The sequence below is a fragment of the Seriola dumerili genome, unplaced genomic scaffold (genome assembly GCF_002260705.1).
Source record: "Seriola dumerili isolate Sdu_G_001 unplaced genomic scaffold, Sdu_1.0 BDQW01000302.1, whole genome shotgun sequence".
NCBI classification, from domain to species: Eukaryota; Metazoa; Chordata; class Actinopteri; order Carangiformes; family Carangidae; genus Seriola; species Seriola dumerili.
In genome coordinates this window covers 561,874-703,652 of record NW_019174557.1, presented here as the reverse complement: position 1 = coordinate 703,652, position 141,779 = coordinate 561,874, and the positions used below count along the sequence as shown (strand labels likewise).

Sequence of the window (141,779 nt, the reverse complement as noted above, 5' to 3'; positions counted from 1 at the left end):
ATTGATGCAAAAGTGACAGTTTACAGGGTTCAGACCAAAACTGTCTTGTCCTTAAGAGTTTGTCGTATTTTTGTTCATCGGTTTTTTTCTTCTCTGTGGTCGACTGAACTGTAACTTCCCTTCAGTTTTCAGCGGATTCCTTTTCTGTGCAAACAATGTTCAAAATCAATGCGTAAAATGTCAAACTTGTTGTAAATCTTTCTATTTTTTCAGTTTAGTTTAACAAATGTTTTGGTGCTGTTATGAATAAATGTGCTTTTCAGAGGCACTTTGTATTTGTTTTAACATCAAGACAAAAGACAACATTTCTGTGGTGGTTGTGGGAGCTTTTTCTGTCTCTCTGAGAAAATGTTTTATGTCCTTTTTTCCTCCTTGACTCACAATTTTAGCTTTAGAACTATAATTCTTGCGATGCCATCAATCAATGCCGTCAGTCAATTTAATCAACACCTTTTTTAAATTAGTTTGCTATCACGGTGTTCACTTGCAGAGGTATTGTGCATTTATTCTTTAAAAACTCCTGGTAAACAAACAAGCAGTCTTAAAATCTGTATTAACTAACTGATTGCTTCACAATGGCAAAAAAAAATATGTTCTCTTTCACATCAATTTTCTGCCATAAGTTTATGGTGTCATGTGACTTTAAGTTATTCAGATGATCTGATCAAGTACTGTTCCCATATAGTTTCCTTCATTATGAGGATGTTTACAGAGAAAGCTTCAGATATTTAGCTTTACACTCACTACATGGAGGAAATACATACCTCTGATTTTAATACTTATTATTTATAATAATAATAATAAATCTGTGTATTATAGTGGTTTTCAATGTACTCAAAGATAATTATAAGATTAAAGGATGAAAAAAACAATGTAAAATATGTTAAAAAAAAAGATAGTAAAAAAGAAGAAAAGCAAGGCCATAACATATTGATTTTTTCTTACCATACATAAAAAAAATAGTGTCCTCAAATACAAAACTAAACTGTAAAGTTTTACTGCTTGTCGGCATCATGACAACTGGATTAGGCAGGAGCTGTGTCCCTCATGTGGTCAATGTACCAAAATGCAACCCAGTTGATCTCAGGTCCTGCACTGGTCACACAGGCCTCCTCCTGCCATTGCAACCTGCCTGAGGATGAAGCATGAGTCTTGACCAAGCTGCTACTTCAGCAGAGACTCTCACCCACAACACATTTATGTAACACACTGCAGCGCAAATAATTTTGAGAGCAAAGTTGTTAAGAAGTTGCTGCTAATGACACACACCAAGACACAAGAACTGGTGTATGATGTTTCACAAAAGCAAAGGTCAACCGAACTGAATGTGTCCTTATTGTCCATAGTGCAGACATATACACACACCTGTCCCCTGTCCCACAGTGACACGTAGTCCAACGTCCTGGCATCCCATCTTATCAAGAACACCTTGCTGGTTCCCACGAAAGCCTCCAATCACATCCCAGGAAAGTTGCAGCAGCTGCGGCTGGCTGCCATGTGGCGACTGACGGAGACAGAGCATAGGTGACACGACTCTTTGAACAGAGTCAAACAGCTACAAAGTCCTCTGAGCTCTCCTTGGTTTTCCTTTTGTTTCACCTGCATACCTGTCAGTCGAATCAGTCGAAACATGCTGACCACTCTGTTTCTTGCCTTCCTGGTGTCTTCTGTCACTGCCACAGAGAAAGGTAAATTAATTTATATTTTGTTGTTTTTTTTGTTTTCTCTCTGCTTTCAATGTGAAAGATCGAGCAGCATTTCTCCAGGGATGGAAATGTGTGTTGTTCAGTGGGTCGGTCCACTCTGAAATATCTGAACAACTACTGAAGGGACTGCACATTTGTACAGACACATTTATAGTTCCCAGAAGATGAATCATAATAATTTTGGTGATCCCTGGTTTTATGTCTAGCCCTACCAAGACATTCATATTTGTAATTCCTAATGGAAGACCTCATCACTTATTGTGCATCGGGTACACTAATTCACATCCCTCTCAAAATTTTGGTGACTCCTTTTCAACTTTTCATCTACTACAATTATCAGGTCAAAATTCAAATATTTCCAGTATTTTGATTTGTCAAATTGCCTACTCTGTGTGTTGTGCTAATTAGTAAATGTTAGCATGCTAAAACACTGAACTAATGCGGTGAATATGCAAAACATCATAGAATGCGTGTTTTGGTCATTGAGAGCACGTAAACATGCTGACATTAGCATTTAGCTCAAATCACTGTGTATGAGAGGTGCAGCCTCACAGAGCTGCTAGCATGGTGTAGACTTTTAATCTTGTTGAGACAATACCTGGGACTGTCAGGTACAAACTATGTTGAATTGTGTGTCTAATACATGATGTGTCATTCTTTTTCAGACAGTGCTCCTCCCAGGCTGAATGACACCAAAGCTGTTGAGGCCTTCATCGACTCTGCTGAAGTGGTGGTCATCGGATTTCTGGAGGTCAGACAAGAAAATTATATACAGAGGAAAAAACAAGTCTCAACCATGGACTCAAATATGCTTCCAGACATCTCTTAAACAAGCCCACAGGCACTGTTTTATGGCTTAGTTTACTTTGCTAACATGCATGTGGCACACCAGACATGATCAAACAAATTAGCTGAGACTGAGGCTGTGAGAGCTCCAGAAATACAGCATTTGTTTGCACCCTGGTCTCGGTGATGCTGTTGTCATGAATAGATTTCTAAGAAGGATATATTTCCCGTGGCCACACCTTTGGCAGCGCTGGTGCTGTGAGGACAGAGGGTGGCCAGCTGTCCCACAGAGGCGAGCCCTTTGGCCAGACTTTGGTGTGCGTGGGAAGATGCCGGGCCACTTGACAGGAAATGCATACGTATCTGAAGTCTTGTGGCATTGGCTCGAGTGACCCTCTCATAAACAAGTGAAGAGGCAGGGAAAAGGTTCATGAGAGGAGAATGGGAGAGAGAGAGGGAGAGCACAAGGGAATAACATAGTTGGACCGTGATGCTGAAGGCAAAAAGAGACCAAAATATTGGTGCTATGACTCACTGGGAACGAACAAATATTACAGGCTGCAAAATGATAAAAGAGATTGCCAGAGCTCATGCAACACTGTCTCAGAAATAGACATGATTCACCTTCCTTTGAGTCAGCCTCATCTCTCCTCCCAGTTTAAAGTATTTCTTTGTTTCTGCATCTCTCTCTCTCTCTCTGTCACCTGCACTTGTTTTCAAATTGAGATTTTCTTTGAAAGAATAAAAAAATAAAACCAGTTAACTGAAAAGTTTGTGGTGTCCCCCACAACACCTGGTGTTCTTTGAGGGTAAAGTAATTGTAAAATAAAGATAATATGGCCTAACTCTAAAATATGCCCTTTTATGCCTTCATAGTACTAATCTAACCCGAAGGCAGGCTGTGATATAATAATCCAAATTCTAGGCTTTCAAATGGATGGTGGTTAAGAAGGAAAGTATTTGATATATCTGGGCAAATACATTATAAAAATAGTATTTTGAGCAGAATGTACTTAAAGTATCAAAAGTACTAATCATGCAGCAGAATGGTTCCTTTCATTGTTATATTTTTAAATGTTATATAATGTTATGTGGCAATCGAAATCTAAAAGAAAAGTGTGAAGTTTTCTCCAGCTTTGATATAATGTAATATAAAAAAACAAAACATTGTACTAATAAGATCATCTTATTTTGTAGGCTATATGAAATTTAATAATATCCCAGAGTTGTACAATAAATATAGTCGTGTAAAAATTACAGTATTTCCCTCTGAAATGCTAAGAAGTATCACAACATGGAAAAACTTAAAATCACTACAAGCACCTTGAGTAAATGAACATAGTTACTTTCCTCCTCAGGCACTATAGGGCCTCCTCGGAGTGCCTAGAATTAGAGTTGTTTTTCCTATATCACACCCTGTCAGTGGGCGAATGCATATTTTTCTCTCTTTCATGATGTAACTACAGTTGATTACAGTATTGCCAAAGCAGGTTATACAAGATTTAACAATATAAGTGTAATTATTCACAAATTTTAAGGGGATAAATGATACTTACATTACTACAGAGTCTTAAACAACTTGTCAGGAAAAAAAAATGAAAGAAAAAATTTGAAAGCAGTAAAAGACTGTACCTGATAAAATGATTTAAATAATCTCACTCTGTAACTCTATCTTTTGACTTTGGTATTTCAGGGAGAGGAGAGTCGTGGCTATAAGGAGCTTGTTGCAGCTGCAAAGCGCATTGACTCGGTCCCTGTAGCCATTTGCACAGTGAAAGAGGTGTGGGCTGACTACAGCGTCTCCTCAGACACCATCAGCCTCTTCAGGAAGGTATCGTACACCATTGTTTCTATACATGACGTATTATTTCAATAATAAATGTGATGGTGCTGTCAGTTTTATGATGATAATGATGTTGATGTGTGTCACGTGATCCAGGCTGATAACCACCAGGAGAATCTTGCTCTCGCAGAGGCCAAGAAGTTAGAGACGGACGGTCTTGTAAACTTCATCACTATCAACGAAGTCCGATACATCACAGAATACAACCAAGTGGTAAGCCCACTTCTTCATCGCCATCATATATGTATTTTTATGGCGTCTGCCTCTGTCTGTCATTTAATCCTGAAAGCCTTTCTTCCCTAATTAAAATATATTTTATTGACAAATAAAAGACAAATGCAAAATAGACAAATAAAATTATATTTTAACATTCTCCATTAAATATTCCAAGAGTATAAATATCCTACACACATGACGGGTTGAGCAGAGTTAATACAAGAACAGTAAGCAGGCAAACAATAGTCAGTAAAAAGAGAGAGAGAAAAAAACACAACTACTTTATTATTTGTAAAAAATGTTTAAAAATAACCTGCCTCTCACTGTTAGAGCTTTTCAGGCCTCGGAGAAAGGAGATCATGCATGGCCAGTGGGAATGGAATTCTTCTATTCATCTTCACCGTCACTCTTTTTATATGCTGTTTTATTTTCCCTCAGACAGCAGTGGGCCTGTTCAATTCAGAGGTGAAGTCACACCTCCTGCTCTTTGCCAACAGGGGGAGTAAAGAATATACTGAGCTCAAGAAGCAACTGGGAGCTCTGGCCCCGGAGTTCACAGGCAAGGTGAGAACGTGCATGGACTTAATTCACCTGCAAAATAAATCCATTGACAGGTTGGGCAAGTTCACATGTGTGTATCTAGCTAACTGGAGCTAACTAAAAGCGGGTTCATGATGTGCTTTATCAGATTATCTGCAGGTCTGCAAATGTATAAAGCACTGGATTTAGCTCCCTCAAAAAAAAAAAAAGTCATATTTTTTTCTTGCCTGCTGTAGACATTAAGATTTGGCAAAAAAAACCTAACTTATTTATCTTTTAACTGGTTAATCTATCCATTGATTTTTTTGTTGCCTTTGAGTCCAGACATGGATGGATAATGACACAATACACCCCTTGGCACAGACAAGTAAAAAGTCTCCCACCTCTCCTTTATATAGCACCTCCAGACTGAAACTTTGACTAACTTTGACTTGGACTTTCAAACAAGAAGTATTAACAGTCACTTTATACAGAGGCTCTCGTCTAGGGGCTGCCTGACCTCTCTGGGCCCTGGACCTGTGCACCGTAAATCTTTTCAACAATTCATACATGGGTCCAGGTCACATTAATGAATTAATGTGACAGAAATGTCAATGAATTCACGTACTAATTAATAAGTAATTCTGGGACCATCATTCTTTGCCTGGTATGACCATGAAAAAAGGTACTGAATTACATTCTCTGTGGTATTACAGAGGTCTTAAAAAGTATTAAATTTAACTTGGTGGACACTGCAGACAACCTGTGTATATTCAGAAGAGGTAACGTATCTGTGGTAACTTGATTTAATCCATAATAATTTCAATTAGGTAATTAAATCAAACTGATTCTGTGTTCCAGTTCTTGTTCGTGCTGATTAATGGAGCAGTGAAGTCCAACTCTCGGTCACTCGGCTACTTTGGCATCAAGTCTCAGGACCTCCCACGGGTTGGCATCTACGCTGGTGACTCTGACATGAAGTGGCTCCTTCCTGCGGGAGAGATTTCTACTGAACGAGTACGGGAGTTTTGCCAGTCCTTCCTACGAGGAGAACTGAAGGTGATTTATGATTATGATTTGCCAGATTAGATGTATTTAACCTGGTATAGGTACAACAGCAGGTTAAGATGTGGACTCATTGTACTCAGAGGAGCTATTTTCTTGTAACACGTAGACTGACTTTTAAACAATTTAAAACAAAAACTTTGGCCAAGGATAAAAGGAAGCAGCATAATTTATAGCACAAATGAAACAGGAAAACTCTTACAGAAAGGAAAATGACAACACCAGTAATGTATGACAAGAAGAAAAGTACTTGTCACTGTAAACTAAATGTGCCACACAAAGGACAGAAAACCTCACTGTGTGTACTAATTTGCTCTGTTGCATCACACAGAGCTCCAGCTGGGTGTGACGCATCGTCTGAATGACTTTAGCCACACAGAAACACCAGAGTTAGTGCCAGAACATCACAGGCTCTAAAAAGACTGAATTCAGAATACATGATATTAGGTGAATAACTGATGTTTGATCTCCAGTGGTGGGTTTTAGAATTTAGATCTTAGGTAAAACTGTAAAAAATACTCTGTTGCAAGTAAAAGTCTGACTAATGTTGTACCTGGTTGAAGTGAAGCTTTGCTTTAACCTGTCTGCGTTATACATGTACTGTTGGGTAAAATCCTCAATACCATAATAAATTTCCTGTGTAGCCTAATCTGTAATCTGAAAACTAACACTTGATTGCAGTGGTCACATAAATGTAGTGGAGTCAAAGTATAAAGCAGCATAAAATAGGATGTATTTTAAAATTATACTCATGTATAGTAGCCTATTTGATGTACTTAAAAACTCAAATTGAAAGAATTGTTCGGATGCTCCTTGGCACATCTTTGATCTATTTCAAATATTGTGTTCAAGAAAATTACGAAATTGACGAAAGTAAATGGCATAATCATTGGACTGCTGTACTTCTTTAGAATACCACCCTCGGACTTTTCCTTTTCCATTCTCCTTGTGTTTTCATCACTGCTTCCACACACTTACTGGCTGTCAAAATTAACATCACCAGCCACACAAACAACGTTTGATGCTGCAGTTTGTTTAGTTTATTGTCTCCGGCATCGTTTTCTACAGCTTTTCTGCAAGTTTTCAATTTTGGATAAAAAATTCGGGTTTGTTTTTTCTTTCTCTTCTGCATTAACTTCTAAAATAAATGAATGAATGATTAAAACTATATTTTTCTGAACTTGAATAAACTGAAAGTCTGGACAGAGATGAATGAAATAGAATAGATTTGAATAGATCCAATTCGAATGCACAAGTTTAGTTGCTGTGGATTTGGTGAATTCCTAAACATTTCTTTGAGCTTTCCTCTGAGGGAAATTCAGTCCAGTAGTAGAAGCAGTAGTTTCTGTGTCTGTGCAATGCTAAATAGATAAACTTGATGTTTACAAGTCTGCACTGCTTCATATATTCCCTGTGCTATATTGTCTGTTGTATTTGACTTACAACACCTTTATTTCTCAGGAAGTGAAGCAGGCCGGAGCAGAAGCCAAGACAGAGCTCTAGGACTCATTGAACAAATGTAAATTAATTATTATACATGAAATAAATAACTAAATGGGAAAGGGGTGTCTGATGTAAATTCTTCCTGCTGTGAAAACAGTGACTCCGTATTACACTGTCCTGCATATGTTCACTTTACCATGCAAAGTGAGCATATGCATGTGTGCGTGTGTATATCATGTGCACTCACTTATTTACCCTTGTATGTTATGTTTTGTCTGTTTACACGAGTGTGAGCCCGTCTGTGGTCTGGTTCGCTGACCACAGGTCACTGGCCACAAGTCATAGTGATCTGGCGGAGTTTGTTAGTCTGTCCACTAATGTTATTGTCAGAACCACAACACACGGACCTCAGAGAGACTGACAGAGAGCAGACTGGGAAGATCCAAATTGAGGCAGTTCAGACACAGTAGTTAGTGGGACTTTCTCAAATGATTCATTTTAGATAGAAAAGCATGTAAATAAAGTGAAATTCATCATCTGTGCAGCATAAACTAACATAAAAATCCCCAGTGGAGAATGTTGGGGGATCACAGAGGCAGCAATAACACACAGTTAAAAAGTAGAGCATCTAATTCAAACTCAAATTAAAGATGTCTTGACTTGAGGACATATCAGGCTCTATAAATATGGGATAAAAGAGAGAGTATTCAGTTATAAAAGCTATAAAAGCTCTATAAAACAACAACAGATGGGCTGTAGACATCAAGAGTGCAAAAGTTTGGGGCTGTCCCAAAAATATTCTCCCAAGCAAGATGGGAATTTCAAGGCCCAGACTGGGATTGGTATAATTAGTGGTGTTGTACTGCCAACCGGATGCATCCGGCGGAATTGGGAAAGCCTGGCAGGTGGACCAGATGGAAATACATACTATGTGTTGACTGCCATCTGAATTTGTTTACAGCCACAACTGGGACAGTTGACGTATGAGTCAGTGTTACATAAAGGTCTAATGGGGGTCACAGGGTGACAGACATGACAGTGTGTTCTAGTTTTACACTATCAAAGGGCAAATTATAAGTTACGTTATCAATAGTTAGCCCCAGCTTTTGTGTTTGATTTGAAATATTAATGCACCCTGATACCAGTAATTTAATTATAATAAACCACACAAATACACATGAAATCATAATTTAATGACTTCATGTGTATTTGTGTGGTTTGTTATTATATTTGTATGTTTTGATCATTTTTAATAAACACAGGCTCCTTTGGATTTCACATACTTAAAAACACCTGCTGTAAAATAAAAAATTGCCTGACCGCCTCTGTCTTAAAGCTTAAGTTAAATTATAAAATTTATTCGGTCAGCACTCTATAATCCAAATCTATTTTTTCTAGGTTTGAATGAGTAAACATCAGATAAAACACTGCAGAAAAGAAACTATATGTGATAAAAGATTTACAAATATTGATTAATGTCTGACTTTGGGTTTAAACAGTCCTTTTTTTAATAAGAAATTAAAAATTAAAGTTAAAGTTAAGAAAAATAAAAAATGTAATACTTAAAACAACTAAAAGTTTATAAAAAAGTTTATTTTTATTGTTTATAGGAAGACTTTTTAACTTTCCAGATAAGAAAAAAACCCCTAGTATTTCATCTCTGGATGCAGGTATAGAAGCTGATTGTCTATAATGGTAGAGGCATCAACATAACAGTGTTTTTTTATCTGAAACATTCCCTTCAAAAACTGTGACTTACTGTGCCAGTTTAAACAAGTTAAGGACTGGTTATAAAGCATAAAAGTCTGTTCAAGTTAATTTTCTGATGCTCTTTTCTTCCAGACACTGGTACACAGACACGGTACTGCAGCAGGATGACAACACACTGTCACAGGTTGTCCTGGAAATAATGTGACCACACTGGTTTACAGGACTTCTTTATGGGTTTGCACAAAAAAAAAATCACAATATACGACACTGATCTGACAAAGTCCTCTGGTTATAGAAACTACAAAAATACTCATGATAGGTAATATTTTTAGCTACATTGACACCATATCTTTGTTGTTTCTGCTTGTGACTGTGGTAACACTAATGAAGAAGGTCACAAGCTCAGGCACTTCTAAAACTAAACATAAAATCGTCTGTTCTCCAGATCACAGTCAATCCACTGGAGATGTCACCATCCTGTTGGGCTAAAATGAACAGCAACTTGGCTCTTACAGTTCCACAGGGGAAATGTCATAAATCTTCATCTATAACTGGTCTCTATAAGAGTATTCACTAATATACTGTAAGTGAGTGAGTCCTTCATGAGATCTGAATCTGTTAAAACAGTAAATTTTCTTCTGCCTGGTATCGGTCTGCGTGACATACAGTACATTACATGCAGTATTTGCACAGCAGAAAATTATTTTCACATCTCATGCAAAGTCACATTTAGGTCCCACCTTCAGCACCTTAACACCGCTCCATATGTCCAAATATGAAGTATCATGTTTCTAAGTTTGAATTGTACTTTTATGTAAGCACAACATGAAAGACCGGAAATGCTGTGTCTAACACGCACAGTGAGGTAACGCTTAAAAAAAAATGTTCAATGCACGTCTGCAACTGGTCATTTAAAGGTTGTTTATTGCAATTATATAATGCATGTGTATCATGCAAGAGAAGAAAAGCTGGCGGGGACAAAAGAAGGACATTCACAGTGAATTTCTTACAACATTACAATAAAAATGGCTCAAGTTATCCACCATATAGGCTCTGTGTTGTATTTGTATTACACTTGATATTGCCCGTTGAATATTAAACCCACTGTTATTAATGTTTAACTTACCAGATCTGTTATTTATGTTGGAGTTCACTGCTTGATGGTAGGTTTTGCTTTATTCAAGGTTTCCAGATGTGTTTGAGTCCTTTTCCATCAGTTCTGTTAAGGCCCACAGTTGTCTCATGATGTGTCAACAACTCAACTCAAGGTCATTTAACATGTCTGTGTCTGTGAGAGTTCCCTGTGTGGATTCCTGTAGATGTTCCCAAAATGATGAGAAGGAAGAGAAAAAAAATCTGTGATTAAAAATGAAAAGCAAAGATAGAAATTCCTCTGTTGACTTGCAGCATTCGTAAATTGGAGAAGCTCCTGAACCAGAATTCATAAAATGACAAAATGTGCTTTCACATTATTACAGAAAAATCTTCCATCCCCCAATACACACAAGTGAACGCAGTTAATAAAAAAAATCACTCAACTGATTTATAAATTAACAAGTCATGTTAAAAATTTGAGTTCAATGTTTTCCAGACAAAAGAATGTTTAAACCCAAACATCCATAAAAATGTGAGCACTACTTTGGTCTAGATGAAGTGATTGCAGTGCCAAGACGAAACAACAAAAAACCAAATGATCCAAAGCAGAAATGCCCTAGACTCTGTGTTTCCTGCCTACCCATAGACCTTGTGGCAATTGTTTTCTCCAACTGTGTCCCCCACGCACTACAATGCCTCCACAAAAATGGACACTAGACCAGACATTGAAATTACACGGCACTCAGTCCAAGACAAATCCCTGACACTAGGAATAACACTAGACTTTAAGAAACACAAAAGACACCAAGGTCACTCTGCAGCGGCACTGCATTTCTCACTACATGATAAATAGAGCTGTTTGGGGGCCCTCTGAGACATATATATACATGAAGTGATATGTGTGCATAAATGGTTAGTTATCTAAACAGTATTTAAGTTGCAATATGGTTGAGATCTCAAGTACAAATACCATTTTTTATCAAAAAACCGCAGCTGAAGCCACATTTGAATCATATCTATCAAAAAGACAGCTGCATCCAAACCCGCATGCATAATGCTGTGCATCCAACCCATGGGGGTTTCCTATACTTAGCTTTATATATGCTGAAATACATCAAGCAAGGCTGTGTGTTGGGCCACTGGTTGTCGTTGGTAAACCGTGGCCGTGCCTAGATCTGGCCGGGACCTGGGCCGAGATGGATCTGTAAATAGTGACTGACTGTGGTTCTGGTGGGACTCTGCAACACTCTAATTAAGCTCTGTCGCATAATGAGGCTCACTGCTGTTCCGTGTCACTCGATTAGTAGCTTGTGGTCGGCTCAGGCTATAGTTTGGGGTTTGTGGGGGTGGGAGATCGCATCTGGGGCAAGGAGCACAGCAACATAACAGCGATGGCAGAACTGGCAACCTTGATGTTAAAGAGGTAACCCTGCAATGGGTCTCCCTGATTAAAAACCAATCACATTTTGAGGGTATTTTATAGAAATCAGTAACACCACTGGTTTAGACTTTCAGGGGTTTGTTGTATTATTTATACTCCAGTGATGAGGGGTGAGGATTCAAAGGAATTTGAAAGGCGCATGTACAGGATTGTTATACAAGAAAAGAAAAAAATTGGTTTGACCTCTGTTTGATTGACAGAAATATTGTTCAGTTGACCAAACAACCAGAGAGAGAAACTATTTTAAGGTGTCAGTTCAATAATTTAATTTGACATTTAGCTAAAGGTCATATAAGTTCTCCAATATTTAATGTAAATTTATTCCTGATGAGTCTTTCCTGTGTATATGAGAGTGCATTTTACTCTCCTCATGTTACCCTGTTTGTCTTTGACAAGCTTTAATATCAAATGAATGTTTACATACATACAGGCTTACATACAGTATCATGCACTGTACATAAAGATGAATGCCAAGAATGTTTGCGGCTGTGCAAGTTTCTGTGCGGGTGAATGAGTTTTTGGACTCAGTGCCAGGGGCTGCGTGGGTGTTTATAGGAGCTTTCATGACAAGTGGAAGCGGAGACGTTGACATCTGACTCCCCAGCCAATCAGAAGGTTATCCCATTGTGTGGGTCTGGTCTGACACAGGAGGTGGACTACAGTATATATTGACCTCGAATTTGGGGAAGAAACAGAGCAAACCATCGAAGGAAAGCAAAGAAGAGCAAGCAATCAAGAAAACAACTTGTATACAGCAAGAAACTAACTACAAAGCATCATGAAGACTCTGACTCTCCTCTCCATCTGCGCCCTTCTGTCAGTGTGCTGGTCCATGGGAGGTAAGGACAAACTCATCTCAACATTGCTGGGCTTACCAAGAGTATGTTTTTTTTTAATAAATGTTATTTTCTGTGATCATCAGCTGTGGAACCAGAGGTTGTTGTGGACCCTGCTGTTGACACAGCTGCTGAGGCCGCACCTGATGACCCCGCAGCTGCAGACCCTGCAGCTGCAGACCCCGCAGCCACAGACCCCGCAGCTGCAGACTCTGATTCATCCTCTTCCTCCTCTTCTGAGTCCGATTCAGCCTCATCCTCCGCATCAGACTCCAACTCTTCCTCAGACTCGTCAGCATCTGATTCTAACTCAAGCTCCGACTCATCAGCCTCCGATTCGTCCTCCTCCTCCGAATCCTCCTCCTCCTCCTCATCTGAGTCCTCTGAATCCTCTTCCTCCGAGTCCTCCTCCTCTGAGTCCAATTCTTCTGCCTCCGACTCTTCAGCATCCGACTCCTCTGCCTCTGATTCTTCCTCCTCTTCTTCTTCTTCTTCATCCTCCTCTTCTTCATCAGAGTCAGCCAGCACTGAGGGTATGTAAATGTTTTAAAGAGAAAATCTTCAAATGGTTTTAAAATTAATTAAAGTTTCCATATGAATGTAAAACAACAAAACCCAAGAAAGTCTGAGTTTATGATTTGTCATTTGTCCATTCAGCTGCTCCAGTGGTTATGAAGAGAGACCTGGCTGCTGTTTTCCTGAGGAGAAGAAGAGCTGCCCCAGCAGGAGACCTCACCCCTCTGCAGCTGGAGAGGTACAGTTATTAACTTTAACTGGACAAACACTAGGAAAGATTGTGCAGTGCAATAAACTGTTTGCAAATGGTTAGCTCGACTTTTGCTGCAATTCTTGTAAAAAATAAACACAAAACTCAGAACTGAAATATTGAATCTAGTGTAAAGCAACTTGTCTGAGCTTCTACAAGCCATCTAACTTTTTCTCTCCTCTGCCATCCAGCCTGAGAGAGGTGTGTGAAGTGAACGTCGCCTGTGACGAGATGGCGGACACTGCAGGCATTGTTGCTGCATATACCGCCTACTATGGTCCCGTGCCCTTCTAAGTTAAAGACTTTTCTTCCATCCACATGTGAACTCTTTTCCTTTGTCCTTTTTTGTAATAGAACAGTGCAATAACTCCCCTAAATCTATACAAGGAGCAGGCAATCACAAAAAAAAGAAAAAGGGGTTTGGCCTATGTTATGATGCTAGATGAAGATTTTTTTTTAGGCACAAATCCTTGCACAAGTGACCAGCTTTAGTGGTCCTGTATGAAGTGGTCCTCTTCCACAGAGAGGCACATGGAAACACAAGCCTGTGAAGAATGCAGTAGCCCAGACAAATTTAAATTATTCTTCTCGTCTATAGTATAATACAATGAATGGTGCTACAAGTGCAAATGTATTGTTTGTTAATGTATTAATGTTTTTATTTTGTGCTTTAGTCTTAGCCGTAGTAGTCCTAGTGAGTAGTAGATGTAGTAATGAGATCTTAGAGGTACTGTAGTTTTAGGAGTAATGTATTGATAGTGGTAGTGGTAGTGTACAGTGTGTGTAAAATGCACATCAGTTATCTGTAATGACTGTAACCACAAATTGCCTCTGGGTTTGAAAAATAATAAATTATTTTGTTTTGTCCAATTGTTGTATTGTCTCCAATATGTTCTGGTGGTAGCCCTTTGTACTTTTTAGCAAATATCCAGCACATGTAGAGAAACATTATCATTCATTTGGTTGTGTTGGTTGGTTTGCTACTGCTCACTCTCTTTTAGGCTCTTTAGCTGCTTAATGCCTCACTGCAGTTACAGAGTTCACAATGTAGCAGCAGTTGGTTAATCAAAGCTTTTCCATATTAAACAGCTCCTGCTGCCAGTGGATGTAGTCATGTGATCTATTGATATTATAAAAATATAGGTTATCGCTGCTCTAATGGTGGCTGAGATATATTCTGAATTGTATTACATTATCCTCAATATAGGCAACATGCACTATACAAATGGCACCATCATCAGTCTCTTCCTGTCTTTCATGCAGTGATATGTTGTGTTCAAATGGCTCTGACTCTTTGCTGTTCTCATATTTGCCACTAGAAGACAGTATTCAGTCAAACCAGAAGTCAGCACTTAAATCTGTACTCAAGGGTGTAGGTTTGGTCTCAACATTGATAGGGATGCAATAACCCTGCCACCCCTCCAAAACAAAGAGACTGACTTTTTAATGCTGTCAACCAAATGGTTTATTAACATGTACGGTCTGAATTTACATTCTGAAATACCAATATGCAAATGTAATATGGGTACATGTGTTGAATTTCCATATATGAAATGTATGTAGGCCTACATATGAAGTAAAATCATATACACTGTTGCTCATAAAGTTAGAATAAAATATTTTTTACCTCTTTCCATGAAATGATTGTGACAATGTGATTTATTTCATTTCACCTGGGTAATTGGGACACATAATGTAATCATTGCACCTGGTCAAAAGTGATTACTGATGCATTTAAATGGGAATAAACAGAGGATTGTCTCTGAAAACAAAATTATTCCAACTTTATGGGCAACAGTGTATGTACTGTATATAGAGTATAGCCTATATAAAAAATCACATGTGAAACCTGTTAGAAATTGGAACAATATCATATATTGACATATATGTCTAACTAATACAAACATATATTTTAGTAAGTCTGTTTATATTATAGGGTTGTATTATAGACATTATCATAGACAATACATATCCATCCCAAAACCTGTAAGTATGGGTTCATTATATATGTAAATATAAATGAAAGACATGTGTGGTTAAATTTAATAGAAATTATAAAGAAAAATCATAAACAAACATATAGAATTTTAAGAAGCATGTTGCTTTAATGAAGTTGCATTTTACTATGAGTATTTCATTTATGTAATAAAGTGATGTCTTCATATATCCAGAGGATATATATCTGTCATAATAATATATACTCTTATATATGATATATATGTTAACATCACTCTTGATATAGGAACAAATATGTCAAATATATATGTCATAAGCCATAAAATGGTAGGGCATAAAAATTTTAATGTTATTATGAGGCATAAAGTTAACCAGTTAACCTAGTGTGTATGTCTTTGGATTGCGGAAAAAGGCGGAGTACCTACAGAAAAACCATGCCGAAAAAGTAAGAAAATGAAAATACCATACACAAATTCGAGAGCAGAACATTCTCAGTGTGATGGAAAAATTCTAACCACTGCAACACCGTGCTGCCCCATCACAAAATCATAATATAGCAAGGCATAAAAACCATCATAGTATAGTGAGGCATAAAAATGTCACAGTATAGTATGGCATAAAATTCTAAAAGAAACATCATAGTATAGTATGGCATTAAAATATCAAAAAACGTCATAGTATAGTATGCCATAAAATTGTCATAGTATAGTATGACATAAATGTCAAAAAGCGTCATAGTAAGTATATTAAGGCATAAAATTCTCAAAAACATTTTAAGGCCTGAAAATGCCAGTAACAGTTGCAAATGAGAACATCAAAGTATCGTGGGAAATGAGAGCGTCACAGTGTATTGAGGGATAAAAATGTCATAGTATAGTATGGCATAAAATTGTCATAATATAGTATGGCATAAAAATGGCAAAAAACATCATTGTATATTATGTCATAAAATACTCAAAAACCGTCATAGTATAGTATGCCATAAAATTGTCATAGTATAGTATCGCATAAAAAGCTCAAAAAACGTCATAGTATAATATGCCATAAAATTGTCATAGTATAGTTAGGAATAAAAATGTGAAAAAAACATCATACTATAGTATGCCATAAAATTGTCATAATATAGTATGCCATAAAATTGTCATAGTATAGTAAGGCATAAAAATGTAAAAAAAAAAGTCATAGTATAGTATGGCATAAAATTGTCATAGTATAGTAAGGCATAAAAATGTCAAAAAAAGTCATACTATAGTATGGCATAAAAGTGTCATAGTATAGTAAGCCATAAAAATTTTAAAAAAGGCCATAGCATAGTATGGCAAAAAAATGGCAAAAAACGTCATAGTATAGTATGCCATAAAATTGTCATAGTATAGTATGCCATGAAAATGTCATAGTATGGTAAAGCATAAAAATGTCAAAAAAAACATCATAGTATAGTATGGCATAAAATTCTCAAAAAACGTCATACTATAGTATGCCATAAAATTGTCATAATATAGTATGCCATAAAATTGTTATAGTATAGTATGCCATAAAATTGTCATAGTGTAGTAAGGCATAAAAATGTAAAAAAAAAACGTCATAGTATAGTATGGCATTAATTCTCAAAAAACGTCATAGTATAGTATGCCATAAAATTGTCATACTATAGTATGCCATAAAATTGTCATGGTATAGTACGGCATAAAAATGTCAAAAAACGTCATAGTATAGTATGCCATAAAATTGTCATAGCATATTATGGCAAAAAATGGCAAAAAAACATCATAATATAGTATGGCATAAAATTCTCAAGAAAAAACATCATAATATATTATGCCATAAAATCGTCATAATATAGTATGGCATAAAAATGTCAAAAAAACATCATAGTATAGTATGTCATAAAATTCTCAAAAACCATCAGAGTATAGTATGCCATAAAATTGTCATAGTATAGTATGGCATAAAAAGCTCAAAAAACGTCATAGTATAATATGCCATAAAATTGTCACACTATAGTATGCCATAAAATTGTCATACTATAGTATGCCATGAAAATGTCATAGTATAGTAAGGCATAAAAATGTAAAAAAATATGTCATAGTATAGTATGGCATGAAATTGTCATACTATAGTATGGCATAAATTTCCCAAAAAACTTCACATTATAGGATGGCAAAAAAAGTTCAAAAAACGTCACAGTATACTATGCCATTAAATTGTCATAGTAAAGTATGGCATAAAAATTTCAAAAAAGGTCATAGTATAGTTTGGCATAAAACGTCAAAAAAACATCATAGTATATTAAGGCATAAAACGTCATAAAAACATTATAATATGGCAAGGAATACAACGACATAGTATATAACGGCATAAAAATGCAATGAAAATCATAGTATAGTATGGTATAAAAATTTGAAAAATATCATAGTATGGTATGGCATAAAACATCAAAAAAACATCATAGTATATTAAGGCATAAAAGGTCATAAAAACATCATAATATGGCAAGGAATACTACGACATAGTATATAACGGCATAAAAATGCAATAAAAGTCATAGTATAGAATGGCATGAAAATTTGAAAAATGTCATAGTATAGTATGGCATAAAACCTCAAAAAAACATGATAGTATATTAAGGCATAAAAGGTCATAAAAACATTATAATATGGCAAGGAATACAACGACATGGTATATAACAGCATAAAAATTTGAAAAATGTCGCAGTTTACTATGGAATGAAAATTTGAAAAATGTCATAGTATCGTATGGCAAAAAAAGTCAAAAAAACATGATAGTATATTAAGGTATAAATGGTCATAAAAACATTATATTATGGCAAGGAATACAACGACATAGTATATAAAGGTATAAAAATGTCAAAAAATGTCATAGTTTAATATGGCATAAAACGTCAAAAAAACATCATTGTATATTAAGGCATAAAAGGTCATAAAAACATCATAATATGGCAAGGAATACTACGACATAGTATATAACGGCATAAAAATGCAATAAAAGTCATAGTATAGTATGGCATAAAAATTTGAAAAATGTCATAGTATAGTATGGCATAAAACGTCAAAAAAACATCCTAGTATATTAAGGCATAAAAGGTCATAAAAACATCATAATATGGCAAGGAATACAACGACATGGTATATAACAGCATAAAAATTTGAAAAATGTCGCAGTTTACTATGGAATGAAAATTTGAAAAATGTCATAGTATCGTATGGCAAAAAAAGTCAAAAAAACATGATAGTATATTAAGGTATAAATGGTCATAAAAACATTATATTATGGCAAGGAATACAACGACATAGTATATAAAGGCATAAAAATGTCAAAAAATGTCATAGTTTAATATGGCATAAAAGGTCATAAAAACACCATAGTATATTAAGGCATAAAAGGTCATAAAAACATTATAATATGGCAAGGAATACAACGACATGGTATATAACGGCATAAAAATTTGAAAAATGTCACATTTTAGTATAGCATAAAAATTTGAAAAATGTCATAGTATAGTATGTCATAAAATGTCAATAAAACATCATATTATATTAAGGCATAAAAGGTCATAAAAACATCATAATATGGCAAGGAATACTACGACATATTATATAAAGGCACAAAAATGCAATAAAAGTCATAGTATAGAATGGCATGAAAATTTGAAAAATGTCATAGTATAGTATGGCATAAAACCTCAAAAAAACATGATAGTATATTAAGGCATAAAAGGTCATAAAAACATTATAATATGGCAAGGAATACAACGGCATAGTATATAAAGGCATAAAAATGTCAAAAAACGTCATAGTTTAGTATGGCATAAAACGTCAAAAAAACATCATAGTATATTAAGGCATAAATGGTCATAAAAACATCATAATATGGCAAGGAATACTACGACATAGTATATAACGGCATAAAAATGAAATAAAAGTCATAGTATAGTATAGCATAAAACTTTGAAAAATGTCATAGTATAGTATGGCATAAAACATCAAAAAAACATCATAGTATATTAAGGCATAAAAGGTCATAACAACATTATAATATGGCAAGGAATACAACGACATAGTATATATAAAGGCATAAAAATGTCAAAAAACATCATAGTTTAGTATGGCATAAAACGTCAAAAAAATATCATAGTATATTAAGGCATAAAAGGTCATAAAAACATCATAATATGGCAAGGAATACTACGACATAGTATATAACGGCATAAAAATGCAATAAAAGTCATAGTATAGTATGGCATAAAAATTTGAAAAATGTCATAGTATAGTATGGCATAAAACGTCAAAAAAACATCATAGTATATTAAGGCATAAAAGGTCATAAAAACATCATAATATGGCAAGGAATACAACGACATAGTATATAACGGCATAAAAATGCAATAAAAGTCATAGTATAGTATGGCATAAAAATTTGAAAAATGTCATAGTATAGTATGGCATAAAACGTCAAAAAAACATCATAGTATATTAAGGCATAAAAGGTCATAAAAACATCATAATATGGCAAGGAATACAACGACATAGTATATAACGGCATAAAAATGCAATAAAAGTCATAGTATAGTATGGCATAAAAATTTGAAAAATGTCATAGTATAGTATGGCATAAAACGTCAAAAAAACATCATAGTATATTAAGGCATAAAAGGTCATAAAAACATCATAATATGGCAAGGAATACAACGACATAGTATATAACGGCATAAAAATGCAAAAAAATGTCACAGTTTAGTATGGCATAAAAATTTGAAAAATGTCATAGTATAGTATGGCATAAAACGTCAAAAAAACATCATAGTATATTAAGGCATAAAAGGTCATAAAAACATCATAATATGGCAAGGAATACAACGACATAGTATATAACGGCATAAAAATGCAAAAAAATGTCACAGTTTAGTATGGCATAAAAATTTGAAAAATGTCATAGTATAGTATGGCATAAAACGTCAAAAAAACATCATAGTATATTAAGGCATAAAAGGTCATAAAAACATCATAATATGGCAAGGAATACTACGACATAGTATATAACGGCATAAAAATGCAAAAAATGTCACAGTTTAGTATGGCATAAAAATTTGAAAAATGTCATAGTATAGTATGGCATAAAACGTCAAAAAAACATCCTAGTATATTAAGGCATAAAAGGTCATAAAAACATCATAATATGGCAAGGAATACAACGACATAGTATATAACGGCATAAAAATGCAAAAAAATGTCACAGTTTAGTATGGCATAAAAATTTGAAAAATGTCATAGTATAGTATGGCATAAAACGTCAAAAAAACATCATAGTATATTAAGGCATAAAACGTCATAAAAACATTATAATATGGCAAGGAATACAACGACATAGTATATAAAGGCATAAAAATGTCAAAAAACGTCATAGTTTAGTCTGGCATAAAAATCTGAAAAATCTTTATAAAGTACATGGAAACGTTTTATTCAACCTCAGTTTGAAGTTACACTGTGTTCGGACTGTAGCCTGATCTTTTGCAAAGGTGGTATTAAAAGACACAAAGACAACTAAATCATTTTGTCAACTTTTTATTTTCATATTTCCATCACAACAGGAAGACATAAATCATGATTAAATCATCATAGTATAGTAAGGCATAAAATGACATAGTAGAGTAAGGCATAAAAATGCAAAAAATGTCATAGTTTAGTATAGCATAAAAATATTATAAAACGTTATAGTATAGTATGGCAGAAAAATGCATAAAAATGCAAAAAATGTCATAGTTTAGTATAGCATAAAAATATTATAAAACGTTATAGTATAGTATGGCAGAAAAATGCATAAAAATGCAAAAAATGTCATAGTTTAGTATAGCATAAAAATATTATAAAACGTTATAGTATAGTATGGCAGAAAAATGCATAAAAATGCAAAAAATGTCATAGTTTAGTATAGCATAAAAATATTATAAAACGTTATAGTATAGTATGGCAGAAAAATGCATAAAAATGCAAAAAATGTCATAGTTTAGTATAGCATAAAAATATTATAAAACGTTATAGTATAGTATGGCAGAAAAATGCATAAAAATGCAAAAAATGTCATAGTTTAGTATAGCATAAAAATATTATAAAACGTTATAGTATAGTATGGCAGAAAAATGCATAAAAATGCAAAAAATGTCATAGTTTAGTATAGCATAAAAATATTATAAAACGTTATAGTATAGTATGGCAGAAAAATGCATAAAAATGCAAAAAATGTCATAGTTTAGTATAGCATAAAAATATTATAAAACGTTATAGTATAGTATGGCAGAAAAATGCATAAAAATGCAAAAAATGTCATAGTTTAGTATAGCATAAAAATATTATAAAACGTTATAGTATAGTATGGCAGAAAAATGCATAAAAATGCAAAAAATGTCATAGTTTAGTATAGCATAAAAATATTATAAAACGTTATAGTATAGTATGGCAGAAAAATGCATAAAAATGCAAAAAATGTCATAGTTTAGTATAGCATAAAAATATTATAAAACGTTATAGTATAGTATGGCAGAAAAATGCATAAAAATGCAAAAAATGTCATAGTTTAGTATAGCATAAAAATATTATAAAACGTTATAGTATAGTATGGCAGAAAAATGCATAAAAATGCAAAAAATGTCATAGTTTAGTATAGCATAAAAATATTATAAAACGTTATAGTATAGTATGGCAGAAAAATGCATAAAAATGCAAAAAATGTCATAGTTTAGTATAGCATAAAAATATTATAAAACGTTATAGTATAGTATGGCAGAAAAATGCATAAAAATGCAAAAAATGTCATAGTTTAGTATAGCATAAAAATATTATAAAACGTTATAGTATAGTATGGCAGAAAAATGCATAAAAATGCAAAAAATGTCATAGTTTAGTATAGCATAAAAATATTATAAAACGTTATAGTATAGTATGGCAGAAAAATGCATAAAAATGCAAAAAATGTCATAGTTTAGTATAGCATAAAAATATTATAAAACGTTATAGTATAGTATGGCAGAAAAATGCATAAAAATGCAAAAAATGTCATAGTTTAGTATAGCATAAAAATATTATAAAACGTTATAGTATAGTATGGCAGAAAAATGCATAAAAATGCAAAAAATGTCATAGTTTAGTATAGCATAAAAATATTATAAAACGTTATAGTATAGTATGGCAGAAAAATGCATAAAAATGCAAAAAATGTCATAGTTTAGTATAGCATAAAAATATTATAAAACGTTATAGTATAGTATGGCAGAAAAATGCATAAAAATGCAAAAAATGTCATAGTTTAGTATAGCATAAAAATATTATAAAACGTTATAGTATAGTATGGCAGAAAAATGCATAAAAATGCAAAAAATGTCATAGTTTAGTATAGCATAAAAATATTATAAAACGTTATAGTATAGTATGGCAGAAAAATGCATAAAAATGCAAAAAATGTCATAGTTTAGTATAGCATAAAAATATTATAAAACGTTATAGTATAGTATGGCAGAAAAATGCATAAAAATGCAAAAAATGTCATAGTTTAGTATAGCATAAAAATATTATAAAACGTTATAGTATAGTATGGCAGAAAAATGCATAAAAATGCAAAAAATGTCATAGTTTAGTATAGCATAAAAATATTATAAAACGTTATAGTATAGTATGGCAGAAAAATGCATAAAAATGCAAAAAATGTCATAGTTTAGTATAGCATAAAAATATTATAAAACGTTATAGTATAGTATGGCAGAAAAATGCATAAAAATGCAAAAAATGTCATAGTTTAGTATAGCATAAAAATATTATAAAACGTTATAGTATAGTATGGCAGAAAAATGCATAAAAATGCAAAAAATGTCATAGTTTAGTATAGCATAAAAATATTATAAAACGTTATAGTATAGTATGGCAGAAAAATGCATAAAAATGCAAAAAATGTCATAGTTTAGTATAGCATAAAAATATTATAAAACGTTATAGTATAGTATGGCAGAAAAATGCATAAAAATGCAAAAAATGTCATAGTTTAGTATAGCATAAAAATATTATAAAACGTTATAGTATAGTATGGCAGAAAAATGCATAAAAATGCAAAAAATGTCATAGTTTAGTATAGCATAAAAATATTATAAAACGTTATAGTATAGTATGGCAGAAAAATGCATAAAAATGCAAAAAATGTCATAGTTTAGTATAGCATAAAAATATTATAAAACGTTATAGTATAGTATGGCAGAAAAATGCATAAAAATGCAAAAAATGTCATAGTTTAGTATAGCATAAAAATATTATAAAACGTTATAGTATAGTATGGCAGAAAAATGCATAAAAATGCAAAAAATGTCATAGTTTAGTATAGCATAAAAATATTATAAAACGTTATAGTATAGTATGGCAGAAAAATGCATAAAAATGCAAAAAATGTCATAGTTTAGTATAGCATAAAAATATTATAAAACGTTATAGTATAGTATGGCAGAAAAATGCATAAAAATGCAAAAAATGTCATAGTTTAGTATAGCATAAAAATATTATAAAACGTTATAGTATAGTATGGCAGAAAAATGCATAAAAATGCAAAAAATGTCATAGTTTAGTATAGCATAAAAATATTATAAAACGTTATAGTATAGTATGGCAGAAAAATGCATAAAAATGCAAAAAATGTCATAGTTTAGTATAGCATAAAAATATTATAAAACGTTATAGTATAGTATGGCAGAAAAATGCATAAAAATGCAAAAAATGTCATAGTTTAGTATAGCATAAAAATATTATAAAACGTTATAGTATAGTATGGCAGAAAAATGCATAAAAATGCAAAAAATGTCATAGTTTAGTATAGCATAAAAATATTATAAAACGTTATAGTATAGTATGGCAGAAAAATGCATAAAAATGCAAAAAATGTCATAGTTTAGTATAGCATAAAAATATTATAAAACGTTATAGTATAGTATGGCAGAAAAATGCATAAAAATGCAAAAAATGTCATAGTTTAGTATAGCATAAAAATATTATAAAACGTTATAGTATAGTATGGCAGAAAAATGCATAAAAATGCAAAAAATGTCATAGTTTAGTATAGCATAAAAATATTATAAAACGTTATAGTATAGTATGGCAGAAAAATGCATAAAAATGCAAAAAATGTCATAGTTTAGTATAGCATAAAAATATTATAAAACGTTATAGTATAGTATGGCAGAAAAATGCATAAAAATGCAAAAAATGTCATAGTTTAGTATAGCATAAAAATATTATAAAACGTTATAGTATAGTATGGCAGAAAAATGCATAAAAATGCAAAAAATGTCATAGTTTAGTATAGCATAAAAATATTATAAAACGTTATAGTATAGTATGGCAGAAAAATGCATAAAAATGCAAAAAATGTCATAGTTTAGTATAGCATAAAAATATTATAAAACGTTATAGTATAGTATGGCAGAAAAATGCATAAAAATGCAAAAAATGTCATAGTTTAGTATAGCATAAAAATATTATAAAACGTTATAGTATAGTATGGCAGAAAAATGCATAAAAATGCAAAAAATGTCATAGTTTAGTATAGCATAAAAATATTATAAAACGTTATAGTATAGTATGGCAGAAAAATGCATAAAAATGCAAAAAATGTCATAGTTTAGTATAGCATAAAAATATTATAAAACGTTATAGTATAGTATGGCAGAAAAATGCATAAAAATGCAAAAAATGTCATAGTTTAGTATAGCATAAAAATATTATAAAACGTTATAGTATAGTATGGCAGAAAAATGCATAAAAATGCAAAAAATGTCATAGTTTAGTATAGCATAAAAATATTATAAAACGTTATAGTATAGTATGGCAGAAAAATGCATAAAAATGCAAAAAATGTCATAGTTTAGTATAGCATAAAAATATTATAAAACGTTATAGTATAGTATGGCAGAAAAATGCATAAAAATGCAAAAAATGTCATAGTTTAGTATAGCATAAAAATATTATAAAACGTTATAGTATAGTATGGCAGAAAAATGCATAAAAATGCAAAAAATGTCATAGTTTAGTATAGCATAAAAATATTATAAAACGTTATAGTATAGTATGGCAGAAAAATGCATAAAAATGCAAAAAATGTCATAGTTTAGTATAGCATAAAAATATTATAAAACGTTATAGTATAGTATGGCAGAAAAATGCATAAAAATGCAAAAAATGTCATAGTTTAGTATAGCATAAAAATATTATAAAACGTTATAGTATAGTATGGCAGAAAAATGCATAAAAATGCAAAAAATGTCATAGTTTAGTATAGCATAAAAATATTATAAAACGTTATAGTATAGTATGGCAGAAAAATGCATAAAAATGCAAAAAATGTCATAGTTTAGTATAGCATAAAAATATTATAAAACGTTATAGTATAGTATGGCAGAAAAATGCATAAAAATGCAAAAAATGTCATAGTTTAGTATAGCATAAAAATATTATAAAACGTTATAGTATAGTATGGCAGAAAAATGCATAAAAATGCAAAAAATGTCATAGTTTAGTATAGCATAAAAATATTATAAAACGTCATAGTATAGTATGGCATAAAACATCAAAAAAACATTATAGTATATTGTGGCATAAAAGTTCATAAAAACATCATAGTATGGCAAGGAATACAACGACATAGTATAAAAAGGCATAAAAATGCAAAAAATGTCATAGTTTAGTATGGCATAAAAATCTGAAAAATGTCATAGTATAGTTTGGCATGAATTGTCAAAAAAACATCATAGTATATTAAGGCATAAAAGGTCATAAAAACATTATAATATGGCAAGGAATACAACGACATAGTATAAAAAGGCATAAAAATGCAAAAAATGTCATAGTTTAGTATGGCATAAAAATCTGAAAAATGTCATAGTATAGTTTGGCATGAATTGTCAAAAAAACATCATAGTATATTAAGACTTAAAATGTCATAAAAACACTATAATATGGCAAGGAATTTAACTACACAGTATATAAAGGCATAAAAATGTCAAAAAATGTCATAGTTTAATATGGTATAAAAATTTGAAAAACGTCATAGTATAGTATTGCATAAAACGTCAAAAAAGCATCATAGTATATTAAGGCATAAAAGGTCATAAAAACATTATAATATGACAAGGAATACAACGACATAGTACAGAAAGGCATAAAATGCCAATAAAAGTCATAGTATAGTATGGCATAAAACGTCGAAAAAACATCATAGTATATTGAGGCATAAAAGGTCATAAAAACATTATAATATGGCAAGGAATACCACTACATAGTATATAAAGGCATAAAAATGCGAAAAAATGTCACAGTTTAGTATGGCATAAAAATTTTAAAAATGTCATAGTATAGTATGGCATAAAACATCAAAAAAACATCATAGTATATTAAGGTATTAAAGGTCATAAAAACATCATAGTATGGTAAGACATGAGACCACATAGTATAATAAGGCATAAAAATGCAAAAAAACGACATAGTATAGTATGGCATAAAAATGTCAAAAAACGTCACAGTATAGTATGGCATAAAATGTCCAAAAAACATCATAGTATATTAAGGCATAAAAGGTCATAAAAACATTATAATATGACAAGGAATACAACGACATAGTACAGAAAGGCATAAAATGCCAATAAAAGTCATAGTATAGTATGGCAGAAAAATGTTAAAAAACATCATAGTATAGTATGGCATAATACATCAAATAAAAACATCTTAGTATATTAAGGCATAAAAGGTCATAAAAACATTATAATATGGCAAGGAATACCACTACATAGTATATAAAGGCATAAAAATGCGAAAAAATGTCACAGTTTAGTATGGCATAAAAATTTAAAAAATGTCATAGTATAGTATGGCATAAAACATCAAAAAAACATCATAGTATATTAAGGTATAAAAGGTCATAAAAACATCATAATATGGTAAGACATGAGACCACATAGTATAGTAAGGCATAAAAATGCAAAAAAATGACATAGTATAGTATGGCATAAAAATGTCAAAAAACGTGATAGTATATTAAGGCATAAAAGGTCATAAAAATATTATAATATGGCAAGGAATACAACGACATAGTATATAAAGGCATAAAAATGTCAAAAAATGTCATAGTTTAGTATGGCACAAAACGTCAAAAAAAATTCATAGTATATTAAGGCATAAAAGGTCATAAAAATGTCACACTATGGCAAGGAATACAACAACATAGTATAGTAAGGCATAAAAATGCAAAAAAAGGTCATAGTATAGTATGGCATAAAACATAAAAAAAAACATCTCAGTATATTAAGGCATAAAAGGTCATAAAAACATCATAATATGGCAAGGAATACAACGACATAGTATATAACGGCATAAAAATTTGAAAAATGTTATAGTTTAGAATGGCATAAAAATTTGAAAAATGTCATAGTATAGTATGGCATAAAATGTCAAAAAAACATCATAGTATATTAAGGTATAAAAGGTCATAAAAACATCATAATATGGTAAGACATGAGACCACATAGTATAGTAAGGCATAAAAATGCGAAAAAATGACATAGTATAGTATGGCATAAAAATGTCAAAAAACATCACAGTATAGTATGGCATAAAACGTCCAAAAAACATGATAGTATATTGAGGCATAAAAAGTCTTAAAAACCTCATAGTATGGCAAGGAATATAACGACATAGTATATTAAGGCATAAAAGGTCATAAAAACATCATAATATGTCAAGGAATACAACGTCATAATATATAAAGGCATAAAAATGCCAAAAAACGTCATAGTATAGTGTGGCATAAAAATGTTAAAAAACGTCATAGTGTATTAAGGCATTAAAGGTCTTAAAAACATCAAAGTATGGTAAGACATAAGACAACATAGGTAAGGCATAAAAATGCCAAAAAACGTCATAGTATAGTATGGTATAAAACGTCGAAAAAACATCATAGCATAGACCTTTTGTTATGGCATAAAAGGTCATTCAAACATCATAATATGGCAAGGAATACAACGACATAGTATAGTATGGCATAAAATGTCAAAAAAACATCATTGTATATATTAAGGTATAAAAGGTCTTAAAAACCTCAAAGTATGGTAAGACATAAGACGACATAGTATAGTAAGTCATAAAAATGCCAAAAAACCTCATAGTATAGTATGGCATAAAAATTTGAAAAATTTCATAGTATAGTATGGCATAAAACGTCAAAAAAACATCATAGTATATTAAGGTATAAATGGTCTTAAAAACCTCATAGTATGGTAAGACATAAGAGGACATAGTATAGTATGGCATAAAAATGCCAAAAAATGTCACAGTATAGTATGGCATAAAACGTCCAAAAAAATCATAGTATATATTAACGCATAAAAGGTCATAAAAATGTCATAGTAGAAACCATCATGGTAAATTATGGCATATAAGGTCATAAAAACGTCATAGTATATTAAGGCATAAAAGGTCATAAAATTGTCATAGTATAGTATGGCATAAAAATGTCAAAAAACATCATAGTATAGTTTGGCATAAAAAGTTCAAAAAATGTCATAGTATAGTATGCCATAAATTGTCATAATATAGTATGCCAAAAAACATCATGGTATACTAAGCCATAAAAATGTCAAAAAACGTCAAACAGTCATAGTAAGTATGATAAGGCAGAAAATTCTCAAATCATCGTAAGGCATGAAAATGTCAGTTACAGTTACCAATCAAGCTATTGTGCATGTCATTGGACATGAGAAACCATGCAGTCACAGGGATATCATGCAAACTTCACAAAGAAACGGCTAAGGCTGGGATTTGAACTCGCAACCTTCTCGTTATGAAACATTAGTTCTAACCATTGTACTGTTGTGTCTGTCTTTATATCATCATATATTAAAACATCAGAACATCAAAGTATCGTGAGAAATGAAAGCACTGCAGTGTTTTGAGGAATAAAAATCTTGAAAAAAGTCATAGTATAGTATGGCATAAAATTCTCAAAAAACATGATAGTATAGTATGCCATGAAATTGTCATGGTATAGTATGCCATAAAAATGTCAAAAAACATCAGAGTATAGTTTGCCATAAAATTGTCATAGTATAGTATGCCATAAAAATTTCAAAAAACATCATAATATAGTTTGCCATAAAATTGTCATAGTATAGTATGCCATAAAAATTTCAAAAAAACGTCATAGTTTGGTAAGGCATAAAAATGTCCAGAAAGAGTCATAGTCTATCATACTATGTCATAAAAAGTCACATTATACTAATTCATTGGTTTCACCAATTAACGTAATGCGCATGTTTTTGGATTGTGGGATGAAACCAGAGTACCTGGACAAAACTGAGGCAAGTATATGGAGAACATGCAAACTCCATACAGTATGTCTCCATGCCCGGGACTTGAACCCACAGCTCTAACCATTGTGTCACCATGCAGCCCTTCAAAGAGTCATAGTATACTAAGACATAGAAACATCATAGTATACTAAGGTATAAAAAGTCCTTTTATATTAAGGCATAAAAATGTCATAGTATAGGAAAGCATGAAAATGTAAAAAAAAAAAAAGAAACATCATAATATAGTATGGTATAAAAATGTGATAGTATACGAAGGCATAAAATTGTCCAAAAACATCAAAGTATAGTTTGGCATAAAAATGTCATACTATGGTAAGGCATAAAGATATCAAAAAAACTTTATTGTATAGTTTGGCATAAAAATGTCAAAAAAAAATCATAGTATACTATGTCATAAAAATGTCCAAAAATGTCATAGTATAGTGTGTGTGCGTGTGTGCGTGTGTGTGCGTGTGTGTGCGTGTGTGTGCGTGTGCATGTGTGAGTGACAACATCACAGCTGAAAACACACCCTGTCACGTGTTGAGTTGCTGTGTAGCTTGTCGATGGGATGGGTGCACTGTGCCACTGTTTCATCATTAACAAAGGGAACAGAAAAGACTATCCCCTCTTAGCGTAGTCATAACAGAAACTAGTTCTAATGTAGATCGTAGTCGTTACTAAATTGAATTCACATGAAAAAATAAGATGTCCAAGATGGCAGATTGTGGTTTTCTCTGCCTTTATAAGAAGCTCATTTTAAAACAATGGTGAAAACCAGAATCTTTACAGACATGGGAAGAATTTTTGAAATATCATTTGGTCATAGAAAAGATAATGTCCGAAGATAAAAAATAAAACGAAGCAGTGAGGTTTAGAAGTACATTTATGATGCCCTATAAGACCTATAACAACTCGTGGCAGAGCTGGGAAGGGGGTCGGTTGTGGGATGGGGAACACAGGACAGAGAACTGTGTGTGTGTGTGTGTGTGTGTGTGTGTGTGTGTGTGTGTGTGTATTTATGTTTGTAGAAAGTAGGGGTGGGGATGAGAGGTGTATGTGTGCATGTAAGATGAAAAACTGTGGTACTACTTAAAAATATGAATGTACATGTGTCTCGTGTCTTGTGTTTTATTATTTGTCTATGTGAATGGACTTACTGTATGTTTCATGTTTATCTGACTCCATTCTAAGAAATGTCCGTACTATCTTATCAAGGTATTTGTATTTATCTTGGTTAGAAAGAGATTGTAAGCAAACCTCATGGTTGAGGGCAAGGAATCAAAAGTAAAGAGAGTGATACAAAAAAGAGATGAGTCGTTACAAAATATTTACAGCTGTCAGGTGTAACTGGTGTCTAGCCAAGTGAATTAACTGTGACGCTAATGTGAACTTGTGACATCATGTGAATCTATCTCCCACTGATTTAAAAAGTCATTACATACATATTTCTCAATTTTTTTCACATAAAAATAAAACAGTATACATTTAACAAAGGAGCATTTTCAGAGGATTAACAGGTAAGTTTAATGTATTTTCTGCCCCCCTGACACTAAAATATTTAGAGGCACAGCTTGTGATGATCTGATTGGATAGCACTAAGCAACCAATTTACCAATTTGTGTGTGTGTGTGTGTGTGTGTGTGTGTGTGTGTGTGTGTGTGCGTGTGTGTGTGTGTGTGCGTGTGTGTGCGTGTGCAAGACATTTCCTACAGAGTGAGTGAATGACAGTTAACCATGTGAAAAGTATCTCGTGGTTGTTGTGTCGTGTGCTTCAGCACAGTTTTGCACCCTCGATATTGACGTATTGATAATCTATCTCATGTTCTTTGCACATGGCTCACTGACATGTGACAGTATAGTGGTCAGCACAACAGTGCAAGTTTCATGGACATTGTCTGAGTTGTCCCAGAAAAATGAAAAACTCATTAAAAAAAAAAAATCTACCTGATCTACCTGAAAATGATTAATAATATTAATTATATTGATAAAGTTGATCATATTTTTGAGATACAGGGCATGTTTTTAACTCTGAACACTGAACTCTGAACTGTTTCCTCCTTGTATCATAATTGTTATCTCCCACTGTGCTTTATCTTCAGATAACACTGATAAGAGAACAATAAATATTCTCCTATCATACCTTTGATAACAGGTAAAAATTTTTGCTAATGAAGGAACAAAATAATGAGTCAAGAGGTATCCGTCAGGTGAATTGAAAGAGTAATGTAAATCTTTGGATTAGTTAAAATTTTTAATCTTTTAATTTTTCAAATTGTCATATTGGTATTATGGGAAAAGAATATACAAGTCAGCATTAAACATTAAAAGTTATAAACATTAAGTTAGATGCACATTCATCTAATTTCAAACTACATATTCCTTGAATACAATCATTCATCTCAATTACAAAATTATTTTTACACCTTAAAACGATGTGTTAAGGATCTCAATGTGTCTTTTATACACAATTAAAAAAATACAAAAGATGAAACCTGATAAAACGTTGAAACATGTTGAAACAGATCTTTGTCTGTCACATCAAACCTATGCTCTGCTAGGACAGATTTTGTGCAGATCTAATTGTGACTATATCTACTGTATACTAGTGCACAGAGGCCATGGCACCTTCAGGAGTTTTCACATTTCAACACCAAGAGTATAATATAACCTAACAGCATGTGCTGGCCAATAACAGTCACTTTACTTTGCATTGCTCTATCAATGATTGTCAATATTGTGAGTGTCAGTATTGACTCTGTTCACCATTAGATTCACAAACACTCCTAATTTGTAATTCATCATTTTAGTCCTCTCATTAGAATATAAACATCAATCAGTTTCATCAGTTTTCCATGAAATAATGTATGGATCTTGGTGTAAAAAATTAAACATATCAATGTTGTTGAGATCTATAAGTATGTACAATTTGGTACAGATTCTGATGATAATCTGGATCTGACAGACATGTAGGATTGTTTGGCCTTGGTGGAGGTATGCGCTCTACAGTGAAATTCTAGTTTAACTGATTTTTAGGATAAGTGGCAATTTTCTCTGCCTATTCGAGTTAAAGTTAGAAACTCAAGAATTATAGGATAGGTTTGGTAATATTCTTATAGAGTTATAAATTATAATCTTATATAATTTGTCTCATTGTCCACAAAGCCCATTAAAAGAACCAACAATGAATAGGTCCAACTAACAAGTATTAACTGTGTAACCAAAGCCTGATTCATCCTCTGTGTTATAGACCTCCACTGTTGCATCATCAGCTTGGTAACATGCTCATAGTAACATTACTAACAAGTTGATGTTAAGCAGGTATGTTTACCATGTACACAACTTTTAGTTTTGCAGGTGTTTGGCTATAAACCAAGTATTTGACAATTTTAAAATATGACCTGATGGCGGCACTAGAGGAAAAGTCAGGGGATCACCAACATCATTAAGTTTCTCCTCTGGGGACCATGTATGTCAGCCCAAAATTCAGTGGCAATCCATCAAGTAATTGTTGAGACATTTCAGTCTTAACCAAAGCGGTGGTCTGACTGACCAGTCAACTGGTTTTGGTAAATGTGTATTAATCCGCAGCTTTAAATAGTCCCCAACAAATGCACTATTTCCCTCTGTTTGAGTAATGTTTGCTAAAAACTACAGTGCCCAGCTGCTTTATTCAGTTCAAAATTGTTCAGCCTTGTTTAAAAATGAAAGTGTTTTTTTCATGTGCTGCTTCTAAGATTTACGGTTTCGGCAGGAGCCAGTTGGCTTGAGGCTGAGTAACAGAGTATGCAAAGTAATAAAGTATTGAGAGATTGACTTACACATTGTTGGCTTTGGTCTATCCATGAGATTATCTGATGATAACAAAAATATAAAATATTGCCAGCCATATCCTTTAAAGGCCACACCAGTTAACACCATACAGTGGGAAGCCCAACATTTTCCTGCATGTGGTATTTTCTGACAGTAAGAAATCCCTTCACAGCCATTTCATCTTACACTACAAGATCTATTAAAAGTAATAACATAAATATTGTGGAAATGTTTGTTTTGTCCTGAATGCCTTGAGCAATATGCTTCTTTGCATCATGCACAATCAAACACACATATATATAAAAAATCTCACAGCTGCGTCATTTTCAGAATCTTTAGCTCTATCTTTATCTCATTTTCTACCTCTTTTTCTGCACTCATTGCAGGGTTATCATATACCTCTCTGTGTGGCTTGTTGTTGTTTTCCACACACTCTTTCTCTCTGTGTTCTTGGTCATCAGCAGCAACTTGGCAGCATTTGCAGCAGCAACAGCATTTGGCAGTAATCACACCAACCACTTTGTCCCAGGGAGCCAGTGAGTGAGCCCAGAGAGGGAGGAAATCCCAGGATCGCAGTGCTGCAGGCAAACACCCAGGTTTCCGTTTCTGCAGCACATTGATCACCACGATGATGATCAATATGACGACTAGAGGTCCACCCACACCTACCAATACCTGCCAGCCAGCCAGCGACAGGCTGAAGACTAAGAGTGGTAAAAGGAAGAAGCAGCAGATGATGTAGACAGCAGCAAACCAGCGGTAGGTGGCGGTGATGTTGCCCAGACCTTTAGCCAGCCGGATAGGGATGCGGGTGAAGGGGATTGGATACCACAGAATGATGCCAGAAATGTTGAACAGGAAGTGCACAAGGGCAATCTGGAGCAATCAAGAACAAACTTTATTGGTATGGTTCAGTCATTATTTTTCTTCTCGTAAAATAAAAAATTGGAACACTATTACTGTATATATAAAAATAAATAATTACATAGTATATATGAGTGACTCTTTAGACTATCAGGGAAAACTACATATTTATAAAATATATTAATGAAAATGTTTGGTAATGCTTTATTTTGCAGGTCTATAATTTCCTAATAATTTCCTTGAAAAAGTTTCCTTATGTGATTTGGCATTGATAAAATCAAAGTCAGAGACTGCAAAATGTGTTTGACAATTGACAATGACAATTTCATTCAAAAGTTTCCAAAAATGTGTATTTAATTATGTTTAAGTAGAGCTGTTCTTTCAAATAAACTCCTACTTTTATTATGCATCTCAAATTACATATCTATTTTCAAGAATTTAAAGTTGCAATAAATACCGTCTTCAATTTCACAATTAATGATATCCCCAATGGATTATGATACAATTCAAAAATTATCTATTTAAAATTGGTAATTTCGATTTTTAGTCCTAAACATAAAAGCAAATGTAATAAATATGTTCTATAATAAACGCAAAATTTATCCTGAAGATAAATATATTTAGAATAATATCTACACAACTAGGACAAAACAGGCTTCCTCTACTTTATAGATTTTATATCTCTGACAAATCAAAAATAAATTAACTTAAACTCAAAAAGATAATCTGGTCATTCTACATGTTTCTGTGTGAATTACTGACCTGTAGCGCATTAGCTAGTGTGTCTCCAGGACTAGCCATGGCTGCCAAGATGGCTGTGGTAGTTGTGCCAATGTTTGAACCCAGTGACAATGGATATGCTCTCTCTATGGTGATGACACCAATACCTACTCAAACAAAAGAGACACTGATTAAAGTAGACACACACACCTTTAAACATTTCCACCTCCCCTTTGTCTCATACGTTTCCAATAGATAGATAGATAGATAGATAGATAGATAGAGTAATTTTCAAATGAAAAAAAACAGAAGGAATGAAATGGATGGATGGTGGGATGGAGGAGTGACCTCACCAACAAGTGGAGTGATAGCCGAAGTGAAAACCGAACTGCTCTGCACGATGAAGGTCATTCCAGCTCCGACTATTATGGCAATGTAACCAGTGACCCAACCAAATGGAAATGGGAAATCTGCACACACATACACACAAACAGATACATATATGCAAACATCCACAACACATCCATGTGTTACTAACCAATGCAATTACATCCAATTTATTCCACTGGCTGCTCACCTGTGTTGAGGATCTTCTTGATGACTGCAGCCACCTGTCCCTTCAGCATGGAGTTGAGCAGCTTGACGATGAGGACCAGACAGGAGCAGAGCACCAGCAGAGAGACAGCCAGCAGGATCAGACCCACAAACAGGTCAGGCAGATGTACATCCACAAAGAGGTGTTTACCTGAACACACACGGAAAATAAACACCTGAAATTTCTGCATTAAGTATGACAGATTTTTTATTTTTTTTAACCTGCATCAATTGATTTTTTTTCTGGCCATTTGCTGGGTCAATAAATCTGCAGCCTGTGAAACCAAAACATTGAACTGAAAGACACTAAAAAGCTGCATCAAGGAAAGGATGATCTTCCCATAACTGCACAGTTAGGTGGCTGAGCTTGTTTAAACATTTTTGTCATGTCATGTGATAGTTTTGTAAGTTTTATAAGTTTAGTATATTTATGTTTATCATGATGAGTATATCATACTTTTACCAGACTTGTAGGTCACCCTTTTTTAAATTCAGTGTGGCAAAAAAAACAAAGTAGATGTTAAATTCTGAGAATTGTGGACTTACATTTCTGGACATTATATGTTTTAGAAATGTTCTTCAGTGTGAAGGTGTAGTTGCCATCCACCCAGCAGAGAGACGGAGAGGTGCAGTTCTCTGGACCAGGAACTGTAACGTTCATTAAGGTCTGAAACACAGCGGCAATTTGACTATAAAGACTTGAATTTCAATGTGTTTGGATATTTGGTATGCAGCGAACGTGTTTTGGTCTTACTGCGTTGGTGAAGGTTTGGCACCATTTCTTGACGAGACTCTTATTCCTGGCTTCTGCATCTCCAGTGGCAATCCCACTAAGGACAGATTCATCCAACTAAGTCAAAGGGAAAGAGAAGGAATGTGGAGGTCAACCATGATGAAGATAACAATGTTATAAATTGCATCTTATTGCTCTATATAGCTAAATGACTACTGTCTGATGGATGAAATATGCCTTACAACACAATGTTGTATGATGGTTCGATGATGTAGATGATGTATAGCCTACTGTAATTCCCTCTGGATAATTTCAGCTAAATGTTGACATCCTATGTTAAAGATAAAGTCTCCCAGATATTTGTAATATCAATCACATCTAATGATGTTAAAGGTACCCTGTGGAGTCTTTTTTACATTCAGTGTTTTTCAACAATGTTTCACCTGTGTATCCTTGGTAACTTTTAATGAGCCAACAACAATCATTTTCTTCTGACTTGAGCTGTAATGATAGTTAGCACAAGCAACAATAACATCATCAGAATGACATTTTACCTGTATGATTGACTCTGTGAGGACATCAGTGATCACATTTAACAGGTCTGGGGCCTCCCCGCTCTGGATTTTGAAAGAGTCGATGACGAGCTTAGTGACCTCGTACAAATAACCAGTGGCCACCTCCAGAGGCAGCAGCACCAACACTGACAGCCAGTTGAAGAAGTCGTGCACTGTGGCCCCTGCAAAAGCCCTGGGTGCATTGTGAAAAGGTAGATAAAGGCAAAGTAAAATTACCTTTCTTCTTAATGGAAGCCTAATATTACTGTAAAGCATAACTTTATATTGGAAAAGCAATCTCCAAGTTTACAGGTTTGTAATATTTCAGGTAAACCTGAAGTATTTGTAGTTTTTAGATGAACGGACGGATTTAATTTTGTAGATTAAATAGTGAAAACATAATGGGTTGTAAATTTCCCCCACTTCTTAGGGCTAATGAAACTCATGAAAACCCATGGCCACAAATCTCTAAAAGAGCTGATTACTTAGCTCATTAAAAAGTTGACATTTTGGATATGTTGTAAATGTAAATGAAAATGTGATGAAATTTTATTACTTAAATGTTGACCTCCTGCTCTGGTGCACTTGATGTTGTAAGTTGTTACCAGTGTTATCTAGTTTTGGACTTTTCATGACATTTCTGGGCATGGGTAATTAGTTTTATAACAGGCCAAAGTAATTACCTGATTGCTACAGCAATAAAATTGAATTCATCAGTCATGTATTAGATACAATTGCACTATGTGAATGAGTATGATTTTCCCAGATTAGGTCTGCGCATTGTAGTAATTCACAGTAGAATACATGTTCTTAAGATGTTTTTTGTGAGCTCTCTGAACTGCAGAGGAAAGGTGTAAAAGGAAGCTCCCCATGAAACACAAAATGATTACCTCCGAAAGGTGCTACGGTCACCAGCCTGTGTCATTGCGACAAGCGTGTTGGTGACAGAGGTGCCAATGTTGGTGCCCATGATGATAGGGACAGCCAGCTGGACCGTCAGCACTGCCAAAGGACACAGGTTTCCTTCATCATCCCCCTCCTCCACACCTCCAACATCATTATCATTCATGCATACTATATGTTTTCTGTGCATGGATGTGTATCTTTCTGTGTGTGTGTGTAGTGTGTGTGTAGTGTGAAGCCTCATACTCACATCCAGAGGAGACCATGCTGACAACTATGGAGGAGGAAGTGGACGAGCTCTGCACCAGCAGAGTGACCAGGACACCGATAACCAAACCAGCCAGTGGGTTGGACAAAACTGAGTTGTCCTGAAAGATGTCACCTGCTGTTTTACCTAGATAAGGTGAACATAGGAGCATGTACACTTTCAAAAAGGGCTTTTCACATAGTTTTTTACATAGTTTTTCTTCATGCACAGAGAGAGTGCATGGAGAGTGATTTGATAGAATATAAATCACAGTATACCACTTATCTGTAAATGTCCGGTATGAACAGAACGAATGATTACAGCAGGCAGGGGGACCTGAGTTTTTTGTTTTTTTTAAGACAGACTTGAAAAACTGTGAACCTGCTTTTTATTATTCCCACATGCATTTTTTCTACTGTGACAAGGCAAAATGTCTTGTGTGGCAAAAGGTCTATAGGATTACAACACCCACACATGGGTACAGACAAGTGTTAGTGTATTTACCTCCAACAAGCTGGAAAGCTGAGCTGAGAATATCAAGGGAGCAGATGAAAATGTAGAGGAAACCCAGCAGCAGGACCAACTTCCCCACTGACACCAGCACTCTCAGCACCTTCCCTTTGGTATCCAGAGCTGACAGAGTAAATGAATAGGATTAAAGACAGAATGAAAAAGAAAATAAACATTTTTTTTATTTATCATTATCATTTACAAAGATTTCTTCAGCTTCTCCTGTATGGGCCTTTTTCACGCAGACATTTCCACTTGTCATATCAGGAAAACCACAATATAATTAATGCCTTTAAAAGTGACTGTAGACTGTAGCCCTTCATATCAAAATAGCTGTTTATATAATCATAAATAAATAATATGCTGTCACTCGCAGTAAATTGCAGTGGCTATATATAACTTTTAAAACTGTTGACTTCACTGAACAATAACTTTGCCTCACCTCACGTTATCTTATCTGTTGGTTTAAACTCAGCTGTCTCTCCGGCTACTATGTGGATCACATTCATTATTATTTATGATCTGTGCTTACTAAATAATTACATCAGTATCTCTAATTACACTGTTTTACTGTCCTTCAAATGAGACAATATGTCTTGGTAGTTCAACCAACTACTGTGTCCAAAGTATTCACCACAGTGTTTAAGTTTTTATTTATTTTACTTCACAACATAGAATCATTATTGATTTAATGTGGCTTTTTTGACACTGACATCAACAGAAAAAAGACTCCTCAATGTCAAAATTAAAAAAAATTAAAAAGTGGTTTAAATTGATAATAAATATCAAAATACAAAATACCTGTTTGCATCCAGGTATTCACCTGTTGTAATAGGACACACGTGTGTCACAATTAGTTAAATCACCTGTGTGTAGCCAAGAGGTTTCAGTTGTGTATAAATACAGCTACATCATGAAAGTTCGTGACGACGAAGGAACAACTCAGCAGAAAAGCCCCATTAAATCTACTGTGCTTCATCATTATTAGATAATAAAACACTTTTTATTGGCACTGTAATGAGGAGTCACCCCAGACTTGTTACACTGCGTATCCTGTGAATATCTTAATGTATGTGATGTACAGTGTCCTGTGTGATTGTGTAATAAAATGATATGGTACACTTTATCATATCTACTTTAGACTATATGTAATACATCAGTAAGTGTATGACTTACTGCGTATGCATATCTAATCAGGAATCAGTCCTTTAAAAATACAAGGATAAGACAACACTTGTACTAATAACAATGTTACACAAGTACATAACAAGTTCTCACCTGACCATGGGACCCCAGTGTCCTTCAGCTCTGGCAGGTTCCATGGGTCTACATCCTCCATCTCCTCCTCAATCAAAGCCACAGTGGAATGTGCAGGACTAGCTTTGACTGCTGAGACAGACAAAAAGCCTGAATACATTTACTGTCCTTTTAGTACAGTACATTATACATAACTGCTACCTGATTTTATCAGTAGCCTTCTGTTGGATTTCAAATACCTTTGCTTTTATTTCCATGTTTCTCATCGTGGTCTTCCTTGCTTTTGTTTTGAGGAACCATTTGCTGAAAAAAAGAGAAAAGAAATACAACACTAGGATTTAATTAAAAAATGCTATGTATCTATTGTGGAAATGGTTTATTTCTCAAGTTTTATTTGTCAATATCTAAAGGTTACAGAGGATTGTTTCTAGGAACCGTAAGTAAGTAAAGGATGAGGTGTCAGTGTCTCCAGATAATAGATTTCTCATTTCGTTAAATCTCTAATTAGCTGTTGGCCAATCTTACATATGAATAATTCCCAAAATCACCTTGACAGTCAGTTTGACATCAGGACCAGAAATATCACTCACTCTCACACACACACACACACACACACACACACACACACACACACACACACACACACACACACACACACACACACACACTCCCTCACATGCCACAGTATTGATCTTATCATCACATGGTGGAGCTGCAGTAAAATTCCATTCACACAACAGTATGACACAGAGGGAAAGCTACCAGTTAAATCGATATTAAAAAATATTTTACACTTTACAGTTAGATATGTTTCATTTAAAGTATTAACTAAAGTATTAACTATTGATCAAATTCTCTTAAACATATTAATACTATATCATATTATTATATCATATTATTATCTTCATCTACCTTTTAAGTATAATTTACCAAAGCCCTGTTTTCTATGATTACTTGTATATAAAAATATGTCTATACTAGTTACTACATATCTATATTGGACATGAATTTTCATGAACAGGTAATCAATCGTTTTTCTTTCATCATAACACAATTCTGTGTTAATATTAATAAATTGTCTCTCTACCAGTCTTTCAATGGCTTTGACCAATGTTGTCAAATGAGTTGCTAAGCACACATACAATGTGGTCATAAAAATTAGAAATGGTTCTTGCTTTAAAACCTATATAAATCAATTTCATTAGTAAAAAAAAAAAAAAATACACTGAACTTGAAAACTTAAAAATACTTAATAATAATAATCTTAATGCCAGTGATTATAAGATTTTACATTCTTGATTTCATTCAAACCAAAAAATATCATAAATTGATATTGCAGCATTGTGCAGTGACAGCAGACTGATAGAAGCCATGCTTGTTCTCACCTGTGGCGGGCGTAGTGAGTCCATGCTCCGTGTGTGCTGGCTGAGCTCACCTGGGCTTCAGGTTCAGAAATGCCTCCACACTGGCAGAGTGGAGGGGTGGGAGGGCTCCGTGGAGGGCAGCAGGGCAAGTGATGTGTCACTGTCACATCCCTGGAGCAGGGCTGTCTCATAGATAAGCTGAACACACCTTGCAAACCTTGATTAGCCTTACCTGATTCTGTTGTAATCTCTTGTGTGTGTGTTGCAAACCAGCTCACATTGTACCTGATAACTCTTGAGATGGCAGTATCTACCGTCAGCTGCACCTCCACACCTGCTCTTATTAACCTGTAGGCTACGACTTACCTAAATAGTTTACTGGTTTTGGTTCCATTTACAACTGTGTCCATTTATTTGAAATTTAAAAAAACAAAAAATCTACCTACTTGTTATCTAATACTCTGCTCTGTTACATCTGTCATGCACAGGCCTCAGAGTGATGATAGTTCCAGCTGGTGGACCCTGACATTATTCATAGGAGAGGAGTTGCAGAGAGGATGGCTGGCAAAGGTTTATCCCACTAACTGATAGACCACATGTGGGTGGTGTGGGGGTGGGGTACAGGAAGTGTGTGGTTCAGGCACCACTTCACTTCATGTATGTGTGTATGTTCTATTTTTGGAGCACAATGATATAATTTTTTTGTATCAGTCTATTGATTCTCTTAATACAGCTACCCATCGGTCAATACTTCAAAATATCAATGACCTAAGTTTAGGCCTATAAAACTGTTAAGAGAACTTAGAGGAGTAAAGTCAGCCTGGGCCATGCTGATGCACTGAATTTCCATGGAAGCTGTGACCTGACAATGTTAAGTGAGGACAGGAGGGGAATCCAACATCCTCTTTGACAGCCTCTGTCTCTCCCTGTCTCAGTGTCATACACACACACACACACACACAGTCACCACTGCTGCACTTTTAGATCCAAATGCAAAAGTGCCCTTTGTCAAACTTAATTTATTCTGGGAATATCCCAGGATTAGGAAAAAAAATCAAGCCTCCATGCTTCATTTTTATCCTTTATCCTTTATACACTCAGCTGCCATTTTATCAGGTACATCTAGCTAAAACTAATGCAATCTAATGCAACAGTCCAGCAATACAATTACCTTAATGAACATTATGATGTTACGTTTTTATGGAAACTGTTTTAGAGAGGTGTTCATTCAAATGTGCAGGTGTTTCTAATATTTTCTACATCAATTTTATACCAATGAGGGAAGAAACCCCTTTTATCATAAAATAATATTGATACATTAATGGACATTGATGTTTTTAAAATATAGGTAATTTGCACCCATGTGCCAACATATCACACAAGAAGAGCACTTCAGTGACCCAGGTGCCCATCTGGTTAGCTCTAGTGCCCCCACATAAACCTGATGACACTCACATGCCACTATTGATCGTCCTAGGTGACCCTCTGCAGACCAATGCATCCAAGTACCAATCTGCCAAAATGTTCCCATAGTGCTATTGTGATCAGCCCAAGTGCCCTGCCACTCTGGTGTGACCTTAGCTTAACGAGAACGAACCTTAACCCTCCAGAAGAGGTACTCTGTCATGCACACCAGTACAGATCAGACACAAATGATTTCCAGTCTGGTCTCTCCTGTTATGTCATGGATGGATAACTGGGGCAACAAAGGAAAAAAGAATACAGCTCTATTTTTAGGTTTATCAATAAATGTTATAGACTATTGATTGTGATCTTGTCTCTCCCCTCGGTCTCTTCTTCGCTGGAGCAGCTCTGGAAAAACAGAACTCCATCTTGAATCCTCTTGAAATCCTTTTACTGAATTTTGAGTAAAAATATCTTTTTTTTTTTTTTAACGTACGTAACCACATGCAAGAGGTAATCAATGTCTTCATTGTCAAGTAGCATCTAAGTGCAACAGCATCACCTAGGCACCATACAAGGCTATTACAACATTTTATTATTCCATTCTTAATGGGAAATTCTTGACATTAATCAGATACAAATAACCCAGCTCACAGCTGCATTCGGACTCAGAGAAAACATTATTGTTGTAATCAGTACTATATGGATACAGCCAGCACTTTTCTTTCTGAACCTCACATGGCTGGAATACACTTCCAACTGATTTTGATAATCCTGAAACCTGTGGTAGAACACTGGGATAAATTTTTAGGGGTACGTGAGGAGATTAATGAAAGAGGACAGGAAAAAAAATTAAGTTTTGATGCACAAATCTGTTCTCTCGCTCTCTTTTTCTCTAATATATATATTTTTTTGTGAAATATTGTTTACTTGTTAGTTTTTGGTCCTCAAACAGTTGACTGAAGAGTTAAGAGGGGAAATGTCTCTTTGGTGGAACTGAAGACTTTTGAAAAATGAATAAGGGCCACAAAAAAGACACATCCCAGTGTGACTTGTCTACTGGTTGTCATTATCTGTACAACCAGTAGAGGACGTAGTTCGACTTTTTGATACCCTACGATGAGCCTTGAACTTTCAAAATAAAAGATCGTGTTTAAAATTCAACTTCTTACTTTATGTGCTCTTTGCGGCTTGGCATACCAATTAAACAGTAATGTATGATTATTTGAAAATAATTCGCCCCGTTTAGTCGTTATGTGTATTCACTGAGAAACTTAAAAATGTATATACTAACAACAACAAAACATTCCTCTGCTCATGGAACCTACCTACCTTTTTTTTTTTTTTTACTTCCGGGTTATGTCAGTGTTAGCTGGAGCAATGACATTGTACCAAACAGTAAAGAAGTCAGCCTTGCCAGTGGCTTACACTTTGTTATTTCACATGCTTTGAAAAGGTGACATTAACACTGACATTGTCGTCAATATGTCATCCACCACTACGGGTTTTTCGCAGGAGCAGCAGCGCAACGGAGCACAGGTAAGCACGACGGTAAATACGCATTTTGTAGGCTAACAATGTGCCAAGGTGTTAGCTGGCTTAGCGGTAACTTTAGATGAACTGCAAGTGCTAACGGTCTCGTAAGAAACGACGCCTGTAGTTGCCTGTTGTTTTTATCGTATTAGTTTGTCTGAAAAGTGGGACTGTCTGTGTAGCTTTCGTGTTTTCTGCTTGTTATCTAACAAATTTGTGGTGTATGTGCCAACCTGTAGGCGCCAGTGGGCATGGACTACATCCCCACAGAAGATGAGAGGAGGGTGTTTAGAGAGTGCAACCAAGAGAGCTTTTGGTACAGGTGTAAGTTTATGTCTTGCACATACAAGTCAGATGATGTTTTTTAAGGGTACAAGGTGGAAAGCTGTTTCTCTGACACTTCTGTCTCGAGTCATTGACATCTACATGCTTCCTTAACAGCGGTGCCCTTCTCTGTGGTCAGCATGGCTATCACTCAAGCCCTAGTTGCCAGAGGTAATACTACAAAACAAATCAACAAAATATAAGTAACTCGGATATAAATTCATCTTGAACTTTAATTTGACCCTGTTCTGCTTAAATCTGTAGGGACGCTGTCTGCATCTCCAAGGTTTGGATCGCTACCCAAAGTGGCCTGTAAGTTCATAAAGGTTAAAGCTGGAAGATAAACACACACGGATTCCTCATATTAATGAGTAGACACCTCTCAGACTACTGTTAAACAACTTAACCACACCACAAACTCTAGCCTCTACAATGACCACTAAATTGAATCAACACCTCTGACAGTTTAGTACTCTAACACTAACAGAGTTTATAAAGCTGGAATAATTTGAAAGTTGTTTTCATGGATGTGATATGAAACTAGACATCCTAAGCCAAAACAATGTTGCATCATCCTTCCTGAGGTGTAAAAAAAAAAAAAAGATACTTAAAATGTCTCATATGCTGAATTTCTAATGGCTCCGTCTTTGTTAGTAAAGATTTACCTATCGTTTGCTTGAGCAATTATTTATTTGTTTTTCGCTCCAGTTGCTGGCTTCTGTGGCTACCTGGCTGGGAAGATGTCATACATGAAAACGTGCCAGGAGAAGTTCAAGAGGTTGGAGAACTCCCCTCTGGGAGAAGCCCTCAGACAGAGGACAAGACTGCCTCAACAAAAGTGAGTACCACACACTTGCATACTACTGCATGTTTTTAATCTACCAACTACCCCATTACCACTATTTTGTTCTCCGCAGTTCCAGGGGTCCCCAGTCAGAGCTGAGTGACTCAGACACCCAGTCATTGGACCCCATGTTCCAGCCAGCAGAAGCCCCCAGCCAGATGCCCAGCCATGCCAGAGATTATGAATATGGCTTCAGGCCAGAGCAACCCATGCAAATGGACAGAACAGATGACTTCAGTGCTCCAGGTAACACAGAGAGTCACTGTATGAGCTTTTCAGAAACAGTGCACTAATGATCATCGTTTGTGCAAATGCCTGTATTGCTCTTGGACCAGCTGTTCAGTGTAAACCAATAATACAACACTAACTTTTGTTAATCATCACTGTAATCACAATAATCTTTGCCAGCTATTAACGTTTTCAAATGACAAACCATGAGGCCAAGAAGAAGATCACAGCTTCACAATAAAGCACACGGCAGATTTAGATGCATTGTAATACTGCTGCTAAATGTGAAACATTGTTACCAGTTTACAATTGGTCAGATATTTGTAGAATTATTACTGGATTGATTTTGCAATTCATTTTCAAGATGTTGGCCAAAGTCACTATTATGGCAATGTTTAGGTTAATGTGTAAGATTTTCAAAAAGCTTCAGTGAATGAAGTTGAAGGAAAAAACATTGCACTCAACCAAAAACAAAAAGGGAGCTGTAGATTGCTTAGGTCTGTAACCAATTATTTTCAGAATCAATTTTCATTTACAGATTATTTTCTAGATTAATTGTTTTCTATATATAATCAGAAAACAGTGAAAAATGTCACAATTTCCCAAAGCCCATGTCTTGTTTTGTCAAATGAACAGTCTAAAACTCAAAAGATATTCAGGGAAAGCATTAAATCCTTGCTTTTAAGAAGCTTGAACCATCAAATATTTGGCATTTTTACATGGAAAAATTACTCAAATGATCAGTCAATAATCGAAATAGTTGCCAAATAATTTCCTATTTGTGGACAAATTGTAGCTCTAGGTGTGAGCAGCTATATAAGGCCTTCTTTCCGGTGATGGACATAGAAAATGAAAAAATAGATTAAAAGGGCATTATTATAAATGTAGATATGCAAAAGAAAAACATGCAGCGACCTGTTTCTCTGTCTCTGTCCCCATCAGCTTCAGCCCAGTCATATGTGGAGGAGGAGGAGCCCAGGAGGAAGCCTATCCTCTATGAGGACCTGAGGCTCAAAAACAGAGAGAACTATGAGGTTACACTCACCCAGAAGGCTGAAACACTGCTGAAATCAACACCTGAGAAGGAACGAGAAAGACCCAAGAAAGAGGGTAAGCTGCTACTGCAGAGATGTGGAAAACACTTGCTGGGTTAGGAAAAGTTAAGGGGTTAATATTCAAGTACATGTGGCTTTAAATTCATTTGTGAAACAGACTTTTTCCGTTTTCTCTCTTATGTTACAGTGAAGAAGAACATCTATGGAGATGCATGGGAGGACTGAGCCCTTATTTGATCCTAAGATGTGATCTGTACTCTGGCATCACAGACACTACGATACACAGGCAGCTCAGTCGCCACTTTGCTCCCGTGTGACTTGGCCTCAGGTGTCACGAAGCTGTATGAGTTTCTGATCAGTATATATTTGTGTGTGAGTCAATTAAACCAAACTGATTTAGGACTAAAACGGTCTATCTCTGTGCTTTGGTATTAGTTTGAATCAAGTGTTTTCACCTTCACTAGCACAAAATGTAAATAACAAATACCAAAAACAATACTGAAGCTACATTTTACTGTTGTTAGTGTAACTTGCATGCACCCAAGATAGTTTGTTCACAAGCCACTGATAGTTTGTTGAATTTTCTCCAATAAAAGCATTAGTCTGGGGGCATGTACTGTATACCAAGTAGATTTATAGTTGAAAAGCTGAAAACCAAAAAACATGTTAACAATTCAGGTTTGAAGGGGAAGAAATTATGAAGTAAAATCAGTAAAATGGCCAATTAGACATCTTGCTGACATCATGATCAAGTGACACAAACTACACTATACAGCCCAGAAGGTGCATTATCAAAAATTGAAATAGTTGCAAAAAAGTTGTAAGGATGACAACAATAATACATATTTCAATATATTTTACAAATATTTTTGAAAGGAGTACCACAGCATAACACTGCATCACCACATAGACCAGAAACAGGATTTTGGTGTACTGTATTTCATATTTTTTGTTTGATTACTTGACCATGACATCAGCAGTGTGCAATTAGTTTTGAATCCATACACTGTTATACCTGATTAAGACCTGGTTGGGTTGAAACATTACTTTTTTCCACTCTAATAAAGTTTACCAATTTGTGGATACTCACCATTTTATCTTGAACCGGGCATAAATAGAGGACAGGTTGTGCACACAACTACCTTTCTGCAACAATTGGGGTTTTCTGCATGTGAATTATAGAGTTTTGGTATGGAGATTTTATACTTTATATACATATTTATTTTGTAGAAATAACAAATATTACAAAAGACACTATGTAACATTTAAACGTATGTAGAAAAGTCAGCCAAAACATTTAAACATTCAGAGAAATGTAATTTGTTCATTCAAGAAGGCAGAGACTCCACAAACGGTAGCTTAAAGCACATTGTCAGTTGACGGTTTGTTTCTCTCCCAAATATTTGACATTGTAATCCACACAACTCAAGGACAAGAGATGGTGTAGGTTAACCATCACCTTATTATGGTTCAGGAGAGGCAAATAAAGCAGTTTTAATAGAATATGACTTATCTGCATATTTGGAGTTTTGTAAAGCAATCAAGTGTATGAACTAGAGCTGAACATGACTATGAGCATGGTGGTTGTGGCTGTGGTTGCAGCTATGACCGTGACTTAGCCCAAAGCTATGTGTTGACCCATGCCCATGAAGATGAACAGGTGGTGTGGGACCAGAGAGAGCACTGGTTGAATTGGGCCAGCCTTCATATACCATGGCTCCCGTATCAGCAATGTTGATGCTGGATAATGGAGCATAAGCCTGGACCGGGTAAGACCCAGGTGTTGGGTTGATTCGTGGAAGCAGGGTCTTCCTCCTCTCCTCTGTGGACGAAGGGACAAACGTAACACCGCTGATGTTCTTCAACAACCTGAAAGGCATCATCTTCTCCAGAACGCCAGCCCTGGCCTCAGACATGCTCAGAAAAGAGAGCCATCCTTTCCCATACATCCACCCAGTCAGGATTGCAATGACATTACAGAGAAGCACACAGTGCGGAACGAGGGCAGTGGTGGTCACGAGAAACACCCAAGGGAGCGCCATGGTGGGGAAACTGACTCCGCACAGGAATCCTTTAGTCATCTTTGTGTGCATGGTAGTCAGAGCCACACAGGCCAGGGCCACAGGGACCAAGCCTTCGGTGGGAGCCCGGCTACTGTCATCCTGCAGAAGCTCCAGGAAGCTGAAAAACAAGCCGGTGGTGGTGGACAGCAGCAGGAACAGGAACAGGAACCGGACCGTTCCGACACCTTTCTCCAAGCTGCCACCGAGAACCACCAGGGCTACGATGTTCAGGAGAAGCTGAGCAAAAGTTTTGTGATAAAAAGGGTGCATGAGAAGCCGGTGGATGTGTCCGTTTTGAAAAACAGCGGCGCCAACGCTGAAGATCCCCTGAGTTAAGCTGAAGTACGTTTGGATACCAAACAAAACACACGATAAAAGGACCACTGTGATAATCCCGCTGGTGATGACAGGAACAACGTCTTTGAAAATTTGTGAGATCATGTTGAAGTAATCCGTTCGTATCATTTTGCCAAACAATTTAAGTAATTCACAGCAAAAGTTAACCCGGAATTCACCAAACCAACTGGTTCAATTGTCTCCACACTTCTTAACCAGGAAGTACTTACTTATCCAGACGATGCCTACTGCAAAGTTTGGGGGTTTATACAGTTGTCGATCTTGATCAGATGTAAAATAACATTTTACGTGCATAGATTATGTATTTTCAGACGGCAGCACTTAAACTACTATTGCTCAATCGTTTCTTTCAGAAATATATGTGTGAAGAATAAGACTTGCTTGAGTGCTCTTCTGGTCAAACCTTTCAAAATAAAGCATGTATTGACACACTGTGGCACATTTTCGACTGGATGTCATCTTTAAATACGTAGATTAATTAAAGCATCCGCCCATATTAAACCTTATTTGACTCAGAACTGCAAAACTGAGATATCCATAGCCTGCTGGGTTTAGATGAAGGCTAAATGTAACTTCTTACCAACGTTCGTGTCATATTTTGAAGGAGCGTTGCACAACTTCCGGTTATTCTCATTAGATATTAATATCATTATTATTATTATTGGTAGTAGTAGCAGTAGCAGTAATAATACCACTTTGTTATCATTTTATAACAGTTCATCCCAGTCTTGAAATCCAACTACATGCTGACAATGAGCTGCATGCAACAGCAGCAGTGATGGGAAGTGATAAGTACTTTAATTTATTGTCTTATTTATAGTAATTTAATCGAATTGTAAAGATTTTAAATACGGAATATTTGATCATCTAGCAGAATATAATGTACTGATTAGATTAAACTACCCAACATTCTTTTAAAGTCTATATACATATACATATGTATATTCTTATTCTCTTTTCATTTAAAATGTCCTTTGGTCTGGTATTTTTCCAACAGAAATACACTTTATGTATAATTATTAGACACAAGTGTAGAACAACAAAGTATAAAGATGAACGCAAACAACAAAGATTAAAAAAGCCGTTGGTTATGACAGATTAAAGAAAAAAACATCACAAAGACACACAATGACACAAATGACATACAGGGATATGTATTTTGACAGCGTTTCTGTTCTCACAGCAAAAATACAGATATAGTTTTTAGTTTCACAGAGCAGGAAAACAAGTTTTTTTTTTTAGAGTATTTACATTTACAAACATATAATTTGACCATATATATGATTTAAAAAAAATACTTACGTTGTGTTTATCATACTTGCTGTGGTGAAATAAACTGAGTAACACATTTTCAATTTTTTTTTGCAAGCACATAAAAATGAATAAATGAATGAATGAATGAATGAATAAATAAATAAATAAATAAATAAATAAATAAATAAATAAATAAATAAATAAATAAAATAAATAAACTGACGTAAGCACGTCTGTCCCCCTTCCGGTGTCGTGCGGTTACTGCGGCGGATGTTGATGTTTTGTTTCGGAGCCTGCTAAAGGATGTGAGCTGAATCGTCTTCGGGACGGGTTGATATTTTCCGTCGTTGTCTTCACGGTTCTCTTTGTACAATTTCTGCAGTAAGGTATCGCTGTCTGTCGGCATCGTGTCTCTCCCGGTGTCTCTCCCGGGAAGCGCGAGGCCGAGTCGTGCGATGATGGAGGACTTTGATGAGATCTACGAAGAGGAGGAGGAGGAAGAAGAGGACGAGGACAGGGCCGCGGAGGAGCAGCTCCTCAAGTACGCTCCGGACCCGGTGGTTGTGCGAGGATCCGGCCACGTCACTGTGTAAGCAACCGGCGAGGCTCACGGGCAGTGAGAGGGGAGTTCACCGTTGCCATGAACTGGTCAGCGGCCGGGGAGCTTCGTGGTTAGTTGGCCGCTAGCTGAGTTAGCCGCTGCCGGTGACCTACCGTAGCCAGCTAGCTTCAGTTAGCAGCAAGCTAACTCTGCGAGGAGTGGCTGATTAGATTTAGCTTTCGTTTTAGCTGAAGAACATGACCTACTAAAACTGTACTTTTGATAGTTTGGAATGCTGTTTTATAACCTATTGAGAAGTCATCACTGTTTGTTCCGTTATTGATTCCACTATGTGAGGACTTGAACTCAGGATCAGACTCGTTCAGGGCTGCAACTAACAATTATTTTCTTTATCCACTGATGTCATTACTTTTGCGATAAATCGTTAGCCTGTCGACCAAAAATAGTAAAAATGAATTGTCCGTTGCAATTTCCCAGTCCAAAGTGGTGTCTTATAATGTATTGTTTAGTCCCACTAACAGTCCAAAAACTCAAAGGTATTCAGTGTATTGCGATATAAAAAGGAGAAAAACTCAAAATCTTCAACTAATGTTGCCATTTTGCTTAAACAGTTACAATGATTTATTGACAAATTTTAATTGTTTGCACTGTAGTCGTGTGAATTAATTTTGTAACAGGGATTAGTAAGTATGTAGTATATCTGATTTTGTCATAATTTAGGGAACTTGTATGGAGATGATTGGGTGGAAAGTGATCCCAAGTTCAGGCTCAAGTTTCTTCCTCCCCTTTAATCTTTCTACAGTAACTGTTACAACTAAATCACAGAAATAATACGACTTTACTCCAAAATAAATAGAAAATATCTTAGAGTACATGTCTACATGATAGAATAGAATATTTTCACTATTTTTGCTTGATTGATCATCACTAGTTGCAGGTCAGGAAATTGTTTTATGGATAATTGATTCAGCCCTTGGCTCATTGTGCTGTTGTAGCGAGAATGCCAATGTTAAATACTGTACTAAGGGCACACATTTTTCTAAATTGTGCTCACAAATGAGCATTCCTACTCTGGAATTAATAATCCATGTGCATCCTAATCTGAATTAATATATTTTACCCTCAAATTGATAATTTCAATGAGAGGCAGGCAACTATTTCCAGCAGAAGTTGTTGTAGCAGGAGGAACTGAAGTTACTGGACATTGCACCCCACGAGTGAATAGCACCAGTAGTAGACTTGACATGACAGGTGTTTGTTTATTCAAGACAATTATCCAAATACAGTGTGTGTATACTTATGCATAACAGTCTACTTTTTTCCCCCCTCTCCCCTACAGGTTTGGGCTTAGTAACAAATTTGAGTCAGAATTTCCTTCAGCACTTACGGGGAAAGTGAGTGTCTTCTTTTTATTTGTCGGTACATATTAGCTGTGGCAAAATCACATTCTTGCATTTCCTTGACTTCAAGAATTACATTATATTCAAGCCACTAACCGACATAACGTACAATGTAAACATGCTTCCCTTAGGTGGCACCGGAGGAATTCAAAGCCAGTATCAACCGTGTAAACAGCTGTCTGAGGAAGACGCTGCCAGTGAATGTGCGGTGGCTCCTGTGTGGCTGCCTCTGCTGCTGTTGCACGTTGGGCTTCAGTTTGTGGCCTGTCATCTGCCTCAGCAAGCGGGTGAGATGTCAACCCACACTGTCCCTCCCTCATATGATCCTAATGTTTGAACACTGCACCAATTTTTGTTGCATTTGCAACATCACAGTAAATCCAAAACAACTAGGGATTCAGGAAAAAGCTGAATGTGCTACCTTTTTTGATGAAAACTCATATATCATGTAACGTCACTGATGCTTTTTAGACAAGAAGATCTATAGAGAAGCTCCTGGAGTGGGAGAACAGCAGACTTTACCACAAGGTGAATAGAGAAGACGCATACAGATATCTGTGTATTAGTGTACCTTGTTAGGAATGTTATATAAACTGATCATCACTGTTGCATTCTGTTTGCAGTTGTGTTTGCACTGGAGACTAAGCAAAAGAAAGTGTGAAACCAACAACATGATGGAATATGTAAGTATCTGCTTTTGTTAATGTTTGAGCTCTGTACTTGTTTTTGGGGTAAATGTCCCAAAATACTCGATGAAAGCATACTTACTCAGCATTTGGGACAAAATTTTTGTTAAAAAAGGCAAGGGTCTGAGCTGAGTTTCAGGTTCGGATCAGATGATAATACATGATCCAGGAAGGCTGGCTGTAGCAGGTTGAAGGCCTATCAGACACCAAAATACTGCACCCTGGTTTATAATGCAGTGAGGAGAGATTTTACAACTGAAAATATATATCACAGCTGCATTCATACTATCCTCAGTCGCAACAATCCCCAAGTTGACAGTAACCAACAGCAGAATTACAACATTGACATTACATAGTTATCTACCCGGAATGTGAGCTTGCATGTGTTTGATTGCTAAACATGGCTAGATGATGTGACACTGCATTGAAGCAGGAGTTGAGCCAGGATCAAATTTGTGCTGCATTTTTTTTTTTTTTATTATTTATTATTTTGTTTGTTTGAAACCTCTGCATTAGGCCCCTGCAGCAACACTACAGTAGTCTCCTTTAAAATGACTAAAGAGGTTGTGTTTTTTCACAGTGCTAATGTTGATTTGCATGGACTTACACGTCTCCTCTCAGCCTTGCACACACTAAACATGGGGGTGGGTAATAAATCCTTTATGCTGGTTTGAATGACAGTATAACCCAATAGCAATATATTTTGGGACAGTTCACTTTGTGATTATTCAGTTGAGAAACTGTACATTACGTAACCAGATGAGAATGTCAGATTATGGATAATACAGTGTATTAAATACCTAGGACGTCAAGGTACTTCACCATAATAATGTAACATTTCTGTGCAACTGATAGTGCCATAAAGAAGTCCTGCAACATCGATTTGCAATGTTGCCTTCAGTGGCCCAGTATGAACTGAGCTAGAAAGGTGATAGCTACTTCAGTAGAAATACTATCACACTACTATCTAAAAAATCGCTGTCATCTCACAGGAAATGCTCTTGTAACGTCCAAACCTGACTCACCACTAACTGCCTTTTCTCTTATCCCTTGCAGGTAATCCTAATAGAGTTCCTACCTAAGATCCCCATCTTCAGACCGGACTAGCGTGACTGCAGCTCATCTTAAAACCACCACTGCTGCCCAGCTCTGTCACAGAACCACAGTGGCTGTCAAGCTCCTGAATAACTACCCTTCCCAAAATACTACAATATTTTTGTTTACAGGGTAGCATCAATCAACTTTTCTCTTTGACCCGTTCTCCCACCCATACCTTATCTACACCCTTGTTTACAAATCCAGCATCCCCACTCTGGCATTGAAGTGAATTCACCATTGAACCATGACGGACGAGCTGGCACCAGCCTGTGGGACGTCAGGGGAGACCCATCCATGGGCAGTGTTATTAATTTTGGAGCCAGAGCTGGAGACTGGACCGTCGAACTCGAGTTCTGTGAGCTACAACTGGAATTTTGTCATCTGTATGTTCCCTATCCTAAGCACATGGCACAGTCAGACCATGATACGACAAACCCTTTCATACGTTACCTACTGTCACGCCGCCAACTTCACCTGCAAAAAATACACCCCAGTGCTTTTGTAACAGTTGGTTTGGTTCTCTAGATCCTTACTAGAGGCTGTGGAGGCAACATGATGTGGAACTCCAAAGGAACTGTCATCCAAATCAACTCTGTAGCGGACTAACTAGTCTCACAGGAACATGTTGGGCCAGTGGCCAAAAAAGCGGAACTCACTCTTCTTATCAACTACCAGACATTGTTATCCCTTTCACCTTCGTATCTCTGCACACTTACTGTGCATCACCCTAACCCAGTGACAATCACACACTTTGACTGTACTCCCCATAGTATGATTGGGCCTTTATGCTACGATGTTTACCTGGAACAATTTGTTTTCACCATTATGTGTGTCCAGGTGATGTATCCAGACCGGCTGCCTAGCAACTTCTTCTCAGTCACAGTGGAACACATAAGCTGGAAAGACAGCCACTGGTGACGTTGAAAGGAATTCTTGGTTTCTTTATATTTTTTTTAGTATCTCAAGTTTTGTTTACTGTTTTGGTGAAAGAGAGGCAGTCAGTGCTTGCAAACTTGGTGTGTGTGTGTGTGTGTGTGTGTGTGTGTGTGTGTGTGTGTGTGTGTGTGTGTGTGTCAGTCAAACATAAGCAAAAAAGACAAATCAGACATGAAGACATACTCTTTACTCTGTGAAGCAGGGTTCTTTCTCCTAAGTATTTCTTTGCCATAACTGATCTTTGTTACTTTTGTTGTAGTAATTTATAAGTGCATGAGTGTACATATTATATGTGCATTCATGAAATACGACTCAGTTTTTGGTTTTTTTTTGGGGGGGGGGGGGGGGGGTTTTTTTTCAAAAAATTTTTTTTTTTTTTTTTTTTTTTTTTTTTTTGTTTTGTGTGTGTGGGGGGGGGGGGGGGGGGCTTTTTTCTGCAAAATTATGCTTTAGTTGTTTCGTTTTTATCTCTATGGTCATGTGTCAACACTAAAGCACACAATCGCTTTGTCCTTAACAGCTTCACATGGCCTCTCCTCCTTATCTGCTGACCTCTGGCTTACTTATGTGTCCAAGTAAAGGATGTGGCTCTTATGAGAAAGTTCCTCTGTTTTAGATATAATCTGACTCATTACATTCAGAAGCCTGGGGTGACCAAGAGTGTTAAATTCTTTTCATTAGGTGTAATGTCAGCATTCTGTATCATGAAGCAGGATTACTAAAGTTAGCTTCATAACTGCACTGAGTAAAATCAGACTACTCCACTATCAGGAACATGGACTTTAAAGCTGCAGTATTTTTATATTAACAATGAAAAATGACTGTAAAGTGACATGGGTTACTTGTAGTGTTGAAACCTGGAGAAAATTATCACCCCACTCAGCAGTTTCTCCCAGCCCTGCAAAACATTTTTGCATCTTTCAGCTCATTGTTTTGGGTTTCTGGCCTGCAAATTTACTGTTGGTTCACTCATCACCTTCATCAGTCTTGTTTGCAGCAGCAGTAGCAAACAAGGCCACTAAATGCAGGAGCATTTTAGCATCTGAAGAGCCAGATATTTCCTAGGAATCAGTTGAAACTAATTGAGGGAGGGTGAATATTGGATATTCATCAGCTGGCCAGAAACATTGCTCCAAATGAATGCTAATGTTGCTCTGACTTTACAGGATATGTAAATAGGCAACTGTTTGCTATATCAACTTTATAAAGTGATAACGTGTCAGTTAATGCAGGTTCAAGGACAATAAAGTTGTTCCAGACTTGATTTAGTTCAGTTATCTAGCTAACTAACAATCCTGCTTTTGAGATAAAGCTGTAAGACTATATTTAAAAATGTCAACATGTTATAGATCATATCATGAAGCACATCTCAGTTTAATTAAACATATACTCATTTGCCAGCAAGTAGGAGAAAGGGGAAAACAGAAAAAAATGGCCTTTTTGAATGTGATATAGATTTAGTTTTTCCCACTCAGCACACTTCTTGATTTATAAAAACACCCAGATCCTGACTCAGACTGTGAGATTGCATATTGCAAGAATTTGAACAAAGCCACTTAGTTTTAGGTCACTGAGCTCTGGTTGATTGTATAGGCCACACTCAGGGGATAATACTAGATAAACAATATGTAGCATTGGAAAATCTCACCGTCAGGTATGTTCCAAAGTTGCACCAGGGAGTCAAGAATGAAATCACACATTACTTGAACAGTTGTAAAATGATGTATTTGGAGTTTGTTTTGAAATTGAAACATGCCCCTAAGAAAAAGACTAAGGAAAGGAAGCACATATACCAAGGACCCACAAAGCTCACAGTGTCTTGGTTTATATGTTAAAAGATCCAGATTCACTTGATTACCACTGGGCTGCCTATTGGTTCATCAGTCACTTTTCTATTTTTTTGATTGTGGTCTGTTCTGTGTAAATCAAGGCATAAGGCCATATGCAGATATCTGTGGTGTGTGCGCGTATGTGTGTATGCGCACGGTGTATGCAGATGCATATGTTCTTTGTAGATCTCAGACTGTGATTGAGCCCTGCACAGAAAATGAGTCATTTTTATATAATCTTGTGTGCTCTATGTGTGTTTGTGTGTATGAGGGAGAGAAAGGTATATGTACATATGACTCATGAGCAGGTGTATGTACAGTTATAAACTACCAATAAACAAGGCTATGAGCATCCTCCTCTGTAACGCAGTGTAATTTTTAATTTGAATGCGAGGTCACTTTTCCTGCTTGTTGACAAAGTTTCTATACAAATTTGAGATCACAGGATATGTAGAAGCACTACAAAGGCAACTGGATTTGCTACTTTTAGCCTTGAGGATGTTCATCAACTCTACTGATTAGTGGGCAGTTCCCACAAAGAAAGAGAGTCCCTCCCCCTCCCTACATTGTATGACCTGGATTCTAATGTGTAACCTTTCCAGCTGAAGTATCAGTATCTGGGGCTCTCAAAATATTTCCAACCTAAAATCGTACATTTCAGTTTGGTTACAGATACACTAGATTCTCAGGTTCATCAATTCATTAGGTTCGGTAAGGAGATTGGGGATAGCAGACTCTAGGTGAGAGTAACAAGACCTCCAGCACACAAAACACACAACAACTCACTTAAGGAAAAGATGGAAAAAATATTTATAAAGGCTTTTGTTCAGTATAATTTTTTGTACACTTCCCTTTAACTCAAAAGTCAGTTTTTTCAACCATTTCCACTCAAACTTACCATTAAAATAAAAATCTAGTATATGCAACCAAGGAAATACATTAACGAAAAAAATAAAACTTCAGTGAAGATAATACTCAGCCCTGGTAACAAATAAAATTTACATCTGTATTTTATTATCAGATTGCTCAGTTATAGTTCATAGTCTTTGTCTATTTGATTTTTCAACTTTCCTTCTTTCCTTTAAAGTTATGAAGTTTAAATCAGTTTTGCGTTTCTCTCCTTTGGAAAACAAATCCTCGAACATGGGCCTCTCTAAGAGTTTACTCAATAAAAAAAAAATTCTGAGATCTCAGAAAAAAGTGCAAATAAAAAAATGTATCCTCCTTAGTCAAGTTACCTTTGACTTGATTCCTACCGCCCCTTGGGCGACACAACGTCCACAGGTCTGTGTCCAGACAAGATGAAGGTGTCCACAAGCAGCAACAAGGATGCGGCAGCTCCGAGTTGTCCCACAATGAATCCTCCCTGCAGAAAAATTATCATGTCTTATTTTTCTTATTTCACTGTCCATAATAACATCATTAACACAGCTTCACTATAACATTTCTGAACTTAATAGTCGCTTTTTCTCTGTTTCAAATTAATACACATCTGACTCCACAATTGTTTTATTTTTTGAGCACAACACATTAGCTTTTACCGCAATGCATAAGTCAAATACACACGTCACTGTGCTTCACTAGAGCAAGTTCAACAGCCAAACACATTACTTTTACGTAGGTTTTCGGTCGCGATTATCCGACATCAAACATCCACACAGCTCATACCAACCATGAACAGTTCCACGTCACATAAAACATTATATCCTCAGTGGTTTTGCTTATGTTGTTTCTCAAAATACGTTAACTCACAATTCCACTCTGTAGCAATGAAGTGTTCATGCTAATTAGCTAACTTTGAGTAGTTAACTCACCAGGATGATCCACTTAATTGAGAAGAAACGCCCAAAGGAGTTCGTCCGATGATAATTCCACTCTCAACAGCCACATCACATTTGAGAAAACTTCTTTGCCGGGATTAACGACATCACTGCTCAATTACACGTCTCAAAAACTAGTTCAAAAATGTTAGAAATGTCTTATTTCACCCTCCCGTTTCATACTTCTCCGCACCACACGTCCTCAGGTAGCTGCTTTAGGGGGTGGGGGCTACAGGCTCCACCGCGTGCAGCAGCCTAGAAAGTCCCTGCCAATAGCCTGCTTGTGACATGTTTAGGGGTCATCTGTAAATTGGGACTACAGAAAATAACCTGGGTTACAATTGGAAGAACAAGGCACATGCATTTAGTTACATTTCAGTGTAGACCAAAGTGATTGAAAGTGATTGAGTGACAAACCAAAACTGACATAGAGCCATGTTGCAAGCATGGCTAAAAACATTAACACGTGAACAGGCAAATTTAGTTGTTGTACAGCAGTAAAGTTATTTCAGATTGTCTTGAAATGTAAAAGTTTTAATCTGAAAGCCTTCATTATTATGTGAGGTTATATGGTGTTTGGAAGATATGAGCATTTAGGCGACCAAATAACCTATAATTAGGTCATCTACCTAATAAAAGATGTGATCAAGTTGCATTAAGGGAAATGTAGGATTCATAGGAGAAATTAATTTATCAATGTATCATAATGTATCATAAATCATACAACGGGTTTGAAATGTTGCAAACATTGCTCATTTTCTAATCAAAGTTTCTCAACTTTTCTCATTTCCCCGTGCCAATGGAGGATTAACAGGATGGGGCTAAACACAAGGCAATTCCCTGTTATTTCCCACGGTCACACATAGATTAAAATTTAGTCTTATAAAAAAAAAAAAATATTTATTTTTTATTATTTATTATATATCTGGGATCAGAATAATTACCACATTAATGTCTCTTAGTATCTTAGCACTTATTGCAGTGCATTTAAAATTCTTTAAATCTTAGTCTGGTAATTTCTATTGAGTTGTATCATAAAACACAGTTTTGTAATTGAATATTGTCACTGAAGAGCAGGTTAACTCTTTAAAAAACAAATGTCAAACAGCTTTTTAATTTTCATTTTAATATAGTCAAACACCCACATGAGTATGTGAAAATGAAAATAAATTGGATTACTGCATTTTCTTTTAAATGTTTACTCAAATAACTCATAAGGTTGGACGCGGGGCATTTTTCAGTGCAGCAAAACACCAAGTAAGCCTCCAGTAATATTAAAGGTAATGTGAAACACGGTGTCATTAGGAGAAGGCGACAGACAGAGCACAGCCGGGCACAGAGAGGCAGGGAGACCACCTTTTTTTATCAGTGTTTTTGTGAGCTTTACTCTGAGACTCTTGTGAAATTTACTCTTTATACATTTTATACAAGTACACAGGGGTTAAAGTGGACCGCAATGATCCAGAACAGCACCAACACTTTTGATTAATAAGTAAATAAATCTGAGTGTGTTAAATTACCAATTGGGTCAATGGAGTCTGGTTTTTAAGATGGAGACGTCCGGTTACCAGAGGTCATCATGGGCTCATAGAAACATCAAATATCTACTTAGAATCAGGGGTTAGAGTGGACCGGACTGTAAAGTAACTGTTAAGTGACATGTTCAGGGGTCATCTGTAAATTCAGTCTGATTCTTCTGCCTCTCTCTGTGAGGACTCAACCAAGACAGAAGAATCCCACCAGAGGAAAACGACTCTACAGAAATCACAATGAAACCACCAGAGATCTGGTGATTCTCCCACCTCTGGCTGTGAGGCCACAGCTGGGGAGGTATTTTTCACTATTCTGACAGTGAGACTGCTCACCCAGTGCCACGTTCTGGACGTCTCGACGAACAACGATTTAGTCACCTACACTGAACAACTGGTGAACCAAACACTGCAGGGACTTACTGTGAGTGAAGATTTCTGCCTGGGTGATGAGGACATCAAGCAGATCTGCAAGGCTGTGATCAAAGACCTGAGGAAGGAGTTTGGCAGTATGCACAATCTGGAGAAAGTAATATTATTACACCAGCCAACTGTGGAGGCTGCCATCATTAAAAGTTTGCAAGCCCACATCATGCAGTAGTCTGCTCGGCCTACACACAAGAAGGGTAAATGGAGAAAGGACCTCTGGCCCATCTTTCAACTTGCTCTTTCTTGCTCCATAGTGGCCATTTGTCTTGTAACCATGTGAGGGTGACATGGTGGTACAGTGGTTAGCACTGTCACCTCAGTGCTGTTTATCTCAAGGTTATACTAGGCCACAGAGGGGCTCACTGGTGGTGACCCTGGCCTTAGCAACAAGGCCAGACTCCAGACACTAGTATCTTCCTGTGTCAGCTTGGGTTAACTCCTGGTGCTCCGGTTTCCTCCCACATTTAACAATAATTTAATAATAACTTGGACAATATATTAAAGCTATAAAGGAAGATAGGGGGTGACCTGACATAATAATAATATTTTCTATTCTTCTAAATATTTTTCATGTTTAATATTGATCATACAGTACGTGTCTACACTTGTGTAAACAGTTACCTTCCACCACTGCCTATAGGCACTAATATCAATACACAGGACTAGTCTTTTGTTTATTTAGTTTCTGTAAGTGCTGTAAGTGTGTGTGTGTGTGTGTGTGTGTGTGTGTGTGTGTGTGTGTGTGTGTGTGTGTGTGTGTGTGTGTGTGTGTGTGTGAGTTTTGTAAAAACCACATATTTCCAGGAAAATACGAGGACATGACCTCAACGGTTCTGTTCCACACATCCTGGTTACGTGTTCCAACTGAGATGAAACTGAATGTAGTTCTCATTTTGGTAAGCCTTACAATAGTAACCCACAGACTGGCAATTTGTGAACAATATTTCACATTTATTTATTATTTCAGCCTCAGACCCTAACCCAGAAAACAAACAACACCAAGGCTGCATACCTGGACTACAGAAGGGGATTAGGGCCACATGGGAGTTTTTTTATTTTTTTTAATTCTGACTTTAATCTCAGAATTCTGAGTTTAAAGTCAGAATTCTGCAGCAGCCAAGATGCTAAATGAGGTTTAAATGGATGATTGCTCAATCTTTTATGTTCTTAAGTATTTTGAACATTCATAATCAGAAGAAGAGCTCCTTGTCTGCCCTGCCATGGAAAGTCATTTTACTTAATACAATTACCATTATGTGTTTTCATAGCGATGACAGAATCAAACTCAGGGCAGTACCACATCTTATAGTCCTCCACAACCAGCAAGAAATGGTAAATCATGCACATGACTCTACGCCATACCTACGTATATAAGGGCTCAAATTAGGGTCCAAATAATTTTGAACTTGTAAATGAGATAATTCCAATGTTTGTAGTTGTATATCAAACCTTGTAAACCCTAAACCAAAGGAACAATAGTCATACTTCATATTCATTCAGTATCTATTTTTATTGGAAGAACACACACAGACATAATGTCTTCATAATGTAAGCATGTCGTGACACTCTTGACAATCTTAATTTTTTTTAAAATCAGATATGTCACTGCTGGAGATCAGTTTGATGAGCGTCTCCAGTCCATCTCCACTGCTCATAATTTTGTCAAATAGATTGACAATTTCAGAGCCCATGTCATTCATGAAATCAGTAAGATCAATGGTCTCTGTTTCTTGGGAGGGAAACTCGTCTGGGCAAAAGCCTGTGAAGTAGAGAATTAAGGATTGATTTCATTTATCCCAGGGCTTTTCATGAATACACAACTTTATCCGAACAAAATAGAGGCAAGGACAAAGAATAAAATTTACGGCTTAGAGATTTAAGCGTTGATATTCGGCTTTGTCTGACACCAACCATTCACACACTTGTGTGTGACTGGCACTGGTGTCATATTAAATTAGGTTTAAAGAGGGGTGTTGTAAACTTTACCATTTAGATGATGTTTCTGTAAAATCAATATTATCTAATATAAATTTAACTTTAGTTGTAAATCTAACAAAAAGTTGTTGTTTGTTTTGAGAAAATACATTTTACCACTGGCTGCACTGTATTTTATTTGTTCCTAGTTAAACCATAATTAAGATATTGCTGCAACTGCTGCACAAATAAAGACACAATATCCAAATTTTGTTTTGACAAGTAAAAGTTCAGGTACATTCCATACTCACATGCATGTTAAAAACATCAATAATTAAACATTTCACAATATAAAAAAGGTAAAGACATCACATCAGTGGATAAGAAAAATATATTTAAACCCTTGCAGCCACATGACACGTGACAGTTCATACCTTTTTCTGGGTCCAGGATAGCAGGTGATGGTAAGTTCAGACACTCTACCTGCTTCATAAACTCTTGCAGCTCAGCATCAGACAACTTCCCTCTCCTGCCTGAGAGACACAACAAGTGTAGGCAAAGGAGCTATACAGTGCTACTGGGTTTAGGGTCATTCAAGTAAAGTCAGAGATTAAAACACAAGGGGGCAAGTTAAAGTTTTACTTCTAATCATCCCTAGGATGACACTAGGGATGGCACTGTTGGTCTTTGGCGATCCCCTTACATTTCTTTATCAGCATGTAAACACTGTTATTAGAATTTAGGTAAAAGCACCAATGTGTCTAAGTACAGTGTTACAGAGCTGCTATGTCTATAATCTAGCCTATATAATCGTATTCTTGTTTTCCATCAAGAGTAAATTTGTGAATAGTCTGACTCACAGCTGGGAAATATGATGATATACAAGGTTATGTGAGATGACAGAAATCTGCCAACTCTAGGAGAAATTAGTTGTACTATGTATACCAAACTAGCTTAATATCTCTGCTTGTATTAGATCACCATTGCCTCATGACATTATTGGATTTACATGTTTTTTTGCACCAATGCCTGACAAATCAATCAGAAAACAGAGAAAAGTGACTACAGTTTGTCATTCTTTTACATCTCTAGTCTTACTTTGGAGCTGGACACCACTGTACACGCCTCTCCCAGTGGTTAATTTTGAGAAGAGAACAAGGCAGTCGGTGCAGCTAGTATTCAGTAGGTTGGCAGAGGCAGTGTAAGGTCGCACTGGGGATACACACATGCACGCAAACACACACACACACACACACACACACACACAAACACAAATATATACACTGGACACAAAGTCCAAATTTGTGCAGGTACTCATTCAAAATGTTTGTACAGCAAGTTCCATTAATACTACTCACCCATAGAGAGAGTGCTGTTTCTTAAGGTTAACTTAGTTCTGAGCGTGAAGCATTGGCCAAACCTTTTCACACATAGAAATTAAAAAACAAACAAACAAAAAGAGTGAAATTGTTCATTGAAGAAACATCACTGAACTCTCTAAATAAGATTTTTCTTCCAAAATGTTCAAAATGACCTAAATTATTGTGGTTTGGAGTGAAAAGTGAATTAAAAAAACTTCATACAATCCTCGAATTTAAGTTTGAAATTACATTTTTTGAGCCTGATAATGATCGATGGCATCACTCTCATTAGCAGCGGTGATTCTGCCCCAGCTGCTCTCTACAGCCATCTTTGTCAGCAATTTGGATCCAGTCACATTTGTACTTTCCGCTATGTACATCCATTTGCCCAGCAGCTGTAACAGACGGTTTCTCACTCAGTTGCGTAAAATGACAGATGGTCACATTAATAGATTGTGAATAGATACAAAAATGAAAAGATGCAGAAAGTGAGAGCGTTTGAGGATGGTCACAAGTGAGATGAAAGAGTGTCTTACTTTGTCTCTTCCTTGGATTTCAAGAGGTCGGACGAGACTTTCACAGTCTGTTACAGGAGCTGACTGTCCAACAGACAGAAGACTGAGCACAGCCACAGCAACATAAAGAAACCCCATCATGGCTCGTCACATCTGCTTACACAAAGATCCTGAACCTGTGCGTATTGCCCTGACCGCAGTTTGAAGCTGACTGTTTCTTCTTCAAGCTAAAACTGATGCATTGAAGAACAGAGGCTCTGCCCACATGGAGTCCTCAACTGTTTACACTTGTGTTGCAATCTGGTTGAAAGGTGGTCAAAGTCAACAGTGGAAGAACTACCCAGTCATTTTAGTTAAGTAAAAGTAGCAGCACCAGAGTATATAAATACTGCATAGTACATGCATTCAAAATGTTACTTGAGTAAAAGTAGATAAGTATTACTATCAAAATATACGTAAAGTACCAAATGTAAAGTATCATCATGCAGAATAGCCCATTTTAGAATAATTTATATTATGTTATTGGATTATAATTACTATGGATTATAATTAGTATAGCATAGTATATATATACCTAACTTTAATAAGCAGTAACTGGAAAACTGGAAAAAGTATTTTTTAAAACAACAGAATGAAACAGCTATACATACTGTGAACAGATACCCTCTGTGTATAACATTTTGCATACTTAAAGCTGATATTCAACGTTTTATATTATCAGTGGATCAAATGACAATAAGTATGTGCATTGCTAGTAGTGATGAACTCGGAGAATTATCGCTTCTTGCAGTTTCTCTTATATTTCAGTTTCTTCCAGCTACATTGTACCAAACCACACCACGGTCGCATGACGTCAATGTCACCACCATTAAACCTCCAGCATGTCATTTGGTAAGCGTGCGCACCTCTTCTACAAAAGCCTTTCCTCTTAGGAAATTAGTTTGCAAGTGCGTAAGTACAAACACAACAAGGCTGTAAAGGCAGTGAAGTGTGTTTGGCGTGATGAAGTTTAGCGTTTAGAAGATGTCAGAGGAAAAGCATCCAGCCACTTCTCCTGGATGTAATGAATCTTGTGGTACTCGCAGAGCAGAACGCAACATCTTCTGTAACATTGGAGAGGAACAAGGTTTTTATTGCACAGAAATGCAGTGGTGGCAATTTGAAGCATATGACATCTTTTTATCCTCTGTGTCCACAATCACCAGCTATAAAGAGTTATAATGATAATAGCATCAGCACCATAAATTTTAAGGGTTATGGTAGAAATAAGAGAATAAGGTAGTTCCTACATTTACTTTTAATTAAAATTTCTTAATTACTGACCTACAATATCTCAGAAAAAAATGTACCCTTACTCCTTCAAAATGGCTTATGGCACAAATCAAAAACAAAGTCTAAATCAGTTCACAAACATATCAAATAGAGAATCCAGAAGTCTTGCAACTCGATGTCCCATCTTAGCCTCTAATAAGGAGTTGAAGGCACTCAGCCCCTCTGAGGGCAGGATGTTGTCTGGGCAGATTTCTGTGTAAATACACATTGAAAATAAGTGTGTGTGTGAAATATTGGAGGTAGCTACAGTATGCTGAATTTGTTAACAATCTCACCGTAGTTCAGTTCTATCATTATTGGCGACGGCATGCGGAGACATTCTGCTTGTTTCTTGAGCATCTCCAGAGCGTCAGGTGAGACGCTCTTTCTCCTGCCTGGAAATAAAGACTTCAGGGTTAGGAACTTTAGGTTAAACTAAATAAAAAAATACATCGCAAACACGTAATTTAACACAGCTACTTGTCAAGCTGAGTAACTGGAGACAGCCCACTGAGTAGAGGTCGTTCACTTCGTCTGTCAGGCTTACTTTTTTAACCACACGGTTAAACCATACAGTTAAACCAGTTGGTTTTTTGTGCCAAAAATCCATCTTAAGCTGTAAAATGAACATACACATACTGACTTCACAAAACAGCAGATGCCTGATTTAATGTAATTTCATCAGAAAAATATTAATTTTCTTTATTGTGCTCATTCATTGTCAGTTCAGTGTGTAGTGAGCATTTCTTACTAAAAAGCAGAAGACTGGTGAAAGTGTCTTTGCCAGAGACAACTTCTTCATGGACAACCAGACAGTCAGAGCAGTCAGTCTTCAGATATACTTCTTTGAGGTAAAAAGGTTGCTCTGTAAAAAACATGCACACACAGACAGGAAATCAGAGGAAATTAAGTGCGTTTGAATTCAGGTTTTAAGGATCTTTCTCACATGATGGCTCCTCTTCACTTACCAATTAACATTGTGCTGTTTTCAAAGGTCACATTGTATGTTAAGCTCGAACATTCACCATATCTGTGAAGAAAAACACAAAGGCTGCATCAGACCATCATATCATCGGTCTTAGAGTCTTTCATAAGAATTAAGCAGTTATACATTATGTAAATTCTGTGTGTGTGTGTGTGGGGGGGGGGGGGGTTACATTCTCTGAGTCTGGACGAGATTGAGGATGTTGCTCTGGGTGGTTGCTGTGATGTCCAGCCAGGCACTGGTCAGCAGGTGGCCCAGGGAGCGGCTTCCTGGGAGGTCAGAGCTGCCCCCGATGTACAGCCACCTACCCAACATCTGGAGCACACAGACAGAGCACAGGATATTTGCGCTTCTCAACCTTCAGGCAGACTTGTTGTGATGTCATGGAAGATTTCTGAGACATGTATTCCTTTGATATACTTAATTAAATACATATAAAATATGACATCAATTGTACACACTGCTATTACTGCTACTACACGTGCTCTTGAAAACAGATCACAAAATGATGCCATATAAAAGTTTGGTAAAGCTTTAATTTACACATCTGTGATTTAAGGTCCAGTCTGTAGAAGTTCCCAAATAATTCACCAGAACGGAGCAGTTTTCAGGAAAATGGGAAACAGAGACTTTGCTGGTACACAACCAATGAAGTAATTACAATTAGTTGCCTTGGTATAACACAGCATAAATCCTTTAGCCAATAGCAGGTCAGCTGAATAAAAAATGGGACATTGAAGAACAAAGTTTCTAATAATAATGTTATAATTAAGTAAAAATGTATGTGCGTTTTAATAGAGCTTGTCTTTCAAGCAGATTCCTGTTTTCTTTATAATTTGCATCATATTTCATAGTTCCTCCTAGGAAATTTCCAAGGAATGTATCAGGAAATTACCTCTAAAGTAAGATGTCACCTAAGTTATTTGCCAACTTTTCATTGCTGTGGCAAAGAAATTTGTGGAGCTTTACTTATTACTTAAGCTTTTAACACCAATACCCCTGAAATAGTTTCTACATATGTTTCAGTGGTGTAAAGTTACAGGAGTCACATTTGAAAATGTTTTCCCTGAAAAAAAAAGAGGCTGTATACTTATGCAGTATGAAGATGCGTCGTTAAATTGTATGTGATTGAACTAGTTAATTTTTATTGCTGACGAACACTGTCTGTATTCCCTCTTGTCTGTCTTACATTCAGTTCAGTCATCAAGTTTAACAAGCTGTTCAGCCTTATACAAGAGAGAATGATGATCATGATGTGTTATGGCTGAGTTTAAATAAAATACAGGTTCTTAAGATGCAAATTAAAGCAGTTGAACACTTACGTCTTCATTGCTGATAGTTATTGGTTTTACCAGACTGTCACAGCTGCTCACAGGAGCAGAGTGTCCCAGTGAGAGGAGACTCAGCAATGCAACAACAGCAACACACTTCATCCTCAAGATGGCTCTGTTCTCTTTTTTGTTTTTTCAAAGCTTTCCTTCTGCAGCTCTTGTATGTGTGTCTCCCTGTTTGTCTCCCACACTCAGCTTTTATCTTGTCTTCAGGTGTATCTCTTCACTGTTGGCCAGGATCTTTGTATCAGCAGCCTTTCCCCCACATGCATCTCAGCAGCATATATTCTGTGAGCTGATGCAACCAAAGCAAACAGCTCGAGGGGGAAAGAGAGGCTGAGACTTTGACCTGTTTGAGGAATTTTGATCCAATCACATACAACAGGGAGCTTTGTAGAGGCTGAATATGGTATGTATGTTGATGCATTTCATCATTGAGACTCAAAAACACACCCAACCAGTACAAAAAAGGTTTACTATGTTTGCCACCTTTCATGTTATCAAGTTTTTCATGTTGTCTTAACACTAACTTTCCTCTCTACACATTATAAGGCACCATTTTATTCTCGTAGCCAGACGCAGTGGTGGTAAAAGTTTTCCAATCATTTAGGAGCAATACCACAAAGTAAAAATATACCCTAATCAAAGTTCTCATATCAAAGTTTTATGTAAGTATAACCTGTAACTCTTTTCTTAAACGCCCCTTACTAACTATTCATAAGCAGCATAAATATTAAATAACTGGTTAATAATTAACCGTAGTTGTAAGCAGATGTAAGTCTATATTAATGCATTTGTCAACAACTGTCAAGTCAAGTCAATTTTTATTTATATAGCGCCAATTCACAACATAAGGCATAATCAAGCCACTTTTCAAACAGAGCAGGTCTAGACCTTCTCTTTATATTATTATTTACAGAGACCCAACAATTGGACAAATTGTAACTCCTCCTGTGGGCACCCACACTGTAAGTGCAGGATGGTTTACAAACAGATAATGAATGATAACAACATAGTAAAAAGCAACAGCTATTAAATACTAAGAATAGTGAAACACCACAGCTATTGAGCAAACATAATCTGCTGATGAAGACCATGTGAAAAAGCTGGTAAATCCACCTCGAGTCGGCATCATTTTGTCAAACTATTACTGTGTTTATGTTGATGCATCAACATTTAAGCAGCATGATGTTGCATCACTGTTGATGTGATGATATTTTAACTGCTCTATACGGGACACTGTTGGGTAGCTTAATCTGTAACAATAAATCACACTATACAAGCTGGGCACGTGATAGAATGGGTGTAAAAAGTTAAGAGACTAAATCAAATATTTTATTACTTCCATTTGATGAATCCAGGATTTTAGAAATACTGAGGCTTTAAGTCCAAATCCCAAAGGAAAACTGTTTTGTTTTCAGTATTTTCCAATCAAACATTAATTTGAAGGTCACTTGAGCTTTGTCCTGAGCTGCTGATAACCCCAGCTGTGCTGTGCCAGTGACAGTTTAAGAGGATGTTGAAATCACCCAAATGTTAAGAAACAAAACAGCTGAGTGTATGTGCACACATGCAGGAAGTAGAAGTGTTGTGTGAGTTGGTAAAGACACTACACCTTACACATTCGCAGCAGCAGATACTCATCAAAATCTTTTTTTCTTCCTGAAGGCAAATTGAAAGAAAAATTATATTAATGCATTTCATAGTAGGACATAATAAAAACCTTTCCCAGACATATTTTAAGACATAAAAATATTTTTCCACAAAAAAGTTCAGTTACCTAGTTTAAAATATATATAAATAAATATAAACATAAAAATCCAGAATTGTTGTTGTTATAGAAGTTGAACTGCTGGAGGTGTGGCCTACTTCAATGAAAAGTCCTGTCTCTGTATGTTCATTGGACATTTCATGTTACTTGTATGTACATGTGTTAAACTCAGATTTTAGAGTGAGCACAGAGAAACTTTCAGCAGTGCAAACTCCGCACATACATTACTCTGCACAGTGACACAATGAAAGTCAAACATTCAAGAGAAGTAACAAATAAATAACAAATTTTCGAGAGGAGAAGGATTTAAAGATTTTTGTTATTACAATGTTTCAGACTCCACAGCTGATCTCAAAAATGCATTAAGGGTAGAAACCCTGAAACTGAAGAATTATTGTACTATTTATTCCAAAAAAAGAAGAAAAAAAAAGCCACAAATAGCCATTTTATCAAAAGTGTTTTTTTTAATTGAACTTAAACTGACAGCTCTCTACAGGTGTCTTCATACAGGACAAGAACAAAAGGACAACAAACAAACCAAATGACAGAAAAAGAGCAAATTCTGCTGATCGCCCTGACTATACAGTGAAATCTGTGAGTATGACCTCATTGTTACAGCAGTGCTCTGAGAGAAGGGCTGAGAGAGGAAGGAGGTGGTTGAAGATTGATGCTCCGCCTGATGTCAGCTAGTGACCATCCCTCCATTCTCCATCTGAAGAGATGATGAGGATGAATGGCAGCAGGGAGGATGGAGACTGATGAAGAGGGGAGTGACAGGACACATCGATCACTCTGCGACTTTCTGGTTTTGTTGGTCTGCAACCATCTTCTCTCTTTCTTTCTTTCTTTCTCATCTTGGTGGGAGACACGAAGGACAGACAGGAATGGAGACAGATGGAGAGAGGAAGGACAGGAGATGGCAATCACTACTCCATGGCCTCCTGGTTCTCTTGGTCTGCGCTGATCTCCTCACTGGCCTCTTTGCCCTCCTTGCTCCTCTTGCTCTTCTTGTGTTTGTGCCTCCGGTGGCTATCGCCCTCCTCGCTGTCGTGCCTCCTCCTGCTGCTGCTGCTAATGGAAGAAGAAAGTTAGGAGTGAGAAAAGGGCAGAGGAGGCAAGGAGAGAGGAGATCCAAGAGGTAAAAGGGAAGAGATCAGAGGGAGAGTAAACAGCAGGGAGGGAAGTCAAGAAGGGAGAGGGAGATTAAAGGTAAGAAGGGAGACACAAGAAGATCAATGGGTGGAAAAAATAAGAGGTGAAGTGAAATGGAGAAGGGGCAAAAGGGAGAGAATGACAGAGAGACAGCACGGTGCCAATAACAACAAGAACAAATGTGTGGTGGGAGACAAAGGTTGAGACAAGGTGGAAAAGAGACAAAGAGGAAAAATAGAAAACATTTTGGTGTACTGTAAAGAAAAAAAGCATTTGTCAATTGACCTATAGTTGCAGTTGCTAACAACCTTTCTGCTCTCATGTGGCACATTTACAGTTTATAGTGATAACAACGGCAGATTTACCATAGAAAAATTATTTTTGTTTTGCTCCATTAAGGCAATAATCCGATCTACGGCAGTACTAAGTAAAATATTGCAATGACACTCACTTGAGTTGTGAAATTGGACTGTAAATGTACATGTTTGGTGTAGACAGAAGCAGCTTCTCATTTCAGCCGGCAGAAACAAAGGTCACTGACGAGAAATGAGAAGCTGCTTTTGCATGTGTTGCTGGCAGATTTTCCACACAAAGGGGAAGTACTTCACACTAGATGTCCTAGTTGTGAATGTGGCCTTTTTTTTTTTAAAAGTAACCTGGAACCCCCAAAACTAATGTAGTAAGGTAATCATGCGGTCCTTGGTTTTGGAAGTAACACTAAGTTACTACGGTAACGCTAGATTACTACAGCAGGTAGAAACAAGTTTGCAGCTTGTGTTAGAGCAGATAAACAAAGTCATTTTAAACACAGTTAAATCCGTTCCTTACCCCTTTGCTGTTGTGGTTTTGGTTTTAAAAACTCTTGTGGAGTGTCAAATTCAAATCTCGACAAGCTTGCTGTGCCTATTTAGAGTTGCTAAGCTACAACTAGACAATTGCTTTTAACAGTTTAGCAAATGATCAGTTGTTCTAGGAGAGAAATTGTGTGTGCGTTCACATACCTGCGAGAGGACTTGTGGCGTCCCTCCTCTTTCTCTCGGTGCCGCCTCTCTCTGTGTCTTTCCTCTTTCTCTCGGCTCGACCGGTCACGATGGCGCTCACCGTAACCACGCTCCTGGTACTCACGGTAACGATACCGCTCCTCGTCGCTATGGCATTTGGAAAGAAAAAGAGATTTCATTTTATTATGAGATTAATTGCGTGATTAAATGTTAAAAATATTTTATCAGTTGGAAAATTTACCTCACACAGTCTGTGTGTGTGGGTGCACAGACACAAACCGTATCCAGGCACAAATTCCCCGTTTGACAGAAATTTGCCAACGAGACATTAGCATTTTCCTTAAATTAAAATCTGTATACCTCAGTATGAAATTTGTTGGAATCATAGTTAGGTAACATGACACCAGGGATATATATGGGACTAAAAACCCAGTTGGCAGGCTGTCCTGACTGAATGTTTCTACTGCTAGTTACACTCAATTTTATATTGATGCTAACAAAAAACTGTATTTAATGTGAATCTGTCACGTCATGGCTGATACTTAGAGGATTAGCATTGTACTTATCTGGTGCAAAGCAGCATTCCTTTAAAAACATTGTGCATCACCCTGTTCATCACGTCTTTGAGCGTGTATTTGTCTCACCTGGTGTAGCTCATAGCTGAAGGACTGTGCTCCCTTTCCCTCTCCCGCTCATGTGTCCTCTCCCTTGGCCTTTCTCTGTCCTTGTCTCTCTTGTCATCTCGACGTGAATAGTAGTCCCAGGGTTTAGAGTTGTCCATCATTGGGGGCCATGGAGGAGGCACACCTCCAGCCATGGGTGGAGGGTAAGCACCTGAAGAGGCAAAGAATCAGAACTTAGTTGCCACTTTGCGTTGAAATGCTTTCTGAGATTAGTTTATATCCACCGAGCAAATAGAAATATCTGTCAAATGATGATATACACATGGATATTTATACTTTTGAGCAATAACACTCAATAACAAGAAATACTGACTTTAGATCTTCTTTGATCTGTCAAAAAAACAGGCCTTATCTCTGCATGTATGTGCTATCCTGAACACATTAGGTTATTGTTTTCCAAACATATCACAACAGATCACTTATGTTGCATCTCATGTCTTGTTAATGGACTGAAATGAAGTTGTGGTATTTGTTGTGTTGCTAGGGTTAGAAAATCAGATTATGTTGTCAAGCGTTCTACCTTGAGGGAACGGATATGGAGGGACAGAGCGTCCATCATAACCTCCAGGGTGGCCACTGTGGAAACAGATGAAAGGCAAAACGTTATAGATAGTGTGTGCGTTTGCGTGTGCGTGTGTGTGTGCGTGCATGCATGTGTTTCTGTCTATGCATAAAGTCTAGGGTTGTAAGGATCATATATGCTTAGCAATTTTATAAAGAAGGTAAACATATGATTTTAAACTCTTGACATGGGTCAGATTTTTAGTCTGGGAAAAACCTTGTACAACACAGTATTAAGGAAGAAAAACTTTTCCAATAACTTTTGTTTTCTTTTTCATATATGTAGTGAGTCTGGAAGTCACCCTTAAGAAATGTATTTCTCAATGAATGACACAGACCCCTAACTTAACTCTCTGGTATACAACCTTAAAAGTCATTAAATTTAAATATACATTTGGTTGTACAAACTCCAGTCCAAGTTAGAAATCCTGTTTTATAATCACCTTAACTCATGTACTTATGTTGAATTTTATAACATATCTGTAGTTTCAGCTCAGGCTTTCTTGCGTGCATGTGTGTTACCTGTCCATAGTGGGTATAATAGCAGGAGGGGGCCCACTAGGAGGAGGAGGAAAACCAGGAGGAGGGACAGTAATGGGCAACCCTATGAGAGAGAAAGAGAAAAAGGAGATACAGAAACAGTTAACAGTTTTCAACACCAATAAAACTCAATTATGCATTTACAGAGCAAAACAGGATGGTTGCTTAAAACTGAATACACAAAGAGACCAGCTGAGGACGAAAAAGACGACGATGATGAACTTACTGGGTGGGGGGATGAGTGGGGGTGCAGTGCTGACGTTTGGTGGTGGAGGGAGAAATGGAGGTGGGGGTATGTTGGGAGGAAGTGGTCCAGGGGGGAAGAAGGTGGGTATCTTAGCTGGGGTGGGTTCCGCGTCTGACGTGGAGTGTTCAGAGATCACCTGCACAACAACGGAGAGGAGAGGTCGAGATGAGAACACACCCTCAAAGCAGTTTTTTAAAACTGTTACTGTAGTTTAGTAGGAGATGGCACAAATATTTCATAAAGGCAAAACATATACCTGGATATTGTTCCCATCTAGGTTGTGTCTGCGTCGCCCTTCAACTCTGCTGATGGTGGCCGTCTGTCCACCAATCACATCTATGGTACCACTCGTCTTCCTGGTAAAAGAATGGAAAAGAAATTAACATCAAGTCACTGAGCAGAGTCCAAAACAAATGACACATTCACATACACACTGTCTATCTCCACACATACTACACATGATGAAAACTATGGCAATAACAATACTGTTTTTTTTTTCAGGCCAATACCCAATACTTAAAGTTAAAAAGGAATATATTGGCTGATATATCATACTTTTTTTTTTTTTTTTTTTTTTTTACAAAACACACATAACATAAACAAACATCTTCATATGGATCCATTCCTTTTTTTGTATTTTGACCAATATACATACCTAGCAGGGCATTTTACAATGTACAAATCAACTTGTCAGTGCTGCCTTGTGGACAAACTACTAAGGGTAATGGTGACTCTATTTCTAAATTATCTCAAACCTTGTTTATCTGCATTAAGCTGATAACTGCCAGTTAGGGTTTTTCCATTGTGCGTGGTGTAGTCATGCTGTAAACGGCCACTAGCAGTTGAGCCGCGCTGGTGCAGTTTGAGTGTTTTCCACTGCACCATACAGCAAGGTAAAGTCTGTCTCAATGCTAATAAAGCTCTGCTAACATGGTGATTAACACATTGCATTATCTATAACTTCTTCACAACTAGAATTACTGCCTCACGGTTATATGCCTCCATCAACCAGTCAAGTTGCAGTTGTGTCTGTCAGTTGTTTGCTATACAGATTGTGAAGCACCTTCAGGCAAATTTTTGATTTGTGATGTAGGGATGAAGAAATAAAATTGATTTGCCTCAATAAGCTTCGGTATTCTTGTTCTGCTGTATGTCTACAGCATTCACTGAGAGAAACAAAAAACAGAGTCAAATACCTTTTATGTGTTCACATGCTTGGCCAATAAAGATGATTCTGATAGAACAAAGTTGTAGCCATGACAGTAGACAGTGCTTGAAATATGGATATTGCTGCAAAGAAGCTTCAAATTCTAAAACATGGATGCTTCACACACATCTTCAACCCAGCAGACAGAAGATCTACACAGTCACCACAGATTTAAGCTGTGCACCCGAGATCTGTGTCACCTTGTGTCAGTATCTGACCAAATGTGAAACATGGTCATGAACTCCCTTTCTGTTCCCGAGTTATGGCTTTGAATAATGGCCAGAAAAGTGTTTTTGCAGAATGTTATGATGTCACAGTGATGTTGATCTTTGACTTTTTGGACATAAAATATTATCGCTTCATCATTTTATCCTGTGTGTTAAAATGTTTCATAATTACAGAATGCATTCTTGAGTTATGGCCAAAAATGTTATATGTGAAGTCACAGTGACCTTGACCTTTGCCCTCCAAAATCTAAATCAGTTCATCCTTGCATCCACATGAACACTTGTGCCGAATTTGAAGAAATTCCCTCAAGGTGTTACTGAGATATCCCATTCATGACACTGGGACAGACAGATGGACAACCTAAAAATGGCTGCCGTCAGTGCAGAGGCATAATTAAAGTTTCCCACCATCTCGGGTAAAAGCTTTTAAGGTGAAGCTGAGACAGCAGGAAAGGTTTGGTTTGTATCAGCAGTAACTTAAGACAGTTGTGATACCACTGATGGTGATTAGTAAGCAGTAAAATAAGGCTGACATATGTAAGAACAAAACAGGAACACAGGAGTGAACCTAAACTCTGACAAGTGGAAGCTGCAAAAATACTGAGATCTTAACACAGAGATTTTTAAAAACAGCTTTCTCTCTAGACTTCAGCACAGACACACGAGTTTAGCTGGTGAGGACACTACTAAGGGGATTTGACCATCATGGGTTGGCCGTGGTCGGCCCTGCAGCCAAGCAGGACCGCAGCAGCATGGTTTGGCTATTCCCTGCTTTGGGGCGGGGCTGTAGTGGAAACATCATTTTGGCTAAGCTCAGCACAGCTTAGCTAAAGTGGACCAACCTGGGCTAATGGAAAAACCCTAAATATCGGCCCGGCCGATTTATCGGTCTAACCCTAATAACAAAAACATTTTTAGTTATTTTCTAGGACCGGTCAGGTATCAAAAGTGCCATAATCAATCGACTCTCTGAAGAGGACAATTAAATTCCCCATAAGATGATGACTTAATAACAATGAATCTTTTAGGATATCATGTTGTACCATTTTGTGTTTCTAAAAATAATAGTCAACAACTTTGAACTTTTCAAACATTTTGACTTTCACCATATCTTCTCCTCTAAATGATCTCCCACTGTTATATAAAATTGTGTTATGGCTCACCTCAACATACCAACTAAAAATACATCTTATTAAGGAGGAATGGGTGTTTCAGGGGCTTTAAAGGGTTTTAGCATTTACAAAAAAAAAGTTGAGGTTATAACTTTAACATAGAAAAATCTGCGATGATGAATAAATTATTTGTCCAATCACTTCAAAATTATAGTTTAGTTTTAAGTAATTCTCACATTTATCAATGGGCCACCAAAATTGCAAATGTGTCAGAGTTGCATTTAACTGACATGATGACATTCTACAAACTTTCTACAACATGACACATGCACATCAACCAGCCCAAAAGGAAGACACACGGGTGAGAAAGAAAGCATCTATGGGGCCTTGGAAGTAGCGCCGGGAGTTTTTCTGTGGTCACATTTCATGGTCAAGAAAAACGCCAGGCCCCCTGTGTTTTTAACATCTACACATTTCCCATCAGGCCCATTTAACCTTGTCGGGACAAGGCCATGCCCACTTACGTATAATAGGACATGTCCTGAGCAGGCGGGCCAGTCCACTGAGGGGGAGAGATCCTACCATTTTGAAACAAAGGACAGGGGTAAAGGAGATGAGAGTAACATTGGCCCTAACACACAAACACACACATACAGCCCATGGGATGGTGACCTATTTTAACCACAGGGACACTGGTAAACCTGGAGGTGGCCAGGTGTGTTTTAGTGAATGTCTAAGTATGTTGCATTTGAAAAAGTAAACACAAGAAATGTTTTTGCTGTGCAGTTTCCTCTAAAATAATCAACTTTTGCTGCCACACAGACCAGCCATGACTAAAATGTATCCTTTCTTCTTGCGATGGCCAGTTAACTGTATGTAGTGCTATTCCTCATCCAGCCCTCCACTGCCAAGACACATTGTTGGTATATCTACTGTACACTTCTATTGGAAACTGAATGTGTGTTTTATTCCCAGATATCTTAATAAAGTGAAGATAAAAGCAGAAGTGTTACCTGGTGACCTGACTGACGGCAGACTTGTACAGGCTGACAGGAGATGTGAAGTCTGGCTTCGAGGTGTGAACAGGTAAACTGGATATGTCTTTCTCATTGCCTGTCCTGCCTTGCTGAACCTAAGAAAGAGCCAAAAACAAACATATGATGCGTCATCATAGTAGAGATAGTTAGTGTTGATTTTAAGTAGATATAGCGAGAGGCTTATGAAGAAAATGCCTGGTGAAATGTAGAGGGAATGTGAGCTGTAAAGTCCCTCACAGTGATCTTGCTCGTCACCGAGCCGACTGTAGAGACCTCCAGACCCATACGCAGTCTCTTCTGTTTTTCACAGTAAGCCTTCCACGTGTCTTCATTGAAGCCATAATTGAAGTAGTCTGACAGATCCGCTCCTGCACACATAAAAACATACACTCGTGAAATACTGTGCATGCTAGACATGACTTGTCTTTATCAGTGTCACCAAACATCCTGCAAATACAAATAAGTGATGTGCCTGAAGGAACAGTGAAACTTTTTCTTGTTGTCATTTTGAAACTTTTAGCCACACAGACACACACAGACGCACACATACACACACATACACAAATACAAACACAAACCTGGCTTCCTCCAGGGCTTCTCTTCAAAGGACTCCATGTCCACCTCCAGCACTGGAACCCCATTAATGTTTCCAGGAGCATCAAGATCCACTCCCTTCAGCTTCGTGGCTACTAAAAACAAAAATGCAAATTAGTACAAAGAAGAAAAAGCAATTGTGTTGGTCAAACTACAAACTAGTCAGAGCAACAGTTTTAAGAACAGAGAGCGATACCTTGTCCATAAGGTCTGGAGCCTGTTGTCTTTATGTTGAGATTTACAGGAGGAGCTCCATATGTTCTATAGGAGGTGGAAAAAAACACAGTGTCCTTGTCAATGACATTACAAGGTCCACTCTGAATGAAAGTTACCATATACACCGTACATACTAAAGAAAACACTTTAATCTGCTAATGCCAGTTTGTGTTCAGAAGACATTTGGTTAGAAAAGTAAGTATCTAAGTATCATGTCAATGCACCAAAATAAGCGTATACAGTCCAAACAGAGGTCAAGTTTACATTGATGTTTTACGGAAGTTACATGGTAGGATATGGTGTGTTAACAATGCTCTGAGATGATATATGAAAACTATCTGAAAACCATAGTTTGTAAATATAACTGCAAATGTAAGATTGTTGTATTTGGACATCAAAACCTCTAATTGAACTCTGAAGAGACAGACTGACTCTGAAAGCTTAATGTTTTTTTGAAGCATCAGGCAGGAAAACACATTTTACATGAAAACATGAACATTTTAAGTTAGGCTTCTTTACTGCTACAAGTCACAAGTTGCAAACTTCATATTCCATCTCACTTCTAACTTATTCTAACTAGCCAGCTAGTGCTACACTTTAACTGAAACCTACGTGTATTGTGGTGCTCCCGTTTTGATGTCTCCAATGGTCACTCGGACATCATCGTCATCATCATCACTGTCACTGTCACTGTCCACATCTTCACCTGCTCCTTCACCTGTGGCCTGACATCCCAAAACTGGCAGGTGAGTATGAGTGTACTTGCAAAAAAATAAACAAAAAACAACAACAAAAAAGCACACATTACAACATGAACTGACTGTGTGCATGTAAGCTACCTACCTCAGAGGACACTCCATTTCCTGTAGCATGTGCAGCAGCATCTTCTGTAGAAGCATCAGCAGGTGCACTGTGGATTCAAAGAAGCATTACATATAAAGTTCCTTCAAGCCACAGACAGCACACATCCTCAAACAGTGCAAATGAAAGAATCATAAGAAGCACAAGATTAACTGCTATATATTAGGTGATCCAGCGACAATTTTCTTTGTACCAGTGCTTGAGAAGCTTATAAGCACAGGGTATAAAATGTGTTTCATATCAGTATCTGCATGTTAGGTTGTAGTCCCTATATTCATTATAACTCTCTCTAATTTCTCTGATTTAAAGACATAATTGTGATGGAAATGTACCACAGAATTAAAAGCTAGAGCTTGACATTATTTTTTCTGGTACTCTTACACGGGTGCTTACACCTGCTTTTATTTATATAACCTTTATTTTCTGTGGTTAGTTTAGAAATACAATAACAACTTAACTGTCAGTCTATCTTTGCACTTTTCAAGAAGCGTGCTTTTCAGTTAGATAAACAGATTGAGTACTTTATCAATGCCAAAGGGAAACTGCAGCTTAACAGCAGCTACTTCACATAATTCACAAAAACATGAGGTATCATGTAATACACTGTAATGTTATGTGCATTCATATACTTTTCTGTAGATCTCAAGCATTTATTGTTGCATATGTTTAACTTTTTTTAATATTTATTTTAACTTCATCCTGTTAACACGACCTCGCTCTCTGCTGTGAACAGGTGTCTTTTTGAAGTCTTCATTGGTGTGAAAATGTCTCATACAAATTTAGGGTGTTTATATGGGTGTGTATGGATGTTACTTACCTGACTGCAGCATTCAGTTTGGCTTCTTCATCCTCGTCTTTGCTCTCAGATTCATCTGAAACAAAACAAAACAATTTTTATTTCATCCCTACCTAGAGGCCATTCGCTGTTAATGTTTAACCAAAGCTCAAAATCCAACAGTGAGCAACAGAGAGAACATTCCCCACATTTCTACCCCGCAAGATAACTTGTAATATGACAGACATAGTTTTACATATTATTGCACCAATTCATAAAGCTGCAAAAGGCGCTGCTAGCTGTTAGCTTAGCTTCCAGACTCTCCAATCCTCTCATACTAGCAGACAGTGTTGTAAGTTAGCAGTTCATTAGGACAGCAGCTGACCAACTGATTCACGTCTGTGTCGGTCAGGAGAAGTTTTAATTTTTAAGCTGCTGCTGCTGTTGTTCTTTGTTTTGTTTTTTTACCTCCATATAGCCATTCCTCCTCCTCATCTCCAGCGCTCGCATCAGTGGTGGTTGTTTTGTCCGCTTCCTCCGCAGACATGTTCAATTGACACGAAGCCGTGAACCCACTGCGGCTTCGACAAGAACGATGTTCAACAAAGCTCCTAGATGTAAATATACAGGTACAACTTCTCCCTTCAGCGGAGAAACGCAGTTATGAACAAGAATTTATGACTTCATATGTTCATCTCAAGCCTCTGTGCTTTAGCGTTGGCCCGGAAGAGATTGTTGGCGTCCCGCTAAGGTCAACGTCTTGATGCGGCGAACACAGCAGCGCCCCCTGGAGGACAAGAAGAAACACCACTCTACGTTCAAGTGGCGCTAAATTATGATTGTTTCTTATTTATCTTTTTTTTTTTTTAATCGTGGGCATGTTATGTAGTGTGGCAAAGTACATGATAGACAAATTGATGGCCCCAGATGCAGGTGCTCGGCAACAAGGATAGGGAATGGTGGAAGGAGTTCAAGCAATGGGCTGGGCTGCTCGATATACAATATTATGAACACGGTAGTGTCCACATATTTTTGGCCATAAAGTGTAGAAATATGCAGTAATGCTAAATTATTAAATATAACACAGCGAGTTACAGAAGTGCAAAGTTACAGGACTTAACACTCACTGGATTTACAAGGAAATAAACAGTCTCTCTTGTACCTGAACTGCTCCAGTGGTACAAACTGTGATTGTCTACATACTATACGTTTGTAATGGTGGGGTAATTAGGTATATTTACTCGAGTAGATCTACTGTGCTAAAGTAGGCTACAACTTTGAAGTACATGTATATTTACCTCAGTATTTCCATTTTTTATTACATATTATTATTACTTCTACTCCTCTACACTTTGGAGGCAAATATTGTGCTTTTCACACCCCTGCATTTATCTGACCAGATCTGATTTGTCTATTTGTTTGTCTATTTGTAATGTAAAATATAACCACCTTATAAATTGTGCTGTTTTAGTATAGATTAAGCTACCAAGCAGTATATAAAGTTGTTACAATCAGCATGTTCGCCAGCTGCAACATTAATGCGTCCATACTGTAGTTATAATACAGTTATATAAAGCACAGAGCACATTACATACACTAATGAAATAACACAAAGTGAAACAAGAGTAAATAAGATAATAGCCTACTTAATAGAAATCCATATTAAAATCCAATCCAAACAATCACTAATGTATGTGTTTAGCTGTATCTTAAAAGAAAATAGAAGTAGCGGGGTTGATTGTGACCAGTAGATCATATAGGTGCCATGATGGTAAATGCATCTTTCCTTGGTTTCAAACCTTGACTTAGGAGCTATGAGGAGAGTTTTTTTTTCTGACCTCAGTGTGCACTCTTGCATGTATCAGCTTATGATCTTGGAGCTTGGAGTCAATCCATTTAATACCTACCTACCTACCTACCTACCTAACTGATTCTCAATTTACTCTATGGACTTTACTTTCCATCAGTTTTTGAATAAAGCCATCATATTTTCCAGCAGCATAGTTTGCCATATCTTGGAAAGTGGCTAAAATTTCACTTATCCAAGCATTAACCTCATTTATGTATGATGCAGCTAGTGAAGGTTGGGCTAACTACTTTATAAACCTTAATTTACAATAATACATTATAATTTATTTGCTGATTACTCTTTGTACTAATAATCACGATCTGACATATAACCAATAACTTAAATTGTCATCAAATGTAGTGGAGTATGATGTGCAGTATTTCCCTCTGAAATGTAGAGTAGACGTATTAAGTAACATCACATGTAGTTACTCAAGTAACGTACAAATACCTCAAATTTCAGCTGAATTCCTGTACTTAGATCTATTTGGTTACACCTCTGTCCATCGTCTTGTAAGTGTCTGATATAAAGAGTAGTTGCAGACTCATCATCAGTGAACTGAGTCTTGTGATTGCTGCTGTGGTTCTGTTTGCACAAGAAGTTGCCTGTTAATGCAAAGAGGATTGTTAATGCATTTATGGCATTTGACCAGTTAAGTGGGGCCACTTTAGCTTTGTCAGTAAATGACAAGGAAATGTGTGGATTCTCTCATTCTCTCCGTTCACCACCTCTTTAGCTACATCAGTTCTTTACTGTGGTCATTATACAGAAGCATGGACAACATTCACACATAAATTGGTGTATCTGATGCTGAGATTAGATTAATTGGTAAACATGTAAATGCTCACAGAGAGAGGGAGAGAGAGAGAGTGTGTGTCGTAATATTATACTTGTGAGTCCATTGATTTTTGTACCACACCAGGGTTCATATCATAAGTATCTGTCTATCACATCATATGTGTGAGCTTTTGTGTGGAACTCTGTATGTTCACAGTTACACACACTTAAACACACACACACAGAGGGATGCTAATGGTCTCTCAGTTAAACTGATCATGGGAATCACATTTATTTCATTCACTCTGTCTCCCTCAACCCCATCTCTCTTTCAATCTCTGTTACTCCTTTCTGTCTTTCAGCCGACCTTTTAACCTAATCACATTCCCATCCCCTCTTTTCTGCTCTTCTGTTGAAAAAGACCATACAAAAAAAGATAATAAAATCAAAATCAGAAGAGGAGTCAGCTTTGGAAGGAGTTAAGCTCAGTTTCATGTGCTGTTCCTCTGGTTCTCCCTCAGGCCGTGACCTGCTCTGACGTATTTTGCTGCTTCTCTTTCCCCCGTCCCTCCCTTCTCATTCCTTTCCTCTTCACCCTCTGTATCATCCTGTCTGTCTCTGCCTGTTGTTGGCTCCCTCCCTCCATCCCTGCGTCCATCCCTCTCTCCTTACGGTGGATTAAGGCAGCTTACAGCCTAGTCGATGCTAATCAGGTTTATCCAGACAGAGGGCGATCATTGGGCTATCAGTAATTACACACGCTGATATTAGCTTACTCAGATACTGTATGTGCCTTGGCACATTTTCAATCCACATCATCTCTTTGGATCAAACATATGGTTATCTCAAGAGTGTGATGCCATACATGACAGTTTAACATGGCAGTCTCTGCTTCATTGTTTTGCAGGACAAAGATCCATCTGTTGTGAAAATAAACATGTTTATTTTAAGATAAAGCCTCAGATATATGGGATAATTGTTGAAAATGTGCATAGAGAAACTGCGGTTTTTCTGCTGATGTACAAGTAAGATTTGCAATTAAAAAATTATTGACCTTTCTCTGACGTTTTGCACCAGAACTTCACTGCAAAATAGTTCACACAACTAACATAGAATTTTCCCAATTTGATAATTCAATTCAATTCAATTCAAACTTTATTTATAGAGCGCATTTCATGCACAAGGCAGACACAATGCGCTTTACAGCATACAACAAAACAATAACAAACAATACAAAGCACAGAGTAGACAAGCACACACACACACACACACACACACACACTCAATCAAACGCATGTTTGAGGCAAAAGCTTTAGACATTTTAGGGATATGCTTGGTAGATTTCTGGTGAAGAGGTAGATGAGGAGATTTGTACAACTCTCGTGTGTCTGTTAAATATGAAGCTATAGCCAGTAGCTGGTTAGCTTAGCTTAGCATAAAGACTTCAAACAGCCCACCAGCACCTCTAAATCTCACAAAAGAACATGTTTTATCTCATTTATTTAATCGCTACAAAAACCAAAGTGTAAAAAAGACATGGTTTTATAGGGTGTTATTTGCCGGACTACTTCTTGGCTCTGAACAGTTGCTAGGCAACCAGCGGAGACTCCAGGAAGTTACAATGCCTGGCCAAGAAATGGTGCGGCACATAACTGCCCAAAAACAGCAAACTGTCATGTTTGTACTTTGGTTTTTGAACAGATTACAAAAACAAACATACACAAGACTGGTACCAGTCTTCCATGTAACTCTCCGCCAGAAAGCAGATAAGCATATTTCCCAAATTGTGGAACTATTCCTTTCAGGTTGCAAATAAGGAAAATGACCTGAGGTACAATCCCGCAATACTGGATTCAGTCAAAGTAAATTCCATCAAAGTGAATCCAAGGCCTTACCATGAGGATCTGAGGAAGTGTTTTTTTCTCTCTCTAACCCAGCTCTTAGTCCAATTTGTTCAATGGGTCATAATTGATATGAGAAACACCACAACTGAACCATGGATGGACACTTAACAACCACACAGAGTGGGTATAAAAAACCCTCCACTGCACTGACTGTATTAAAGGAGAGGAAAGACAAATGGACACAGATATCAGGTTTATAACGTCCAGTCAGCAGAGAGAGAGAAGTGTTGGATTGCATCAGGAGAAAAGAGGTTATGCTGAGCATTTGGCCAATCAGTGAAAGGAGAAACAGTGAGGTATGCTTTCAGATGAAATGTGTGTCCATGTGTGTGTTTGTGTGTGTGTGTGTGTGTGTGTGTGTGTGTGTGTGTGTGTCTGTGTGTCTGTGTGTGTGTGTGTGTTTTTCTATCAGTGAGGTTTTGTGCTTAGAGGCAAACAAAGTGTACGGACGTGCCCGAGGGTGTGAAGATAGCTCCATTTGTAGGTGATTGAGTAAGGATGTGTGTGTGTGTGTGTGTGTGTGTGTGTGTGTGCGTCACTGTAAAGGAGGACAGAGAAAGAGTGGCGGGAGGGGGAAAGGGGAAGGTGAAAGAGAATGAGAGAGAGAAAGAGAGAGAGGGAGAGAGGGAGAGAGAGAGAGAGAGAGAGAGAGGGAGAGAGAGAGGGAGGGGGGAATGTTTTTCATTACGTAATCTAATCTAAGTGGCTATTTTTCTTGTATAAAACCTCCGCTGCCCTCTGTGAGACTGCTATCCTCATCTGTCTAAAAGCACTGAGTTAGTCATGCTGTGGGTCCACACACACACACACACACACACACACACACATCAAGTCACAGTGAGTCAGCCCAGATCTGCTATAGACGCTCACCTCAGTGATGAATAATGAAATAGGGAAAGGCATATAAACTGCTCAAATGACATGTGAACTCAGTGGAAAGTAGACATATGGATGATCCTGATGCACACTCACACACAAACAGACATAGTGACATCTTCATAGAGCATATGGGCAGCTGGACTGTGGGCTGGTGAACAGGTGTATAGTACTTTGACACCCTGAGGTGCAGGTTTCCTTTGTCTGAATGCAGAATATTTAACAGAAGGTGTCCAACTCTGACTGGGTGGTGAAGGTGAAAAGTTTGGTTCATCTGTCAGTAAAGAAAAACTTTGGTCAGACATTTTGGGAAATACTCTTGCTGAGTTGGATGTCAAGGTTGTTACCCCTCTCATGTCTGTGTCTAATCTGCAGATGATAAAACCCAGCTTCCAGCACCTCTAAAGGTCACTAATTAACAAAATGTGTTAATTGTGACCCAGACCAGAACTGTACTTTTTGGGTCGAGCGCTGCATGTCCTTATTTGCTTTTATGTCAGATGTGTGACCACATTTTGAAGTCAACTCAATTTTGTGTGAGAAACAACAATACTTTTTTGTAGTGAATAATATGAAATACTCCTCTGAGGCATCAGAGGGTTCTGCAAAAACATTTTTCTCAAGCACATGGTTAGGCTGCTGCTGCCCTGTCTCTGTGCGGGCTTCTCAGTCAACCCCAACCCCCACCCCCCCACCCCCCCACGATGAGTGCATATTTCAGATTATTTAAGAATAATCCCAACTTCAGTCTACTCTTTCTCAGAATTTCCCTGGAAACTCGTGGTTATTGCGGTTGTTTTATAGTGACCAACCTGACAGGATATATCTCCCTGAATTGTGGTTCCATTTATCTTTATTTAAAAAGCAGGAAGTTGGTCCTCTTTGCATAAGGAAGAAAACTGAAAACCTTCTTCTAAAGATGAGCACCAGTCTGAATGGCTTTCCCTTACAGTTATTCCTCTTTCCTGCTGATATTTAACGGATAAAGTTGAAAAAAAAATCAATAAATGTGATGTTCTGCCTCTGTTCTAGTTTGTTTAGCCTCATCCTGCCATCATGTGCCGAGAAAGGCATAAACAGCTGTAGGGCGTTGCAGTGAGAGATTAATCATGTGTGTGAAAAAAAAAAACAAAACACAACGATCCCAGTGTACTATTACATTTTTCTCTGGAGCTACAGAAACACACACACACACACACACACACACACACACACACACACACACACACACACACACACACACACACACACACACAGACCAAGAGATAAAACAGACACAAAACCAACGCACATAACTGTAGCTGTGCAAACACACACCTACATTCAAACATGCGGAGCTGGCCAAGGCTGAAAGCAAATTAAGTGTCTTAAATGGCAAATTAAAGCATCAAAATTGATTTAAAAGTCAACCAAAGATTATTTTTAGGTTACTCTGTTAATTGTTTTTTGGTAAAAATTCAAGTATTTAAAGATAGCCCCACAGTGCAGCTTCATTTGGCCCTCATTAGGCTGCTTTTTATGACAAAGAGGAACCCAGAAATAATTTTATTTAATTACATTGTTTTAGTTGGTAGACCTTCTTACCTAATGAAGGTCTGAAAGCCAAAAGAATAGTAATTGCAAGGGACCAAATAAAGAGCGTGCAAGTGAGTGACATTGTGCAGGAATTCCCGGATTTCCTTTTTCATTTTGCAGAGTTCTGGGTTTTAAATTGATTTAACTCTCATTTAGACTTTTGATGTGCAAGAAGAAAGAAATTTTGGGGGCGCCATAATAAGGCATGTTGGTGAAGAGTTGTCTGACTTGCTTCTCTATGATAAATTTGAGAGCACTAAAACAAAATCAGTGGGTGTAAGTGTTTTTGTTTTTAATCTACTTTTTAAAATGCCCACTTTCTGTGAAGAACTTGGCTACACTGTCCAGGTCAAGACGTGAATATGTTGAAGTCTGAATTGAAACAGAACTCCGGTTGAGGTGAAGGGGCACAAAATCCTCAGCTTTCAATTCGTGTTCAAATGTTTAGCTGAGGCTAATATAAGGCTTCCAAAGTGAATAGTCTTTTTTAATATGAAATACCTTATTTTGTCTCCTATCACGAGAAAGTCCTGCAGGAAGGGACATTTTAACAGCCAGTATGAACAGGAGGAATGATTACAGCAAGCAAAACCTGTTTCTATCTGCATATGACTATTATTTCAAGACAGACTTGATTGTGATTGTTGGAGTGGAGTGGGGACAAAATGTGGTTATATCAAATGCTGCTTGAGAAAAAGCTTGCTGTGCACATCACCACCACAGTATGGCTGTTTAACTGACTCCTATAGGATATAAACGTGATTAAATCTGGGAAAAGTGAGACCACTATAGATGATGCTGATTAGAGCTGAGAAACTTGAGACTATGGAGTGCATCACAAACTGAATGAGCTTCTGCAGGGAAACTCCTGCCAAGTGTGAGCTGCCATCATCACAACAGGACCGCGTGTGAGAAGTGTGAGAAGAGGCTGTCAGTTGCCATAAAAAATACTTTATCATAGTGTTTGTGATTTAAAAAAAAAAGTCTATTTACAGTGATCTTACTGGACAGATCAGCCAATCTTGTCTTGTTTTGTCAATCAGCACTTTCAATATTGGATGAGTCCCGTCCTCCCCATCGCAATGACTGCGTAAGAAACGGTGAGGGTTGCTTGAGAAGAGCCGTGTTTTTCCCGGTAATGACCGACTCATCCTCTTGGCCAGTCTCCAGCCAATGCGGGGCAGAAAGGAGTGGCAGGGATCCAGGGCAGAGAGGAGAGGCGCTGCACTGTGTCTTTAAGCTCCAGTGAACTCCATCAGGGGGAGTCGCAGTGCAAATGATCATTGTGCTGTGCGGTCATCACGGTGGCGGGACCTGTTCTGTGTTATTGCGGTGGATGGGATCTTGGGGTCCGGTGTATTTTTTTTTTGTTATTTTTTTTTTTTTGGTAAAACACAGGATGATTATTCTTGCAGTTGAAACGCATGGAGCAGTGTAAAAGGCTTCGAAACCGCCTAATCATGAGGTGCCACTGGGTTGTTTTTGCCTCACATTTTCTTTTGGGGTCACTAACAGGTAAGAAAAGCACTCCAACCTTTCAGAAATCATTGTGATGTTGCTCCAGCATTGCTCTAAGTGACTCGTGGTGTGTCCGTGTTCTCAATAATGACTTTATCTCTACCTCACAACAGTTTCATATTGTTGTATTTTACTGCTATCATATTCTTAGATCCATGAAAGCAGGCCATGCCTTTAGTAAGAGTTTATTATGATTGTAGTATTGTGTGTGTGTTTATCACCTGTGTTATTATTACAAAATCTACCGTATATTTCAACATTTTGTCGCTTTTGTGTTGGAGTCTGTGTTTTTAGATGACAGGAGTTGTTGTCATGTCTCCAAATTAGCCTATACTCCCATGTTTTTCCAGTGACACTATTTAAAGTCTTTCCGCCATTAATTAGAGCAAAATTGTGGTGGAAAACAGCCGAGAAAAACAGCTCGTATCTTTGCGCATGTTTAGTGCAGCTTCTCACAGCTTCATGTTTCTACTGAGGAGCATATAAATACAGACTCCACGCAGTTTGTGGGAACGTGGTGAAGTGGTGTGTAACGGTGCAGTCCGCTCAACCTGACAGCTCAAGTTTACAGATCATATCAGGGCTCATTTGCATAACTGTGTTTCGAGGTACGGTGGGAGATGCCTTTGGTTTGCCCTCTCCTTGGCAGGCAACAGGTGTGTGTGTGTGTGTGTGTGTGTGTGTGTGTGTGTGTGTGTGTGTGTGTGTGTGTGTGTGTGTGTGTGTGTGTGTGTGTGTGTGTGTGTGGGACCATCAATTATTTATCCCACCAAAATAAAAGGGATTAGGTTGTGCGCCTTAGCTCGCCAGCAGAAGGAACAAAGAAGAGGCACATCTTTAAACACCAACACGCCCTGCAGCCGTGCAGCACTCTGACATCTAACAGCTCTGACTGTTATGATGAAAGCTTTTTGTTTAGTCATAACAGCGTCAGGTTTTGTGTGCAACCTTTTTCTTACTCAGATGACACTCAGAATCAATTGCAAACATAAGTGTAGACTTGTGTAGGTGGAGGGGATGCAGGGGATACATTTCCGTCAATGTTTAGAACATGTGCATTTGGACCCTCCAATGCTACAGATGCAACAATGACAGGGGCGGGTCTTTTGTCGACAGCACTGGGTCTTTTTTTTTTTTACCCCTAATATATGACTATGAATTGTGAGCTCATACAAGCACTGAATCTTTTGCAAACATAATTATCCCTGCCACACACACACACGCACGCACGCACGCACGCACGCACACAATGACATGCAGCAGTGTCTCCATGACTCCAGAGGACACTGACTTACCTTCATTAGTGCAGACTTACTCTAACCTTAACCAAAGCTACTACAGTCCTTGAGTAATCCTAATACTTACCCTACCATTAAAACATGTCTTCACCTTCAAACCCATTCATGTTATTGGGACTTGTGTTTCGTCCCCAAAGGGAAGACAAGTCCCCAGGATGTGACTGTGTAAACATGTAAACAACATGAGTAATACTTAGAACACACACACACACACACACACACACACACACACACACACACACACACACACACACATATATACAGTGCTGTGATCTCAGTCAGCAGTGGAACAGTGTCTCCTCCTCTCCTCTGGCGCCATGCACACACAGGCAGGTTGATAGCCAGAAGGGAAAAGGAGGAAGAGGAGGAGGTCCAATATTAGGACATTTTCCTCAAAAAGTCTCAAAACCAAGCAAGTTGTGAACCACTAGATAATGACTTTCGAGTTTACTTTTTTAATTGTTTGTTAGTTTGTTAACTAATCTGAAGGTAATGTTGCCTACCTATGAAAGCCTGCTGGCTAGCTAAGATAGCAGCAGACAAGCTACTCCAGTATTTTTTGAATTGTCACCTGGTGCCTGAATTTTTTTGGTGTCTTTTACATAACAAAGACATTTACACCATAAATTGATGCAGAAAAAGACACATTTTTTGCATAAAAATTCACCATAATGCAGGGAATGACAGAACCCAAGGCCACCTGCTTAATGAGTCTTCTCAATGTTCAAATGAAACCTATACCCATGACTGCAAAACAGAAATTGTTACAGATATTAGCTATGAAACATTCGCTTACAGCCTACACAAACACAGGCAATGGTATTTTAGAGGGGCATCCACATGGTTCTCTCCCCTGCTTTCTCAGCTTTGCCAGGCCTGAAGGCACAACAGTCACATGAAGATCCTGTTCTTGAAATGGCGCCTATCATGTGGAAAACTGCAAAAAAAAAAAAAAAAAGGAAAGAAAAAAAAAACTTGGTAGGGGGTTGTCTGATGGGGGTTAAACTGAAATGAAAGTGTTAGTTTAGTTTACTCATCTTAAGGGAGTGGATTTATGGGCCTTTAATGCATGATTACTCAGCGGGTAGACAGCTCATAATTATTGATTGTTCAATTGCGCCATGGTGGTTAGATAGCACTCTGTCTTAAGGGGCTCTGTGCCAATCATACCATCCTATTTAACCATAACATTAGGCACTCTATTCTGTTTTACCCTATGCTCTGTAGAACTGAAGTGATTAGTCGATTAATCGATCAGTTGTTTGAAAGAAAAGTAATGTGCAATTTGAAATCTTCAAATAAACTTTGATAGTTCATTAATCGTGTAAGTTGTTTTTTAACCATAAATACCAAACACTGTTTTGTTACAGCTTCTCTATTGTGAGGCTTTGCTGCTTTTTCTTTGTCTTGTTAATATCCCTCGGAGCATTAGTTGGCTTAAAAAAGGATTGCATCATCTTGGGCGTTTAGTAAATTTTGACATTTTATAGATCAAACTAAAGTCTAATCAGCTCCACTACTCAACTCTTTTGCTCTGTTCACTGATTTATCCTTCTGGAACTTTACCTAAACTTAACCCATCACAGCCTTCGGAAATAGCACCCAGCCCCACCATAATCAACCATATGCTCTGTTCCAGTGTGGTGCGATCCAGTCATCTCACCCAGTGGGCCTCACATAGTGGTTCCCAAGAGGGGGAAGCTGGAGCTGCGTTGCCACGACAATGCCACAACACCTGGGACCCCATCCAGCTTGAGGTGGCAGCGGGAGAGGGCTCGCAGGCTGGAGGGAGAAGTGGAAGAGGGTGGAGTGGCTTATGTCAAGGTGCCATCAGTGCAGGCCTTACACATGGGTCGTTATGTGTGTGTCAACAACAGCACACTGGAGCACAGCTCCATCTACGTTTATGTGAAAGGTAGGTTGTTGGTCATGATGAGGGAGGGGCGGCTTGTGAATGCACGTGTGTCCATCAAATAACATCTGTTAATGCAAATCTCCCTCTCTCTTTCATCTCCTCAGATCCCCAGAATGCCTTCCAGCGCACCATGGTGAACGTCATTCTGGTGCGTGCAGGTGAGAACTGCACCATCCCCTGTCTTGTGACCGACCCTGAGGTCACTCTCCTGGCTTTGGAGACCTGTGATGGACGACCTTTGCCCTTCAGTATGAGTTACCACAGCAACCTCCAGCGAGGCATCATCATCAGCAACGTGAGAAAGGAATATGAGGGCTGTTACGTATGTGTGGGGCAGCTTGGTGGACTCAAAGTCACGTCTACCCAATACACTGTGGATGTACGACTTGGTAAGCAAGAGATATGATGGACAAGGGCGATTTGTAACATTTTTGTTTTCCAAACTATTACTCATGTTGCTGAATTTGTACCACTGTTTAGTGGCTCTCTGTGTGGCATAGCTTTACTAGATTTATCATCTGGGAGATAATCAAGCTAAACAGGGAAGACGAGGGCTAGATTGAATGCTGTATGTGCAGCTGGAATACGCAACGGAAAGGCTTCAGTCATCTTTCCAGTAAGGTCTGTATGCAGTATATGCAAGGTCAGTGTGAAGTCACAGTGGATAGTCTTGTTTTTCAGCCTAAAAGCAGCTATTAGCTCTGAGTGATTATTCAGGGGAAAGTAAAGCCTTTGCTAATGCTTTGGGAACCGTAATGTAAATGAAAAACAGTTAAGTAAAGAGTAAAATTGTTCATAACCTTGCGACTGCTTGTTTAAAACAAAGGTAGTTGGTGGGCAGCGTGTCGGTCAGGTGGGGGTGTAAATATCATGATTAATGGAGAACTTGCTTATGTTTGGAGCAATGAAAAATAATATGGGAAGTAGGTTTGCAGATGTTTTTTTCAATGTTGTTTAGCAGGTATAAAGTTGAATGCCCTTTACCCAAGTTCATTCTTGTGGGACATTGAATAGGAAAGAGTCCTGAGATCTCAGATCATACTGTTAAATACAAACAGGATTCATAAAGACCCACAAGAAGGGCGGGAGTGACGTTAAAATTGCTCTGTAAACAAAAGCCAGCCAGTGAGTTAAGCAAGAAACAGCCATCCAACCAAAGAATACAACCTACAGTTGTGAGTCCACACAGTGAAAAATGTTGAGGGACTGTGATAAACCATGTCTACAGATTATCAGTCAGTGGTAAAGATGTAGGAGATACCAACCGTTTTCTTGCATTAAAGGAAAAACAATGTTTGTTTCCAAAATAAAATAAAGTGTCAGTCCAAGTTTTTTGACAGGGTTTTTGGGATGAAGTTTATAAGAAAGAGAATCATCATTTCAAACACCAAGGTGTACAAAGGTTCCATATTTCACCTTTCCCGTGTTTTGAAGTTTTCATATCCATAAGGAGATATATTCGTCCTCTCTCAGGCTTCTCACTGGAACTCTAGTAACAGCAGGTCGGTCGGTTGGTTGACTGGTTGACTGCTTTCTGAGTGATCAAATTAAATTATAGCAGATTTCAGGTGGTGAGTCCAGGTGGGCTGGGCTTGGGGCATGGCTGAGAGTGGTGACTGCTTTGTTGTGACATCACAAGGTTATGGAAATCCTGACAGCTCATTTTAAGGCACAGTCTCAGAAAACGGACTAACTGTATTTCCGTGTGGACTGAGCGGTTTGAAACTTTTACAGTATTAATATAGAACCTAGACCTGCTTTATAATCAAAAAAGACATGGAAATCTCACTTTATATAACATGGGACCTTTAAAAGAGGAAACCACTTAAATATTGTTAGCTTTGCAGGTATTAAGTCATAAACCAAATTTTGACCTTCTGGTGGCACCAGAGGTAATACAAAAATTGGAGGATTCATCCTCTGAGCACCATGAATGTCTGTACAAAGTTTCATGGTCCTCCAGAAAATAGTTGTTGAGATATTTCAAGAGCTGGACTGACTGACCTACAGACGGACTGATATCGCCATCCCTAGAGCCACTAGCAGAGCTAAAAGTCTACATTAGAGGCCGTAATGTATCAGACATCATTATCATCATGGCAGCCAGCAGACAGCAATCAAACTATCAGCAATTTACATTGCAGAAGTTGGAAGAGGTTCAGGTCATAGCTTTTTCTCTAGAGGTATATTGAAGTGAAATGTACCATAAAAGCAGTTTAAGTAGACGTCAGTGGAGACTGATTATGTTTCTGTTTGTCCCTGCACTGCATCAGTATTTTCAGTCTGGTCTGCAGTGGGAAGACAGCGAACAGGCAGGCTGGGAGGAGTCGTGGCGTAGTGTCCTCTTGACTGATGGAGAGAGGGACGGAGAAAAGAGATGTAAGGGAGGGAGGAGCAGAGGGATTAGAGTCCCATACTGAACAAAGCTTGGTAACGGTGCATGAAGGCCGTGTTTGGGGTAAATAGAATTACCGCAGCCTTCGTCAAACACAGCCACTGAAGTGACGTCAGTGGGGATTTATTGGTGGGAATTAATCATGCAATTTGTGTACGTATAAGTGTCTACATATGCAAGCACTGTACTTGTGTGCACTGCCGTGTGAATATAAATGTGCATTAGTGTGTGTTTGTGCACTACTGCATACCCTGCCATTAAAGACACAGAAGTCACACATTTTTGAGGGTATTTTATGATAGCATACAAATAGAGTATTTATTTCTTACGCTTTCAAATTCAGTTTCAGCAGCATTTTGATTAAAGACATTTACTACACACTTTTATCCAAAGTGATATACAATGATTATAGGAATACTATACAACACAATAAAATAGTTTCAGTCTCATAAATAACAATCCGTGAGAAGTGCAAAGGTCATGACCTACATGACCCAAGTGTCCCTGTGGCCTTTTTCAAGAGCAAATGCCTTGGAAGCAAATATAGTAAGAGCAAGATGGAAGCGTTTTTATGAGTGTGCTGGTTTAGATGGGCTTACCAAGTTCAACAGTTATGATGATGTCACATTTCCATTTCTTGATCCAGTTCCAGTGGTGCCCCCAGTGATCACACTGTCCCAGAAAGACACCGTCATCTTGAGGAAAGGAGAGCGGTTTGAGCTTACCTGTAGCTCCACCAATGTCAACCCAGACTTCAGTCTCAAGTGGGACGTCCCTTCAACAGCGGTGAGATTGATGTAGAGATCGACTGGCAAGACTGGCTGCCAGTCCTCTGTGTCTGTGTCTGGGTGGCCGAATGACTAGATGTGAAACTCTTTTGTGAGATTTTTTTTTTTTCAGGTCTGTAGCTACCATGGAAAAGACTGAGTAGTAGTAATATTTCTATTAATAATATTTCATTCTACAATTATATATCACACATGGTGAGTTATATTACATGTGTTTTAAGACTTCTGGCCCTTAAGGCAATGAATGGATTTTTCTTAGGTAAAATACTTCTAAATACGTAATTTTGAAGAACAGAGTTAATTTTTGGGGGGTTTAATCCATTGGACATTAAAACACAACTGGGAGGAAAGCATAAGCTCATTTGAAAAACTGAAGTAAAGCATGATGCATGCAAAACACTGGATCTGTCTGGTATTACATCCGTTGCACTGCTCACCTTTGACCCCTGATGTCCCGCAGCATCCTGAGGAATCTCAGGCCTCACACATCCTGTCTGGCTCACGTGGTTATCAGCGAGCCACCTCGCTCTTGATCGCAGCTGTCAACCAATCAGACTCAGGCACCTACCGCTGCTATGCCCACAACGAGAGAGGCACCAGTTCTACAACACTGCAACTGGACATCCGCAGTGAGTGCTAAAGTTGGTTTATGATGTGCACGTCTTTGTGTGTCTGTGTGTGTCTGTGTGTGTTTTATTTTGCCTTATATTTTGTCATTTATAAGTAATTAGATAGGTAATTAAATTGTGATGTTTACATCAACAGTGTAATAATGATTTCTCATTAACCTGCATGTTCTCATCCAAAATCACCATTATATCAACATTCTTTTATTATATATCTAAGAAAGTGAGCCATTTGTATCTGACAATGACTTAATATGTGGGATTCACCCAAAACTCTTGGTCATGATCCAGCTACTGTCAAAGAGCTGCACTGTTGCATGTTTGGGCATGCTGCTCTGACAACATCCAGACTTGTTGAGTTATGATCTCTAATTTGCATCTACCATAAGATGTGTATATTTATTGTATATACTCAGATTATTTGTTGTTGATTTGTTGATTGTTCATGTCTGTCGATATGCTCCAAAATAAACCTTATGAGTTAATACAAACTGCTTCCTCAGCAGCAAGGAGTGAGCACCCATGGCTGCTCTTTACAGACTGTAACATCACATGACGTGAGATTTGCATATGTGTCATGCTGTTGAGGCCCAATATGCAAAGTTCACAAGTCTAGTTTTACATGAACTGTCATCATGAAGGTTTTCGTTAGTAAATGTTACAAACTGATGAGGAATCTGGCCCTTGACACCCACATGGAGCAGATCCAACTGCGGTTGTACTGGGCTGCTTCCAGTGTAATTGTGTGAATAGGGCATACTTGCTAAAGGGGCGGTTTGGCTCTCAGTGAAACCTCCCTGAATAAATAACGGTAACAGTATCTTGGGGACATTTTGTCATTTTTTTTGTCAGTTGCAGGATTTTTTTTCATTTCTGACTTCTTTATTCCAACATTTTGTTGCTCTTACCTGCATAAATATCTACAAATGGGTGGAAGGCACATTTTCATAAGGCATTGTGGAAACTGTTGGAAACTAAAATGTAAGTAGGCTACACCTGTTGAAGGAAAACAAGAAGGTAAATCACAGTAAATCTATAAAATATCTTCTGCAAGGCAACGGATATGTAACACTGAATATGTACTGAATAGAACCTGAACTAATGACACATACTGTAGTTAGCTATTGCCTTTGCTTATACTGAAATGGACTGAAAGCTAGAGTACACTTTTCCTTTAGCTGTGCATATTTCTCTTCCCCAGATCAGGGGTTCATCACCATGTTAGGAAGTCCCGGTCCAGTCCAGGCAGATGTTAAAGAGGGGGAGAGCCTGAGCCTCAGGGTAGAATTAGATGCCTATCCTTCACTCAGCTCCCTGTTTTGGTCTTACAATGACAAGCGGCTCCTCAACACCACAGAGCACGTCATCACTATCCACCGCCGCAAATACAGGTACAGAAAGTTTACAGTGTGTCAAAGGAATTCACTGTAAGTGCACGTGCATGTGCACACACAGACTGTAAAATGTATGTTTGTCTTATCAGATACATCACTGAGCTGAGACTAGTGAGGGTTCTCGGCTCAGAAGGCGGGATCTATAAGTTCTCAGCCAGTCATGAGGATGCATCTGTCGATCATTCGTTCCACGTGTACGTCAACAGTAAGTAACTCTCACAGTTGTCACATGCATTTAGTTAGAACACAATTTGCCAAAGGTTTGAGCATCAGAAAATGATGACACATGCAATCAACTGATGCTGTATATATATAAATACAGCTGTTGTGGTTTTTGAAAATGAACACTAAAGTACCTTACATTAGTATCCATAGCATGTAGTATGTTTGATACAAGCTTGTTAGATAAGTGTCTCTCTTTTGTCTCTGCAAGGTAAGCCTGTTATCATCGCCCAGGAGGGGCCTGTTGATGGACAGGTGCGGTGCATTGCTGCAGGTTACCCAGTACCTAAAATCAGCTGGTATTTGTGTGAGCTGCCCCACACAAGGTATGCTGAAAATATATCACACTGCTTTTATGAAAAGAGGGTTTATTTTGCTTTGTTTATATCTTTAGATTACTTACATCAGAATAAGATAGAAAAGATGATGATACACAGCTATTGTCATGATATAATATGATATCTTTAATACTTTTAATACTTTGTCTTGCTCTTCCACCAGCAGGAGTCGGTTCGTATGTTGTTATGTAATTATGTAAAAACTAGCAGTTGGTTACAAATGATTGCTAAGATTTCGATCTGGTGAGAGTAGTAAGAAGAGAATAGATTTTTAGCTTGTATCTTTTTTTCAAGATAATTATCCTGTAATCACAAGAAAAACAACTTTGTTATCCTGAGACATTTAACTCATTTAACTCAAGGTAACTGATAAAATAACATAATGGCAACCATGGCTATTCTCAACCTTTACACATTTATCTTTAATAAGTGTCTTAAATTTCAATAATCTATGCTATTATCTGACAGCAATATAATAAAGAGATATCATCATCATATTAGGACGTGAATAATAGTATTTATTGATAGTAGCAACAGAAACAGACTTTGGCGATTAGACCACATCAATGAGAAGCATCTTCATTAAACGCATGGAGAAGAACAGTTTCCCCAGAGTCTAGAGACAGAATTACAAGATCATAATTTTATGTAAAGAATGGCATCCAGGGACTCCATTGGCCAGATAAGACTTAGTGAAAGCATTTTGACATTGTTGGACAACAGAAGAGACGGAGAAGACAAAAAAGGGAAGGAACAGCAGAAATTCACCAAGAGAGGACTAAAAGCAAAAAAATTAGAGGGAGGATCTTCCTTCTGTCTCCTGTTATTTTCTGCTGTAATCAGGAACTTGCTCCGTTATCGAACAAATAAAGGAACGTGTTGGAAAATAAAGACCTTCAGCACCTTTATAACCTCTCAACAGGTGCTCACACCTGCCCAATGCCACCCAATTGGAGACTCCGGACGTCGCCATGGTGACAGAGTCTGCGTTTGGTAAGAGTGAGGTGGAGAGCCGACTGAACATCAGCAAGGAGCACGCACACTACCACACCCTCGAGTGTGTGGCGAGTACGGAGGGGGAAGAGGCCTACACACTTTTCCTCATCAGTGGTACGATACTGTAAAATCACAAACACACACACACACACACACACACACGCGTGCGCACACAGGTTCGTATGTGAATATTATCTCATTCATACCATACCACAAAGATTGTTGCATCAGTATACACACATAGTAAACATAAACAAAGACACACAAACCCATTGACCCTGTGTCTTCGCAGGCCAGGTGTGTGGTGACTGGGTACAGATTGAATAAGATTAGTGTATGCTGACTATGCAGGCTGGGATTATATGGTGTAGACTCGCTAATCCTTGTCACACAAACAAACACCACTGCTGCAGCTGTCTGTCTTAACTCTGGAGGGAGTGTGTGTGTGTGTGTGTGTGTGTGTGTGTGTGTTTGTGTGTGTGTGTGTGTGTGTGTGTGTGCGTGCGTGCGTGCGTGTGTGGGTGTACGTGTGTGTTTGTGTGTATAAAATGTTGTTTATACTTAAAAGCTCCATGTGATTTCTCATTGTGTGCTTGTTTGTGTGTGTTTCCTCTCAGAACGCATTGTCCCCCACAAACTCTTCACTCCTCTCCTAACTGGCATGGTGGCTACTGGCGTCTTACTCAGCCTCATTCTACTGGTGCTGCTCTATAAGTACATGCAGGTAAGATGGGAAATATATCATACATACGTATCATTACTGTAATGAAGGACTGTTTTAATCTCAGTGAAAGTAATAAATCTCTCCTAAATCACATAAATCTGTTACCATCCATCCCATTCAAATCCATGAATCAGTTTAAAAATCCATAGACATCAATGTCAAATCAAGGTTCATCTAGCAACATTGATATGCAGTTTGCATCGTGGAAAAATAAATGGCTGCAATAGTATTTGGCAAAGGGCCCACTCTCCTTTACTAATGACTCATGCCTCCATCTTGTTGAGTTTGTTAAAGTTCGAAACATCTTGTTCAGATCAGACTAGTTTTTGTGCTGCATTCCATATTCTGCTGATAGCAGAAGAAACACGTCCTTTTAATCAATATGAATGTGTCCTAATGAATCTGAAATGAATCAATCAACCATTCAGAGCGCAGACACGCTGCAGCTAAAGGCTTTTTTTGACACCCCGATCAAGCCTCGAGCCATTAATTTGCCCCCTACAGCATGCTGCTCTTAACGCACTCAGATGAGTCAGACTCCTTGAGAACTAGTTTATGAATCCGCAGTGGGATCATCAGGGGAAAGTCTAGACACAGGCTGTCAACTAAAGTGCCCTGAGTAATCTGAAATTGAATAGAAGAGAATGAGAAAAGGCCAAATATGTGAGCTATACCAACATGTAGTCACATACAACAAACAATCCCAGGAAACGTATCCGCAGTCACTCTCTCTGCAAAAATCACTGTCCTCTCTCCTCTCCAAACTTCAACAGAAACCAAAGTTTCAAATTCAGTGGAAGGTCATCGAGAGTATCCATGGCAACAACTATATTTACATTGACCCCACCCAGCTGCCGTATGACTCCAAATGGGAGTTTCCTCGACAGAAACTGCGCTTTGGTGAGACAGTTTTCATGGCTGTGTAGCTTTACTGTGTGTATGTGATATTCCTGCAGTTTGCAGATTGAAACAAGTTTTACTCGCCTCATTTACATGTGTGTACTGTTTGTCATTCTTTCACTGCAGAAACTGGTTACAATGTCAGCACTCATTTCCATGTTTGTGTTTGCTTGTGTGTGTGTGTGTGTGTGTGTGTGTGTGTGTGTGTGTGTGTGTGTGTGTGTGTGTGTGTGTGTTCTTACAGGTAAAACCCTGGGCTCTGGGGCTTTTGGAAAGGTGGTGAGGGCCACAGCGTATGGACTCTGCTCTGCAGATACCGTTACAACTGTTGCTGTTAAGATGCTCAAACGTAAGTTTGCCTGTCCCTGAGTCTGTGTGTTCTAACAACATACAGTTTATTGTAAGGGTGTATACAGTTGTGGAAAGTGACTTATTATATTTACTCAAGTGCTGTACTTAAAGAGTAACTTAACGCCCAACATCACTGCTAGGTGAGGTCAGAGGTGTGCTTTGTTGTACTTGTCATGGGGTCCTGAAGTACACCTGTGAGAGAACAGACCTTTTACAAAAAAGCAGTTTGTACTCAGAGCCTTTTGTCATGTTCAAGATGTCTATGAGTTTTTGGCAGTTCCATCAAAAACTAATTTCCCTTCTAAAGTTTCAATTAAATAATTTTTGGAGGTTAAAGAGGTTAAAAAAAAAAAAAAGAAGATTACCTAATGAGCAAAAATTGGAAAGTTTTTTCCTCTTTCCTACGCCATTTATCATCTCACTGGACTAAAAACTACCTTACAGTAAATAAAGTAGCTAAAGCTAGCTCCACCTTGACCAGCTACAATATTAAAATGGTTCATACACATTGATGCATCAGTATTAACAATCTAATAATGTTTTATATAGTAATACATCCGGACAAGGACTCTTAATGGACTCTACATTGCTGTGTTGTTATGTTTACTGATGTAATGGATGTGTGTATAAATGATCCGATGATGTCATCTCAGCCAATGCTCATGCCACGGAGAAGGAGGCGCTGATGTCAGAGCTGAAGGTTCTCAGTTACCTTGGAAACCACGTGAACATTGTTAACCTGCTGGGAGCCTGCACCATCGGAGGTGAGAGGAGCCGCTGCAAACCGGTCAACTAACTTTGGTCTGGGTTTTCTTGAGTGTGGAACCTAACAATCTATTATATTTGCACTGTAGCTTTATTAGGTCATTTATTTATTGACTGTTTTTTTCATGGTTAATGAGTACTGTTTGGATGATTGTGTTGAAAGCTTAGACACTTACATGATCATGCACTGACTTGCTACTATGCCCAGCCAATATGGTCCTTTTATTAAAAATCAGATATTGGACAGTCAGTATTGAAGCGGCTCAGAAATGAAGACGTGATGCACTTTGACTGGTCACAAATTTTCGGTGCAGTGGATCAATATTATCTACCTGTCTAGCCCTCAACATTGATTGTAATGCAGCATTTAAATGGTATTCCAATCGAGTATGCATGAGTATGTTATCGCTGGGAAACACGGAACACTTAAGATGTTTTTGTAGTGATGTCTCGGTGCATTAAAAACTTAATTTAAAGATATTGACACACATTTCTACAACATGTTTTAACTCAAACTACTGAGATCAGCCTTTAAACACACAGTGCTGCCCCGCGTCAGTCCGTTTTTTTCCTCTTCTGGCTCATCATTAGAGCTTTGAGTTTCTGTTTCCTTTTCATTGTTATATGCTGTCATGTGATTTCAAAATCAGTGAGTGAGGTTTCTCTTTTATCTCTGCATCCTGCCAGGCCCAATTTTGGTGATCACTGAGTACTGTTGCTATGGCGACCTCCTCAACTTCCTGCGCAGAAAGAGAAATTCCTTCCTTAATTCCCAAGTTGGTGATGGTTACTATCGCAACGTCTTGAACCAAACTGAGCCAACAAGGTGTGTATGTGTGTGTCTTCTTAATATCAACTGCTGTTAAAAACTGATTATTACCATGTCAAAATGTAATACTTGCATGTGTGTGTGTGTGTGTGTGTGTGTGTGTGTGTGTGTGCCTTTGTAGCCGAGATGTGACTGGTACAGGATATATGCCCATGCGACCCTCTGAGAAAGACCGGTCTTCACAGTCAGGTAGAAAACCTCTCACTATGTATTTTCCATCACGCATTGCAACAGTGCGTTTAAAGTCTCTGGTTTCTCGCACTAAAGCTGACAATGTAATCTTTGTCTAGATGATATTGATGAAATGTCTCTGGACGCTGAAGATCTCCTCAGCTTCTCCTACCAGGTGGCCAAAGGAATGGAGTACATTACTTCCAAGAATGTAAGGCTTTTACTGACTGTGTTAATATTTATAGAGCAGTCACAGAAGAGACATGCTACTGCTGGTTTATAAATCACATTATGGCTCAGGGCCAACATGCTGTACATTGTCAGCTAGTAAAATCTAACCCTAACCCGAACTAAACACGGTGGAGCTGCATTTACTGTAGATCTTATTCTGCAAATAGATGGAACCAGCCTTCTCACAATCTTAGCCACTTTAAATTTCAAATGAAAACTCTCTGGCTCACTTGTCTGCCTGTGGTTGATTTTTCTCTAACTGCACTTTTGTTTCCTTTTTTAAATTAGGCATTATTTATGTCCAGACTGTGATTACCCTAAGATGGTTCCCCTGAAATTGTTTACTTTAATGTTTTACATAAAAACTTTTACTACTCTATATAACTATGTTATACTATGCACTGCATAGTGCTGAATTGAAGCGTAATAAACTTACCAGATGAATAACACAAATTAATACTAGAATCTACTTTATTGTAATGAAAGAAGTGCCCACTGAATTCAAACACAGGTTTAATTCCATGCCTCTAGCCTGAAGCAGAGTCTGTTATTCACCTTTTCTTTCAGCCATAAATAAAGGAGGCCACTGAATGAAATATTAATTGCTTCTCTGGACTCAAAGGGGAATACAAAACATATATTTGTTTATGAGTCATTTTTTGCCAAATATGTATTAACATAAACTGTATCTGCTCTCAAATATAATACTAAAACAGTTTTATTAATCAATACTATTCTTAAATTAATTGAAAGAAAATAAACAAATACAACATGATGAAAACATGTAGGTTTGTGTGTGCTCCTGCAAAAACTTGGTCCACCAATGAAAAATACTGAAAAATAACTGGCCCATGGTCTCTGCTTTATTTATTCTCTTCTCTTTGTCATATTGTTTCAGTGCATTTTGTGTTTTATAAAGAGTCGTCAGCTTGGCTTTTGTGTTTGATACAAGTTTTACTCGCCTGATTTGCATGTGTGTACTGTTTGTCATTCATTCACTACAGAAACTGGTTACAATGTCAGCACTCATTTCCATGTTTGTGTTTGCTTGTGTGGTGTGTGTGTGTGTGTGTGTGTGTGTGTGTGTGTGTGTGTGTGTGTGTGTGTGTGTGTGTGTGTGTGTGTGTGTGCGTGCCTGCGTGCGTGTGTGTGTGCGTGCGTGTGCGTGTGCGTTCAGTGTATTCACAGGGATCTTGCAGCCAGAAACATTTTGCTGACTCACGGCAGGGTGGCAAAAATTTGTGACTTTGGGTTGGCACGAGACATCACCACTGATGCCAGCTATGTCCTCAGGGGCAATGTGAGTCTGTCACTCTTTCTCTCTGACCTTCCTTCCCTCCTTCCTTCCTTCCTTCCTTGAAAGTGGAAAATTCTCCACTGCTCTTGAATAATTCACTTTAAGTAGAGCTTGACCCTGTGATCAGTGTGTATGTCAAAATAATCTCATGTTTCTTTAACTTTCTTTTCAACCTCATCTCACAGTCCTTATCAGCAAATAGAAGTATAGAATATGCAGAATATGTACATGCAAAGTCCTACATGCATTATTTGGCTGTAAGAAATACATCCGAGTATTGGAGGAAAAGAATGAATAGAAAATGCCCCTGCTCACTGTTGTTTATCATCTGTGGAAAAGCTTTGCTCTTTAAGGCCAAATGAAAAAATGGAACCACTTTACAATAAGACTACCCTTATAAAGGATTTATAAACGGTTTATCATTAGGTTATTAATTCAGTCGATAACACTTTATAAATGATAAATAAACAATTATAAATGAGTTATAACACAGTGTAAGTATAAAACCCATCATCATTTATTAATGAGTAACTATAAGACTCCGTTTTATCAGTTGTAAAAACTAGTTTGTATGAAAACTGTGTTATAACTTATAATGTTATGTATCTCTCTCTATATATATATAACATAATTATATTATAACATAATTGTTTATTTATGATTTTTTTAAAGTGTTAACAACCAATTTAATAACACATGATATTAATTAATGATACATACTGTATGGTATTTCTGAATGAAAACAAAGGGAACATTGTCCATGTAATCATGGCTCTTCCTCCTGCAGGCTCGTCTGCCGGTCAAGTGGATGTCTCCCGAGAGTATTTTCGACTGTGTCTACACCTTTGAGAGTGACGTGTGGTCCTACGGCATCCTGCTCTGGGAAATCTTCTCTCTGGGTAAAATTTCCAGTTAGAGCTGTACCGGGGCATCTGTTTTCATAATGTCTGAGCAATTATTATCATCCATTTGAGCTGACTGGGGCCTTATTAGAGGCGCTGATGATGCTCCCAAGCAACAACATCACTTAGTGGATCTAATACATGCTGTAGCTCTAGGAATCATCATCATTACAATCCATGATTTTTTTTTTTCCTCCAAATAAATAAGACAAAAATGACAGTTATTTTAAGTGTATGCATATTGTATGTTGGTGTTGCAGGTAACAGCCCGTACCCTGGGACGCAGGTGGGCTCAGCATTTTATAGGATGATTCAAGAGGGCCACAGGATGAGTAGGCCTGAGTTTGCTCCCATTGAGATGTAAGTATTTTTATTTGAGGGTTATAAGTAAGAATGCGGCCCATCATTATTTTTATTGCCAATTAATCTGCGGATTTTTTCTCTCAAGTAATTGATTCATAAATGTCAGAAAAGGCAACATCATCAAGTTAGTTGTTTTGTTCAACCAGACACACACTGGAGTAGCTGAAACCAGTGAACATTTGGCATTTTAGCTCATGACTTAAACAATTCATTAATTATCAAAACAGTTCCCCCCTAATTTTCTGATTTAATGACTAATTATTGCAGCTCTGATTATAACCTGTGTCTCTTTTGTTATGATGATGAATACACTATGAACTAGCCAATGAATAAAAACACTTTTCTGAAAATATTTCTTTTTTATATTGGTGGCTACTTGCAATGTTCATCAGTTGGATTTTGTTTTTCTTTTATTAGTGTACAAAATAACATAAATTACACACACACACACACACACACACACACACACACATAGATCGGTGCAACAAAATGTACAGCAAGACAAAAATGTTGTAGTGACACATAGTGAATTCTTTGTTACTCCTTGTTTAGTTTTATACTGGCTGCACCTCTGTGTGCATAAAGTCTGTGTCTAGTAGAAGCCACCATATCCCCCTCTGTCAAAGCTAAACCCAGCCTCACCTCTGTAGGTACGACATGATGCTGTCCTGCTGGAACCACGATCCTTTGAAAAGGCCTTCCTTTAGGAAACTGGTGGAGAGGACTGAACTACTGCTGTCTGAAAATACCAAGAACGTAAGTATATAAGGATTATTTACTCACGTTATTTCTTTTTTCTTTTTTAAGATTATTGTTTGGCGTTATGTCCTTAATGACAGTGTAGATACAAACAAGAAACAGCAGGCTTTTTAAAACTTCCATGAAACACGAGTGTGTGTTGCTTCTCAGGTTTACCTGACGCTGAGCAACGCCCCAATTCCTCCAGAGCAGCAGAGGGCGTCATCACGGAGGCTGAGCTCTGTCTGCAGCACGACAGCACCCACCCAGCCTTTACTGCAGAGCACGGCTGATGTCTTCCTGGACTATGTCTGACACACTCATACACTCATACATACACACACAGACACACACAGACACACAGACACACACACACACACACACACACACACACACACATATTTATATGCACATACACAATGCTAGGAAATATACAACCCCCCTACCTCCCTGATCGTTCTCTCCTTTTACTGCACAAGTATACGAGCCAAATACACTCTGTAGACTACTAACAACACATTCACTCAAACTAACTCTCAAGTGCTCACACATACACAAAGACACATACACACACATAGATACTGTATATATATACAATCCTGCACTAGGCTCTCAGTATTGGCCTCTATCTAATCTTCCCATTGGCGTATTGATCTCTGTAGTAGGTATTTTAGGTACACATCTATACAAGCAGACTCAAGCTCTGGCCACCCATCAGATACATCAGCAGCGGGAGGAGTTTTGGCTCACAATCAGCTTTGGATTACATCTTAAAATGCTTTGGGAAAAACAGAGACTACGAGTAAATACCTGACCTTGGGAGATGATATTGGACTGAGGCATGGATAAGCGGAGTTTGTGCCTGATGACAAAACTACAAGAGGTCTTTGTGTCAGATTTGTCTCTCATTTTAAACAAACAATACAACATTTGGGGAATTACACTTACGTGCTTTGTTGATGGGAATTAGGTGAGACCAGTCTCATGTCTCATGTTAAGTATGGAGCTGTAGCGAGCACGCAGTTAGCTTAGCATAAAGAAAGGAAACCAGAGGAAACAGCTAGTTTGGCTTTTTCCAACAATAAAAAAATCTGCCTACCAGCACCTCTAAAGCTCACTGATAGGTGGACCGTATGCTAAGCTAAGATAACTGTGTCCTGGCCACAGTCTCATATTTAAGAAACCAATATAAAGGTGACATCTACCTGTTTATCGCTCAACAAGAAGGTGCATAAAAGGGGCTTCAAAGGGGCTTAAGTGTATATCACTAAATGTCAAACTATTCCTTTAAAATTCTTAATTTACTGCAAAAGTCACTAAAGCAGAGGTTGTCCGCAAGCCTACCTTAAAACTGGTTTTAACAGGCCTTGAAAAAAAGAGACCTAAAGTCTTAAATGAGCCATAGCAAGGTGGCATGCAAGCGATAACTCCTAATAATAAAAAACAAAGCCATAAGTTACAGAAACACTGATTCCCACCTGTGTGTTGTAGCTTTGAATACTGTGACTTATAAAAACTAACTGGTGTATTGCTGTGTGTATTTTAGGGATAGCTTTAGTTTAGTCTCTTTAGCAAAGCCACTGTGGTCAGGTGTTTAGGACTGATTGTGTGCTCTTTTTACTTGATTTATGTCAAACATGTATGCAATGTAAATACAATAGAGATGTGCCTTTAGATTTTTTTTTTTTTTTTTTTTTTAATACTGAATGCATTTGGTTGTGACACAGTTGTTGTGGAGAGGACAGCCAGAAGAGAGCTTATGTTCACTGGTTTTGAGGTTCTTGCAGTTTTGATACAGTTGGTTGACTTGACTTGTAATAATAAAGTACCTGTGATGGTAGAAACACCTGGAAAGTGTCCATTTCCTTTTGTAATTTTCCTGTTTCTGTGACACAAGACTAATTAGACTAATTGGGCACAGTGGGGCTTTAAGCTAAATGCTAATATGCTGAATTTTGGCAGGTATGTTTACTATGTTCGACATCTTAGTTTAACGTGTTAGTGTGGTAAATTTTTTTTAATTAGCACCAGTCACAAAGTACAGCTGAGGCTGATGGGAATGTTATTGGTTTTGCAGGTATTTGCAAGGCACAAATTATTACATTTTTGCCTGTTAGATCAGGGGATCAGCAAAGTTATTACACTTATTCTGGACATGAGTATCTGCACAAAATATAATGGAAATCCATCCAGTAGTTGAGCCTGTTCATTCAAACCAAAAAAAACAAAAAAAACAAAAAAACTCAAAACAAAATTTCAATGCAATCCATCCAACAATAGCTGAAATATTTCAGTTGATCGAAGTGGTGGACTGAAGTTGCCACCCTAGAGCCACATCTCTAGCATGGCTATAAGACCAAAACAACAGAATTACAGCAGACATATGTCACGTATAATATTTGCAACTGTTTTTATTTTAAATTGACCAAGAGGGGAGAGGGGGGGTTATAATAATAGCAAACATTTTTGCTTCAAAATATTGATTATTATTACATTTGACTTTGGGGTAGATAAAGGAGCACAGTTCAAGAGCAGAAGAAGGGATATACATACATACAGTACAGGTAAGCATAGCACCATTTTACACTGAATACTGGTGTTCTTAGCTTTGTGTATGTGTACAGTATTATACTAGAACTAGGACTCATTTCAACCAAATTGTGTAGTGGAAAGGTGATCTGTGTGGAGGGGAGCCGCGCCATCTTGTTAGTGGCGTCCCATTTCAAATATCCTACACCTCAAACTCTTTTTTTTTTCCAAACCAGATGTTGTCAGAACATTATTGTTGCAAAAACAGAAACAGAAAGTTTGTAATGGCGAAACATTCAGAGGTTCTTGTACAATGCAAAGCCTGTAAATAAGATTGTATTTCAGATTCTAAATGTGGATTCTTGTGGTGAAACACACGATTCACTCTCACACCCTTCGTTTTCCTTCATCACAAACCCTGTCAAAGGTTCTCCTTAATCAACAGTTACAACATCCATTAGTCTCTTTAAAACACCTTTACATTCTTTGGGCTGGGTATCAGTGACACAAACTATTAACATTTCAACATTACCCTTTAAAGTGATGCTTTAAACACAAACTAGTCTATAGAGGATCTATATGCTATGTGATGGGTGGAAGACCTGGTTCGAATAGTAAGACCCTTGCTGTAAAATCTCTTAAACTATTTATTTTTTCTGACTCAAGACAAGAATTTGTCCTTGCAAAGTCGCATAAATGGCTATTTAAACTAAATTAAAAGCATATTTCTGAGGGCTACTATTTGAGACTGGTCTGATGTGTAGATATTGTGATAAATGTTTGTTGAGCAGTCTTTCATTGTAAAACAATAACAATGCCCATTAGCCTGACAGGTGACCAATGCTCTGCATAGCCTCACATCCATCCTTTTCCAGTCACACTTTTCCATATGAAAATATAATGGGTTACAGTGACAGTTAACATGCATACAAACTCTTTCTCTCACACAAACATGTATTCAAGTTGAGCTGTCCCACACTTGGGCTTGCAGAATACTAAGCCTAACCAGAGTGGAAGTTTCTTGAATATTACAATTATTTCTTTATACTGCAACGCAAGAACTGATTGGCTATCGCCAGGGGAAACCAATACTGACCCCCGAGTGATACAAGTAGGATCAAGAAGAGGAGACACTATATTCTCTCTCTCTCTCTCGCTCTCGCTCTCACACACACACACACACACACACACACACACACACACACACACACACACACACACACACACACACACACACACACACACACACACACACACACACACACACACACACACACACACACACACACACACACACACACACACACACACACACACACACACACACACACACACACACACACACACACACACACACACACACACACACACACACACACACACACACACACAAACACTCTTTACTACACTCAGAGACAAAACAACACATTCAAAATGCTCCTTTGCCAACCATTAAACTTCCTCCAATCCAAGGCTTTTCTGTTCGATATGGCTTACAACTGTAGTACAGGAGCTGAGCCCATTTCCATCAAAATTTAAAATGGACCTAGGCCCAGTCCTGGTTTTAACTGCTGTTTTAGAACTGAGAGACAAGTGAACTGAACTGCATGAGGGTTTCTGAGGCCTAGGAAGAGAAACAAGGATGAAACACTGATGATACAGAAGACCATGAGACGGATTTGATGTTACAATGAAGTCAGTAGATTTCTATCTGAGTGAAAGCTGAGAGGGGATTCTATATATTTCTGCACTACTTTATCTCAACAACACCCTCCTCCATCTACATCTTTATTCCTATGGAGTAGTCAACCTCTGTTTTTTCCTTTGATAAGGAAATGAGGAAGGCTCTTAGAAATCTGGGTCAGATTTGATTCAGTCACCACACCCTTTATGACTATTCTTCCTCTGGTCTTTGCAGCATCACTGTCTAATCCTTCATGGTCTGGTTCCAGACTGAGGCAGAAGCAAAACTTTCCACATTCCTGAGAATACAAGTACCATCCAGCAACTTCAAACCCTTACTAAGTCAATTATTGTAAGACACAAGGGGCGACAAACATACACAATCACAGAGACTCTCATGCCCACTCATGCGCACACACAAAGATTGTATCCCCAAAAACACACATTAACTCACAGAATCACACCACAGATTACAAACAACTAGGTCTCGACAGTGATTTACTGTACACAACCACATCAAGTGCTAAAGTTTCAGGAGGTTGAGGATATACTGTTTGTTACGTATAGGGCTCTCTGACTGTTAAAAAATAATCCCTACTATATACACACGCATGAACTTTATTAGGGGTAATATTTTGTTGAAAAATATATACGCCTTTGAATAGTTTGCTCAAAAAAAAATTGACTATGTTATTGGCACTTGGAATCACTAAACCCGTTATACGTACAGTGATCATCCTGCAAATAATTCAGTTCAACTGTAATCTAGTTTCTTGCCAAACATAATTTGTGATTACAAAGTTAAAAAGAGCGTTATTGTCTCAGAGACACAGTGTTTAAAAACACAACTTCCACAAAAAAAAAAAACCCAAGCCCAACCATTTTTTAAACAAACTGACAGAACTTTAAAGACTCATTCTGGACTTTTTTTCTAAAAGAGACAAGTGGGGGAGGGAGAGGGGGGTCTTAGAGAGCACGTCACCGCTCCATCTTTGACCAGAAAACACTTGAACAAAGTAAAAATTCATTTTTCAAAAGCGGCTAATAAAAGCTTACACAGTTATTTTTTCCATGCAATCATATAAAATACTACATTTCTGTTTCCTGTTAGGCTATACTGGATATTTACAAGTTTGTTTTTTTATCATACAGTAAATCTGTACACGGTCAGTCCACTTTGACACACCTTCAAAAAGAGTCAGTCGTTACCGTGGCGATAAGGTGTTCTCTGGATTTTTGTGGGCTTTCCACGGAGACTGGAGATCCCTCACAACTCCGCCTCTGGTGAGGGAAAAGGGGATTTTAATCCATCCTGTTGCCATGGTGACAATCCTCAGTGAGTTCCTTGTGGACTCTTTCCTCTTTCCTATGATTAATTTCTTTCAGCTGGAGGAAAGGAGGGCATTTTGGGGGAAAGGAAGTTTGTGGCAGCCACACAACCAAAACAAATGTATGCCACAATTCCTTACGAGTTTCAGTTCCCCCAGGTTTTCTAGCATAACATGTTTTCCTCCATACTTTACTGTGGTTGGCTGCTGACACTGTCAGTCCTGTGCGATGTTGGGGCTTTCTGTTGTTTCTGGGGCTGTGGTTTCAGCTGCTGCTGGTGCCTCTGGTGGTGAGATTGCTGCTGCTGCTGTTGTTGTTGCTGCTGCTGTTGCCTTTGCTGCTGCTGCTGCTGCTGCTGCTGCTGCTGCTGCTGCTGCTGCTGTTGTTGTTGTTGCTGTGTTTGCTGTTGGTGTGTTGCCTGGGTGAATGTGCCCTGTTGTTGGAGTGGGAAAGCTGCCTGCAGAATCAGCTGAGTAGACTGGTTACTATGAAGAAGACGAGTGCCCTGACAGAAGAACAGTGCAAGACTATTAAAATATGAAACAGTTAATACTTGATTCAATGAATCCCTCTCTCTTTTCATACAACTCAGAATATTGTAAAAATTCTGTAAACAGAGGTTATTTTATAATTATTTACTGCAGCATTAAGACAACATTTTCCCTAAAATAAAATAAATATATAACATGATACCTTGTCTTAAAGATGCTTATTTAAATCAATGACATTTGCTACCCTCTACTGTTACCTGTAGAAATTGCTGTTGTTGTTGCTGCCCCTGCTGGCCGCTCTGAGCCACTACAGCTGTCTGGTTTTGGCCATCTGGCTGCGCTTGAGGTGGTTGGGCTGGTTGCAGAGTCAAGGTTTGGGTCTGCCCTCCCTGCTGAAGTGACACAGAAGTTAACACAGAACAACAGGGTGATAAGGAAGGACAGAGAAGTTTTGTTTACAATATTGAAGGCCATTTACTGCTTTTTACTACTATTTATTATGTTACCTGTCATTGGATTCTCAAAGACTCCAACTTTCCAAGATATTTTTGGAGTTTTTTCACAAATAATTTACAAGTCTTTGGTGCCGTTAGTCCTTTGACTAATTATTAGGTTTCAAAAATTTGACGAAAGTTAAGTAATTCAAAGAGGAAAAACTTTATCTTGACTTATTCTCTTGAAAATGCTTTCAGACCAAAACACTAGTCTATGTTTTGGATTCACAGTAACTTTTACCAAAATAGGTAACCTTTTCTTTCCAAGATTTCATTTATCCAAAAGAAATGTGCTGATCAAGGAAGCCAATTTTTCCCACTAAGCGTTAAAATGTACGTTATTTAACACTCCCTCACATGGCCTCCCACTTCGACCACAATCTGTCGACACTGAGCAGCTGGATGCTAATGTGCCTCAGTGATGTTCAGAGTCATAATCATTCCTGATCTCTGCCAGATCGCTTTCTTTAGTTTCTGTATGAGTCATATGGCTTTGTCCTTACCTGTTGCCCACCAAAGGGGTTGTATGCGGTGACCACCTGTCCCATGAACATGGAGGTGGGCACCATGACTGCGCCACATGCCATTGGAGCTGTCACCAGCTTGGTCACCAGCTGCTGCCCTGCTGGGAAACTGGAGAGGGTGAAATAAGAGAAAAAGAGGGAAGATGAAAAAACGAAGAAAAAAGATGCATTACAGGATCCATGAATCATACTGTATGTCGACAAGTATCAGTTTTGGTTTTTGTCTTCTTACCGGATTTGTCGGTCCTGTGTGAAGGTGGCCACGGTTGTGCCTTGCGGTGTGTTGTTCTGTGGCAGGCTGGTGCTGATCTGCAGCACATTGGGCTGCCCTGGCTGGGAAATCATCATGGTGTTGTACAGTGGAGTAGATACAGAGCCCTGGGTCTGGGGCTGAGCCTGGGCAGGTTGCTGGGATTGACGCTGGGGCTGGAGATGAGCAAAGTGGAGATGTAGGAAGGGAGATGACATGAATTAGACAGTAGATTGACTCGAAACTTATTTTTTGGAAATTATTGCACGTTTTCTTAGTTCCCCCATTTCATATTGGTACACGCACAATTTGAACAAAGCTTAAAATACATTAAAGAGATCATAAAACCATGAGGATACAGAGAATGAAAATAAATTGAAGTCTGAACTCAACACATTTTTATGTATAGTAGCAAGATGTCTATGTAAAAGGTGATGATGGGCTGGGAAAAGTTGTACTGAAGCAACTTAGACTTAGAAAAAACCTGATATAGTAAGGTGAGAAACCATTTGGCTTACTGTATGCTTGCCTTTGTAATAATACATAATACAGAGTACAGAGGGTATCAAACCATGTTAAATATGCTTTACACAACTTTACTGGCCCTGTGAGCATTCTGTGACTCACATGATTAAACACACAAACAGCATTCCCTGTGGCACTTCCTGTCATCTGAATGAGATGTAAACATTACCACTCCACAGAACAGTACTTTGTTTCTGTAATTTGAGAAACTCTCCTCATAAATGTGACCAACAGTGTCAAAAGTTCACACAACATGAATGATCTCAGATGACCTTGGACATAGTATACATTGTGGATCTTTCCCTTCTCAAGTTTGAGATATGGCTAATTTAAATCATAATCAATGTAATGAATGTAATGAAGAGTGCACAAGCTGGCCTGTTAGTGTGTGTGCGTGTGTCTGTGTGTGTGTGTGTGTGTGTGTGTGTGTGTGTGTGTGTGTGTGTGTGTGTGTGTCCCACCTGTGTGAGGGCGTTGGTCTGCTGCTGTAGGGCCTGCTGAGGGGGGGGTGCCTGCTGCTGGATGGTGAGCTGCTGAGTTCCTGAATGGACGGGGTTAATGGTCGTTTGCTGGACCTGACTGGTCAAAGTAGTCGTTTGCTGGACTGACCCCACCTGAGGGAGCTGTACGTTCATCGCTCCACCCTGCTGCTGCAGCAACATCTGTCACAATCAAAACACCACAAGTCAACCCACAGTGCTCTGAGTGCACACTGCCTGCAGTTATTTTTGTACATTTTTGTACCAAATCTCATTATGTGTTCATTGTCATAACAGAACAATTTACTGAGAGAAACTGTCTTTACAGGCTACACATGCAGGCAGTGAATCTGTTATTGTGTTTTCCATTGAAAAGAACAAAAATAATACATAATGCATTGCTTCTAGGCCTGATCTAGGTCAGGCAAAGCCAGGTACAACACCACGGGAAAAGACAAAGCACAATACACTGACTGATCTTTTTAAAAAAGGAGGGGTTGCGTGCCAGTTTTGTTCAAGTAAGGGATTTTTCAAATTTGGAAAACATCTTGGGGAAAAACGAAAATGCTGCTGCTGAGCTCATGATTGTGTTAAAAAAAAATTACGTTTCAAAAGGCGAGTATGCAATTACGTTGTTGGTAAAATGAACCTGTTCAGTAAACCAAGACAGCTCTATATAATTCATTTTCTTTTGCTGTAAAAGTGCAGTTAAGTATATACATATACTGCTTCATGTCTTAAATTATCAATTAACTGTGTTTCTTCCATCCAACGCTAACTAAATTAAACTGGGAATAAGGAGATTTCAAATGGTGAGACATTAGTGCACAACATTATAACTGTCACATTTAAGACAGTAAACAATAGACTAAATTTAAAGCTACAATACACAAGTTCTGGAAACCAATGTAGCGCTAGTATGAGAAAGCAAAACCAAAACTCCTGCCTCTCCCTACTCCGTTATACTCCGCCAAACCTTTCACCTATATCCTTGTCATGTTTGCTGTCTCAGCTAATGCAGGAATCGGGAGCTTGCTAGTGTTTCGGTCAGTTATAGTGACGTCTTCCAGCAGCTAATACTATCCTGAAGCCTCAGTGCCAAAGGAGTAGCAGAACCAGAAACATGTTCATGCATTGATTGACAGCTGTTAGCTCCCACCGATGACTCTGGCCTTCTCTGACTGGTTAGTAGGGCAATGCTCAATCAAAAACTTTAGAGGAGAATGTCTCTGCTGTTAATGAGTCGGTGTTACAGAGGCTTCTGACAGCACCTCTCCACTTTAAGATTGTGTTATGTGTGTTATGAACAAGTTAGGAACAAATGTTTTGGAGCACATTTAAACTAAAAAAAACATTAGAACTATGCTATACTATAGCTTTATAAATATACAATAAGCAAACTTGACCTAAATTAAATGCTAAATTTTACATTGTAAAATGCTGCTGCCTTGACACCTATCTGCATCTTACCTGTATGCCCTGTCCCTGGACTCTCTGCAGCTGCTCTTGGATGTGTCTGAGTTCCTCCTGCTGCCTCTGGATGTTGGCCTGGATCATTCTGGTCCTCTGCTCCAGCTGCTCCTTTAGGTGTTGCATGGCATTCACCTGTGCCGAGAACTCCATCACCGGCTGTGAGTGTAGAGAAAAAGAATAGGTCACTTCCTTCAGCAGTATTACATTCCAGTGTTCATTAAACACTTGCAACTGAGCATAACAAACTTAATATCAGGGCTGTAGCTAATGATGATTTTCATTATTGGTTGGTCTGACGATTATTTTCTCCATCATTTATCATTTATTATTTGTTTGATAAAAAGGCAGGGAATAGTGAAAAATAAGACATCTTTAAAATATCTTTTTTGTCCAACCACTAGTTCAAAACCTAAAAAGTATACAGTTTATTATCACAGAATACAATGAATACCAACCAAGTAATTAACGAAGTGATTAACGTTTCAGCTCTACTCAATAGCACATAATTTTGTGATGGAAGTACCCAAATATAGTACCATGATTCTCACCTGTACGTTTGTCTGTAGCTGTGGTTGTTGCTGCTGCTGCTGTTGTTGCTGTTGTTGTTGTTGCTGTTGTTGCTGTTGTTGTTGTTGTTGTTGTTGTTGTTGTGTGATCATGCCTGGAGTCACACTCTGGCCTGTGGTCTGAGAGCTCATAGACTGCAAATACAAAAATAATCAACAGTATTGAGACAAATGCAATGTATGAATTTCCTTAACTCCAGTGCATTACAAAACAGCATTAAGTGAATTAAATCCCATGTCTGTATGTGATATATAAAAAAATCAGCTTCTGTACAAACAGAGCATTATGGTTTGCTATATGTAACTTTTTGTGGCCAACAAAGTCTCACCTGGCTGCTGATGGATGAGCGGCGCTGTGATGTCATCTCCATGGTGGAGGCTAGTGACTGCCGAGGAGGCGTGGCCGTGTCCATGTGTAGCTTGGATGCTGTTGCTGCAGAGAAAGAATCATTGATGAGCAAGAGTCCTATTCAGACCATGCTGATGATAACATATCGTCTTACTGCAGGGCTTCGTCATCCCATTAAACTCAATTTACTTTAGAGTATATGGTAGGGTGTGTGTGTGTGTGTATGTGTGTGTGTGTGTGTGTGTGTGTGTGTGTGTGTGTGTGTGTGTGTGTCTCCTTACAAGTGCAAGTGTTGTCAGAGACATGTGATGAGGACTTCCGGGAACTCCGTGAGGAGGTTGAGGGTGTTCGGCTGTGGTCAAATCGCTCCAGAGCCTCCTTGAGGCTGGATGTGTTCAGCTGTGACTCTGAGCCGGAGTCCTGACTCTAAACACAGACAAGCAGAGGAAAAATGCACAAAAATAAAAGTCAGACTGCATACAGGTGACAATGACATGGCTAATGGGTAAGTCGGTAAAGGATCATTCTAGAAAAAAATCCATTAAATCTGATAGAACCCACAACAGCATACAGCAAACACACCGCATGTGTATATTAATGTGAGATCAACAATCGCTCTCCTAGTGTCGTATCTGTTTGTGAATTCCACACAAAGTTTGATTAATTTGTTGTTTTCATCTTGATGCAATCACTGACCAAAGGGAGAGTCTCACTCATTGACATAACATCACAGAACAACAAAGATTTGTAGACAATGTAACACATAAGAAAAGTTAATAGGATGAAAAATAAGTAAGAAATAGGCCTTTAACTTCCTGTTGTTTGAAACAGATTACATTAAAAAGTTTTTGGCCTTCATTTTGACATATCTAAAAACACAATGGGCCATGAAGAAGCTGAATTTATTTGTAAAATGATATACACATATTGTGATATGTATATTGTTAGTAAAAAGGTACAAAACTTCAGTCAATCAATTAATCCAAGCTCAATTACCGAGGAATAGTGCGGTTTTATTTCTCTTATTCAGTCATACACATATTCAACAAAATAAAAAATATATTTTTGAACACTTTGTCTTGCATACATAACCTACTGTATTGGTATTACTTTAATAATACAGTGCATGCATTAATGAAAACATATGAGTATAGATTTCTATTAGTAATTTCTCACCTTATCCACAGCCACCTCTGGGTTAGACTCTTCAATACCCAGTTCTCTACGCTGTTCTGCCCTCACCTCTGCATAGCTGCATTTTGGGCAAAAAAGGGAGAGGTTTAGGGACAGCAAATTACAGGGCAAGAAAGTGGTGTGCATGAGAGTTGTGAAGACAATTTAGAAGATTTTGGCTTTTATCAGAATCTGCACAATGGTCTAGAAATATCTGATAAACATCCCATTAGTAAAAGATACAGATAACAAGGGAAGATGAGACAGCATTCAGCCCCAGTACCTGACTACTGTGTGTGTGCAGACAATAAACTCAGGCCTAGAGTTCCACTGGTGATAGGTGATGTAGTAATGCGTCTGCAGCCAGATCCACTGTTGACCTTTAGTCAGGAAACGGTAGTAGCAAGACTTCCCTTTACCGTATTGCATCACTGAACAGGAGAGATGGAGGCAGACAAGAGCAAAGATGTTAGAAACAACAAGCAGAGAAAGGCTTTTACAAAGAATTCTCTAGAAAAAATTGAATTAAATATAGCCCTCACAGTGTTCGTGACACCTGGCTAGTGTCTCCAGGTCGTCCACATGGTAATAGTCGTACCCCGATGTTCCCAGGACCTCAAAAGGCAGGTAGCCTATGATTGGTGGAGCTCTGAAAGAAGACACGTTTGGATTACACTATTATAGGTCCGGTTTATATATACAAGTTGTCTGTCCCCATATAAGTCAAAAGTGCTTATAGTCTTTCAGAATGGCCACACTGGCCACATGTGGCATCATTTGAATATGGAGATGACAAATTTTTGGACAGTTTCTTCTGAAAGACATTCACAGCGTTGCACTCAGCTGGAAAGGGGATAAACCTAGATGTGTGAAGAATGAAAAATAAGAGCCACAGAAGTTCAAACCCTGGCTCCCTCCTCACCTCTGCACAGATTACCAATCATTGGCACAGTCTGGGTGTGAATTTCAGATCGTCCATTTCAGGAAGTTGAAATGACCAGACATAGCTTCTCTAATCCAACCATTCTACTGTCTGACATGCATGTATGATACAGTATAATGGCATGTGTGTGTTTGTGTGTTTACCTGTGGTCTAAAAAGAGGAACTTCCATTCTAAACTGTGCCTGGAGGTGAATTCTTCATTGGGCTCCTCCACTGTACACATTTCCTAATAAAACAATAAAGAGAGAAGGGAGAAGGTATGTAAAGGTATGTAAGATAAAATGGTTAATTAATGACTGTGTGATTTTGCTTGAGTGTGTGTGTGTTTGTGTGTGTCAGCAGTGTACCTTAATAAACTGAGGTTTGGCCAGTCGGACTGTGGCTACGAAGCACACCTGGTCGTCAAATGCAGGTTGTAGCGACCGCTGTAACACCCCTGCCAGACCATTCCTCGTCACGTTGGGAACTACACAACAGAGAACAGAGTCAAGAAAGATACAGTGTGGTTCTCTGTGGCATACAATGACCACACTCAAGTCAAGTGTTTGACACTCACACTTGGAAAATATGTGCATTGACCAAATGATAATCTTCTTTTATTAACTTTTACTTTAAATGGGCTTGAACAGAGTTTTGTGACACTTCCTACTTGTGGACGTTCCCATGAACATGCATGCTTGTTAGGCAAAACAGCAAAGATATAAATATTTTAACTTTCAAGCTATTGTCACCTGACTTAAGTCTTTTAGCTGATCTAAAATATCTCACATGCAATATTGTTTCAATGACTAAAATTAACAAAACATCGCTATCTACATGGCTCACCGTTGTTGAGTGACTTGAAGTTGCCGATGAACTTCACATATTCATAGACGGGGGGTTCTTTGGGGTCAATGGCCCCTCGTAGCATATGGCAGCAGAACTCCATGTGATTCTTAGCTGGAGAAAAAAAATTATGCAAGTTACTGAAAAATAAAAAATGTGGTCGCATCCAGTAAAATCATGGTTCTTGAAATCAAGACAAAACAGAGACAATCTTGTTCAAGCATCATGCAAAAATTAAGCCAGTATTTTCAGACTTTTGTGTTGATGCATGTTGCTACACTAAGAATTAACTGTGTTAGGTTGTTCCAATCTGAGAAGATGGCTCTGGGCTATGATTATTTTATATCCAACGAATTGCTTCCTAACAGACAAAAGATGAACCAGACTAACAAAATTAGCTACTGAGCTATGAAAACCCTATTTTTAAGTGTTTTCATTTTTTGACAGAGATATATACGATGATTTATTACAGTTAGTAGGATAAATGTGGGTTTTCAGTTTATTTTGTTTTGTTTCTGTCTCATTTTCTTTAAATATTAACACTCAATAATTAGTTATGTGAATAAAAAAACAGATACAGAAGTAAATGCTTGATCAAACATTCCCATTTTACATTTTATATACAATTAATACAATTATTGGATAATGTTGAAATAACCAGACACTATGGTGTAAAATGGTGTTACTGACTCTTCAGGTAATCAGAGCTAAGGTTCTCGGGGTCGGTAGGGTGCGTGGACAGAGCCTTGTACACATCGGAGTGTTCCCCAACTGGCAGGAAGTTTAACAGGTTCTGGTCCACCAAGTCCGCCTGAGGAAGACAAACATACATGCATGAGAACACACACACACACAAATCAGGAGAAAGGCCAGACCCCATTCAGAACACACAGGTCATTCTGACATTTTAAATCTGAAGAACAAAAAATAAAATCCCTTTTAAGCATGTCTACAATACAGCTGATGACTAATACATACCAGGCTAAAGAAAGAACCAGTGTTACTCACCGGTAGGTGTTCTAGTAGTGAGGTGACACTCTCAGAGACGTAGAGGATGTTGCCATCCGTCATTATTGCTATAAAGAACCCGTCCAGAGCCTGATAATGTAGGACAAGAAGAACAGGGTGATATGTTGAGCTACAACAGTAGAATAAGTACAAGATGGAGGCTGTCAAGAGTTTGACTTTGTTTAAATCAGAACAGATTTAAAATTGTAATTCAATGTCTCCTAGCAGGCAGGATTACAGTAGAAAACGTGAGGTTTCTGACCTCCAGCATGAGCTGGGTGAACTCTTCATTGCTAAGAAATGGAGGCTTCCAGTCCTGCCTGATCTCACTCGACTCCGACTGAGCGGCGATCTCTGATGAAAGAGAGAGGAAGATAAGGAAAAAGTCAAGAGAGGAAAGGACATAAAAGACTCCCCACAAAAAGCCGGAAATAACACGGGCCAGGATGGTAAAAAAAATGTATTGATAGTTCAAGGCTCAGAGTGAAAACAAGGCAGTTAAACAGAACACTAGATAACACAGTACACAAGAGCAGTGACAACTGATAAAGAGGCTAATGATAAGTTAATTAACATGCACAGCAAAAAGAGGTAGGATCGAAAGCGGTAGTAATCCATGTGCATTAATTAAATATTTCAGCATAAAGGAATCTCAATATTCAGGTGTTCATCAGCTAAGTTAATGAAGAGAGAGACGGTGAGAGGATTTAGATCTAAAGCGGCTCAAACACAGAATTCAAAAATACCACAATCATTAATCATAACACATTATGTCAACAATACACAGCCGGAAGGTTAAACCTAATTTAATAACAATATACACAGTGACCATGTCTCATAAAAAAAGAATAATAAAAAGTGTTTCCAACAGGCTCTAGTGATGACAGTAAACAAGCACTGACAGCCGCGTTCACAAGAGAGAATAATAAAGCTAAATATAGAACAAGAAGTGTCCGTCCTGCGAGGTGCTCAACATAAACACAAGAAGCAAGGTGAGGATGGTAGAAAGCCCTGACCTTTGTGTTTACACAGGAAGTCAATGCTTTTCTGCAGGATGGTGGATTTGTCCATCTTCCTGGTGTTGCCAGGCAACATCGTGCCGAGTTCCTTGATGAGGACATTGAACTGGTCTCTCCGTTTCTTCTCGGACTTGTTACGGGACACGCTAGGATCCAAAACACAGTGATAAATTAGATTCTAAATGTGATTCAGTCATAGATTTTTTGCTTTACTTATTGACTTACAGAAATAACAACAACCCCGAAAATGAGCAGATGTAACCAGATGTAAACTAGATGTATGGCATTCAATAAAGTCTTTTGACATGGTATATTCTCTACAGTAGCTAAAAAAGTTCCCATACACGATACAAGCCCTTAAATAGCATGTAATGTTTTATGAGAAGGATTGGTTTACTCATATTAAACACACACTATACTAATCATCTATATATCTAGCTTACCGTTTTGCTTTGTCCTTTTCATCTTCTTCCATCAACCCATCAAAGATGCTACAATCATCCCTACAAGAGGAGAAAAAAGTATTTACAGACTTTTCCTTTATTGTTTTCCTGTGTGTGCACGTTTGTTGGCAGCTTGAAAGCAGATATGCATTGTTAATAATAGTTAATGACAGATGTTGGCTAATGAGAGGATTCCTGCATGACAGGCACAGGTTTATTTTTGGGTCGGTCACTCACACACACACACACACACAAAAAAATAGAGTGAGACAGAAAGAGAGAGGGAGAGAGAAGGAATGTGTTTTGCTTGCCAAGAAGGTTGCGTGTGCATTTGTGCAACAAGGCGTGTTCTTGCCTACGTTTCAATTAATGTAGGTCAATACACTACAACACTTTCATTTGTACTGATGAACATTTTTTCAAACTATAATTTAATACCTATAAAATACTACTTTAATGCTTAAAATGGCAAGAAATCAGTGTTCTTAAGATTTTTTTTATTGTAGCATGCAATTTAATAATAATAATGATAATAATTCCATTTGCAATAACTGATTGATAAAGCACCATTATGTTTTTGCAAACTTATATATCTGGACATATTTTGTACGTGTATAGTCTACACGTATTTCCACTATGATAAACTGACATAAAATTCTCAATGGCCACTTTATTGGGTGCACCTATATAATCTAATACAATCCAATAAAACTGTTCCGCTATAAAGTCTACTTTTATGATGCCGACTGTGATCAGTCTTTGTTGATAATGTCATGGGTGTGTTAAGTCAAATATATGTTTTAGCGCTGATGTCTTAGTTATTGGTCGTGTTTAAAATGGACTGCATTATATTCAGAGTTGTTCTTAATATTCTGCCCCCTAATGTATGCAAATAGGGAGGAGAAAAAAATTTGAAAAACTCAAGTGCAAAACCACCTTTAACTATACAAGAACTTAACAATATAAACTTTGTAAAGGTAGACTTTATGGCAGATATGTCTTCGCTTGAATAGGTGTACCTATTAAAGTGGCTACTGAGTGTAGTGTGTGTGTGTGTGTGTGTGTGTGTACCCTACATACCCTATGCTTGATGTCATGGTGGCTGCTGATCAGGGCTGTGGCTGGAGTGAATTGCTCTTTAGGCGTGAGGTAGGCATTTGGAAGACCACCTGGAGAGACATAATTGAATGGTTTGTCACCCATTACACTGCAGTAAAAGCACAAAAAGCATGACATCAGGAAATAAAATAAAATCACAAAATCACAAAGATTCTCACCCCCAATTAGTTGCTTTCATTTTACAAACACTTATCTTGACAAACAGGTTAACTGAGGTCTCCTATGAGAATAGACCAAGCCTACAGAGTCAGGTAAAGTTGATTCAAACTCCTTCTTGATGCATGCAATAAAAATAAATACGCACATAGACACATTTGGTATTTCAAGTAAGTTTTTTTTACCCAATGAGTTGCTCTCAAACACTAATCACAATCATTAGCATTTCCAAAGGCTTCAGATAATTGGCTTAATGTAATGGCTACTTTTATACTTCAATACACAAATGACTAATATTTCTAGTGTCATCTTAACTGCAAAATGAATCCTAGCACAGATGTCTGATGAAGACCATATTAATGGGGAGTAGAACATTTATAACATATGCTGCAACATGTGTTAGGAAGCATACATCTAAATATAATGTAATTAAACTTACTCAGTTAAAAGGAATTATCTGCATGATCAAATTTTAAACTCTTTCATAAACTAAGTTTATCACAAAACAGCTCTGTGTGTTAGTGTGTGATATGTAAATGTGTGCAAGTGTGTATGTTGTAATTTCTCACCCCACTGCAGCTTATGTGCGCGGTCAGTTAACGTCTCTTCTCAGGGGTCGTAGAAAGGGTTTGGGGTCAAAGCTGACTCTACGGTCAAAACTGGTGTCGAGGTCATTGGGGTCACGAGAGGGCACCAGACCGCAGGAAAGACATGGTGGTTGACCAAACCTGCGGGAGAAATCAGAGCAGAAAAATGGGGTCATGTGAGGTCATGTGGAGTCATTGAATTGATTTGAGAACAGGTTTTAGACATTTTCCATCTTTACTGCCACGGTGCAGCCGCAACTGCCGGTAACAAATAATGATTTTTATAAGTTAAATTGTCCTATACAGAAAAAATAAAAAAACATAAATGAGAAAAAAAAAAAAAAAAACCTTTATTTGATTTGAGATACCTTTCACCTTGCCCATTGTTGCTTCTGTTTCACATGTAGAATATTATAGCTCATTTACATATCGAATTAAATTATAACAAACCAATGAGCTACCAGTCAGTGTAAGATCATGTTTACCGATTTATCAATCTTTTTATCACTGTTTTTAACCAATGTTACAGTGTGTGTAATTTAGCATATTTAAAATAGAACCTTGCTGCAAAAATGTACAGTAGCTGTTTTGTTACGAGTACAATAATTCTAAACAACTTACTAATAAATAAATAATCAATAACCAATGAAACGGATTTTATGAATCAAGACTGTTTAAAGGTCCTGAAATTCAATCTTAATTTATTAAGTGTGAATAACTTTACATCAGCGCAGCAAGGAAATCCTGAATAAAAGCAGTTACTATGCTTACATTATTAGTATTAGTAAGAGTACTTCTTTTGGAGGACAGTGACCCATTTATTAAAAGAAAAGAGATGATTAAACTTACTTTCTGGAATGTCTCCTTGAAGGCAAAGTAATAGTTTTAGATCCTATCCTTCCAGGCACTGACAAATCACGTCACGTGTAAGCCACACCTCACCTGCAACACAAAAAAACCCTGGCTGAGTAACAAACATACCACACAGCCTGCTCACTGTTTACCATGCATGCAAATTCTAGAGGCCAACAGGTAAATGTGTTAGTTGCAGCAAGTTAAAAACAGGAAATGAGGGCGGCAACCAACTAAGAAAATGTTTGATAATTTGTCAGAAAATGCCCATCACTTTCTCAGAGCTTGTGGTGCCATCTTCAAATTCTTTATTTTGTTCCAAAACAGTCGATATCTAAAAAGATATTCATACTACAATAAGATTAAGGATGAAACTAATTATTATTTTTTATTATCAGTTAATCTGTCAAGTAGATTTTTAGATTGACCTATCAATTGTTTGGTCTATAAAATTTGACAAAATAGTGAAAAATTGCCCTAAAATTGCTGAAGGTCAAGATGAAGTCAAGATGGGGTCTGATCAATAGTCCACACCCCAAATATAATCAATTTACAATGATCTAAAAAAACAAAAGCAGAAAGTCTTCACACTCAGGAAACTGGATCCTGTACATGTTTGGCTTGTTTGGTGGAAAAAAATTACTGAAACAATTAATCAAATATCAAAATAGTTGCTGGATTGATTGGTTAATTGTTTTAGCTCTATTCATCAGCCAACAATTTTCTCAATGAAAAGGTGTTGTGGAAGGTACCACCAACAGTCTAAAACTTAGAAATTCATGTTTACTATCACATAAGATAAAGAAAAGTAGCAAACCCTCACTGTTGAGAAGGTGTAATTAGAGATTGTTGGCATTTTTGCTTGAACAATGAGGCAGATCAATTGAATAATAATTTCAGTGGGGCTGCAACTAATATCATTTTCATTCATCAATTCATGTGACGATTATTTTAATCATTTGAAAATAGTGAAAAATGCCTAAGGCTATGTCATCAGATAGCTTGTTTTGTCCGACTTGCCATCCAAACCATATAACCATAACCATATATAACCAAAATTCTAATTCTCACATTTGTGAACCTCTCTGAACCAGAGATGGCTACATTGCCATTTTTGCTAAAAAAATAAAAAAATAAAATAAAATAACAAAAAATATGAATTGATTATAGAAATAGCTGTGATTAAATCAGCTAACCCATTAATTGAACAGGCAAAGTGGCACATTTCAGGACTCCAGCAAATTTGTGGTGTGTTGTTGAATAGTCTGAAAGTGCTGTTACCAAATTTGTCAAGCAGTCCCAGACACCAGATGGAAAACAGACCACAACTTGGATCACACTGTGTCCCACTGAACCCCATTTAACAGGATTTTGCTGTAAGATATGACTGTAGGCAGGAAGGTCACAGTGGGTACAGTAAAACCTTAGGATAACATCACCATCCTGCTAGACTCTTAATGTACCGATTTTAGTGTGAGATAATAGTGAGATTTAGGTATTTAGTTGAGCCATTTTGAGGACCCCGTGGTGGTCCCGGGTCTCTTGTTGGGGAGGCACTGGCCTGACCTACAGTCATGTATTCCTGATGGCCAATAAGTGAAGCCTCATTACACTGAGCTTCTTCATTGGGCGATTCTAGCCACAGCACACCAGTGCCAATGAATTAACATTGATATTAGCATTATGACCCAGTGGAGACCATGTTATGCAGCCCACCAACACAAGCTATCACAATTCAACATTTTAATACACCTTTTAGTGCCACAGGTGTTCGTTATACAACCGAGAAGAGAGCAACCCATATAGCTAGCTAGCAGGCTAACTAAGCTTGCTACCGAAAACTGCCCATTTAACTCAGAGATTTAATGCTCTTACTGGTCCCGTTTTCTCACGCTACCCTCACAAACACTGAATGACACAGTTATGACAGGTAAAGCGCTTCACGTTTGTAAAATAAGCAGGAGGAATATCAGCCCCTATCCAGGCAAGCTGGCGCCGAGCCTCAAGCTGTCACGCAACAACTGACATTGAAGATAAAATAATCTGTGAAATATTACCGTTGGTCCTCAAACGCCGCGAGAAGACCGAGCCTAAACATCCGAGCGGGACAAGATCCTCGCAAATTCCGTCAAAAACATAAATGTCGGTGGCGGAGAAGCGTCTAAACCCAGCGATGGTGGAAACATTTTCGCGGCAGATGTATGTACACACACACAGAGAGAGAGATACACACACAGAGAGAGAGACACACACACATATACACACACACTAACAGGGCTACGCGCACACGCTCGCCCACTCGTACACATAGACACTGGCTGCTCTGAATGTGGGTCACTGGGCCTTGCTCTCCCTCAAGCGTGCGGAAACAGTCCCGAAGCCTCCTCTGCAGTCCGACCGCTTCCGCACGCTAAAAACACACACACACATCGTTTACCGAACACGGCGGCCGTGCTATATCACAATCGGCTTTGGATATTTGCATTAAAAATCCTTACCTTCGCAAATAATCGACAGCAGCCTGCGTGTTTTGCTTACTTGAACGTTGCATCGAGGTGGTGGGGGCCAGGAGGACTCCGGGTTGGGGAGAAAAACAGGAGGCCTACTTCATATTACGACGTACAGTCATGCGCAATAGAGACAGTAGGGCGCACTATTTTGCAAGTACAGTAGCAGCAAAACGGAGAGGATCTACAGAGGGGAAATGACTCCGCGTGTTTTTGTGGCTTTTCCAGCTAGTCCAGTCCACTATCGGTGCCACCTACTTTTTGATATGGTAGAGAATAAAAGTACAAGGTAGCGATTCTGCCTCCTGACATGCAAATGAATGCACTTAAAGCGAGAATGACCGGGATAGTAGCCACAGATATCCAGCTAATCCGTATTTTGATAAAGCATTTGCATACTTAAATGTAAAATGATAAAAAGCTATATCTATATATCTATATGAATATTTTCACAATAATGTTAATGTGCACTTTAAATATTCACTACATTATTTTCAGGAAAAAGGATTAGGTTAGGTAGCAGTGAATGGATCGTGAATGTCACATTGGATGATCGCCAGGAGGGTGCAGAGCAGGGTAGGGATGGCCCTGTCTGATGGCAAAGGGGTTTCCCCTTTTATCGACATCCAATCGCAAGCTCTATGAGCCGTGACGTTACACCTTTACTGTGTAGAGGTTCCCATAAGTTTATATTATGGTACAATTTGACATTAGATATCCTCTTTAATTAGATGTTAATTTCGTTTGTCCCGAACGCCCTTGTCATTTCTAATGACATACCTTTGATAACATAACTCAGAGAAAACAAACAACGTCAACAACTTTTTTCGACATAAATACAAAACTCATAAACATTAGAGAAAAGAGATGACAGGAGTCTGGTTATGTAGGGGCTGCAGTAAACATATAATGGCTGAAGTGATAGCTATTTATAGGCCTACTGTTATTATCTTTATGAATGTATGTTATGTTATCAAGACATATAGTGCATTTAAAATTAAATCTCTCTGTTTTGAATACACCATTGTTCATATAGAAATGTTCAGCCTTCATTTGCAAGCAATTTATACCTACATTTAAATCATTCAAGATTAAAAAGATGCTGTACATAGATAATTACTACAGTTGTTTATTCTTACATAATTATTTTAGAATTAAAAACAAAACAATTATAATAAAAGTATAATAGTTATAATAAAAAGTGGAGCAGTTCAAATTCTACAAGGCTAGAGTCGACTCCGTCAAAGGAAAGGCAGCATTTGCAAAAGTAATTTATTTTCTCCAGCAAAAAATGTGTGTGAGTCAAACCAGATTTCCGTACACCGCTGTGTTTGTTTACACGGATGTCAGCAAACACTAAAAGACTTTTCTTTATCATCCTCTGCCACCTTACTAACCCCCTTCATTGGGAAACAGATGCACCCATGACAGGCAGGTAGCTGGGTGGATAATATTTAAGCATTGCTGCAGCATTGTCAGGAAGAATATAACAGGCAAGGTGATCACATAAGTGACACATAGAAATGATGAAGCACAGTTGAAGCAAGTTAGAAAGAGGTCGCCATGAATTAAAACTTTGAAATACCACAAAATATGCATACAAAATCCATAATATACTGCATATGTTAACCAAAACCACAACTTTCCTTTCCGCCCACGTTCCTATTTTCACACTGGCATGCTTGTAATTCCAGCCTTGGGCTTGTTGTGCATTAAACAATTGTTTTCATTAGCTCTCATCTTGTTTATTTAATATATAGTAGTGCCAGTAGTGCTTATACCGCTGACTGCACCTTCTCAGAATTTCTCCATGCCTCCTTTTACTTTCTTCAATCTTCTTCGTCTCTGTGAACTCAATTTGCCCCCCTCGCTTTCCCTTTCCCCTGTCATCATTTTCTCTTATGCTTTGTTCGGATTAGTCATTATCTGCTTCTTGAAGATTCTCCCCCTTTTTCATATCTACTCCCTCTTTTCTCATCTTTGCTTCCTCCATCACATCTTCCTGCATAATCCGTATTAAGGCCTATAGTCCTTAATTCCTCTTCACAGTCTCATCTTTTTTTCACCTTCTCTGCTTTCTTTCTCTCTTTTCTTCAGGTCCTCTGTTGTCTCCTCAAGTCTGCACATTTGTCCTCCTTTGCTATATTTCCCCCTCTTTGTTTTCTATATCCTTTGTGTCTCCCCTCTTCTCCTGCTTTTTTCTCAATAATATTCTTTGAAAATGCGACTTATACTTCTTGATAGTCTTTTCTCTCTGATGCGTCTCCCTTTAATCTCTTCGTCAGCATCTCTTTTTTCCTTTCCTTCTGTCCCAGCTTATTTTACTTCATCCAGCCCTGCAGAGTTATCTACTCCTCATCCTTGCTTGCACCTTTATCCTCTCTAATCATGCATACTTCTCTTTTCAAATTCCTCTCAGAATGTCCTCTTACAGTGTTACAATTGCTATCACTGCATTTCCTATTGATGTTAATCACCTTGATGTTTTCACAGAGTGCAATGTCAGGGATGATGGGAATGCTCACATAAATCATCACAACTATAAGTTCTTAAAAATACAGATATAGACACATCAATGCAGCATTTCCATTGAATTTGAATAATAAACTATTGCAGCTTTTATCGTTGTGCATTCTATCACACATTACAAAAGCTACTCTCTTGTGCAAATTCTGGGATTTCTCCAATTATTTCTCCATATAATAATCCTTTCAATGCACATGACAGATATAGGCCTACTGGGGTTAAAGTTTATGATAAGTAAGTAGAATAAACCTTATGTGTTATTCATGAGATTCAACACTTGTATATTTCCTCCCTACTTCCTGCCCATCCACTCATCTTTCCATCTCAGAGGCAAAAAGCCTTTCAAGTGAACACCCACAAAAACCATCAGCAACAACAACAATGAAGCACTTAGCTGTGGAACGACCCATCTTTGTTTTCACAAATGTGACAAATCCAATGGAGCCACACTCTTTCCTACTAACAAATCAAATCAACTCTTGTGGTATGCCTCATTCTGGAGTGGTTCTGCTTATGGAAAATTCCTCCCACCTTTTTTTTGACCGACCTCTCGTGAACTTGGACTTAAAAAACATGCTAATAAGTGTGACATTTTGCTCTCTCTGCTTCTCAGTACCTCTAGCAACTTGTCTTGTGTAGCCATGATCACTAAAGAAGTGAAGCATCCTTTATGTGCTGGTAAAATCCCTCCATTTAAGTGCTTCACCCCACTTGTACCTGTTCTCAGAGATTGAATTACTACAGGGTAATGGAAACCATGCAGAGTGCTGTGGGACATTCTTTTCCCACACAACAACCGTTTAATCACAGACAAACATTGGGCAGTGTGCCACATTATATATCATCGTCTATATGTGAGTGAGTGGAGGAGAGACAGAGAGACCACAGAAAGAAAGAAAGAAAGAAAGAAAGAAAGAAAGAAAGAAAGAAAGAAAGAAAGAAAGAAAGATAGAGTGTGTCTGTGTGTGTTGTGAGGGGACATACTGTGTAATCATATACAACTACAGGTAAAGTGTGTATCTATGCTTTTTGTTAGATACACTTCAGTCAAGTAAATACAAACACAAGAGTGAAATCCATATTTGCAGGAAACCTGGGTCAATATCAGGATCATCATAATGGATCTTAATTGAAGTAATAAAAGGGTAACATGATGAAAAGACTGGCCAGTTGGTATGAAGTCATTCTTTAATGAAAGATTAACATGGCTCATCTAACCTGACTGCTGCTGAGTGGAGTATGTGTGTGTGTGTGTGTGTGTGTGTGTGTGTGTGTGTGTGTGTGTGTGTGTGTGTGTGTGTGTGTGTGTGTGTGTGTGTGTGTGTGTGTTTGTAATAGCCCGTTTCACCCACAACCACAGGTTTTCACGCCAGTCTGACCAGAGGAACCACATCACCACCTCCCTCCCTTACCACTGCCAGGTTTCACTGTTGTCCGGTGTCACGATCTTCGTTATCTTTTTCCTCAACTCTCTCTCTTCGATTATCTCTTCTCTTGCAACTCTTTTGCGGCTCACCACCATCCAGCTTTGATTTTCCTCTTCCTCTCTCCAGTGATGTCGTCTCTTCTGAGGGAGGAGATGCAGAGGGTTTTGTTCCGACCTGCAAAACAGAGACTGGTGGAGTTTATTGAGATTGAAGAGCCGTCGCATGGAAGACATTTTCTTTGTGTCTCAGGTAAATAGGATTTTTAGATATGTTCAACCCTTCAACACAACGTCAGATCTTGTGTTCTTGCCATAAATCCTTGCATAAAATTTTTTAATGAGGACATTTAATAATCTTTATAATGGATTTTTAATTCTGCAAATATAATGCAGAATATTTTGGTTCTATAGAAGCTGAATATGGCCTTGTACTGTCGTATTAAACACCGACTATGTAGTCTTTTAAGTCTTTTACCTCTTCAAGGTAAAACTTAAAACTGAATTTTCTTGTGCTGCACAGCACCTGTTTACTTGGAAAAAAAAAAGAAAGGTGTTTTTTTTTTCATTTTTCTGCAGTTGCAAAAACCAAAGTGGTGCAGTTATGTATAGTGCGATGTCAGATATCGGAGCCATCTCTTAAGTCTGGATCCAAGAGGTCCCACACCAAACGCTCCAGCATACAGGACTGCTACAGGAGGACGGAGACCTGGTCCCTGCAAGACCTGACTCTTGTTGACGGACGGGACCCTGATGTGGTGAGTCACCATATTGAATTACAATTTTCGATTACATAGTATTGCCATAAGGTAAGGTTGGTATGAATGCCACATAAAATACTGCCATTGAAATATAATATTTTCTGCTCTCTAACAAAATTTGTTCCCAATCTCTCTGTATAATTACAAAAGCTTTGAAACAATGTATTTTGTTTCAAGATATAATTTCACATAGTTACACATTTAATTATTTTATGTTTCTTGCTATACTACATATATGATACTTATGGTGTCTTGTGTGGACCCAAAAGGAATTTCAACTGTCTCTCATTGGGATCCTAAATAAAAACAAAATAAGTAAAATGCATAAGAAGAGTTACAACACAAATATCTGTGCCTAACACTGTAGCTATACCAACTTTATTATGAACAACTACTTCAATTATCTGTTAACCTGTTCCTGCAGAAATCTGGGTGTGATTAAAAAAAATACCTTAACTCAAGGTCCATAAAGTTTTAACTGAAGCTTTCAACCACATTTCGTCAGTTAAGGGACGGTGTGTTTTCACAGTTGAGGATCAAGAGATTCCTCAGCATTCCAGTCTTCAAATGTTAAAAAGTTGTAGTTGCTAATTACAACATCTGTTGTGCTGGAAAACTGAATTCATGTTTTTATCAACATTATTTCTTATTCAAATAAAAATAAGCCATTCAAACTTTCACCTCCCAGGAGCCCACTCGCTTTCATACTGTATATCTGACTCCAGTTCTCCACTCAAGTGATGTTAATTTTAATTAAGTGTTTATGGTGTTATTTTACAGATTTTAAAAAGGTGTTCACAAAATATTTATTTTTTGTGTAGGAAATGCTTATCTCATTCTGTGTCCATGTGTCCTCTGGTTCCAGGATGACCCCTGTTTCCTGCTGCACTTTGACAAGGTGCGGACAGTGACAGCCGTCAGCTGCTCGGCCAAATACACTATCGTGCGTGCCCTGGTTGCTCTAAGTGATCGGCACTGTCAAAGGTCGCTGAACTTGAGGAACTTTGACTGGACCTACATCAAGCCCACGTCCTTCTACTCCAACAGAGGTGACTGTGTTGTTCTGACACAGATATGCTTCTATGCATTCAATTTGGTGTGTCTGTCCATGTGTCCTGTGCCCCTGGATGCATAACTGAATGGAACAATGATTGTGTGTTTGTCAAGTAAGGTGTGTATCTATGTGTGTCAGTTAGAAAACTGTGGCAGATTTATTGTATGTAACTTGTGTTGAGTAGGAGCTGTGGAGTAAATTATTGTTGCTTCTGTTACACTACTATGGCATTGATTTGGAGTTATTCGCCATGAAAAGTCTTTTGCATTAATATTCTGCTGAATGTATCTTTATTGCAAATACAGGTTTCAAGCAGCTTGGTATTTGTTAACAGTGCAATCCACTTTTGTGATCATTTAATTACTGATCCCTGAAGGTATGCTATGTGTGTGCAAATGTAAAAGTGTGAATTTCAAATGGAGAAGAAATAAAACAATTCCAAATCCACTGCCTTTCTTTGTCTTCCACAGGGTCATATTTGTGTTACCCGTGGCCTTCTTCCTTTTTCACACTGCTATTTCCCCGTCTCCTGTTGTAGCTTATGCCTTAAATCATTGCCATAGCCATACCACTGAGGACACAAGATATTTTCCCTCTCTCTCTTCTCTCTCTCTCTCTCTTTTATTTGGGGTTAGCAATCTGCAATTTAAAAAAATATTTGGTGAATATTATATAGTCTGATGAAGGAGTCATTGTTAAAAGATGTCAACATATGGCAAGCTATTTTATCATCATTAAGATATCTGTTGTTCCCACAAAAGCAGACTGTGTAAGTCTGACCCATTGCTGATGATGTTTCTCAGTAGCATAGCATAGCCAGAACATCCTTCCTTGTGGTGGAAGAAGTATTAAAAACTCTCTACAAGTAAAAGTCTTGCAGTGCAATCGGCAAAATGTACTCAAAGTATTAAAAGTAAAAGTATTCAACACAGAAAAATGGCCCCCCGTGCCTGTCACACATTACATCATTAGGGTTATTATTCCTGGTGCATTCATGTGCAAACTGCATTTTGCTTGCGGTGGAGCTACATTTTAACTAGTTTATATAAAGCTATGAATAATATTATTTATATTGTAGATTAATCTCCTGATTATTTTCTCATTAACCAACTGATTGCTTAGTTTGTAAAAATTCAGAAAATAGTGAAAAATGCCCAAAGTGACACTATAACAGTGCTTGTGATAATAGTGCAAACCTCTAAATCATTTGAATTATTAAAAGGAAAAGTAGAAAATCACATTTGAAAAGCTGGAACCATGAAATGTTTGGCTTTTTTTTTTTCTTTTTTTTTTTTTTTACATGAAAATGTAAAAAATGTTTGGCATTTTTTTACATGAAAATTAACTGATAGAATAGTTGCCAATAAATTTTCTGTCAGATGGTCTCAGCTAAAGCTTGTAGGCCTATGCTATTAGGTAGTTTATAGCAAAGCATCATATTATATTAATTAAGCACTTCATATTATATACAAATCTATGGCAAAGAACTAAAAATACAGTAGTGTAGAGTACAAAGTGAAGTGATATTTCCCTGCAGTGAAGTAGAGGTGTCATAAAATGGACCTCAGATTTGTACTTTAAATGAGGTACTTGAGTAAATGTACTTGGTTATATTCCAGCACTGAGCCTTACTAAATATATTACATTACCTGGTATATTTATTCCCAAAAAGAGAGGGCCACGATTTACATTGGACTGGCTGGTTACTTTTTGTTCGACTTGTGGTTCAGCTTGTTATCTACAGGTGGCGCCAATACTGACAAGTCAGGGGCATTTAGTAGACTTAAAACTTGCCTGACGAAAATAAATAAACATACATTTACGAAAATATGAAACGGTGTTCTTCACAGTTTATATATTATTCAAATAACTCATATTTATTTATTCATTGATATGTTGATTATACACAAACATCGTGTTTAGATACATTAAATTCATTCACATTGTATCAGGCGCAAGGGGGACGGACTAGCTGCTCCGTGCCTGCCTGCCTGCCGCCAAAATTCAAGTTAGAAAAGAGCCGAGCGAGTTTTCCTGTTGTCGGTTGTAAACACTGGGTGATAACCTAGGGTTTTGCCTTTCAACGGAGAAATTTTGAGATTCAGGCACCACATATCTTACCTCCGGAATCTACGGAGAGAGAGAGGATAGTGTAAAGATGCACATCAAGTCTATTATTATTGAAGGGTTCAAATCCTACGCTCAGAGGACGGAAATCAACGGCTTTGACCCGCTGTTCAACGCCATCACAGGACTGAACGGCAGCGGCAAGTCCAATATTTTGGACTCCATATGTTTTCTTTTGGGCATTTCCAATCTCTCACATGTAAGTGTGCTGTCTGGGATAACGTTGCTTTAAGTTGAAAGTTTAGTAGAATTTTGTATTGCAGTGGTCGCAAGTTTACTGTTGTGTTTATCGTAAACTAGCTAGCAAGATAACGCAAGACTTAACACATGTCCCTTTCTTACATTTTCATTTGAAAGGTACGAGCCTCCAACCTCCAGGACTTGGTGTACAAAAATGGACAGGGTGGCATCACCAAGGCCACAGTGTCTATTACCTTCGACAACTCCAACAAAAGCCAGAGCCCTCTGGGGTTTGAAACCCACGATGAGATCACTGTCACCAGACAGGTTGGCATAGAAAGAAAGACGCCATCACTTCTGAAGACTCTGTAAATGTTGCACAAAGTAATATACAACAGTATTATACATGAAAATTTCTTTCCTCAAGGTGGTGATTGGTGGCAGGAACAAGTACCTCATCAATGGAGTTAATGCCAACAACACCAGGGTGCAGGACTTGTTCTGCTCTGTTGGCCTCAATGTCAACAATCCACATTTCCTCATCATGCAGGTAGGTCTTGTGTGTGCAACAGTTTGTATAGTTGTGGTTTTAGCCCTCTACAGTATTTTATTTCATATGATGTTTCTGATATTTCAGGGGAGGATCACCAAGGTTCTAAATATGAAGCCGCCAGAGGTAAGACATACACAATTTGTCAACCATCTCAGGATCAGAACATTTTCATTTCATTGCCTCTTTTCAAGTATTCCAATAATGACCACCATCTCTTCTCTTTTTTTTTTTTTCAGATCCTTGCCATGATTGAGGAGGCAGCAGGCACAAGGATGTATGAATGTAAAAAGATTAGCGCTCAGAAAACAATTGAGAAGAAGGAGGCCAAGCTGAAGGAGATTCAGACAGTACGTCAGACATCCAAACTCATTATTGACTAATGTGTCTTTGTTGATTCTGCAGTTGGAAGCTGCCAAAAATATGATTGCAGTTAATGTTGAAATATTTAACTATGTCTCTTTGTTTACTCTTTTAGATTTTGGACGAGGAAATTACTCCAACCATGCAGAAACTGCAAGAGGTAGGTTGACTGCAAAACTACACTTGCACGTCAAGAGCAATACATTTTCCATCACACATTCAGTTTTTTAGTCATTATTTCCCTTTGTAAACTTTCCTCCCTCTGTAGGAACGATCATCATACCTGGAGTACCAGAAGCTGATGCGCGAGATCCAGCACTTGTCGCGGCTGTATGTGGCCTGGCTGTTTGTGTGCGCGGAGGAGACCAAACTGAAGTCGGCAGAGAATCTGAAGGTGATGCAGGATAACATCACCAAGATGCAAGCCAGCATGGCTGAGAATGAGAGCAAAGTCCAGGAGCTCTCAGCCCAGATTCAGGAGCTGCAGAAGAAAAAGGACCAGGTACAGTGCAAGAGAGGGGGGAGATAAGATTAGGATGCTTTTTAAACTTTTTTTTTTCACATCTGAGAAGAACATCTGCTGCAATTTGAGAATGATTTGATAACTTATTTGTAACTATATTGTCCTCACTCTTAGATGTTGACAAATTTTATCTTTGCTATATGAAACTGTGCAAAAAGTGTTGTACTGTATGCTTTTATGAAACTACAGCAATGAAAGGGAATTTTGAATCATATTGCTTTGTCACTGATGTTTATCTGCTCATCTGTAGGAAGTGAATGGAGTACTGAAATCCCTTGAGGAGACTCTAGCAGATGTGCAACGTGTAGATGCCAAAGCCCAAAGTGCACTTGACCTCAAAAAACAGAATCTCAAAGATGAAATGAAGAAGAGGAAGGAGCTGGAAAAGAGTATGGAAGAGGTAACGGGACCATGCTACCAATCCATCCACCAACATTAAGATAATATAGCAATCAATGAGACTTGTGTAATCTCTTGTCCAAACGAAAACTTGATGGTACTTTGTACTTTGCTTTTATTTATATCAGACCTTCAATTACATCCCTTTTTCCTCCATCCTCAGGACAAGAAAATGCTTGCGGTAAAAGAAAAGGAGGTTTCTAAGGTGATGGGACAGCTGCAGACTCTACAGGAGGAGGGACAGAAAGATAGTGCTGCTCTTGAAGCGGCCGAGCAGCATTTCAAGGCTGTGTCTGCAGGTCTCTCCACCAATGAGGATGGAGAAGAGGCCACATTGGCTGGGCAGATGATGACCTGCAAGAATGACATGAGCAAGGCAGATACCGAGGCCAAGCAGGTGAGGAAAATATGTGAAAACATCAGCCAGGGATGTGATGCTTCAAGTTTGGAGTTTCAGGTGCCAGTTTACAGTATATTAAATAGCAAGTTTTCAGTACAAACATTTGTACTTGGTAGCTTGACTACTTAGGTTGCCCCATGCTGGTAAAAGTTTTTGTAACATCACTACTGTAGTATATTATATTACCACTACCATTGTACAGTGTACATCACACAGAAGAACTATGGGTCTATCTTTAGCCTTTGTTTACTTTGTAAATCTGTTTATTTATCTTGTCTCTGTCCTCTTTCTTTATGTCCAGGCCCAGATGACACTGAAACATGCCCAGACGGAGCTGAAGACCAAGCAGGCAGAGGTGAAAAAGATGGACAGTGGCTACAAGAAGGACCAGGACAGCTTGCAAGCCGTCAGAAAAAACAGGGAGAAACTGGAGGCTGAGCTGGCTAAACTCAACTATGAAGGTAGTTAGAGTGTGTGTCTGTTTCTGTCCAAGCAGAGGCTCTTGCACTCATGGCCGTTCCCCTTTTTGCCAATCATCCTGTAATAACAGTAGGAACATGTCTGTCTGTATGCAGATGGGAAGGAGGAAAGTCTGCTGGACAAAAGAAGGCAGCTGTCCAGAGAGGTCGCTAAACTTAAAGAGACCTATGAGCGTCTCGTGTCCCGCTTCCCTAACTTGCGTTTCGACTACAGGTAAGGACTTTGCTGAATTAATTTACTCACCTTTGTAAATGTGCAGTATATTTTGAACATCAATGGTCCCACTTTGTAATGTTCTGATAACAAGGAGGATTAAATGATCTTTTCTAAATGTAAATGCCCTGCAAACTCACAAAAGTGTTTTTGAGTTATATTGCCTGATTAGACTTTTACACTTTTTCTCACGACTGCAGGTTTTTACAGACTGTGGTAGCTTTGCTCTACCTGTGTGTGGGACAATCTCAAATTGTTGTTAGCGCATGGAGTTTGGTGACATTGCCTAAATCTCAGTGTACAGAAGCTCCGCTCAACTTCAAACTGAAGAGGTCAAATCTGTCAGAATAAATCAAAACGTGTGGGAGTGCAGGAGGAGACAACATTTAAGATACATTTCAATATTACGATAAGCAAATCCCAGATGACATTGAATCTCATATCATAATATTAACATTGCATTGATATATCGTGCAGCACTATTTAAAACACTAAAGGTACAAAGTTCTTCCACCTTTAACAAATGCACCAAAATGAACTGAAAAGTCAGTGGGGTGTTGGTCAGCCACAGTCTGTACTTCCATCTCAGTCCTGAGGTCTAAAAGACCTGAGTGGGTACAAGGGTGCATATGGTTTAACTGAGCTCAAGTAAAGCCTTGCAAATGATCTGATTGATTCTTAAAGCTGAGTGATAGATTTGGTCAGATCAAAGATTTTGTCTGGATTGTGTTTCATGTGTTGTGCTGTGTGTTGTTGTATTTTAGGGACCCAGAGCGTGGATGGGACCATAGCAAAGTGAAGGGGCTGCTAGCTAACCTGATCACAGTGCGTGACGTCTCTTATGCAACAGCACTAGAGGTGGTGGCAGGAGGACGGCTCTATAACATCATAGTTGACACAGAGGTAGGTGTGGGAGTGGGTAATGCATGTTATTATATTGCAATTACATTTAGGTGTTTATATTCTTGCATGGTGATTGTGTCTTCGCCAGGTGACGGGTAAAAAGCTGCTGGAGAAGGGAGAGCTGCAGCGGCGGTACACCATCATTCCCCTGAACAAGATCTCTGCCAGGACACTCAATGACAAAGTGATCAACACCGCCAAGAGCCTGGTGAGAGATCTCAATACAGCCTGGTTTGGAAATTAAATAAGTTGTTCTGTTTAACCTTGAAACATGACTCAGTGTCGTTGCTGACTCTCTATCTTTTTTTCACTCCCTTTTGTCTCCTCTGTCAGGTTGGAGACGATAAAGTCCACACTGCTCTGTCCCTGGTGGGTTATGAATCTGACCTGCGTAAGGCCATGGAGTACGTCTTTGGCTCCACTCTGGTGTGTGACACCCTGGACAATGCCAAAAAAGTGGCGTTTGACAGGCAGGTCATGACCAAGACTGTCACTCTTGGAGGTGATATCTTTGACCCACAGGGAACACTGAGTGGAGGTGAGAACAAGGAGGATGCACATAATTGAGTGTGTGTCGTTGAGTCATCAATGTGTAAGGTAGAGCAAACAAACACCCAGGATGTGTTTTTAAAACGATGAAAAAATGGCAGTTTGACGCCCATTGCTCCCAAATGATGCTCAAAACTGCACTTTGTTTATCACAAGCACTCAAAAATAAACTCCTCAGTGCCAGTTGATGCACTTTCTAATCATACGTATGTCTCTTTGTTTCTTTACTATCTTTTTCCTTCCCTGCTTTTTCTTTTCCAGGCGCTCGATCCCAGTCAGCATCAGTCCTGTCCAGTCTGCAGGAGCTGAAGGACGTTCAGGACAACTTGAAAGAAAAGGAGGCCCAGCTTCAAGATACTGAGCGACAACTGGCCAGCCTCAAGGGAACTGCAGAAAAGTATGAAGACACAAACACACAAAATACCCACACAATTCTAAATTGTCAGACTGATACAGCAACCAGGCGGATATGTTAGCTAATATCAACTTATGGAAGATACATAGGTGATAGTGTATATGTTGGAAAATGAATAACAAAAAGTGAAGTACAGAAATGCCCAACTAGGTCTGAGATCAGAAAAAGTCCTTAATGAATCATGGTCAGAATTCAAAATTAATTATATTAATACTTACTTTTTTCCACCTAACCCCAAAATTTTCCTCCTCACTTCACATTTACTCCCTACAGGTACCGTCAGCTGAAGCAGCAGCATGAGCTGAAGGTAGAGGAGGAACAGATTCTGCAGGCCAAGCTGCAGCAGAGCTCCTTCCACCAGCAGCAAGAGGAGCTGGAGAGGCTGCGCAAGGCCATTGGTCAGAATGCGATGAGAATCATACAAGCACTTTTAAAATCACATCTAAACAGTCAACACATACTGTGTACAAACTGTGACTCCATCTAAAGTGACACCGTCTATACTACACAGAACTAAACTATATTTGAACAAAGCTAATGCAAGGCACCTGCTTTACTCGTGTAACTTATTTATGATGTGTTTGCCTCTCCAGAGGAGAGTGAGGAGACTTTGCGCGTCACCAAAGAGGTGCAGAAACGGGCTGAAGAGAAGTACAAGGTGTTGGAGAACAAGATGAAGAATGCTGAGGCAGAGAGGGAGAAAGAGCTGAAAGCCGCCCAGCAGAAACTCAATGCAGCCAAGGGCAAAGCTGATGTCTTTAATAAGAAGCTGAAGCAGAAGCAGCAGGTACACTGACCAGATACACAGTCATACACAATCATCCTCTACATTTAGCACTTGAAATTGATCCAATGTATTTTATTCATTTGTTTTGATTTTTGCATGCAGGAGTCGGACGCTGTGGCCCTGGAGCTGGAAGAGCTGCGGAGGGAGCAGGCTGGTTATGAGCAGCAGATTCAGGCTGTAGATGAAGCCATGAAGGCCATCCAGGAGCAGATAGACAGCATGGCTTGCACTGTATCCCAGGGCAAGGTATTTGTCATGTCATGTATAGACTGTGACGTGGCCACAGTTTTGCACTTGTAATGTTTCCATCTGTCCTCAAAACTACAAGCACATTTTTAATGTACATGTTTAGTGAATTGATGTGTCTCTGAATGACTCACTGTTCTTCCCTCTTTCACCATTCCTCATTTTCTCTTTTGGGATGTAGGAGGCTGTGCGTAACGCCCAGGAGGAGTTGGCCAAACAGAAGGAGGTGATCATGAAACAGGACAAAGAACTCAAGGTGGATATAATTTTGCCTTTAATGCTTTGGTTTTACCCACTCTTGAGAGGGGGTTTAGTAGGAGGTTTCATGCAGGGATTAGGGTTTGAAGACCCAAAATGATGCAATATATCATAGACCAAATGCAACTCAGCTGTAAGTTTCTTGAAAGAAGAAGTGATTACTCCACTCTCACTTGTCTAGTGCTGAATAATTTCACTGCTTAGAATTTTAAAATGTTGAATGTTTTAATTATTTAATTAATTTCTTATTTTTATCCATTTGAATGATCCAGGGGAAGAGCACTGAGGCTAATAAGATAAGGGAGCAGAACAACGAAGTCCAGCTGAAGATAAAGGAGCTGGAGCACAACATTAGTAAACATCGCAAAGACAGCCAGGATGCTGCAGACAAGGTGAACACAAACATTAATTTGCTTCTACTCCAGCCGTTAACATAATATACAGTGTTTTCATGACTCATTAGGTTAATGAGTTTCA

The 141,779-nt window shown here is 37.8% G+C and overlaps 13 protein-coding genes across 21 annotated transcripts in view; 7 read left to right on the top strand and 6 right to left on the bottom strand.

The window, feature by feature from the left end:
- The first annotated feature begins 1,514 nt into the window (after positions 1–1,514).
- Positions 1,515–7,697, top strand: erp27 (endoplasmic reticulum protein 27). The gene is made up of 7 exons (XM_022758672.1): positions 1,515–1,688; positions 2,372–2,457; positions 4,186–4,323; positions 4,432–4,548; positions 4,990–5,115; positions 5,932–6,129; positions 7,597–7,697. Exons 1-7 carry the CDS (start codon positions 1,631–1,633, stop codon positions 7,636–7,638), a joined length of 765 nt encoding a protein of 254 aa, XP_022614393.1. The 5' UTR covers positions 1,515–1,630; the 3' UTR covers positions 7,639–7,697.
- Positions 7,698–12,602: 4,905 nt separating this feature from the next.
- Positions 12,603–13,776, top strand: LOC111231548 (osteocalcin 2-like). The gene is made up of 4 exons (XM_022758684.1): positions 12,603–12,663; positions 12,747–13,193; positions 13,318–13,414; positions 13,618–13,776. The coding sequence occupies exons 1-4, from the start codon at positions 12,603–12,605 to the stop codon at positions 13,718–13,720; spliced, it is 708 nt and encodes a 235-aa protein (XP_022614405.1). The 3' UTR covers positions 13,721–13,776.
- Positions 13,777–33,890: 20,114 nt separating this feature from the next.
- Positions 33,891–40,263, bottom strand: LOC111231522 (sodium-dependent phosphate transport protein 2B-like). The gene is made up of 12 exons (XM_022758640.1): positions 40,203–40,263; positions 39,985–40,095; positions 38,701–38,829; positions 38,200–38,343; positions 37,937–38,048; positions 37,047–37,239; positions 36,514–36,609; positions 36,306–36,426; positions 35,743–35,910; positions 35,519–35,635; positions 35,208–35,332; positions 33,891–34,457 (listed from the first exon to the last, which is right to left on the bottom strand). Exons 1-12 carry the CDS (start codon positions 40,261–40,263, stop codon positions 33,891–33,893), a joined length of 1,944 nt encoding a protein of 647 aa, XP_022614361.1.
- A 3,831-nt stretch (positions 40,264–44,094) lies between these two features.
- On the top strand, positions 44,095–47,336 carry ociad1 (OCIA domain containing 1). Its single transcript, XM_022758628.1, has 8 exons — positions 44,095–44,270; positions 44,504–44,588; positions 44,706–44,759; positions 44,853–44,900; positions 45,297–45,426; positions 45,506–45,678; positions 46,603–46,770; positions 46,903–47,336. Exons 1-8 carry the CDS (start codon positions 44,217–44,219, stop codon positions 46,938–46,940), a joined length of 750 nt encoding a protein of 249 aa, XP_022614349.1. The 5' UTR covers positions 44,095–44,216; the 3' UTR covers positions 46,941–47,336.
- A 90-nt stretch (positions 47,337–47,426) lies between these two features.
- On the bottom strand, positions 47,427–49,484 carry rhbdd2 (rhomboid domain containing 2). The gene has a single exon (XM_022758626.1). It carries the CDS (start codon positions 49,241–49,243, stop codon positions 48,269–48,271), a length of 975 nt encoding a protein of 324 aa, XP_022614347.1. The 5' UTR covers positions 49,244–49,484; the 3' UTR covers positions 47,427–48,268.
- A 1,165-nt stretch (positions 49,485–50,649) lies between these two features.
- On the top strand, positions 50,650–55,404 carry chic2 (cysteine rich hydrophobic domain 2). The gene is made up of 6 exons (XM_022758629.1): positions 50,650–50,978; positions 52,291–52,345; positions 52,483–52,638; positions 52,823–52,879; positions 52,975–53,034; positions 54,094–55,404. Exons 1-6 carry the CDS (start codon positions 50,845–50,847, stop codon positions 54,142–54,144), a joined length of 513 nt encoding a protein of 170 aa, XP_022614350.1. The 5' UTR covers positions 50,650–50,844; the 3' UTR covers positions 54,145–55,404.
- A 6,765-nt stretch (positions 55,405–62,169) lies between these two features.
- LOC111231542 lies at positions 62,170–64,715 on the bottom strand. 2 transcript variants are annotated; one of them, XM_022758676.1, is made up of 6 exons: positions 64,490–64,714; positions 64,203–64,348; positions 63,951–64,012; positions 63,691–63,804; positions 63,027–63,125; positions 62,170–62,437 (listed from the first exon to the last, which is right to left on the bottom strand). In XM_022758676.1, exons 1-6 carry the CDS (start codon positions 64,607–64,609, stop codon positions 62,256–62,258), a joined length of 723 nt encoding a protein of 240 aa, XP_022614397.1. In that variant the 5' UTR covers positions 64,610–64,714; the 3' UTR covers positions 62,170–62,255. The 2 variants fall into 2 exon arrangements, with proteins under 2 accessions (XP_022614397.1, XP_022614398.1); XM_022758677.1 differs by lacking the exon at positions 63,691–63,804 and having other exon boundaries at positions 64,490–64,715.
- Positions 64,716–65,347: 632 nt separating this feature from the next.
- LOC111231547 lies at positions 65,348–68,370 on the bottom strand. Its single transcript, XM_022758683.1, has 6 exons — positions 68,087–68,370; positions 66,937–67,079; positions 66,748–66,809; positions 66,531–66,644; positions 66,076–66,174; positions 65,348–65,992 (listed from the first exon to the last, which is right to left on the bottom strand). The coding sequence occupies exons 1-6, from the start codon at positions 68,195–68,197 to the stop codon at positions 65,868–65,870; spliced, it is 654 nt and encodes a 217-aa protein (XP_022614404.1). The 5' UTR covers positions 68,198–68,370; the 3' UTR covers positions 65,348–65,867.
- A 1,515-nt stretch (positions 68,371–69,885) lies between these two features.
- On the bottom strand, positions 69,886–80,802 carry fip1l1 (factor interacting with PAPOLA and CPSF1). Of its 6 annotated transcripts, none has more exons than XM_022758693.1 (16): positions 80,548–80,802; positions 80,122–80,176; positions 79,287–79,353; positions 79,056–79,168; positions 78,424–78,488; positions 78,212–78,319; positions 77,871–78,001; positions 77,610–77,728; positions 77,121–77,174; positions 74,307–74,406; positions 74,030–74,186; positions 73,786–73,867; positions 73,223–73,278; positions 72,664–72,853; positions 72,020–72,166; positions 69,886–70,934 (listed from the first exon to the last, which is right to left on the bottom strand). In XM_022758693.1, the coding sequence occupies exons 1-16, from the start codon at positions 80,624–80,626 to the stop codon at positions 70,793–70,795; spliced, it is 1,665 nt and encodes a 554-aa protein (XP_022614414.1). In that variant the 5' UTR covers positions 80,627–80,802; the 3' UTR covers positions 69,886–70,792. The 6 variants fall into 6 exon arrangements, with proteins under 6 accessions (XP_022614414.1, XP_022614415.1, XP_022614416.1 ...); XM_022758692.1 differs by having other exon boundaries at positions 69,887–70,937; XM_022758690.1 differs by having other exon boundaries at positions 69,888–70,937; positions 78,212–78,322.
- Positions 80,803–81,006: 204 nt separating this feature from the next.
- LOC111231521 (mast/stem cell growth factor receptor kita-like) lies at positions 81,007–106,136 on the top strand. The gene is made up of 21 exons (XM_022758639.1): positions 81,007–81,094; positions 91,516–91,791; positions 91,896–92,180; positions 94,833–94,972; positions 95,435–95,603; positions 96,802–96,991; positions 97,084–97,199; positions 97,428–97,542; positions 98,477–98,664; positions 99,168–99,274; positions 100,048–100,174; positions 100,419–100,523; positions 101,179–101,289; positions 101,978–102,118; positions 102,246–102,308; positions 102,410–102,501; positions 103,699–103,821; positions 104,606–104,717; positions 104,981–105,080; positions 105,734–105,839; positions 105,993–106,136. The coding sequence occupies exons 1-21, from the start codon at positions 81,007–81,009 to the stop codon at positions 106,134–106,136; spliced, it is 2,898 nt and encodes a 965-aa protein (XP_022614360.1).
- Positions 106,137–109,728: 3,592 nt separating this feature from the next.
- On the bottom strand, positions 109,729–127,327 carry LOC111231527 (circadian locomoter output cycles protein kaput-like). 3 transcript variants are annotated; one of them, XM_022758655.1, is made up of 24 exons: positions 127,137–127,327; positions 124,636–124,728; positions 123,769–123,927; positions 123,005–123,093; positions 121,925–121,984; positions 121,479–121,627; positions 120,725–120,816; positions 120,463–120,552; positions 120,145–120,265; positions 119,455–119,568; positions 118,977–119,095; positions 118,773–118,855; positions 118,229–118,335; positions 117,970–118,117; positions 117,690–117,765; positions 116,795–116,939; positions 116,494–116,597; positions 116,147–116,299; positions 115,596–115,754; positions 114,108–114,308; positions 113,104–113,297; positions 112,851–112,980; positions 112,111–112,245; positions 109,729–111,867 (listed from the first exon to the last, which is right to left on the bottom strand). In XM_022758655.1, the coding sequence occupies exons 4-24, from the start codon at positions 123,019–123,021 to the stop codon at positions 111,553–111,555; spliced, it is 2,712 nt and encodes a 903-aa protein (XP_022614376.1). In that variant the 5' UTR covers positions 123,022–123,093; positions 123,769–123,927; positions 124,636–124,728; positions 127,137–127,327; the 3' UTR covers positions 109,729–111,552. The 3 variants fall into 3 exon arrangements, with proteins under 3 accessions (XP_022614376.1, XP_022614378.1, XP_022614377.1); XM_022758657.1 differs by having other exon boundaries at positions 112,111–112,242; XM_022758656.1 differs by lacking the exon at positions 127,137–127,327 and adding an exon at positions 126,696–126,806.
- Positions 126,789–132,990, top strand: LOC111231520 (exocyst complex component 1-like). Its single transcript, XM_022758638.1, has 4 exons — positions 126,789–126,837; positions 131,225–131,347; positions 131,674–131,852; positions 132,721–132,990. Exons 2-4 carry the CDS (start codon positions 131,227–131,229, stop codon positions 132,988–132,990), a joined length of 570 nt encoding a protein of 189 aa, XP_022614359.1. The 5' UTR covers positions 126,789–126,837; positions 131,225–131,226.
- Positions 132,991–135,067: 2,077 nt separating this feature from the next.
- The window catches only part of smc2 (structural maintenance of chromosomes 2), an 8,849-nt gene continuing 2,137 nt past the window's right edge, over positions 135,068–141,779 (top strand). The window contains exons 1-20 of the mRNA XM_022758696.1: positions 135,068–135,235; positions 135,394–135,543; positions 135,644–135,766; positions 135,854–135,892; positions 136,006–136,116; positions 136,245–136,289; positions 136,398–136,631; positions 136,903–137,052; positions 137,215–137,448; positions 137,753–137,912; positions 138,027–138,144; positions 138,909–139,047; positions 139,136–139,255; positions 139,381–139,585; positions 139,858–139,993; positions 140,285–140,409; positions 140,605–140,798; positions 140,901–141,044; positions 141,226–141,300; positions 141,575–141,694. Coding sequence (XP_022614417.1) covers positions 135,068–135,235; positions 135,394–135,543; positions 135,644–135,766; positions 135,854–135,892; positions 136,006–136,116; positions 136,245–136,289; positions 136,398–136,631; positions 136,903–137,052; positions 137,215–137,448; positions 137,753–137,912; positions 138,027–138,144; positions 138,909–139,047; positions 139,136–139,255; positions 139,381–139,585; positions 139,858–139,993; positions 140,285–140,409; positions 140,605–140,798; positions 140,901–141,044; positions 141,226–141,300; positions 141,575–141,694 — 2,790 coding nt within the window. The remainder of the gene's footprint in view (positions 135,236–135,393; positions 135,544–135,643; positions 135,767–135,853; positions 135,893–136,005; positions 136,117–136,244; positions 136,290–136,397; positions 136,632–136,902; positions 137,053–137,214; positions 137,449–137,752; positions 137,913–138,026; positions 138,145–138,908; positions 139,048–139,135; positions 139,256–139,380; positions 139,586–139,857; positions 139,994–140,284; positions 140,410–140,604; positions 140,799–140,900; positions 141,045–141,225; positions 141,301–141,574; positions 141,695–141,779) is intronic.

Excerpts from the sequence above, each read along its gene's own strand:
- LOC111231542 (XM_022758676.1), bottom strand. The coding sequence starts at position 64,609 with ATGATGGGGTTTCTTTATGTTGCTGTGGCTGTGCTCAGTCTTCTGTCT. Across the intron at positions 64,349-64,489 it reads AAATCCAAGGAAGAGACAAA|CTGCTGGGCAAATGGATGTA; the intron begins GTAAGACACTCT and ends CGTCTGTTACAG. Across the intron at positions 62,438-63,026 it reads TATCCTGGACCCAGAAAAAG|GCTTTTGCCCAGACGAGTTT; the intron begins GTATGAACTGTC and ends TCTACTTCACAG.
- LOC111231520 (XM_022758638.1), top strand. The coding sequence starts at position 131,227 with ATGTCGTCTCTTCTGAGGGAGGAGATGCAGAGGGTTTTGTTCCGACCT. Across the intron at positions 131,348-131,673 it reads ACATTTTCTTTGTGTCTCAG|TTGCAAAAACCAAAGTGGTG; the intron begins GTAAATAGGATT and ends ATTTTTCTGCAG. Across the intron at positions 131,853-132,720 it reads ACGGACGGGACCCTGATGTG|GATGACCCCTGTTTCCTGCT; the intron begins GTGAGTCACCAT and ends CTCTGGTTCCAG.
- LOC111231547 (XM_022758683.1), bottom strand. The coding sequence starts at position 68,197 with ATGAAGTGTGTTGCTGTTGTTGCATTGCTGAGTCTCCTCTCACTGGGA. Across the intron at positions 66,645-66,747 it reads AAACAGCACAATGTTAATTG|AGCAACCTTTTTACCTCAAA; the intron begins GTAAGTGAAGAG and ends TGTTTTTTACAG. Across the intron at positions 66,175-66,530 it reads CACCAGTCTTCTGCTTTTTA|GCAGGAGAAAGAGCGTCTCA; the intron begins GTAAGAAATGCT and ends CTTTATTTCCAG.
- fip1l1 (XM_022758690.1), bottom strand. The coding sequence starts at position 80,626 with ATGTCTGCGGAGGAAGCGGACAAAACAACCACCACTGATGCGAGCGCT. Across the intron at positions 79,169-79,286 it reads GAAATGGAGTGTCCTCTGAG|GCCACAGGTGAAGGAGCAGG; the intron begins GTAGGTAGCTTA and ends TTGGGATGTCAG. Across the intron at positions 78,489-79,055 it reads ACGGGAGCACCACAATACAC|AACATATGGAGCTCCTCCTG; the intron begins GTAGGTTTCAGT and ends CACCTCCTATAG.
- LOC111231521 (XM_022758639.1), top strand. The coding sequence starts at position 81,007 with ATGCAGGTGCTCGGCAACAAGGATAGGGAATGGTGGAAGGAGTTCAAG. Across the intron at positions 99,275-100,047 it reads TGCTCTATAAGTACATGCAG|AAACCAAAGTTTCAAATTCA; the intron begins GTAAGATGGGAA and ends AAACTTCAACAG. Across the intron at positions 105,840-105,992 it reads TGTCTGAAAATACCAAGAAC|GTTTACCTGACGCTGAGCAA; the intron begins GTAAGTATATAA and ends GTTGCTTCTCAG.
- LOC111231548 (XM_022758684.1), top strand. The coding sequence starts at position 12,603 with ATGAAGACTCTGACTCTCCTCTCCATCTGCGCCCTTCTGTCAGTGTGC. Across the intron at positions 12,664-12,746 it reads AGTGTGCTGGTCCATGGGAG|CTGTGGAACCAGAGGTTGTT; the intron begins GTAAGGACAAAC and ends TGTGATCATCAG. Across the intron at positions 13,194-13,317 it reads AGAGTCAGCCAGCACTGAGG|CTGCTCCAGTGGTTATGAAG; the intron begins GTATGTAAATGT and ends TTGTCCATTCAG.
- LOC111231522 (XM_022758640.1), bottom strand. The coding sequence starts at position 40,263 with ATGGTTCCTCAAAACAAAAGCAAGGAAGACCACGATGAGAAACATGGA. Across the intron at positions 40,096-40,202 it reads ACATGGAAATAAAAGCAAAG|CAGTCAAAGCTAGTCCTGCA; the intron begins GTATTTGAAATC and ends TGTCTGTCTCAG. Across the intron at positions 34,458-35,207 it reads CACTAGCTAATGCGCTACAG|ATTGCCCTTGTGCACTTCCT; the intron begins GTCAGTAATTCA and ends TGATTGCTCCAG.
- rhbdd2 (XM_022758626.1), bottom strand. The coding sequence starts at position 49,243 with ATGATACGAACGGATTACTTCAACATGATCTCACAAATTTTCAAAGAC.
- LOC111231527 (XM_022758655.1), bottom strand. Across the intron at positions 119,096-119,454 it reads CTTCAAGTCACTCAACAACG|TTCCCAACGTGACGAGGAAT; the intron begins GTGAGCCATGTA and ends TCTGTTGTGTAG. Across the intron at positions 116,300-116,493 it reads GCTCATCCATCAGCAGCCAG|TCTATGAGCTCTCAGACCAC; the intron begins GTGAGACTTTGT and ends TTGTATTTGCAG.
- ociad1 (XM_022758628.1), top strand. The coding sequence starts at position 44,217 with ATGTCATCCACCACTACGGGTTTTTCGCAGGAGCAGCAGCGCAACGGA. Across the intron at positions 44,271-44,503 it reads AGCAGCGCAACGGAGCACAG|GCGCCAGTGGGCATGGACTA; the intron begins GTAAGCACGACG and ends GCCAACCTGTAG. Across the intron at positions 45,679-46,602 it reads AGATGACTTCAGTGCTCCAG|CTTCAGCCCAGTCATATGTG; the intron begins GTAACACAGAGA and ends TGTCCCCATCAG.
- chic2 (XM_022758629.1), top strand. The coding sequence starts at position 50,845 with ATGATGGAGGACTTTGATGAGATCTACGAAGAGGAGGAGGAGGAAGAA. Across the intron at positions 52,639-52,822 it reads TCATCTGCCTCAGCAAGCGG|ACAAGAAGATCTATAGAGAA; the intron begins GTGAGATGTCAA and ends GATGCTTTTTAG. Across the intron at positions 53,035-54,093 it reads CCAACAACATGATGGAATAT|GTAATCCTAATAGAGTTCCT; the intron begins GTAAGTATCTGC and ends TATCCCTTGCAG.
- erp27 (XM_022758672.1), top strand. The coding sequence starts at position 1,631 with ATGCTGACCACTCTGTTTCTTGCCTTCCTGGTGTCTTCTGTCACTGCC. Across the intron at positions 4,549-4,989 it reads TCACAGAATACAACCAAGTG|ACAGCAGTGGGCCTGTTCAA; the intron begins GTAAGCCCACTT and ends ATTTTCCCTCAG. Across the intron at positions 6,130-7,596 it reads TCCTACGAGGAGAACTGAAG|GAAGTGAAGCAGGCCGGAGC; the intron begins GTGATTTATGAT and ends TTTATTTCTCAG.